This window comes from Pipistrellus kuhlii, unplaced genomic scaffold (genome assembly GCF_014108245.1).
Source record: "Pipistrellus kuhlii isolate mPipKuh1 unplaced genomic scaffold, mPipKuh1.p scaffold_m20_p_28, whole genome shotgun sequence".
Lineage (NCBI taxonomy): Eukaryota > Metazoa > Chordata > Mammalia > Chiroptera > Vespertilionidae > Pipistrellus > Pipistrellus kuhlii.
In genome coordinates this window covers 6,235,314-6,364,806 of record NW_023425527.1, presented here as the reverse complement: position 1 = coordinate 6,364,806, position 129,493 = coordinate 6,235,314, and the positions used below count along the sequence as shown (strand labels likewise).

The window sequence follows — 129,493 nt, the reverse complement described above, 5'->3', positions numbered from 1 at the left end:
CTCCTTGAAAGGAAGATTACAATCAAGAGACAAAGTGTAGGAAAACAAGCAAGAATGTATTGAATGCAGCAAAAAAACATACTGAGTGGCCAGATTTTTATGATCTCTAAACGCATAATAATCTGGCCAATCAGTGTATATCCAATATAATAAAAGGCTAATATGCAAATTGCCCCCTTGGCCAGGAGTCCGACCAGCAGGCAGGCCGGCCAACTGCCCATGTCCCCTCCCCCGGCCAGGCTGGCCAGACCCAACTCATGCACAAAGAAAGAGAGAGAGAGAGAGAGAGAGAGAGAGAGAGAGAGAGAGAGAGAGAGAGGAGAGAGGCAGACCAGATTATTATGCATTGAGAAATCATAATAATCTGGCCACTCAGTATACTTAGGGCTGTGAAACAAGGAAGATTTTAAAAGAAGCAACAGGAAAACTTAGGCTGGGCTGCTCTGACTCACTGAGAAGTGAGCGAAAAGGGGGCTTTGGAGACAAGTTCAGGGGGGTTAGGTTGGGACAAGCTGCCACTGCCCATTGCTCCCCTGGTTACAAGTCTTATGGGGTCCCATGGAGCTTATGAGATGCAAGTCTGTGGGGGAAGAAGAGAGGAAGGGAATGTCAAGGGCATGCCCCCTGGAGGGAGAGGGTGCCCTGGGACCTTCATTTTGAGGGGTTTTAAGGCTGGGTGTTTAGGGGAGGTCTTAGGGGAGGATCTCAATAGACGTAACCAAAACGAGGTTTAGTCTCTTAACTTCATCTGTCCGTGATTGCTGTTGGCAAATTACACTGTAATTGACTTTCTGCTGTCTCCCTGAGTGGGGTGATTTAAGCCACTTACCCTCTGTTTGAGAAGTGCAACTCGGTTACTTTTAAGTGTCCTTATTTTAGGGAAGATAGGATTTACTAGTGGTCTGCAAACTGCTGTTTAACTTAGTTTCCCTATTCTGCTTGTCCTGGAATTTTCCTACCTTCTTACTATTCTACAACAGTTGTACACATATGCAAAAATTCATCCACTGAGGTTCAAACTTTAGATTTGTGCACTTCATGGAAGTTATACTTTAATTTAAAAGAAAAAAGTAATGGCCAGACTCTCTCGTTGAGAATACCATTCCTTTTAAGAGCTTTATATGTGTGGCAGGGTCAAAATATTGAAACACAAATGACCAAAATCTCCTCCTTCTCCAAAAGAGTTCATGTGAATTTTGCATCCCGGCCCACAATGTATTCGTTTTAAATTAAATTATTCGCCGGGACCGGTTTGGCTCAATGGATAGAGCATCGGCTTGGGGACTGAAGGGTCCCGGGTTCAATTCCGGTCAAGGGCATGTACCTTGGTTGTGGGCATATCCCCAGTAGGGGATGTGCAAGAGTCAGCTGATCAATGACTCTCTCTCATCGATGTTTCTAACTCTCTAACTCTCTCTCTTCCTTTCTGTACAAAATCAATAAAATATATTAAATATATATATATATTTTTTTTTAATTAAATTATTGGCCTGGCTGGTGTTGCTCAGTGGTTGAGCATCGACACCTGAACCAGGTGGTCACAGATTCCCAGACAGGGTACATGCCAGGGTTTTGGGCTCTCCCTTCAGTAGGGGTATGCAGGAGGTAGCCAATAGATGATTTTTCTCTCTCATCATCGATGTTTGTATCTGTCTCTCTTCTTCTCTCTGAAATCAATTTAAAAAAACATATTTAATATAAATTACTGTTTGTTTTTTTAATATATTTTATTGATTTTTTACAGAGAAAAAGGGAGAGGGATAGAGAATTAGAAACATCGATGAGAGAGAAACATCAATCGGCTGCCTCGTGCACACCCCCTACTGGGGATGTGCCCACAACCAAGGTACATGCCCTTGACCGGAATCAAACCTGGGACCCTTCAGTCCGCAGGCTGATGCTCTATCCACTGAGCTAAACAGGTAGGGCTAAATTACTCTTTTTTTTTTTTTTTTTCCAATCATCACGTAAGATTAATCCCAGAAAGATGTATCCTGCTCACCCCACGTTGGAGAAACACGGGCCCCACTGAACCCAGTTTGGAAAACAGGGATGACGGGTCTCAGGGTCCTAAGACAATCTCCTGGGGAGTCCGACAGATGAACAATAGCAGATGTTTGCAAATCAAGTCAAAACTTCTGTTCTTGCCTTCAAAGTACGTTAAGTGTAAACTTCAAAATAGCTTGAACCTTTCTTTAATTATTCATTATCATATCTGAAGACTAAGTTCTCAGATAGCTCAGTGGTTAAAAACAGCGGGCAAAAAAAAAAATGCTTAACTTTTATTATTATTATTATCACTAGAGGCCTGATGCATGAAATTCGTACAAGAGTAGGCCTTCCATCCCTGAGCTGCTGGCACTCGCTTCCCTCTGGCACCCAGAACCTGGGCTTCCCTCACAGCCCCGGCTTCATCCAGAAGGTTGTCCAGAAGGACGTCTGGTCTAACTAGCATATTACACTTTAATTTTTATAGATTATTATTATTATTATTTGGTAAAGGGACGTACCTAACTGCAATGCTAGATCACCTGCAATCCCTTCCCCTTCCCTTGCTTAACTCCTCTGCCCGCTCCTCCCACACAGAGAGCTTTGGTCCTCTTCAAAGTAGGAGCAGAAGCGATAGACACTGATTGGTCTTTGATGCCTGAGAACATCAGGGCCGCCGTTTGCTGCGAATGCAAAGCATCTGTACTTTTCAAACCTTCCCTGCTAGCTCACACCACTCCAACAAAAGCTGAAGAGTCTGAGGTGACACACATCACACACATTAAAATATTTGGAACCGGTTACTTTTCATTTATTTTCTCTATTATCTATAGCTCCTTTTACTCTGCAAACCACACGGGACAGTAAATTACTTCTGGCATGCAGCCCTTGTCCCCTTGCCAAATTTCAACTGAAGCCGGTTTTTGCCGCCAGGCTAACAAGCCCTGAAAATGAGGAGGTAAGTATAATGGACGTGGTGGCATGGTCTTTAACTGCGGGCGCCTCGCATGACAACGGGAGGTTCGAATAGATTCTACTTTATAGAGTTGTTGTTTTTTTATTCTAATGAAATCTTTAAAAACTCTTTCAGGTTACTGCAGCTCAAACACATGTAAATGGAAAGAGTTTCTTTTTAATTGGCAAAAGCATTTTTGTGGGTTGTTTTCCTGTGGCTTAAGTTATTGCTTTTTGAAAACTCAAAAAAAAAAAAAAAAAAAAAAGGAGAAGAAGAAAAGAAATGGTAGTGTGGGGGTAACTGCCTACGATTAAAACAAACTGACATCTTGTAAAAAACATGCTCTGCCATGATTGGCCTGCCGATTGTTTGTGTGTGAATACATTTCATCAAAGCGTCGCTGATGAGCTACGTCAACTTTTTTTTTCAGTTTGCCTCCAGCCCATATAGAAACCCAACCCTGCTGAAGTATGCTGTAGGTCTCTTTAAAAAAAAAAAAAAAAAACTTCAAAAAGTTGAAAATAAACATCACATTTCATTTTCGTCATGGAAAGCAGCAGGTAGGATCGTGGTGAGGTAACACCCATTTATCTCCATTGAATTCCCACGTCTATTCCGGGGCACAAGTGATAGGGAAAAATTCTTTTTCTTCTTCTCATTCCACCCTCCAATTAGACGTGACTGATTAGCCTCGCATCACATGCTCAGTCCCAACTTGTTTCAGCAAAGAAGAGGTTTGGCGTTGTGGGGTGTGTGTGTGTGTGTGTGTGTGTGGTGTGTGGTGTGTGTTGTGTGTCTGTGTGGTGTGTGTGGTGTGGTGTGTGTGTGTGTGTGTGTGTGTGTGGTGTGTGTGTGTGTGTGTGGTGTGTGGTGTGTGTTGTGTGTCTGTGTGGTGTGTGTGGTGTGGTGTGTGTGTGTGTGTGTGTGTGTGTGTGTGGTGTGTCTGTGTGGTGTGTGGTGTGGTGTGTGTGGTGTGTGTGGTGTGGTGTGGTGTGTGTGTGTTTGTGTGTGTGTGTGGTGTGTGTTGTGTGTCTGTGTGGTGTGTGGTGTGTGTGGTGTGTGTGGTGTGGTGTGGTGTGTGTGTGTGTGTGTGTGTGTGTGGTGTGTGTTGTGTGTCTGTGTGGTGTGTGGTGTGGTGTGTGTGGTGTGTGTGGTGTGGTGTGGTGTGTGTGTGTTTGTGTGTGTGTGTGGTATGTGTGTGTTGTGTGTGTGGTATTTGTGTGGTGTGGTGTGTGTGTGTGTGTGTGTGTGTGGTGTGTGTGTATTATGTGTGTGGTATTTGTGTGGTGTGGTGTGTGTGTGTGTGTGTGGTATGTGTGTGTTGTGTGTGTGGTATTTGTGTGGTGTGTGTGTGTTTAACTCTACAAGAATAATATGGCCTTCTTCCAGAAATGCCAGCTTTCTTATCATTCACCAGCCATTCCATGCTATATCTTTTGTCCCTTTATTCATTTGCAAATTTAGCTCAGGGGGAAAAAATTACAAAGGAAACCTGCCCTTAATGGCCCACCATCCCACTATCACCACTAATTTGTGTGCTTACATACATTTATATAAAGAGCTCAGTCTTTCCATCTTTCCTCCCCCATCTCACTCATTTTCTAATTTTCTAGGTGATCTTATCCAGGCCCATAACATCAAATGAATCTATCGGTGCTATCCAGCAGAATTTTCTATGATAGGAATGTGTTCAATTGGCCGGCTGGCGTGGCTCAGTGGTTGAGCGTCAACCTATGAACCAGGAGGTCACAGTTCCATTCTGGGTCAGGGCACATGCCTAAGGTTGTGGGCCTGATCCCCAGTGTGAGGCCCACAGGAGGCAACCAATCAATGATTCTCTCTCATCACTGATGTTTCTCTCTCTCTCCCTTTCACTTCCTTTCTGAAATCAGTAAAAATCTATAATAATAAAGGTATAATATGCTAATTAGACCTCCTAGAGGTCCTTCTGGATGAAGCTGGGCTGTGAGAGACAAGCCCCTTGCACGAGTTTTGTGCATCAAGCCTCTAATGTGAATATATTTTTATTTTTTAAAATATATTTTATTGATATTTTACAGAGAGGAGGAAGGGAGAGAGATAGAGAGCTAGAAACGTCAATTAGAGAGAAACATCAACCAGCTGCCTCTTGCACACCCCCTATTAGGGATGTACCCACAACCAATGTACATGCCCTTGACTGGAATCAAACCTGGGACCTTTCAGTCCGCAGACCAACGCTCTACCACTGAGCCAAACCGGTTTCAGCTATTTTTAAATATATTATATCTGCCCTTTCTGATATGGTAGTCATGAACCCTAGGTGGCTGTAGATGACCTTTGGAAATGCACATGAATGACCTTTAAATGAATGTCAGCTGAGTCCGAGGTGACTGGCACGGCCCTCTCCTGGAAATAGCCTCCCAAAACATAAAAGACCACAATCAGTACCATCTCTTATCTTTATCCAGTGCTTGGAATGAGGAACAAATAGGGCCTTCACTTACCCAGGTCTTGATATGCTAAATCTCGTCCTTGAACCAAAAAAAAAAAAAAAAAAAAAAAAAAATGAGGAACTCACCCAGGTCTAGGTGGATAGGCCCTGGTTACACCTGAAATTCCTTTTGACCTTAAAGCCCGCTTTGGAGCTGAAACCCCTTTGCTCAATGGATAGAGCATCACCTTGGGGACTGAAGGGTCCCGGGTTCGATTCTGGTCAAGGGCATGTACCTTGGTTGCGGGCATATCCCCAGTAGGGGGTGTGCAAGAAGAGGCTGATTGATGACTCTCTCTCATCGATGTTTCTAACTATCTCTCTCCCTTCCTCTCTGTACAAAATCAATAAAATATATATTTTTTAAAAGCCCCCTCTGGAAATCAGTAAATGTGCTGTGTTGTCTGTGGTGGGGGTGGCTGTCCCTTCATCAGAGTAACAGCCTCCACCCGGCACCCAGCTTGAACCTATTTCTGTCTCTTGTCTCTTTCTTTCTTTTTTCTCAATCCCCAGCTCCTCCACTCAGGAACCTGTCCTTCTCCCCTTCTGTGCAGGACACAGGAGAAGGAGAAGCACCCACCGCAGGTGGCTGTTAAGTGCTTAAAACGTGGCTATAGCATGTGAGAAACTGAATTTTTGTGAATCCTCACCAGAGAATATTTTTCCATTGATTTTTTTTTAAGAGAGAGTAAAAGAGAAGAGGAGAGAGAGAGAGAAACTTACCTCCAGCACTTGCCCCAACCATGGAGGAGGATTGAGCCCACAACAAAGGTACGTGTCCTGGGACCCTTCACTCCTCAGGCTGATGCTTGATCCACTGAGCCAAATAGGTTAGGGTACGATAAACTGAATTTTTAAGTTCATTTCATTGATCTAAATTTAAATTACCACAAGTAGCTAGTGGCTGCCGCACTGGACAGCGCAGATCTATAGGACTTCCAGGGTATAGCACCCGCCCATCACTGTCCACCGGACACCAGGCTCAGGCCAGGATAGCCACCTGCCTGCTCAGCATCTCCGCTGGGAGCTCTTACAGGCATTTCAAAATGAGTGTGTCCAAAATCAAGCTGTTGAAGTTCTCCCTTCACATCTGCTCTTGCTATGATCTTCTCCTTCTCGGATAATGATAATTGTATTTTCTGTTTCTCAGGCCAAAACCCCGGGGGTTGCCTTCATATCTAACGTGTCAGCAATCCTCTACAAAATACAGCCAAAATGTGACTTCTCCCCATCATTGCTACTGCTATTATCCTCGAGCAAGCCACCATTACTGCTTACCTGGATTATTGCTACAGCCCTCACCTGGTCTCCCTGCCTTCACCCTGACTTTCTTAAGTCTATTTTTTATGGTAATAGTTGTTATATTTGTTCAATATCAATTATGAGCTGATGTTACATATAATATCTTATTTTATTAATATTGCGTAACTGAGCTATGTGTTCTATATTTAACTTAACTATTACTAATGTGAAACCTTAGAAAAGGCATCTTACAATTCATAAAAGATAGCATACATATATATTGCAAGCCACCATTCTATTTAGTCTATGCATATTGACTTGTTAAAATTTATGACCATGCCCAGCTGATGTGGCTCAGTGGTTGAGCATCAACCTATGAACCAGGAGGTTATGGTTTGATTTCCAGTCAGGGCACTTGCCTAAGGTTTTGGGTTTGATCCCCAGTGTGGGGCCCACAGGAGGCAGCCAATCAATGATTCTCTCTCATCATTGATGTGTGTGTCTCTCTCTCCTTTTCCCTTCTTCTCTGAAGTCAATAAAAATATATTTTAAAAAAATAATAAAAATAAATAGAATTATGACAATCATAAGTCCTATTATTTCATTTTTCAATTACAGTTTACCTTCAATATTAATGTCTATATGTTCCAAGAATACAGTATAGTGGCATGTTACCGACTGGGGTTACTGGATGGGAACAAAAGATGGTACCAGTGAGACAACAAGACCTTGGTTCTTATCTTCTTGAGGGAAAGATTTCAATCAAGAAACAAAATGTAGAAAAGCAAGCAAGAATTTATTGACCGCAGCAAAAACCCACTTAGGACAATGAAACAAGGACGGGCACAGCAGAAGCACCAGGAGAGCCTCAGCTGGGCTGCTTTGGCTCACTGGGAAGTCAGAGGAAGGGAGGGGCCTTGGAGACGGGTTCAGGGGTCAGCCTGGGACGGTCTGCCATTGCCCATTGCTCCCCTGGCTGCAAGCTCATGGGGTCCCTTAGAAGTTAGGGGGTATGTGCCTGTGGGGAAAGGACAGGGGGAAGGAAGTGGCTTGGGCTTGCTCCCTGGAAGGGGAGCAACCTGGACCTTTATTTTCAGGAGTTTTAAAGGCTGCACATTTAGGGGAGGTCATAAGGCAGAATCAATAGAATATTCATTAGCTTTATACCGATGTTCCAAAATGAGGTTCATTCTCTTCATTTGTCCTTGGGTGTGATTGGCAAATGGCACTTAATTGGGTACCAATTATCTATCTCCCTGAGTAGGGTGATTAAAAAAAAAAAAAAAAATATATATATATATATATATATATATATATATATATACACACACACACACACATCTTATATATTATTTTTTACAGAGAGCAAGGGAGAGGGAGAGAGAGTTAGAAACATTGATGAGAGAAACATCCATCAGCTGCCTCCTGCACACCCCTTACTGGGATATGCCTGCAACCAAGGTACATGCTTTTTTTTTTTTTTAATATATTTTATTGATTTTTTACAGAGAGGAAGGGAGAGAGATAGAGAGCTAGAAACATCAATGAGAGAGAAACATCGACCTACCGGGGATGTGCCCGCAACCAAGTTACATGCCCTTGACCGGAATCGAACCCGGGACCTTTCAGTCCACAGACGGATGCTCTACCACTGAGCCAAACAGGTTTCGGCCAAGGTACATGCTCTTGACCAGAATTGAATCTGGAACCCTTGAATCCACAGGCTGACACTCTACTCACTGAGCCAAACTGGTTAGGGCGAATAGGGTGATTTTTTTTTTTTAATATATATTTTATTGATTTTTTACAGAGAGCAAGGGAGAGGGAGAGAGAGTTAGAAACATCGATGAGAGAGAAACAGCAATCAGCTGCCTCCTGCACACCCCTTACTGGGGATGTGCCTGCAACCAAGGTACAGGTCCTTGACCGGAGTTGAACCTGGGACCTTTGAGTCCGCAGGCTGATGCTCTATCCACTGAGCCAAACTGGTTAGGGCGAGTAGGGTGATTTTGTAAAAATTTTTATAAAAATTGCTGAAACCGGTTTGGCTCAGTGGTAGAGCGTCGGCCTGGGGACTGAAAGGTCGCAGGTTCGATTCCGGTCAGGGGCATGTACGTTGGTTGCAGGCACATCCCCGGTGGGGGGTGTACAAGAGGCAGCTGGTAGATATTTCTCTTTCATCGATGTTTCTAGCTCTCTATCTCTCTCCCTTCCTCTCTGTAGAAAATCAATAAAATATATTTTTAAAAAATTTTATAAAAATTTATTTGAGCCCTAGCCAGTGGTTCAGTGGTTAGAGCCTTGGCCCAAGGACTGAAGGGTCTTGGGTTTGAGTCCAGTCAAGGCTCCATTCATCTCTCTGTCTATCCTCCTCCTTTCCACTCTCTCTAAAAAATCAATGGAAAAAAAATATCCTTGGATGAGAATCAACAACAACAAAAGAATTTATTTGAGCCAAACTGAGGACATATGCTAGGAAGCAAGATTTCAATTGCTCCTGAGAGAATGATTTAAGCTATTTTCCCTCTGGTTGGGAAGGAGAAGTGCAACCCGTTTACTATTGAGTGTCGTTGGTTTAGGGAAGCTAAGATTTATTAGGTGACTGAAAACTGCAGTTGAACCATCTATTTCAGTTTCCCTATTCCTCTTGTCCTGGATTTTCTTAGCTTCTTACTAGTCTACTAGAGGCCCAGTGCACAAAATTCATGCACAAGTAGGGACAGTTGCCTGGCCAGGGTGATTGGACTCCCCCCTCAATCATATACTTTAAAAAGTATTCCCCTGATATTTCCAGTACCTACCTGGCAACAATATATTCTTGGGGAGGAGGGGTAAAACAATATTATTGACTATATTTTCTATGCTATACTTTACATCCCCATGACTATGTAACTACCAATTTGTACTTCTTAATCCTTTTACCATTTTCACCCCATCTCCCAGGCCTCCTCCCCTCTGGTAACCATTAGTCTGTTCTTTGTATCTATAAGTCTTGTTTCAGTTTTGCTTATTTTGTTCTTTAGATTCCACATATAAACAGGCGTCCATTCTAAACAGCAACCAATGTTATTCTTTTATAGTCTGGCAGACCACATTGCATGCTCCTCAAAGCCCTGCAGCAGCTTTTAAAAAACAAAACAAAACAAAACAAAAAACCACAATCATTTTTTAAAAATTATTTTTCAATTACAGTTTACATTCAATATTGTTTTGTATTAGTTTCAGGTGTCCTGCAGCAGCTTTTTAACTCAGAGTAAGAACTAAAGTATTTCACTTGCCTACAAAGCCCCATACAGAAAGAGGCCAGTAAGCCAAGGCAAGTAGAACAGGGATACTGAGACAGAGAGCTAAACAGAATGACAGAGCAATTTACAGCAGACACAGGTCACCTCCCTGGAAATAGCATCTAGGCCTCAGTTGTATTTCAGCTGCAGGCCCAGAAATGCAGCAAAACCGGATGGGCCACACCAGGACCCGCTGCAATGACTGAGGACTCCCTGCCCTGTTACGGACCAGTCCGTGGAGACCATGGCCCTGGAGGAGCATACCTGGAAGACAGAGTCATATGCTGCTGAAACCCTCCCCTGAGACCTCCCCTAAAGTTCTCTTTTGTGAGAAAGAGATAAAAGCCTTAAGACAGCCTGGCTGGTGTGCTCAGTGGTTGAGCATCGACCTATGAACCAGGAGGTCACAGTTCGATTCCCAGTCAGGGCACATGCCCAGAGTTGTGGGCTCGATCCCCAGGGCGGGGCCATGCAGGAGGCAGCCAACTGGTCAATGGTTCTCTCTCATCATTGATGTTTCTGTCTCTCTCTCCCTCTCCCTTCCTCTCTGAAATCAATAAAAATATAATTTTTTCTAAAAGCCTCAAGACAGCCGAAATCGATTTGGCTCAGTAGACAGAGCATCGGCCTCCAGACTTAAAGGTCCCAGGTTTGATTCCGGTCAAGGGCATGTACCTTGGTTTCAGGCACATCCCCATTAGTGGGTGTGCAGGAGGCAGCTGATGAATGTTTCTCTCTCATTGATGTTTCTAGCTCTCTGTCCCTCTCCCTTCCTCTCTGTAAAAAGTCAATAAAATATATATTTTTTAAAAATAATAAAAGTCTCAAGACATAGGACCCAGTGCACGTTCTCCCTTTGGGGAGCAGCCCCTGCCATTATCTTCCCCTCTTCTTCCCCCACTCTTCCGCCACAGGCATGCATCTCCTAAACTCTAAAGGACCTCATGAGACTGAAAGGTCCCGGGTTCGATTCCGGTCAAGGGCATGTACCTTGGTTGCGGGCATATCCCCAGTAGGGGGTGTGGAAGAGCCAGCTGATCAATGACTCTCTCTCATGGATGTTTCTAACTCTCTAACTCTTTCCCTTCCTCTCTGTACAAAATCAATAAAATATAAAATAAAATATATTTTAAAAATAAATAAATAAATAAAATTAAAAAAAAAATAAAGGACCCCATGAGACTTGCAACCAGGAGAGCAATGGGCAGCAGCAGCTTGTCCCAGGCTAACCCCTGAACCTGATCCCTTTTCTTTGACTTCCCAGAGAGCTAGGGCAGCCCAGCCTAGGTTCTTCTGTTGCTTCTTCTATGCTAAGTCCTTTCTTGTTTTATGACCCCAGCGTTAATAAATGTTCTCTTAGAGTCATCTGTTTTGAAATGTTTTCTGCATGAAGTCAAGAATCCACACACTATCAGCTGGCCCCAGGCAGACAGTCCCTTTCCGGTAACATTGCCATTTGGTGTCCCGCCACTCCCTTCCCTCTCTGACCTTATCTCCCACTCCTTCCTAATTTCCAGATACATTAACCTCCCTGGTACCCATCCCCACCCCCTCAATATCGCAACGCAGGACCTTTGCACTGGCTAGTCTCTCTGCCTAGAATTCTTTTCCCCAGATAAACTCACAGCTCATCCCCTCACCTACTTCGAATCCTTCTCAAATGTCACTCCTTCCCGGAGGCCTTTCGTGTTTATCCTCCCTGTACAACCCTTATTCTACATTCTTGCTTTTTCTTTTCTCCATCTCACTGATCACTATCTAGCATAGTATTATCCTTCCACTCATGCACTGAAAAATAAGCTCCACTGAGCTGAAATTGTTTGCTCCTCAACTTCCAGAGTTAGGCAGTAGTGAGTGCCCAATACCTATTGGTTGACTGAATGAATGAATATTTGTACAGTTGTACTGTACTATGTAGTTTGCATTGTAACTTATTTCTTTAATCTATATGTCTATCTTTCATAATGCTGTGATTTCTGTGAAAGAGAGAATGAATATTTTCTTTATCTTTGAAGTCCCTAGAACCCAACATTGAAAAACACTACTCAATAAAAATTCACTGAAAAAAAAAATCAACTCCATGTCATGCATACCACCTGTTATAAGAGTCACTCGCAATATTTAATATGCTTAAAACCCTTCCTAAAGGAAAATGGTCTGCCCACAGCTACTTTTTCTTACCACCTGACCTGGGCAATTTGTCAATATGGATCAGGTCACAGAAAGTAAAATTCTGACTCAAGGGCAACCAATCCATTGGCTGGCAAAAAACTTATAATGTACTCTAGCATGAAAAGGTAAACTGAAGTGCCCTAAGCCAGTTTGGCTTAGTGGATAAAGCATCGGCCTGTGAACCAAAGGATCCCGGGTTGGAACCTGGTCGAGGGCACACACCTTGGTTGCAGGCTCCTCCCCAGCCTGGGCCCTGGTCCAGAGGAAAGAAGAAGGAAGGAAGGAAGGAAGGAAGGAAGGAAGGAAGGAAGGAAGGAAGGAAGGAAGGAAGGAAGGAAGGAGGGAGGGAGGGAGGGAGGGAGGGAGGGGAGGGAGGGAGGGAGGGAGGGAGGAGAAAAGAAAGATGAACTGAACAAACTTAACTCTCTCTTTGGACTCTACATTAAGAAGAAAAGCGAGAATTACATGATGGGCACATATGAATTAAAACTAAAGAGAATCCCTGAGTTAGAGATATGAGCTTGAAGAGCTTGGCCAGGCAGAATTGTAAGGAAGCAGACACTGAGTAAGTAGAGGTTGAAATATGGAAAAGGTATACAGAATGACGGAGGAAGAACATAGCAATCAAGAGGAAATGGAGAGTCACTGAATCACATTAATAAGAGCACCCTGAAGTAAGGGTCCACAAGTTCCTACAATTAGGTCCCATTTTGAACTCTTTTAATTCCCTTCTCTTGAAGCTCTGTGCCCTGTTCTTGCTCTCTGTGTCAATAAGACACCCAATTGCTTGAGTGTCTTAGAAGAGGTTGTGTCAGTTCTTTATAATCCTCCATCCCAACTAAAATACCATTCTTGGTTCATAAGTGGCTATCATATGTAGAAGAGTGAGGTATTGCATTTTCTACCAAATGAAACATTTGAGATGTTCTTCAAAGCCATAGCCCATTGACCCTGGGAGCTTTGATCGTTTATTAGGAAGCAGAGGGAGGAATGTTCTCTTTGGAGCCATTTGGTTTCTCTTAAAGTCACACTTCTCTTTTTTTTTTTTTTTAAATATATTTTATTGATTTTGTAGATTGGAAGGGAGAGAGATAGAGAGTTAGAAACATCGATGAGAGAGAGTCATCGATCAGCTGCCTCTTGCACACCCCCCACTGGGGATATGCCCGCAAGCAAAGTACATGCCCTTGACTGGAATCGATCCCAGGACCCTTCAGTCCCCAAGCTGACGCTCTATCCATTGAGCCAAACCGGTTTTGGCAGTCACACTTCTCTTAAAGCTGGAATCCACTTACAGTGTGGATGTACCTTGCTGAAACAAAATTGAAACTCTGGGTTTACAACAACACATTATTATTTGGTCACTTTTAACAATATTCCATTTATTTATTTTATTACAAAATGAGCGTACTGTGAGAAATTCAAATGCCATGTTCTTTTAAATAGTGAAGGTTTATGAACCACAAGAGAGCCACAAAAATGACGTTCCCCCGCTACATTTCAGTGAATAACATTGGTTTGGGTTAACACAAAGCACCCAAGAAAAAACAGCTTTCTGCTCCAAAGACTTGGTCACAGTCTTTCTCCTTTTCCATTAGTAGCCCTTCCCTATAGGTCCACACAGCTGCACAGAGGAAGCCAGCTATTCTATTTTTTATTTAAAACATATTTTTTATTGATTTCAGAGAGGAAGGGAGAGAGAGAGAGAAATATCAATGGTGAGAGAGTTATTGATTGGCTGCCTCCTGTGGGCCCCATACAGGGGATTGAGCCAGCAATCTGGGAATCAAACCATGACCTCCTGGTTGATAGGCCTATGCTCAACCACTGAGCCATGCCAGCAGGCCAGGAAGCCAGCTATTTTAAAATGCACTCACTCATTTGCTAGAAGGGCAGTGGGCCATAACAATTAAAACCGCCATCTTTATTTTGAGTACATTTTGGCAGTATCTACTAACATTTTATTTGTTTTAAATATATTTTTATTGATTTTTTACAGAGAGGAAGGGAGAGAGATCAAGAGCTAGAAACGTCAACGAGAGAGAAACGTTGACCAGCTGCCCCTTGCACACCCCCTACAGGGGATGTTCCCACAACCAATGTACATGCCCTTGACTGTAATCGAACCTGGGACCTTTCAGTCTGTAGACCGACGCTCTACCACTGAGCCAAACCGGCTTCGGCTCTACTAACATTTTAATTTATATTTTATTGATTTTTTTACAGAGAGGAAGAGAGAGGGATAGAAAGTTAGAAACATCGATGAGAGAGAATCATCGATCAGCTGCCTCTTGCCTGCCCCCCACTGGGGATATGCCCGCAACCAAGGCCGCAACCAAGGTACATGCCCTTGACCGGAATCGAACCCAGGTCCTTGCAGTCCCCAAGCCGACGCTCAATCCATTGAGCCAAACTGGTCCCGGCCGGCTCTACTAACATTTTAAACATACGTGAATTAAGGCCCAGGTATTCTAACATATACAAATCTGCAGAAATACTAACAAAACTACACGAACATATTATATATGCATAAGGATGATCACTGAAGCGATGTTTGTCAATAGCAAAACATTGAAAAGATCCTAAATTGTCTAACAAGGAAGTAGTTAAATAAATTAAAGCACATCCAGGCAATGGTTTAATATGCAACTATTAAAAAGATGGAGCCAAAACCGGTTTGGCTCAGTGGATAGAGCGTCGGCCTGCGAACTGAGGGGTCCCAGGTTCAATTCTGGTCTGGGGCATGTGCCTGAGTTGCGGGCACATCCCCGGTGGGAGGTGTGCAGGAGGCAGCTGATCTGTGATTCTCTCTCATCAATGTTTCTAACTCTCTATCCCTCTCCTTCCTTCTCTGTAAAATAATCAATAAAAATATATTTTTAAAAAATAAAAAGATGGCCGGGACCGGTTTGGCTCAATGGATAGAGCGTCGGCTTGGGGACTGAAGGGCCCCGGGTTCGATTCCGGTCAAGGGCATGTACCTTGGTTGTGGGCATATCCCCAGTAGGGGGTGTGCAAGAGGCAGCTCATCGATGACTCTCTCTCATTGATGTTTCTAACTCTCTTATCTCTCTCCCTTACTCTCTGTACAAAAATCAATAAAATATATTTAAAATAAATAAATAAATAAATAAAAAGATGGAGCAGTGTCATATGAGATGGAAATAGGCCAATATGTTGATAAATCTAAAAAGGCAAGTTAGCCCTAGCTGGTTTGGCTCAGTATTATAGAGCATCAGCCTGTGTACTGAAGGGTTCAATTCCAGTCAAGGGCATGTGCCTGAGTTACAGGCTCGATCCCCAGTAGGGGTGTGCAGGAGGCAGCGGATCAGTAATTCTCTTTCATCATTGATGTTTCCATCTCTCTCTCCCTTCCTTTCTAAAATCAATCAATATATATATATATATATATATATTTAAAATAAATTAAAAAATATATATTTTTAAAATAAATAAAAATTAAAAGGCAAGTTACAGAACAGTAGTTATTGTATAATACATTTAAAACATGTGTATGTTTGTGTTGTGAGAGAAAAAAGAAAAAAAAAGCTTGGAGGATTGCCCACCCAACCATTCACACATTTAGAAGTGAAATAAAAATATTTAAATAAAACACTTTAATAGAGAGAAAAGGGAAATGAGAGACTTCAGAATCTGATTCTGGTTCAAATCCTAGCTGCAGCATCTTTTTAGGGTTTGTTGGGCTATTAAAATGAAAATCTGCTTTATCTTAACTTCTGAGTGACACTTTACAGCCAACTGCCGGAAACACCTCTGCTTTTATTTAATACGCTGTTGTTTTGAAACACCAGAGAAGATCCAGCCTTGAGAGACACGTAATCTGTTTTTCCTGTAAGGAACATGTACTTTGTCAAGTGAATAATTTCACTCCCTCACCTATCTGCTTGTTAATAAGATGCTCTTAATAAGTGGGGCATATTGTCTCTTTTGCAAATCCTGCTCCCTTTTCTCCCCATCTTCCCCTACGCCTCCGCCTCCGTAAGCTGGGAGCTGTCCAGGTACAAATTAACATTTAAAAAGACCTCGAGTTGTTCACACAAGCAGCTCCATTATTGCTCTCTCCTTTACAACCTCGTCTGCTCAGGAACCCACGTTCAAATTGGACCACAGCCACTCCAGCCAGCCCCTCAGCACACAGGTATTGAGGGCGAGAGGCTGCTGTGGGTTGCAAAGTCCTTTCTTCATCCTGAGAGAACTTCACTCATAAGGTTCCCTGACCACCTGCTTTGTGCTCATCACAGGCTCTGACAAAGCACTTTTGCCTGCCCTGTCACTAAACCTTACAGCAACTCTGTAGGAGGGTGAGGCTTCCCTGAACAAAGGAACAAACCCCCCTTCCAGATGCTGGGAAATCTAGGCTTTGGGATTACTCAAGGTCATTAGCGGTTCTTTTATTGATTTTAGAAAGCAAGGGAGAGAGGGAGAGAGGGAGAGAGGGAGAGAGGGAGAGAGGGAGAGGGAGAGAGAGAGAGATAGATAGATAGCGAGAGAGAGAGATAGAGAGAGAGAGAGAGAGGAGAGAGGAGAGCGAGAGAGAGAGAGAGAGAGAGGAGAGAGAGACGCAGAGAGAGAGATGAGAGAGTAAGCAGAGTAGATGATGAGAGCGAGAGCGAGAGAGAGAGAGAGAGAGAGAGAGAGATAAGAAGAGATAGAGAGTATGCTAGATCGACGAGTCTAGCGTCTAGACTCGCTAGTCGAGAGAGAGCTAAGAGATCAGATCTACGTCTTCGCTCGTCTCCTAGACTATCTACGACGCTACCTTCGCTCTCTCGCATTCGCTGCGCGAGCTAAGCTCGATTCTCGCGATCGCTAATCGGCGCTCTATCGACTCTCTCTCCCTCCCGATTAGCAACTCAATACAGAGAACATCTATTGGCTGCCTCCTGCATGCCCCTACTTGGGGGGAGGGCAGGGTGAGCCTACAACCCTCGGCAAGTGCCTGGACCGGGAATCTAACCGTGACCTCCTGGTTGGTGGGACTCGGACCATCGCTCAATCCACTGAGCCACACCGGCCGGCCTCTTTTTCCTTTTTAAAATTAACTAATGTTAAAAGCCACGCAGTGCTCTAAAACTTGGAAAGGAATACACACACACACACACACACACACACACACACACACACACACACACACACACAGCACTGAAGGGCCGACGGGTCAATTCCGGTCCAGGGGTTGCAGGTTCTATCCCGGGTGCGTGCAGAGGCAACCCATCATGAGTCCCACGTGAGACCGGTGTGTCGCGCGGATTGAACCATGGCATATCCCAAACGCCGTCTTCCCGCAGCTCCCTCCGTCCCTGTATACCTCCTTCACCGGGTCCCCTCCCTGACCAGGAGGATGCCCTCCCTTCGTCCACTCCCAAGGCGGCTCCCGCACCCGGGCTGCGGCCGCTATCCAACCGGGACCCCAGCACCCGCTCGCCCGGCCTCGCCTCCACCTCGCGGGCTGCGGGTCTGAGAGCGAGGATCCGCCGAGGACGAGGGTCTGGTGGGGGCTCGGGGTTGGGGTCGCGGGCAAGGGTCGGAATCGGTTGGGTGGTGAGAATCGAGGTCGGGACCCAGGTCAGAGTCTGGCAGGGTCGGGGGCCAGGGTCCGAGGCGAGGGCCCCGGTCCCGGACTGAGGGCCGAGGGTGGGGCGGCGGGGCGGCGGTCCTGGTGTGGCCGGGAGACGCGGGCTCGGGGCGGCAGGGCACGGGAGCGGCCGCCCCCCCCACTCCCCGTCCCGATCTGGCAGCGGCGGCCGGTGGAGGCTCCCCGCGGCCCTCGACAGGCTGCTGCGGCCCCCGCGGGAAGGGCGCCCGCCTCCCCTCCAGCCCCGTCCCCGCAGCAGCTCGGCGCCAGCAGCCCCAGCCGGACTCCTGCACCCCAGCCCGACTCCTGCAGCCCCAGCCCGACTCCTGCACCCCAGCCCGAGTCCACAGCCGTCGCTGGCCCCCAGCAGCCGCTGGCCTCCGGGGCACGGAGTCCCTGTGGGAAGCAAGCCGGGGCGCAGCGCCATCCGAAGGCCGGGGGGGCTCGGGGTAGCAGCCCCTGCCCCTTCCTCCGGGGCGTTGGCGGGTGAGAGTGGAAGGTACTGCCTAGAGAGCGCTCCACCAAGCCCCTCCCGTTTTCCTCTGACCACCTTTCCAAGTCCTTTATCGGGCTGAGGGTATTCAAGACCTGAGCAGTCTCTGACAGAAACGCTCTTTGTTTAGGGGGTGGTCTCTTTCCCACTAAGTGTAGGATCCTTTAGTTTGGCCTTGGATCAACTCTGTCCCCTCCCCTCCACACTCACTCCCCCAATCTTTCCCAAACTGTCATCACAGCTGTGGTTTAAATCAATTTTTATTTTTTAAATATATTTTTATTGATTTCAGGGAGGAAGGGAGCAGAAGAGAGAAAGGAACATCAATGATGAGAGAGAATCATTGACTGGTTGCCTCCTGCACACCCCACACTAAGGTGGAGTCTACAACCCAGGCATGGGCCCTGACCTGGGATCAAACCATGATCTCCTGGTTCATAGGTTGACACTCAACCACTGAGCCACAACAGTCTGGCCAATTTTTAATTTATATTATGAATTTGAAAAGACTTTTTCAGAGTAAATCTGTGTAATATACTATGATCATATTTCCTGTTTATCATACTTTCACCCCTTTTCCCTGTGTTCATCAATGTCTCAATTATTAAGCATTCTATGTACTTATTAATTTCCCCCCAGATGTCCTGCCTAAACTGTAAATATTATTCATTCAAACTCATCAGGTAACACATCTATTTAGGGTTTTGTTTTTGTTTTCTTTCTCAGAAATACTCCTCCCATTTTCATCTTAACTGTAGCTCACTAAGACAATGACACAGCTGTTGTTCTAGGATTTCCCTTCATCAGCATCATCCTGGGAATTTTCCTTACCTCTTTGTGGGAGTCCTTCCCCTGTGTTCTGGATCCCACGTCTTGTTTTTCTTCCTCCTTTGGGTACAGCACATCTTCTAGTAGCTTCCTGAGAAAGGGTATAAAGGAGGTTAATTTTTCTTGAGATCTTGCATGTCTGAAAATATCTTTATTTGACCTCCTGGCTTGACCGATGTGATAATTTGGGTTTGTAATTCTAGGTTGGAATTTACTTTTCCCTAGAATTGTGGATTGTCTTCTACCTTTCAATGCTATTCCTGAGGAGTCAATTGAAATTCTTCCTTTTGTATATGACCCATACACCTTTGTGTATTACCCTGTGTGTATTATTGTTTCTGGAAGCTTTATCTCCTATCTTTGATGTTTTGAAATGTGCCATAATATACTTGAATGTGCATCTCTTAAAAATACAATATATATGTTTTTATTCATTTTTAGAGAAATAAACATTGATGTGAGAGAGACATGTCAATTGGTTGCCTCCTGAACACACCTCAGCCAGGGCTGGGACAGAAATTGCAGCCCAGGTATGAACCCTTGACCAGAATCAAGTCTGAGACCTATAGGTGCTCAGGTTGATGCTCTAACCACTGAGAAACACTGGCCAGAGCTATTTATCTTTTTTTAAAAAAATATATTTTTATTGATTTTTTTACAGAGAGGAAGGGAGAGGGATAGAGAGCTAGAAATGTTGATGAGAGAGAAACATCGACCAGCTGCTTCCTGCACACATCCTACTGGGGATGTGCCCACAACCAATGTACATGCCCTTGACCAGAATCGAACCTGGGACCTTTCAGTCCTCAGGCCGACGCTCTATCCACTGAGCCAAACGGGTTTCGGCTATTTATCTATTTTTTATTGATTGGTTTGAGATGAGAGAAATATTGATTTGTTATTACACTTATTGGTTGGCATTTGTATAATCCCTGACCAGGGATGGAACCTCCACCCCTGACATATGGGGACGACATTCTAACCAACTGAGCTACCCTGCTAGGGTCCTTATTTGTTTATCAAACAAATATTGATCTATCATGTCTTAAGAGACTGGGGATACAAAAATGAATAATATAAATTTCCCTTCTATGAGGTACAGAGTAGTAAGAGAAGAAAAACTTAAATATAGAATGTGATAGGTACCACCAAAAGGTATGCACCAGGTACTGTAGGAATGCCTAGAAAATTACTAATTCAGTCTGGAGGATCTGCCATGGAAAAACTCAGCATGTCTTTCCTTGTTCTTTAGGTCTACTAATGGGTTAGATTTTTTTTTGTTTTATTATACATTATATACTTCTCTCATCACAAGCCTTAAAGGTAAAGTATAATATTTATTTGGAAGAGTACTAACCTACTTTTTTTTATAGCCACAAGAGATGTCCTCAGAATAAACTGCTGGTTCATTCAGTTAAGTCAAACACTTTAGACTGAATTAATAAATGGTTTCTTTAAGCTATTGTATTAATGTATGGGAAAGGTAGAACTATTAAAGTATTGCTGCTAAGTTTCTAGAGTATATTTACAAGCATGAATAGAAGAAATGTCATGAAAATAATGTAAACATACATGGAAGTAATAGTAGAGGTGACAATGGATAAAATACACTTGAAAATTATAAGAACCCCAAAATCATATTTCATAGGATTAACAATCATCTTATCAGAGGATCACAAAGATTTGTCTGACACAAAATATTTGAGCCTATAATTTTATTCCAGATTGAGAATAATTGACCTAATAGAATCTTCTAATTGTGGAAATAAATAGGCCCAGAAAGTTGAAGTGACTTTTCTTAGGCCGAGCTGAGGTTGGAGGAACTAGGAGACGTGGCTCCCACTTCAGTGCATCTTTTCCTCTAAATACTCTGTACATTTGCCCAGGGGAAGCTCAGATATCCACCAAGCAGCATCAAAGAAAGGTTATGTCGATATGTTAAATCCTTTGTTAATTAGTTCAACAAAAATGTATTGAATGTCTATTCTTTAATAGGCTTTAGAGATGCACAGGTGAATTAGCTAGTTGGGTAGATGAGTACATGCACTATGGGTAATTTTTTCTATCTGGGAAATTGGGGGATATTTTCATGTCAGAGATGGCATCTGAGTTAAAACAATGAATGCGTAAGCCTTTGATGAGGGAATGGGGGGAGGCATTCCAAACATATTAACAAAGTGCAGAAAATGTCATACAATAATGCTGAAATAAGTATGACTGAAGAGCAGGGAGGGATGGCCAGGAAATACAAAGACATGAACTGAGAAAGTAGAAAAGACTCTGGCCAAAACCGGTTTGGCTCAGTGGATACAGCGTTGGCCTGTGGACTGAAAGGTCCCAGGTTTGATTCCGGTCAGGGGCACATCTTCAGTTGGGAGAGTGCAGGAGGCAGCTGATCGATGTTTCTAACTCTCTGTCCCTCTCCCTTCCTCTCTATAAAAAAATTAATAAGCCGGGACCGGTTTGGCTCAATGGATAGAGCGTCGGCTTGGGGACTGAAGGGTCCCGGGTTCGATTCCGGTCAAGGGCATGTACCTTGGTTGTGGGCACATCCCCAGTAGGGGGTGTGCAAGAGGCAGCTGGTCGATGTTTCTCTCTCATCGATGTTTCTAACTATCTCTCTCCCTTTCTCTCTGTATAAAATCAATAAAATATACTTTAAAAAAATTAATAAAATATATCTTTAAAAATTGTTTTAAAAAGAAAGAACTCTGATTTTGCAAGGCTTTTACCTAAAAAAAAAAAATTAGGGATACTTATTAATTTTTCAAAAGGTTCTATCATAGTATTGTTTGAAACAGGTGTCAGCAGCATGAAAAAAGTCTTCAAGATTCATGGCTTTCCCAGCTACTCGTTCTATGCCATCGTTTTCTCTGGAATAATCCTGAGTTCCAAGAAACACGGAGCCCAGAATAAAACAAGTTCCCCAACCCTGCTTGGGAGTTTCATGGTGAATTCATTTTCTTGTTCACAATGCATTCTGTTCCCCTTCTTTTGCTGACCCTTTAGTAAGTTTGAAGATTTCTAAGAAATGAGAAGTAGCTTCTAATGAAAAAAAAAAAGGAACCCTGCTTTAATTGAGTATATAAGCAACATAATTAGAATTATTAAAATAGAATTGATATTATGATTTTCTGGAAGTCAGTGAGGGACAAACCTTATGAAGGGCACTCACATTTAAGTAGAGGAAGTCGGGTCTGGAGCATGAGCTCTGCCAGTAACGAAGAGGCATCACTGACAAGCAGATCTTCAACTCATTGGCTACTCCCACTGCCTCCTTTCTCTCCCAGGAGTTTGCTGGGCTGGGCAACAAAGTTTCTCATCATCTTCTCCTCCCTGACATTTCCAAGTCCCTGTGAAAAGAAAATTAGTTCTTTCTCATGAAAATGTGGTGACACTTGTTCAAAATACAATTGTCTGAACAGCATCAACTGGGGCCCCATGAAGTAAGTGCTCAGGAAAGAGGGAGATAGATTGAAAAGAATATGACTACTCTCATTAGAAAACAAACAAAAAGGATTATAGGTGGAGATGCCAGCATAAACTCGTGTTTAGTTTAACCTAGGTAGAGATTGATAGATACAGTAATAACTATAGCTTTGTCTTTATGCATGTGTTAATATACATCTGAAGCAGTGGGTACACCCAACTTCTACAACTTGGTTTCTCTGTCAAAATAAAAGGAACCATAGCTTCTTGGGTAAATGGTTGATCTAGGTCAAAGGTAAGGAATATACAAGATAGCACTTCTTGTAGTAGGAGACAGTAAGGAATTGCTAAAAGGGGGGGGGGGGAGGGGAGACCCACAATGATGCGGGCATGTCAAGGGAACAGAGGAGCCAACTAAAAGGTCTCCCAATGAAAAATAAATAAATAATAAACAAATGAACAAATAAATAAATAAAATGAAAGGTCTCTCAGTGGCTAAAGCAGGAACAATTTGAACAACAAAATGAAGAACATAGTATTGAATATAGCTTAAAGTACCAAATAAATATCTATGAATCCATATAAATTAATGATTGAATGAATACTCTCTTCAAAGAGAACTCTCTTCAACTCCTGGTTCCTGAGTTTGAAATTTCTTGGCCTGTGTGTGTTCATTTGATCCTATACACCAAAAAAGTATAGTAACTTAATTTATCTTGATATAAAATAGAAGTCCAACCCCTCCAATTATTCTCTCTCTTTATAGTGCCTTTGTGATAAAATAAATAAATAAATAAATAAATAAATAAATAAATAAAATGGTTACAGAATTCTAAATTCTATTGTTGAATGCTTTTATAATCTCAAGGAATTCCTTCCAGGCACATTGAGTACAAACTATCCCACTGGCTAGATGTAAGCCCTGTATTGTTTGATCAAAAACCAGCTGTTAGCCAAAACCGGTTTGGCTCAGTGGATAGAGCATCGGTCTGCAGACTGAAGGGTTCCGGGTTCGATTCCGGTCAGGGGCATGTATCTTGGTTGAGGGCACATCCCCGGTAAGGGGTGTGCAGGAGGCAGCTGGTCGATGTTTCTCTCTCATCGACGTTTCTAGCTCTCCATCCCTCTCCCTTCCTCTCTGTAAAAAATCAATAAAATATATATATTAAAAACAAACAAACAAAGCACCCCCCCAAAAAAAACCCAGCTGTTAAATCATTCTGTAGTCTCTTCGGGCCACCTCTCATTCAGCTCAACGATGACGGTGGTGACTTTCTCAAACTAGTCACATAGTATTGAATTGTTAGAAACTTCTATGCCAAAAATTGTTAGAGTGCTAATTGCAGGGGATATGGAATGGCAATGCCTTTTAATGGATTCACTGCAAATTTCAAATCATTTCGGGTCCAGGGGAAAATCTTCCTACAGATTAAAGTTTAGGGAGAGGAAGCCATGAATATGAATTAAAAAAAATTGTTCAACCAGGGAATAATAGCCAAGTTTCCCAGGAACTGGTGCCACTGATGAGTGTGCAAGCAGAAATAAAATCGTTGAGTAGAGTAAGGTGGATGAGAGTATTTTTGTACAAAGTACTGAGACATCCCAAAGAACAAGCATTTGTAAGTTGAAAGACAATTCTTCCATAAACATTCATCCCTACAGATCCTCTCCCAGGATATCTTAACCTCCTGTGTCATCTTGGCAAATGACTTGAAACGGTGGAGTTCAGTCTCCTCAGGTATAAAAAAGAGGCTTAAATTAGATGCTCTCTGAGTTTCCTCCAGCTATACAATGTGTTTCCATGTAAAAATCCATTTCTAAACAGTAATTGCTAAATATATCCTCCAAACGAAAATCATATCATGAAAATAGGAATATTTTAAAAACAACTAGCTAAAAAGGAAGGCCTGCATCTCTTAATTTGTTCTGATTAACAGTAGTACTTAGTAGCAATTATTAAGGTGAAATGAAGATGGATTTATAAACTTGAAATGGAAATCTAGTATTATGGAAGTGGTATAAGACTGAGTTACATTGACATGATTTATGACATAGTGATGCTCTTATTTCCTCAGAAAATGTAGGAAACATTTATTTTGGAAACAATAAGTTCACAAAGACAAGAGTTAATAACATCAAGACTAAATTTTTTTCTGAGCAGGCCCTGCATAAGATATGAAGAGACTGATTTTTTAATTTCTTTTTCATTGCTATGAAACAGTAATTTTCATTACTCTCAGCATATGTTTATTTTAATCCTCACCTGCAGAGTGCGGACATTTTTCTTTCCTTTATTTTTTTGGAGGATATTTTCCCATTGATTTTTAGAGAGAGTGGAAGAGAGGGGGGAAAGAGAAACACTGGTGTAAAAGACACACCCATTGGTTGCCTCCCACAGCTGCCCCTTCAGTGACTGGAAAACCTGTAACTGAGCGCGCCAGCTGGGGCTAGGCTTGTTCTTTAATGCAAATTTGAAAGTATGGGTGCATGAGGTGTACAGAGACCGATTCCATTTTTAGTGCCGTTTCAGCTCCTTATTTCTCAGTATCGGACCTGGGAAGGCAGCAGAGTGTAATACATATACAAGTAGAACCATTATCCTCAAGCAAATTATAAAGCAGAACAGCTCTGACTGAACGGGGATGCAGAGCCCACCACATCACAACCTGGCCATTTCCCTTGGGGCACCTTCTTGAAACTCTGGGGCTTCCAAGATGCCAATTTGGCTATCTTTGTTGTTCCGGAAAACACATGGGTATTGGAGTCCCCTGTAACTTGCTTCACGTCTCAGTTCTTCCCTTTATAAGCTGTGAGATGGTGAGAGAGCTACTTAATCTCTTTGAGATTCAATTACACAGGTGTAAGAGGTTAGCTAACATTGCTGTTTATGATTGTCAGCGGATAGGATGCTCAGTCAATTTCAATTTTCTGATTTTGTTTAAAATTAAACATAAAACAACTTGTCCCACACTTTGAAAAATGGACATAATAGTTGTCTCCAGATGTAAGCCTCCCAAAATTCAGGTTTAGGCATTTTCAATTTGTCTCAGGTGGTTTTTCCTTCCTCGGGTTATTAGTGTCAAGTTTCTTCTGGTCCCAGGAGTTCTAACTACCATGCTTATTATATCTAGTTAAGTCTAGATAAACACACACATAAATCAGTGGCTTATTTTACAAAAAAAAACACACAAAACAAAACATAATACACAGTGAATATTCCATAGGCATGATATTTTTTTCTTTTAAACAAAGGAAACAAAAATGTATAAACTTTTAATTTTACATTTCAAATAGAACTGTTAAGATTATTCCTTCACACAAACATTTATTAGGAAGGTTATTGCTATTTTTACTTTGGAAGCCATTCTTTTTTAAATTGATTAGATTTTTCACAGAACACATAGCAAATATAACTCTAGTTTGCTCAAAGCAAGACTTAAAGATATTATTTTCGGATATAGCATTTGTTGGCTTTTTAAAAATGTTTTTTAAAAAATATATATTTTATTGATTTTTTACAGAGAGGAAGAGAGAATTAGAAACATCAATGAGAGAGAAACATCGATCAGCTGCCTCCTGGACACCCCCACTGGGAATGTGCCTGCAACCAATGCACATGCCCTTGACCGGAATCGAACCCGGGACCTTTCAGTCCGCAGGCCGATGCTCTATCCACTGAGCCAAATCAGTTTTGGCTAAAAATGTTTTTTAATTGATTGATAGAAAGAAAGGGACAGAGATAGAGAGACATAAATATTGATGAGAGAGAAACATTGAGCCTAAAACCCAGGCATGTACATTGACCAGGAATTGTGACCTCCTAGTTCCTGGGTTGATGATCAACAACTGAGTCACACCAGCTGGGATGTTGGATTATTATTTTTTAGTATCTTTTTATTGATTTCAGACAGGAAGGGAGAGGGAGCGAAACATCAATGATGGGAATCATTGATCGCCTGCCTCCTGCATGCCCCCAACTGGGATCGAGCCCACAACCTGGGCATGTGCGCTTGACCAGAATCAAACTCGGAACCCTCAGTCCACAGGCCATTGCTCTATCCACTGAGCCAAACTGTCTAGGACTTGGTTTATTTTGATAGTCTCAGACCTCAACCTCACAGTGAGCAGTGGGTGGAGGACAAAAAGACACTGTACAAATGAAAAAGAAAAATTGATATCTAGGTTATTTTCAGCAAATGTATTCAATATTGATAATTATTAATTCCAGTGCATCAGAAGTTGCTCTTTCTTGATTTAGAAACAATATGTACTATATCTTACATCTCTAAAACTCTTTAGTTTCATGGAATCATGGTCAAGAGTAAGAGTTCTGGCCAGAACTGGTTTGGCTCAGTGGATAGAGTGTTGGCCTCAGGACTGAAAGGTCCCAGGTTTAATTCCAGTCAAGGGCATTTACCTTGATTGTGGGCACATCCCCATTGGGGTGTGTGCAGGAGGCAGCTGGTCCATGTTTCTCTCTCATCAGCTTCTGACTTTCTGTCCCTCTCCTTTCCTCTCTGTAAAAAAATCAGTAAAATATATATTTTTTAAAAGAGTGAGAGTTTTAGAGACACATGGTCTTGTCTTTGTTTCTTCATCTATGAAATGGGGATAATAAGTTACCTACATTAAAGTGTTGTGTAAGGACTGAGTCAAAATATTAAGAAACCTAAAATACTGCATGGCACATAGTAAACATACAATAATTATTACCATTACTTATATTTGTGCACTGGTGTCCTTATTCTTCAAAATCCATTGAATGAGTCCCTATGCCATCCACAGTGGTATACATCTAAGAAGTAGAAAGTGAAGTAGAAAGAAAAAAGACTTGGTGCTATAATGCAGGGGTTGCTAACTTGACATTGATTCAGGTAATACATGAATTTAGATGAGAAAAAAATTAAATCTTTAATTACATTAACTTCCAACTGAAATTTAGCTTTCCTTTAACTACTAATTTAATAACATATCACAGTAGTGTTAGCAATGCCTGTGGTTTTATTTCCAAGAGAAATTAGATATTTCTATATGAAGTTACAGTTATTGCAGGTATCTTAAAATATTATTTGCCCTCATCACTACTTTGAAATTATGAGTTATCAGACTGACCTGCTGCTAGATCACATTTGGTACATTGAAAAAAAATGCACTTATATTACTACAATATATCACAATTTTATTTTTTACTATTTTGGTAATTATATTTAATTATTATTGGCTTCCTTTATAATCTGATAAATTTCATTTATGCGTATGTTTGTCTTTTTTTATTGATTTTTTTACAGAGAGGAAGAGAGAGGGATAGAGAGTTAGAAACATCGATGAGAGAGAATCTCAAGAGAAAGGGATAGAGAGTTAGAAACATCAATGAGAGAGAATCATCGATCAGCTACCTCCTGCACATCCCCTACCGCAACCAAGGTACATGCCTTGGCCGGAATCGAACCCGAGACCTTTCAGTCCCCAAGCCAACACTCTATCCATTGAGACAAACCGGTCTCGGCATTTATGCCTATGTTTGAAAAGGGGTCCATAGTCTTCATCAAATTGCCAAAGGGGTCCATGACACAAGAAACATTAAAAATCCCATCACAGAAGCCTGTGGAAGGCAAAGTGGGGGCATTAATAAAAGAATGCACACTTGGGATGATTACAAAATTATTTTTGCTTGTTTTTAAAATATATTTTTATTGATTTCAAAGAGAAAGGGAGAGGGAGAGAGAGATAGAAACATCAATGATGAGAGAAGATCGTTGATCGGCTGCCCCTGCATGCCTCCTACTGGGGATAGAACTGCAACCCAGCATGTGCCCTTGACCAGAATCAAACCTGGGATCATTCAGTCCGCAGGCAGACGCTCTATCCACTGAGCCAAACCAGCCAGAGCTGATTCTTTTTTTTTTTTTTTTTTGTAAGAGAAGCAAGGTGGTCCTCATTTTTTAAAAAAAAACAAACTTAAAAACAGTCAACTTGAGGTCCTAAGGATAACTTTATTCTGATTGCAAAGGTGCCTAGGAATTGGAGTTTAAAAACCTGGGTTCAGCCGGGACTGGTTTAGCTCAATGGATAGAGCATCGGCTTGGGGACTGAAGGGACCCGGGTTCGATTCCGGTCGGGGGCATGTGCCTTGGTTGCGGGCATATCCCCAGTAGGGGGTGTGCAAGAGGCAACTGATCGATGACTCTCTCTCATCGATGTTTCTGGCTCTCTATCTCTCTCCCTTCCTCTCTGTACAAAATCAATAAAATATATTAAAAAAAAAAAAAAAAAAAAAAAAAAAAACCTGGGTTCAAGTCACAGCTCTGCCAATTAAAGGAGCAAGTCACTTAGTCTCTCTGGACTACTTTCTCACCCGGTGAATGAAAATGATGCCCGTTTCATAGGATCATTATGACAATGATTATGTAAAAAGCATATTTATAACTGTAAAGGTTAAAATGATTGCTACTCTCTCCTTGAACACATATCTAGTCCTGTGCTAGGAAATAGAAAAGAAATGGACAACTGCCTTTGCTTTTTAGGAGTTTATCAACTCTAGATATGGCAAAAGTAAAGACAAGCAAAAAAGCCTAGAAAACAATTCAAATCCAGTGTGAGGTGGGGCACTTGTGAGTTGGTGCCACAAAGCTCAAAAGAGTTGCCATGCCACACTTAGAAATAACAACACAAAATAAATAAGCTAACCACAGAAGTCACCAACTCTGTGGTGATGTAATTGTTTTACTTATAGAACAAAATCTGATTAAGAAGACTATCATGTAACCAAGACAACTCCTCAATTATTTGTCTAAAGGAATAAGGGGTTTTTCCTTGTTGTCTGTGCTCTACATACAGTCTAGACAAAGGAGAATATAAAAAGTGAGAATTAGGACACATCTATAATACCTTAATCAATAAAGAAAATAAAAAAGTGAGAATTTGCTTCTATGCCTTTCCCATAGCATGGTTGGCTTCCTCATGACCAGTCCTGGGGATTTTCATAATGTCCAGCATGGGGCTACTGGACATTAAAACCTTGTCCATGCTGAAGCCTAGAAGGCGACCATGGGGTTCTTTAAAAAAAAAAAAAAAAATATATATATATATATATATATATATATATATATATATATATATATTATAATATATTATTATTGAGTTTTTACAGAGAGGAAGGGAGGGGGACAGAGAGTTAGAAACATCATTGAGAGAGAAACATTGATCAGCTGTCTCCTGCACACACCCTACTGGAGATGTGCCCCTAACCAAGGTATTGGTTACATGCTCTTGACTAGAATGGAACCTGAGACCCTTCAGTCCACAGGCTGACGCTCTATCCACTGAGTTTAACTCGTTAGGGCAATCATGGGGTTCTTAAAGACCCTCCCTGCTCCCTTCACTCCATTTCTCTGTCCATCAAAGATTTATGATAACTTATCACTCGGTCTTTTCCTTTGACTATAACTGTTCCCCCACACCCCTCCAAAACCGGAGGATCCTGTACAGATGATGAACACTGGTGGTTTTGCCAGTTATGTTTGCTGTTAATTAATAAATTAGCATTCTGGCTTATAACTTGGAATGTTGATGATCTGCTTAGTGTGATGTAATGCCCCAGACCCTGATTAAATGGATGGAACTTCATTTTATAATGCAGTAAAGCTAAAGACCAGCAGATTACCACGATCTAAAACCCCACAAGCCTCTGTGGGGGTAGCTTTAAATCAGAGAGGGCTTTTTTTTTTCTTTCTTCTCCCTCCTTCCCCCCTAGAAATCGAAAACAGAAATCCTCTTTTGTGGAAGGAAACCTAAAAAAACAAAACAAACAAACAAACAAAACCCAGCACGGATGATATGTACAAATAATATAACAAAATAGTATTCTGAACTTTTTGTCTGACGAAAAATCAGCAATAGGTCTACGTAATTTCAGACGTGTTCCTGAAATGCCAGATTTCATATTAAATGTTTTATTTGTAGAACTCACTCTCTTATAAATAGCAAATGCTTTGATAAAATCAGTAATTTAGATAAGTAGCCATTCCAAAGACACCAGTTTTGCAAACAATTTAAATAACCATTCCAAAGATACTTGCTTTGTATGTACTGTTTTGAAGCTGACTATAAAGACCAAAGCAAACATTTGAAAAAAGTGTTTTTTAAAAGTACAAAATGGTTGTGTGTTTATAGATTGGGGATTTGGAAGGTAATGTTTCACTGTAATGTAATACTAGATCACAGCGTTTGAATTGGAAAAACACCCTTAGAGGTCACATTGCCCAACCTAAAATTCAAATCTTTTAAGAGTTTTAGCTCAACTCCAAACCCGTCTGTGTCTGAAGAATGAATGGGGCCTATGCATCTACCTTTTTAAGCGCAATACCCGCAAAACAAAGGATTTTCTCTCAAGTTTTTGAGGCGCAAAGTTAAGTTTTTCAAGAAGGGTGTGCGTACTTCTAAGAAATTCTCCCTCTGCCCACCCTGCGGTGTCTGGGGTGGCCGTTGGCGGTGGGTGGGTGGGAATAAAATACCCAGGTTTTGCTTCCAACTTAACAGAGGTTTGAGCAGCCACAACCTCTCTCATTACAGATCCTGAAGCCCCATAGAACCTACAAAAAATTGTTCTCCTCGCTTTATAGTTTATGGGACATTCCTGTTACATATAAATCGCTTCCTTGCCCTAACTAGTTTGGCCCAGTGGATAGAGCCGTCAGCCTGCGGACTGAAGGGTCCCCGGTTCGATTCCAGTCAAGGGCATGTACCTTGGTTGCGGGCAAATCCCCAGTAGGAGGTGTGCGGGAAGCAGCTGATCCATATTTCAAACTTTCTATCCCTCTCCCTTCCTCTCTGTAAAAATAAAATCAATAAAATATGTTTTAAAAAAATCGATTCCTTTGGTGGAGCCCAGTCGCACCACAACCCCTTGGCTGCTCCCAGTCTTCAAGGGCTTTGCTGGGTGGGGTTCGGCCATGGGTGGCTTGAGGCACGTGGTGACAAGGGGACAGGGGACTCGATCCTGCCTGGGGAAAACCCCTCAAAGGAGAAGCGACCCAACTCCCTGGCAGGTCCCTTCCTATGAAGTTAGAGACTCGCTGATCAGCCATGGATCTGGGTTCCTGTAAGAGACCCCTCACCCCCGGCGCCTCGGAGGCCGGCCTCCCGTCAGGGGGTCCTGTCCTCCTGGGGACGGTGACTGACGACGCTCCGAAGGCGAAGCCGCTCTCTAAGCCGCTCGCTGGGTCTCTCTCGCTCCCCACAATGCACCGGGGCCAGCAGGAAGGCCGCTCCGACCCCTAATTTTCCCGCGAATTCAGTTCAAAGAGGCGGCCGGGCCCCGCGGTCGGCAGCGCGCACGGGCCAACCAAGCCGCGCCTCCGCGAGAAGAGCCTCCGCGTGACTGACGGGGGGATCCGCGGGCCAACGGGATGGGCGGCCGGGCGGCGCGCGCTCCCGCCGGCCAATCAGGACGCCGGGCGGGGGGAAGTGGGCGGGGCCAGGCCGGGCTAGGGTGAGCGGCTTCGGGAACGGAGCGGGGCTCTCAGGAGGAGACACTTTTTTTTTTCCTCCCTCCTTCCCTCCTCTCCTCCTCCCTTCCCTTCCCCTCTCCTCCCCTCTCTCCTCCTTCCCCCCTCGGTCCGCCGGAGCCCGCGGGGACGAGTGGTGGGTAAAGCCGGCGCGCTTACTCTCCGGGGCCGCCCGGCGGGTAGCTGGCGGGGGAGGAGGCAGGAACCGCGATGGCGCCTCAGAAGCACGGCGGTGGGGGAGGGGGCGGCTCGGGGCCCAGCGCAGGGTCCGGGGGAGGCGGCTTCGGGGCTTCGGCGGCGGCGGTGGCGGCGGCGGCGGCGACGGCTTCGGGCGGCAAATCCAGCGGCGGCGGGGGCTGTGGAGGCGGCGGCGGCAGTTACTCGGCCTCCTCCTCCTCCGCGGCGGCGGCGGCGGCGGCGGCAGCGGCAGCAGCAGCAGCAGCGGCGGGGGCTGCCGTGTTACCGGTGAAGAAGCCGAAAATGGAGCACGTCCAGGCTGACCACGAGCTGTTCCTCCAGGCCTTTGAGAGTGAGTGCGTTTGAGCCTTTGAGGGCAGAAATACCCACTCTTCCGGCACTCGGGGGGTCGGGACACTCGGGCTGGCCTCCCTCCCCCCTCCCTTCCTCGCCGGGAGTCGACTTGATGTGGGAGTGGAGGGAGCTGTTCCCCCCTCCGGGGTCACGGCTCCGAGTCTGGGGTCTTTGGGGGGAAAGTGGGATCGCAAGTCCAGGTGAGGGTCCCGACTCCCCGGAGGTTTGCCCAGGAGCTCGGGCACCGGGGCCTCGCGGTAGGGGCCGGCTTCTCCCGGTGGAGGTTACCATTGGGCTGTCGGGCTGTGCGGTCTCGATCCGCAGTCAGATCCCAAGGCTCGTGCTTGGTCTTTTCGTGCCTTTCGTGCTCTAAGAAGTTCAAAGGTTTCGGGGGGAGGTTTTGGGGAGCAAATGAGTCTGTTGAAATGGACAGAATTGCCATGAGTCTGAAATGCCGACGCACCCCCAATCACCACCACCCCATCCCATCATCCCATCTCAACCCACCGCCACCACCTAGAAAAAAAAGAAAAAGGAAGAAATACCCACGCGCCAACTTGGTGTGCATATTATATGAACACGGCACCTTTTGGGGCTTTGAAACCTTTCACGTCTGTCCGCCCATTTCACGGATACACACACTGAGACGGGGAGTGTGGAGGAAGCATTTCGCTTACCTCGAGACCATCTCGGAAATGTGCCCGCGTTGTTAACTTGTCTTAATTCCGGAACCTTTTCTTGGGTCAGTTTTCTGCTTTATGATCTGTCTTCGAGGGCAAAACTACGACCTAATTTGGAAAGGGGGACAAACAATAGAATTTATTAAAAAGGAACACAACGGCTATAAATATTTACGGCCGCCCCGAGATTGGTTTCCATTTTGCTTTTGTGTGAATGCTGTACTTTGGATGATCGTGAGCACTGTCTTCACAAAACTTGAATAAACTCCGCTCTACCGCCGAAGGTCTTTATTTACAATTTTTCCCCCGTGGCATATGTTCAGGGCATGGTATCAGCTGTACTTGGAAAGACATAGTACATTGTGTAATACCTTTCTTTCATTCTCTCGTTAGTGCTTCATGAAATTCTAATTGGGATTTAATACACGGAATATCCGTTTTTATTGGGACCTATATTGAACCTTAAAGGAGAGTCGCATTATTTTTGTTTTTGATTAATTTCAAAAGCTGGCGAGGATTTAAATTGGAAATACGGCGGAGAACTGAATCTCAGTAATGACAATAAACATACCCATTTGTACTCCTTCTAGAATATAATCTTTTAGTTTGTTTAGAAAACCAAACTAACGATTCAGTGGATATTTGAACAATTATTTCTAAATGTTGAAAAGATAATTTTCCAAGAAAGTGCTAGCTATTTTGTTTTCTGTTGTGTCTACCATGGAGAAGTGAACTGTCATTAAGAACTAGATTTAGCCACAAAACAACTGGATTCTTCTCTAATATTGACCTTCGTTTCAGATAAGTTTAAATGCTTTGATGTATTTAATAATATAGTCATTTAGTTCATTTTGATACTGCTTTATTTAAAGGAACAATACTAATAGGTCAATAATTGACATTATGGTATTGTGAATAAAATATATTTTCTATCTATAACCTGAGTCTTTATAACAAATTGAATTTTAATTAAACTCAGCATTAAAAAGGTTTTGGGAATCTGTCAATTACTTTAAAAATATATATTGTAGTATTTATATGTTGAGATAATATTTACATTGAGTGAAATAGATAAAAATGAACTATAAAGAAATATTCATTGAAAATTTACAATTTGCTTTTCAGATTTCTTTTAATGTTGGCTTTCATCATATCTTATTAGGACATGTAGAAAACAGTTTTAATTCTGTTTTGGCTGACTACTATAACTTTTTAAGAAGACTGATCAAAAAGTGGGAACTTCATTTTTATTTGGCATCAATAAGTGGTTCTTTTGCTAAATCCAACTACCTTATTTCAGCTACTTTTTTGGGGAAGATGGTTTATAGTTTAAATTAGCTAAATTAAATTAATGTAACTACTTTTCAATTCTGCATACAGATTAGTTTCAAAAGTACATGCCTTAACCTGGCTGCCATGGCTCAGTGGTTGAGCGTCACCTATGAACCAGGAGGTCAGTGTTCAATTCCTGGTCAGTGCATATTCCCAGATTATGGGTTCTATCCTCAGTGGGGGACATGCAGGAGGTAGCAGATCAATGATTTTCATCATTGACATTTCTATCTCCCTCCCTTCCTCTCTAAAAATCAATAAATTACTTTTAAAAAATAAAAAGTACCTACATTAGAAATGCAAGGCTTAAGAACAAGACTGTGAAGCATCTGAAACTTCAAATAAATGTAGATGAATTTTGTGAATGTCTTTTGATCTATGGTGCATACTAATATATTCTTGATGTAAATATTTAGTACATGACTTTCATAACAGGTGACTATACTGATTACATGAGCTAGATTGGTATTTTTCTTAACCTGAGTAATACATAAATTTAGATAATGTTTGGGTTTTGTTTTTTGTTACCCAGAACCAACGCAGATCTATAGATTTCTTCGAACTCGAAATCTTATAGCGGTAAGTTATAAATAAAATTCATCAATATTATTTTTTTCTTAGAATTTCACCTATTTAATTTTAATATTTTTAAAACTTTTTTTATAGCCAATATTTTTGCACAGAACTCTTACTTACATGTCTCATCGAAACTCCCGAACAAACATCAAAAGGTACATTTTATGAGTCTTATTTCAAGTTAACCAAACCATGTTAAAGTTTTGTTTTAAAGTACTTTAATTTCTAATTAAAGATTAAATATGAAAACTTAGGTAAAAGAGTGGCAGGTTGAATTGTTTGCAAAGTGATCATTTTAGAAGTATCATTTTTGTAAATTCCAGTTTAATACCATTTTTCCCCCTAATAGAAATGATTTAGTAGTGAAGTGAATGAAATGATTTTACTGACATGTTTTCACTCTTTACTTCTAATTATTTTCAAGTTTGATAGAAGTTGAGAATTTAAATATTAACCAGAGGGCTCAGGGTAGCTAGCTATCTTGGATACATAAACTTAACAGTTAATTTTTAAATATTTCTTATATGTTCTAGCATTAAAGAATTTGCTTCTATATTGATAAGTTTAAAAAGTGTCATTTTATATCTTTGGTCTTACTAAAGTAGAAATACTTTTTTTTATTCATTGATTATAGAGAGAGAAAAAGGGAGGGAGAGATTGAGAAACATCCAGTTATTCATTGATTGATTGATTTTTGTACATGCCTTGACGGGGGATTGAACCTTGATATTATTCGGACGATGCTCTCTAATCAATTGAGCTACCCAGCCAGGGCCAGGAAATACTTTTGATGTAAATGGGATGAGTGTCCTTAAAATAAATCTTAATCATTTAGTCTTAAAGTAGAATCTAGAAGTATCAGAGCTTATATTTGCTTTGTAATGTTCAACTTTTTAAAGATTTTTAAAAAATTGATTTCAGGGAGGAAGGGAGAGGGGGAGAGAGATAGAAACATCAAGGATGAAAGAGAATCATTGATCAGCTGCCTCCTTCACATCCCCGAAACCCAGGCATGTGCCCTTGACTGGGATCGAACCTGATACTCTTCAGTCCACAGGCCTATCTATGCTCTATCCCCTGAGCCAAACCAGCTAGTGCATAATATTCAATATTAAGCATATGTAATTGAATGCTAATTTTTTGTCCTACATGCAGGGTTACTTATCGATTATATCAAGTGAAATAACATTTTTACTAAGCATTTGGTGTTGTCATCTTGACTTGGTAAAACAATTAAGCTATTTCAATAGACTTTTAAACTCCTTTTAGGTTTCCTTTGGAGACTTCTACTGGTTATTAAGTAAGCATCATGGTGTGTTTTGTTTGTTTTTGTTTTTTAAATATATTTTTATTGATTCAGAGAGGAAGGGAAAGAGAGAGAGAAAGAAACATCAGTGATGAGAAAGAATCATGATCAGCTACCTCTTGATCAGCTACCTCCTGCACACCCCACACTGGGGATTGAGCCCGCAACTGGAGCATATAGCCTGACCGGGAATCGAACCATGACCTCCTGGTTCATATGTTGACGATTAACCACTGAGTCATGCTGGCCGGGCCAACCATCATGATTTCCATCTGTAATTTAAGAGCAAGACATGTACTTTTTTTTTTTTTTTTTTTTTAATATATTTTATTGATTTTTTAGAGAGGAAGGGAGAGGGATAGAGAGTTAGAAACATCCATGAGTGAGAAACATGGATCAGCTGCCCCCTTCCCCCTCTTCACCCCACCCCCACTGGGGATATGCCCACAATCAAGGTATGTGCCCTTGACCGGAATTGAACCTGGGACCCTTTAGTCCGCAGGCTGACACACTATCCACTGAGCCAAACCAGTTAGGGCAAGACATACTTTAGCTTAGCTTTACATACCTACGTCCGTGGCCGGCAAATGGGCTCGTGAGCCACACACGGCTATTTGGACCCTTGAGTGTGGCTCTTCCACAAAATACCACTGCCTGGGCTAGTCTATTTTGAAGAAGTGGCGTTAGAAGAAGTTTAAGGTTAAAAAATTCTGCTCTCAAAAGGAATTTCAATCATACTGTTGATATTTGGTTCTGTTGACTAATGAGTTTGGCGACCACTGACCTAGGTGAATTTGAAGGATTGATATGTTAAAACTATTTGTCTTCTGGTAATATTTCTGAATATCTATAGAGAGAGCATTGTATTTAATAGGTGAAACTTACTTAAATACTTAGGAAGAGGGTGGCAGGTTAGGCAACAGAATTAAATCTGTCCGCTCTTTATCTGTCAACTTCATTATTTCTATGCCTGAATTCAACAAGCTTTTTCTGTAAAGGACCCAGAGAGTAAATACTTTATGTGGTCTATGACAGCGTTTTTCATCCGCTGTTCTGCGGCACACTGATGTTGCCTGGTGTGCCGTAGGTGCAGACAAGACAAGAATTTTATAATTTTTCACTATTTTGTTTACTTAATATTTCATAATAAAGTAATTATAAAATACTTCCTTTGTGTTTATTTGATTCCTATTCAAGAGAATTACTTTATATATAGTCAATATAGGCACAGAGTTAAATTTTTTAACATTTTCTAATGGTGGTGTGCCTCGTGATTTTTTTTCATGAAACAAGTGTGCCTTTGCCCAAAAAAGGTTGAAAAACACTGGTCTATGATACAGAATTGAGGATATTCGGTAGGATGTAGTACTTACACAGAAAGAGAGAAAACAAATGTGTTCAGATTTTTTAATTGATGAAATTCAAAATACTTTGGGTTGAGTATAGTGTTTTGAAATATAGGCCTACTGGTGGGCAGTATGGGACTCTTTGTAGGGTGGGGAGAGATAACAGCATAATTGGGGTTTAGAATTAATGTTCTCTCATCAAATCAATTGCAAATATTTATAAAAACCTCTCAGATTGTCGGCTGTGTAAAAACAGTAGGCTGGATTGATTAAATAGTGGTTAATTTTTTCCCTGTATTTAAAAATATATATATATATATTTTTTTTTTTTTTCATAAAAGGAAGGGAGTGGGGAGAGTGATAGAAGTATCAGTGATGGGAGAGAATTATTGATCAGGTGCCTCCTGAATATCCCACACTGGAGGTTGAGCCTCCAACCCAGGCATGTACCCTGATTAGGAAATCAAACCGCACTCAACCTCTGAGCCACATTGGCCAGGCTTTCCTGTAGTATTTTTAATATGGAAGGTTGGCTGGGTTATCATCTAGGATGTTGCCTAATTTATATTTAAAAATGATTAAGTGTTTTCAAAATAAATTAGAATTAACCCATAAATGGATAAAAACAATATATTTATTTAAAGGCTAACTTCATAATTTTCTTGTCATGTTAGACTATTTGATTGTCTTGTGGGATATGTTTCTGTTATCTGCTAACGGTGGAGGCAATTTTTTAAACTTGCCCTTAACTTATTACCCTATAGGTAAAACATTACCTTTTGGGGAAGTTTTGAAGCAGTTTGCCAGCCAAGAAACATAAATTCCACTTTGTTATTTCCATACAAAAGAATTCATTAGGGGGGGAAATGCATTAGGAATCACTTAATTCTTTCGTTATATCCCTGGCCTATCTAAGACATTGACTCATTTTTTCAAATTTTCATTTTTTTTAATCATCACCCCAAGATATCTTCTCCATTTTTTTTTTTTTTTCCCAAGATAGAGTAGGCATGTGGGAGGAAAAAAGAGAGAAAAATATCAATGTGCTAGAGATACATTGATTGGTTGCATCTCGTTCACACCCCAACCTGGGCAGATTCAGAGGTATATGCCTTTGACCAGGAATTGAACTTGCAACCCTTTGGTCCTTGGTTGGATGCTCATTAACCGCTGAGCCAAACTGGCCAGAGCATAAAGACTGATCTTTAACAAATTACACTACAACTTATATCTTTAAATGAATGCTGTCCTGTCCAAAGTAGTTGGTGTGAGGATGGTACTTAGCTCAGTAATTATGGTCTTTGTTTAAACTGGTTTGTTTTTTTTTTTTAACTCCTTTTACTAAATTGCTTTTAGTATTATCCCTTTGCTCAAAATGTTTTTAGAGCGAGCCTTGTACTTTTCACTTCATAGATATATTTTAGAGCGAGCCTTGTACTTTTCACTTCATAGATATAAACTGTAGGCTAACACTACACTGACAACGTGGAATACTGGTGAGGAGAAGGACATCTTTTATTGAATCCTTTTACAGTTTTATGTTAGCTGTTTTTTAATCCTCCCAAGAAGATTTCCTAAAATTTCTTGAATTTAAAAATACTTTTCTTGGATGACTTTTTGATAGTAACTATTTTCTCTTTTATATCTGATCTAAGTAGTGGTACCTTTCTAAAGAACAGAAATACTTGTTGCTTGGGTGCTGGGGCTGCTTTTATATAGTTGCTTTATATAGCTGCTTATGGGTTGTTGTTTTTTCAAGGAGGAATGGGTTGTCTTTATGATCTTATCTGTTTCAAATGGTGGTTAATGACCAGTTCTCTTTTGCAGAACACCATAATTTTGGAAGAGATGAACTTTGTGATTTAGTCTTTTTTTATTCCCAACAGAATCTCATCTTAATCATTACATTAACATATTGTTAAAAAAAACTTTTAGTAGTTTTACAACTCTCCTCAATAGTACATTTCAGTATTTGTTTGTTTATTTTATATACATATTTTTTACTGATTATAAAGAGGAAGGGAGAAGAGGGGAGAGAGAGAGAGAGAGAGAGAGAGAAACATCAATGATGAGAGGGAATTGTTGATCTCTCCCTACTGTGGATCCAGCCTATAACCCGGGTATGTGCCCTTGACCGGTATCAAACCCGGGACCATTCAGACAGCAGGCTGATGCCCTATCCACTGAGCCAAACCAGCTAGGGCTCAGTATTTATGATAACTTTGTGATTAGCCTAGAGGAATCTTACGTTTTTCTTTCTTCTCTGTTATCTGTGGAGATTGAAAGTGAATTGCCCTCCTTCATAAAGTACTTCTTACTATACTCTATTGGATGAAACTTTATTAATGAACTTTTCAGTAACTCTAAAGTTAAAGAGAGAAGCTTTTATTTTTTATTTTTTTAAAAAAAGGTCTTTTGTTAATGGAGGCTATTTATTCACCTGAACTATATATTCCATCAATTCTGTTCTTCCTATCAGTATTTTACTGCAACACATATACATTAACATTTTTCTACTGATAATTTTTATTATAGCAATTGTGTAGAATAGCTGATTTTGAGGAATGAGGGTATTAGTAGTTTCTAGTATCTGAATTCAAGCTTTACAAAGTAGTTAATGCAGAATACATTAAACTTTTCAAGTCCTAAATTTGAAGAGAGTGCATGAGTATGATGATAAATATTTGTTCCAATTAACATGTTACATATGGATTTAGACTTTTAGCCTATATTTTTAGAACATTTATAGAAAACCAGCTTAAGATTAGGCTTGTTTTAGAATTAATTCTTAAATTGCATTCTTAAATTCTTAATTTAAGTTTCTAATTTGTAGAAAAATTACTCTCTTAAAAGCTAGTAATATTTTTATGATTTGATATGGGTATGTCCCTTAAACTTTAAAATTTTTTCATGATGATGATAACCATCTCTTTAATATAATATTCTGTAATGTTAGCCATTACTAATAATCTTTGAGGATGTTAACTTGATAAATTTTTTATAGAATACTCATTTTTATGTGATAGTACTAGCACATATTTGTCAGGTTACTTAATAAAAGGATGAATGTTTTCAAAGTATACATAATTTGCATTTGTTTGGCTCAGTCCAACAGATGCTTGAATATCTGCTAAGTATAAGGCACTATGCCAAACATTATATGACTTTGCTTGGAAAAAAGCAATCTCTGTCCACCAGGAGCTTATAATATAGCAGGAGAAATAAAATATTTATAAAATTTCACATTTAGGAAACTAAGTGTTAAAATAATTAAAAACCTATGTGCCATAGGTAAGGAGAAATAACCCCAATTAAGGTTTGGGAATAATTACAAAAGATTTCATGGAAAAATTAGCATTTGAGATGGGACTTGAAAGCTTGTCTGCTATATTATAACATAAACTGTCTCAGTATTATGCATTGTTATGGCTAACCATAATTTATCTTATTAAAAATAATAAAAATCAGATTTCCAACTTGCCTATTATAGTGACAATAAAGTGTTAATGTGTTTGTTTTTCCCAGTTGAGAAGTGATTATTTTGTTTATCTGTTTCTTCTAGGAAAACATTTAAAGTTGATGATATGTTAACAAAAGTAGAGAAAATGAAAGGAGAGCAAGAATCTCATAGGTAAGATAACCTACATTAAGTGACATACTTGAGGAAAGAGGAAAATGATAGTGATCTTTTCCCTAGTGTTTACCTCAATATTATAAGGAGTTAGAAGGAACCTTAGAGGTCACGTGGTCCAAACTCTTACTCAAATCAGGAATTATTTCCTCTATACCATCCCTGGCAGAGAATACCTAAGCCTCATCTCAGTACCTCCAATGCTGAGAACTCAATGTTTTCTAAGGCAGCTGTGTTCATTATCAATTATCTCTATTTCCAGTTTCTTAGATTTTAAAAAAATTTTTTATTAAGATATTTCATGTGTACATACCTTACCAGTCCCCTCCCCACCCATTCCTAAACATTCCCTCCCTCCCCATAGTTTTTCCTCCATTGGTTATGCTCATATGTATGCATACAAGTCCTTCAGTTGATCTCTTCAGTTTCTTAGATTTTGAATTCAAATTTCTGTAACTTCTGCAGTTGGTGTTAATGTTGTAATTCATATAAGAAGAGATAGAGACTCATATTTACAGTGTACTTCACTCTATGTTAGGTGCTGTGCCAGGTGCCTCACAACAGCATATTTCTTCTAAGTATCATCTTCAAATCTGAGAGAGGCTCTTTGTTTTCCCCATTTTGTCTTTCCCCTTATTTACATTATTCAGGCAAAGTATTCCTAACTTCATTTTTATTTGAATATGTTTATCACATGGTAGTTTAATAAATTTGACATTTGGGCAGAATCTACTTATTGTATGTTTTCAGATGTGATACCCAGAACTAATTCCCTAAATAGCTGACCTAATAGATAATATGTTTCCATTCCTAGACAGTATTATTCTTTTTTTTTCCTCCTTTGCACAGTATTCATGTATTTATTTATTTATTTACATTTTTTAAGTAAATTATTATTTGTGTACATATTTTAACATTGCCCCCCCCTAAACATACCCTCCCTCCCCAGAGTTTTGTGTCCATTGGTTGTACTTATATGCATGTATACAAGTCCTTATATGCATGTATACAAGTCCAGAGATCTCCCGCAGATCTCCCTACCCTCCCCGCTGTAATTTGACAGCCTAGACAGTATTATTCTATTTATTCTTTGTTACGTAAACTAAAGAGAGTTAAATACTATTTTAAAGAGAAATAAGAACTTGGTTAGCATTTATTCATTGACTCATTTTAGGGAGAATGCAAAACTAAAAATACCAGGTTTAAAAAAAAATAGAGTTGAAAAAATTGTCACAGTGGGTTTTTCTTTTCCTTTTTTTAGATATATTATTGATTTCAGAGAGGAAGGGAGAGGAAAAGAGAGATAGAACCATCAATGATGAGAGAATCATTGGTTGACTGCCTCCTGCACACCCCCTATTGGGGATCGAGCCCGCAACCTGAGCATATGCCCTTAATCGGAATCGAACCCAGGACCCTTCGGTCCACAGGCCAATGCTCTGAACTTTGAGTCATATCGGCTAGGGCTCTTTTTCCTTTTGAAGTTTTAATCATATCATACCAATTTCTATAGGCTATGCACTGATTTAATGATACTTCATGTACGGTTTCTCATTTTGGTGACTGCTGTAAGCTGTCATTTTTGCAAATGCTTATATTTAAAGTTTGGCTTTTGAATTAAAAATATTTTGTTACTTGAATTATAAAATTACAATTTTTATTTTATGTCTTGCAATCTTATAAGACCAAAGTTTACATTTCCATATGTAGGTAATCTTGACTTGTAAATAAGCTTTGATGATCTGTTCTAGAAGCTGAAATCACTGATCTTGACTTAATCATTTCCTGCCCACAAAGCACCTTTTAATGCAGGAATATCCCTGGTGCATGTACACTCTATTCTTTGCTTGCATTTTTATTCCAGATTCTTGTCTGGTCATTTGCCCTGGACAAAGCTCTTGGGATTCTCAAGACCTTTTTTATTTAAAGTGTCAACTGTGTTCTGACCTCCCTGATTCTTTGCTACTGAACATCTTAATAGTTTGCCCTTCAGGTCTTTAGGGGTTCATGTGAGAAGGAAGAATGAACCAAGAAGAACATTTAACTCTTTTCTTCTTTCCTTTCAAACTTCTACCTTCATCACTGCTGATCCCTACTACTATCTCTTTGTGACATTGTCTTAGATAAATATTACAGAGCTTGCCTTAGAGGGAGTAGGGAGTCATATGAGGGAGATAGAACATGCTGGTTAATTCTCTTTGAATAATCACAATAATTTTCTTTTTGATCAGTAGGTTCAGTAATTAGACAAGTACTGTAATGGGTATTGTTAACCAGCTCATAGCAACATCAGAGATTTGCATAGAATTCTTGCTTGTTATTTTGAAAGACATTTTTTTCAATCTTTAAGATCCACCTGGGACCATTGAGTTGGATATTTCAATCCCCAAGATTTTCTTTTTAAAATTGGTTTCAGAGAGAGGAAGGGGCTGCCTCCTGCACACCCATCACCGAGGATCGAGCCTGCATCCCAGGCATGTGCCCTGACCAGGAATTGAATCATGACCTCTTGGTTCATGGGTTGATGCTCAAACATTGACCCACACTGGCCGGGCAATATTTTATTTTCTATTTTTATTTTTATTTTTTATTAAGGTATTATATGTGTACATATGTTTCCTTTGGATATTTTATTTTTTAAAACCTAACTCTGTTGGAGCTGACCATACTTAATACGCAGCAAAGCACTTTAGGCCAAGGGGAAGTATTGAGTTAATGTGCTAGCTGTTTCAACCCCCACCCCCAAAATGTCTGGTGCTCCTGGGAAATTCTTTCATTTTAAGTTTACCTCCAAAACCTTATAGTAGTATTAAATGACTACAATATATTTCTCATCTCAAATTAGGTATAATCCTATTGTTTACTATATTTCTCACACAGGATTATAAAATGTTTCTTAGACACTAATACGTATATAATGCCAGCACTGTAAAACTTGGCTTGTAAAATTGTTAATCAAATTCTCTTAGAAGAGGACAAAATAAATCTTTGTTCCATGACATTAACTATTAGTAAAAATCTTAAATCATATACAAAAAAGTATCTCATTTATATTTTTATTCTGTACAATATCAGATGTAGAAATCTTGTTCAGTTTAACTGTATCCTGAATTTGTAATCTTAGTTTTCTACTGTAACAATGTTCTTTCAGCACTTCCAAAGTTGTAATAGCTCCACTCCCAAAAAAGTATTTCATGCTCCTGAGTTCTAGGGGAATATCAGGATAATCAAAAAAGCTCCTAAGTTCCAGAGAAATATAAAAATATACAAAAATAATATAGTACTACAGCTCAAAAGTTAGAATAATCAAATGTCTGGCCTATTTATGACATTTACAGTGATTTATTATCCGTGTAAAATGAAGTTGGTGTTCCAGGATTTTTTATGTAGTTTCTACTCTAGATAAATAGTTGTCTTACTAGTGACAGATAATTGCAGAAATTTACTAGGGCAGGGGTGAGGAACCTTTTTTTTTTTTTTTGCCAAGGACCATTTGGATATTTATAACATCATTCTTGGGCCATACAAAATTATCAACTTAAAAATTAGCCTGCTATATTTGGTCAAACATTTAATTAACTCACTTCTAATGTCTTGGCAGGACTAGACCAACTGTTTTTGCAGGCTTTATGGCCGGTGGGCCAGACATTCCCCACTCCTATATTAGAGGAATGGGCAGATGGAAAAAAGAAAAACATTGCCCTGGCAAGTGTTGGTCAGTGGTTAGAGCATCAATCCTTGAACCGAAGTGTTGTGTGTCAAGGGCACATACCTTGGTTGCAGGTTCCCTACCCCACTTGGTGTGTGTGCAAGAAGCAACAATTGATGTGGCACCCTCACGATGATGCTTCCCCTCTCTTCCTTTCCCCCACCCTTTCACTTTCTAAAATCAATGGAAACAATATTAACAAAAAAGAAAAATACATGTATTTCATGGTTTTTACTTCTTTAAGGTGTTGGTCAATTCATGACAATAGATCAGAATTGTCATCTGTAACTTTAAAACTCAGTTTCAAAGCCTACCCTTGATGAACATTGCTGCTTTTCTTGCAAAATGGCTTCTGAAAATTCCATGGCAATGAGCAAATCTTAGAAATTTATAGTTGTCTCACCTCAGTCTCCCAAGTTTATACTGATGTTTCCTCTTGCTTTTATTTTTTGGTGTGATTATATTTAAAATATCTTTATTTTCTTTTTAGAATGTCTTATATCCTGTCCTCTCGAGCTCTTGTTCTGGCACTTAAGTTTATTGTGGGCTTTTTATTTACTTTGGGTTTTGACCAAGCACTATGGCTTATTGGAATAAATCTCTGGTATTTCAATAGTTTTCTATTCTAGCAGGATTCCCAGGGGTCTCTTGTGTTATTAATCTTACCAATAATTCCTGACTTACAAGTGCATCCCCACTAGCTGAAAGGTCAGCATGAAAAGATTTCCAAGTTGGAGTTGCTTCCAAAAATATTTCCTTGGGCGAGATGAGAAGCAGGATGTCTTCTCTCTCTTCTCCTAAATCATCTTTCATTCCTGGTCCACTGTTGATAGCTGGAGAAGTTTCCTCAAAAGATATCTGAACTACAACTTTTACTAGGGATATTTTCCAACCTCTGGTTTTAGTAGGTTAATAAGATAAATGTCTTTCATCACTTCCTATAGTTGTTATTACAGCCTAAGCTTTAGAGTTAGGAACCTTTCTTTGATAAACATTTTCTTGTACTATTACAAGGCCCAGATCTCTTTTTTTTTCTGTATTCCCATTTCCTTAGTGTACCACTTCCCAAACATTATATATACTATCTCCTAGTGCTGTGGTCGGCAAACTGCAGCTGGAGAGCCACATGCGGTTCTTTGGCCCCTTGAGTGTAGCTCTTCCACAAAATACCACGCCTGGGTGACTGGGCAAGTCTGTTTTGAAGAAGTGGCATTAGAAGAAGTTTAAGTTTAAAAAATTTGACTCTCAGAAGAAATTTATTTATTTATTTTTTACATGGAAGTTCTTTTTTTAAAAATATATTTTATTGATTTTTCTTACAGAGAGGAAGGGAGAGAGATAGAGAGCTAGAAACGTCGATGAGAGAGAAACATCAACTAGCTGCCTCCTGCACACCCCCCACCAGGGATGTGCCCGCAACCAATGTACATGCCCTTGACCGGAATCGAACCCGGGACCCTTCGGTCCACAGACCGATGCTCTATCCACTGAGCCAAACCGGCTTCGGCTCAGAAGAAATTTCAATCATTGTACTGTTGATATTTGGCTCTGTTGACTAATGAGTTTGCTGACCACTGTCTTAGGGGATATTATGGTGAGCAAAAAAGATGAAGACCCAGCCTTTATGAAGATCATTGGTATTTGGGGGGGGGAAGACATAATCATATAATAAATATAAATAAGTGCCGGGAAAGAAAACTGTGGGGAAGCTATGAGTGTGTAAAGCAAGAGAACCAGCTCTTGTTTAAGATATTGGCTTTGGAAATAGTGATGGTCAGGGAGGGCTTTTCTGAAAAAATGAACTGATATTTGAAAGATAATATAGGACTAAGTAGGGCAAGAGGAGAAGCAGATAACTGATTCTAGATAAGGGAAATATTATACATATGTCATTTGAGGCCAGAGTAGCTGCCAGGGAGAGTGGTATTAAATGAAGCTAAAGCAGATGGCCTTGGCCAGATAATGCAGATCCTTGTAGGCTATTTAAGGATGTTGGTCTTCATCCTGAGAAAGTTATTTTAAATACATATATCACATTAAGGTACTTCTCTACCCTTCTCTTTTAGAGATTAAGACTGCTCCTTGAGTTGACTATGTCTTTTCCATCATTAATAAGATCTGATGTTTTCCCTCTTTGTTTTGACAATTTGGCTGCCTTGAGTGTACATTTTGAAGTTGTTTTCAAATTATCATCTCTTCATACTTGAGTTTTAGTTGTTTCTTTTTCAGAATCTGGGCTGTAAATTTCTTTTTACATATCTGTTTCTGAAGGTGCCGTATCAATCACTGCTGAGCATATCTGATTCTTAAAATTTAAGTGGTTAAGTACAAATTTTATAAACATTCCTTTGTAAAAAAAAAAAAAAAAAATGTTCCTTTGTAAACTATGGGTGTTAACAATAATTCCTTTACTAGTATGTTTGTCCAGAGTATTTCTAGAAGGTGATTGGTTGTTTTTTTCTTTTAAAGAGAATTAGACTTTCTATTTTTTTTAAAATATATTTTATTGATTTTTGTACAGAGAGGGAGAGAGATAGAGAGTTAGAAACATCAATGAGAGAGAGTCATTGATCAGCTGCCTCTTGCACACCCCCTACTGGGGATATGCCCACAACCAAGGTACATGCCCTTGACCGGAATCGAACCTGGGGCCCTTCAGTCCCCAAGCCGACGCTCTATCCATTGAGCCAAACCGGTCCCGGCGAGAAGGTGATTGATTTATATGTAATGGATTCCCTCACTACAAAGGGCTCCCATTCTTGTGTCTGAACTTCAAAAGAAACCAGATTCCAAAATAATGGGCTTGGAGCAGTCATCAGTTTCTCAACTTTATACATTACTAGAGGCCAGATGCACAAAATTCGTGCAAGAGTAGGCCTTCTTTCCCCCGGCTGCCAGCACTGGCTTCCTCTGGCCACCAGAGGAACCAGGCTTCCCTCTGGCCACCAGCAGGCACCCGGGACCCAGGCTTCCCTCGAAGCCCCATCTTTGTTTAGATTCTAAACATTGCCTTGTTACTTGCTTCTTCAAGAGATATGATAGGAAACACATCACAAAGATGAATCAAATTTTTAAAAATATATATATTTTATTGATTTTTTTTACAGAGAGGAGGAGAGAGGGATAGAGAGCTAGAAACGTCAAATGAGAGAGAAACATCGACCAGCCTCCTCCTGCACACCCCCCACCGGGGATGTGCCCACAACCAATGTACATGCCCTTGACTGGAATCGAACCTGGGACCTTTCAGTTCACAGACCGACGCTCTACCAGTGAGCCAAACCGGTTTTGGCATGAATCAAATTTTTATCTGATAACTTACTATTGATCATCTGGACTCTGTACATAAAACCAAATATCCCTGCCTAATCAATACTATATGTTTCTTTCCTTTTTCTGATCTAGCTTAATTAATAAGATGTAAATACAGTAGCCATCAGAGAGGGAAGAGGGTAAATCAGGAAGGGGAAGAAAACGCCTTTTTCCTTTGATGAAACCACCTATGGAAAGGATCAACTACACCTCTTTGTTGCTTATATTGTAGGTACAAATCAGAGTGTTTACTTTTAGGAGGGAGACGAGGAGGAGAAAATGTGCATAGCAAATTACATTCCCAGAGTGATTTTTTAAAATTGGTTAATTGAAATGAGGATTTTATTTTCTCAAAGAAACAATGTTAAAATGATGGCTGAATGTACTTGCTATCTCACTTAACTCATAATGTACCATTTAAAATGGTCTCAAACCTTCTGTAATGAAGGACCTTTTATTTTCTCATCTTTTGTAGATGGATACTTTTGTAAATACACTAATCACATGCTTGTATATTATGGCAATATTAAATTTCTATTAAAGTTTTTGAACTCTTATTCTTAATTTCTTACCTTGTTGTAGAGTGGTAAATTTTCCCAATGAGACCTCAGTTTGCAGACTACATTTTGAGTGACACTGATTTAAAATATTTTCTGGAGTAAGAGAAGATGTTTCTGGCATTTTATAATTGGAAGTTAAAATCACATTTCCTATAAAAACAATGCAAATAACACTATAAGTACTACAGTGTAATGGCAATTACACTGACCTTAAAAATCTTTCTACTCTTGGGAGGATATCATTATTCTTATAAAAATTTATCAAGTGCCTCTCTTGTTATAAGTATTTATCAAGACACTACTAGGTTCTGGGGGTGCTGATACAATAAAATGATTGTTAAAAGAGAACCTGTGTGGGGGGAAAAATAATGACAAAATGGTAAATAGAAGTGCTTCTAAAGGAAATTTAAGCTCTCTGATTATAAAGCTCTGGGATGGTTGGGGATTGGTTTTATGCAAGACTCAGTCCTGAGAGATCATTTTTTCATTTTACAGATATCGGATCACAGCGAATAACTAAAGCCAGAATTCAAACTTGGATTTTCTGTCCCTAATTTAGTCAGTCTAATCTATTTTCATACTTTATGTTATCATTGTAACCTGTTTTCCTATATAAGGCTTTAGTGGTGATAAAACAAATGGGAGCCATATTATACACAACAGTAAGAAAAGATTTGGCAGCTAAGGACTCATTAGAAAATTTGGAGAAAGGAATACTACATGGTGTTTTTAACAAAATAAACCTGGTTTTAGCATGTAGGTTTTTTAAATGAAGCAACAAAGAATAGGATAGGCTGGTTGTGACTAATGTATATTCCAATACGTGGAAATTCTATAATTTCCAATTATTACATGCTCTTTAATATTATCTTGCTTCAGTGTCTTTATACAGGGTGTGCCAAAAAATTGAATACACAATGTCTATATTCCAGTATATTTTGAAAATGAGATGTATTTTCATGAACACTTCCTTTATAATTATTCAAAGCATGTATATATTTTTTGGGGTAACCCTGTATAACTCCCCCCCTGCTTATAAGAATGCCTAGATTATCACCATCTTTTTTAACCTCCCCCCAAAAAAAACACACAAAACCATACCCTTTATGGATCCTTATGCCCTTTAACTATTTAATTTAATTCATTACACTAGTAAATTTTTTTTAATAAAGAGAGACTTTTTAAATTTTTTTTTTTATTGATTTCAGAGAGGAAAGGAGAGGGAGAGAGATAGAAACATCAATGATGAGAGAGAATCATTAATTGGCTGTCACCTGCACATCCCCTACTGTGGACAGCCTGCAATCTGGGCATGTGCTCTTGACCGGAATCGAACGTAGGACCCTTCAGTCCACAAGCAGAGGCTCTATCCACTGAGCCAAACAAGCTAGGGCATAGTAGATTTATTTAAAATCTTTATTGTTGAAAGTATTACATATGTCTGCCTTTCTCCCTCCATTGTCCCCCTCCAGCTCCTTTAAAAAAAATACATATATACACACACACACACACACACACACACATATATGTGTGTGTGTGTGTGTGTATTTTTTTAAATATATTTTATTGATTTTTCACAGAGAGGAAGAGAGAGGGATAGAGAGTTAGAAACGTTGATGAGAGAGAATCATCGACCAGCTGCCTCTTGCACACCCTCCATTGGGGATGTGCCCGCAACCAAGGTACATGCCCTTGACCGGAATCGAACCCAGGACCCTTCAGTCCGCAGGCCAACGCTCTATCCACTGAGCCAAACCGGTGCTGGCTAAAAAATATATTTTTATTGATTTCAGAGAGAAAGGTAGAGGGAGAGATAGAAATATCAATGATGAGAGAATCATTGATAGGCTACCTCCAGCAGGCCCTCAGGCATGTGCCCTTGGCTGGAATTGAACCAGGGACCCTTCAGTTTGTAGGCACTCTGTACCCTGAGCCAGAATAGCTAGGGCTCTTTTTCATTAATCCTCACCTGAGGATATTTTTCTATGGATTTTTAGAGAGAATGGAAGGGGTGGGGGGAGAAATATTGAGGTGATTGGTTGCTTTCCACCCACTGAGGTTACTTGTCCATGAACAGAATTGAACCTGGGACTCTTCAGTCCAAAGGTTGATGCTCTATCCATTGAGCCAAACTAGCTAGGGCAATTGCCCTAGTCCAGTGGTCGGCAAACCGTGGCTCTCGAGCCTCATGCGGCTCTTTGGCCCCTTGTGTGGCTCTTCTACAAAATACCACCAGTAGGCACACATGTACAGTGCGATTGAAACTTCGTGGCCCATGCGCAGAAGTTGGTTTTCTGCCTGGGCGAGTCTAATTTGAAGAAGTGGCGTTAGAACACTCAAGGGGCCAAAGTGTCACAGTTTGCTGACCACTGCCCTAGTCAATTTCTTGAGTAAGAGATCAGTACTGCTTCTCTTTCCCCAACATCTATACTCTATAGCACATGTGTCAAACACAAGGCCCGCGGGCCAAATCCGTCCCGCCAGGCCTTGCAGTGTGGCCCGCACCGCGCTGTCATCACTGCACTCCGCTGCGTTTCCATCACAATGACAGTTTATGACTGTTCAGTAAACCATTCGGCCCGCGATTTAGGCTGGATTTTAGATTTTGGATCCTTCTCTGATTGAGTTCGACACCCCTACTCTATAGCATCCCCACCCCTAACCCGGGTCTGGTGTCTTATCTCACTATAGAAACTGTTCTGGAAAGTTATGAATGGCTTCTGATCAACAATAGATGGTTTTATTTTGTGGTTTAAAGATACTACAAAAGCCTGTTGTCTCTTATTCTATCCCATCTTAATTGTTTTTCATTGTGAGTAGATATTTTCAAAACAAATAGGATCTTTGTAATTTTTCTTCTTCCTTTTCTATTGCTTCTAAAACTAGTAGTGGGAATGATGTGTTGAAACAGTCATTTGTAATTGTGTATTACCCCTCCCCCCAATGAAGTAGAAAATGATGTTTTTTTATATTTGTTAGAAGGTTGAATTTCCATAGCTTTGGAATATTCAGACACTGCATGGATTCAGCAACCCTTATTAAAAAAAATTCTGGGGTAGGTAGGGAAACTTGTTTCTATTTTAAAGATATAACACTAAAGCACAGTAAATCATCTTGCCTCTCATTTGGTGGTCTGATTTTATCTGCCTTAATCTTTTGGTGTTTTCATTTTTGTGTGTGATGTTTATTTTTTAATGTGTAGACACTATTTCAGATGTCATACTTAATGGAAAACATGGTCATGGGTTTGAATAGAGTTAAGAATAAGAAAATCAAATATTTATAAATTACCTGAAGTAGTTTTGATTTTAATGTTGTTTTAAAGTCTAGGCTATTTTTATTATAGAGCATTAAAGTGATAAATGTTTTGTTTGTTCTGTTTAGCTTGTCAGCTCATCTGCAGCTTACCTTTACTGGTTTCTTCCACAAAAATGGTATGTACTTTAAACATTGGCATTTAACAACAAACACCATTGTGAATTAAAAAGTTACTTCATGTGTGTAAATTTATAAAATGGAAAAGATGTTGAGTCTGATAAATGTTACACTTCTTGTTAGTTGACCTCTTCAGTGCTTTTCGTTATTGCTTTATGTGGTGAATAATGGGATGTGGAGGATGTAACTTGCAACTCAATTCTCAAATTTTAGAGATGTGCTGAATTCTGAAAATATCTTGGCACTTCGTTTAAAATCCATAGGCCCTACAAAGACTCAGATCTATTAAGGTGGAGTTTAAGAGTCTACATTTTAATAAAGTACAAGCCCAGCAGTTGAGTGTCATCCCATGCGCCAAGAGGTTGTCAGTTCACCAGTCAGGGCCTATGTCTGGGTTGCAGGATTATTCCCTGGTAGGGACCATGCAGGAGGCAGCCAATCAGTGATGTTCCTCTCATTCATGTTTTTCCCTCTCCCTTCCTCTCTCTCAAAATCAATAAAAATACATTTTTTTTAAAAAGGGAGCAGATTGCTGTCCTACTTAAAAAACCCCAAATAGTTTAATAAACAAAATGATTATATTAGAACAGTTTGATAGCTTTTTTCACATAACAATTAATGAGCTCTGTTCATATCTCTTTTGACAGGTGGTATAACTTCCTTCTAGTTTTGCTTTAGATCTGGTCCATTTTTGGTAGGAGTAACTTGAATAGCACTTTTGAGATTTCCCCCCCCTAAACCAGTGGTTGGCAAACTCATTAGTCAATAGAGCCAAATATCAACAGAACAACAATTGAAATTTCTTTTGAGAGCCTTAAATTTCTTTTAAGTTTCTTTTATTAAACTTAAACTATATAGGTAGGTACATTGTTATTAACTTAATTAGGGTAATCCTAAACTGGCCTTTGCTAAAAAAAAATGAGGCATGTGGCTCTCGAGCCGCCATTTGTCGACCATTGCCCTAACCTATTTATAATCTTATAGAGTCCTTACTTCTAATCATTATTTGGTTTTCTGTGGCACTTTTAAAGTACATGGGCTCTAATTCTTTAGAAATTTATCATTTGAATTTCGTAGGTTTGTGAACCCTTTGTTCCCAGGAACTTACATAAAACATATAAGTTCTCCATCATTGAAGTTAGTAATTGATAGTAATTGAGTGATATTTACTGATCAATATTATTTTGTTAATTAATATTAACTTAGTTGAACTAATTTTAGTTGAATTAATTAGTTGAAATTAATTGAAAAGTAGTTTGATTAAACTGTTATGTCTACATGTATAAAGTTCAAAAATTGCTTGAATTCACTTAAAGCTTTTATTTTATCTTGATGCTACTGAAGTAAATGAGAAAGTAAACTCTATTGATACTTATGTTTCCAGAAAATAATTTCCCATAATAATAAAATTAGTGGAATTTGCGAAGGAGCAGATATATTGCTTTTCATCTATTCAAAGTATTGTTACAAGTTTTTGGGTTTTTTTAAGAAGTAATATTTTAAGTATTTATTGATTTTTAGAGAGAGAGGAAGGGAGAGGGATAGAGAGATGTAGAAACATCAATAGAAAAACTGGAGATCAAGCCAGCAACCTGGGCATGTGCCCTGACTGGGAATCGAACCAGTAAACTCTTGGTTCCTGGGTCAGAGCTCAACCATTGAGCCATGCTGACCAGGGAAGAAATAAATATTTAAAAATATATTTTATTGATTTTTTTACAGAGAGGAAGGGAGAGTTAGAAACATCGATGAGAGAAGAACATCGATCAGCTGCCTTCTGCACACCTCTTCCTGGTGATGTGCCTGCAACCAATATACATGGCCTTGACCGGAATCGAATCTGGGACCTTTCAATCCACAGGCGGATGCTCTATCCATTGAGCCAAACTGGTTAGGGCAGAAATAATATTTTTAAGAAACCAGGATAGAAAACCAACATCCAGGTCTCTAAAATCTGATTTTTTGTTTTGTTTTGTTTTTTAAATGAAGACTTTTTGTTTAGCAGTTACTATTTGAAACTGCTTAGAATGAATACACAAAGATTATTAGGGTGCTATTTTCAGAGTAAGTAATGTTTAGGGAGTAATGTTTTGTTGCGGCATTTTAGCTATTGGATTATTTTTGCTATATTAAAGTATTTTTATCGTGGATATAATTTTCAAATAGGCTGATTCAAATTCATTTTATGCACACTTTTTAAGTAGAAAAATTGTTGTCCAGAATCTCAGGACAAAAATTATTTTATTTCTGTATGTTTATAGATTCATTTATTATAATTCTTCCACATAATACTGAAACTTGATGAAAGAATAAATATTTAAAATTTTGACCCATTAATACTTTTAGACTTTAAAGACAAGCTATGTCTCTGTCCACTCATAGTGGACCCATGCCAGAGGAAGTTGCAGCCTCAAAGCATTGCCAGGTCTCCTTACCCTTGAGCTGTGAGCACTGAAGGGGCCTGTACAGTATAAAAAAAAATAAAGACAAGCTGTTTCCCAGTGTGGCTCAATGGTTGAACATCAACCCATGAACTGAGAGGTCACCAATTAATTCCCAGTCAGTGCACATACCCAGGTTGTGGGCTCAACCCCCAGTAAAGGGCCTGCAGGAGGTAGCTGATCGATGTTTCTCTCTCGTCGATATTTCTGTCTCTCCCTCTCCCCCTCTAAAAAAGCCAATGAAAACATTTTAAAAATAAAGTCAAATTATGGAAAATAATTTGTTAGTTAATTGGTATAGATAATACAGAATATATTTTTAAATTAAAATATTTAAACCTTTGTGAACCAAGAGATTCCTTCAGAGAAATTCTGGTGAAAAGGTCAAAAATAGATATTTTTATTTTGAAATGCTAATATATTTATATAACTTTTTTTAAATTCATTTTTTTATCTCTTTGGTCTTTAAACTAAATAATTTTTTAATGATAACTGTTGGAAGAAGGAAAAAATTTTATTAGGAAAAAAAATTTAAATGTTTATTCTAGGTGTGGTTGTCTTTCCTGAATATTTCATTGTTTTTTCCTCTTGAACTATTTTATTGGTACTTTCCAATAAGAAGCTTTTACTATATTTGTCTTTTTTTTTTTTTTTTACAATTGCAGTTTATTATATTGTTTTATTGTTGTAATTAAATCTTTATAGCAGAAGTAATAGGTAAGCCTTTTTAGTTTTAATTAAAATAATAGAGCCATTATTTGAATGAAAAGAAAACTCACAGGGCCTACAACGATAGTGTATGATCCTGATAAGCCAAGGTTTTGGTTCAATCCCAGGTCACCCAATGAATACATAAATAGGTAGAACCAGCAGGTCAATTGTTTCTTTCTGTCTTTCTCTCCTTTTCTCTCTCTCTTTAAAATCAATAATTAAAACAATTTAGGAGGAAGAAAAGAAAAATGAGTTTATAAGAAGGTAATTACAATTGTTTATTTAAGTGACTATTTGTAAAGGCTTTTTAAGAGTTTGCTTCACATTTGAAACTGATTTCGGCCATAGTTAGTTTGCTCAGTTGTTAGAGCATCGGCCCACAGACTAAAGGGTCCTGGGTTTAATTCTGGTCAAGGGCATGTACCTCAACTGTAGGCTCGATCATTAGCCCCAGTTGAGACATGTGTAGAGGCAACCAGTTGATGTGTCTCTCTCACATAGATGCTTTTCTCTGTCTCTTCCCTTCCCTTCCATTATCAGTAAAGATCAAAGGAAAAGTTATCATTGAGTGAGAATTAACAAAAGGAAAAGAATGAATAAAATTCTGAGAAGTCTTTTATATTAGAAATTTCTACACTTTTTAGGAAAATGAGTACTGTATTTATATATTTTTAAAAATACATGAAGTATTGATTTTTCTATTTAGATAAGCCATCACAAAACTCAGAAAATGAACAAAATTCTGTTACTCTGGAAGTCCTGCTTGTGAAAGTTTGCCACAAAAAAAGAAAGGTAACATAAGTAAATTGGTAGATTAAGTAAAATAATTTTAGAATTTGAGTATATTCATTTGTATATATTTTGTATTTAAACCATAAAAGCTTTTAAATATATGGGTGCTTGAATTGTAACACTGATAACCTCTTTGCCAACCTCCCAGATCTGTGTGTTTTCTTAGTCTGGCTGTAGGTATATATGCATAAAACTTTCTCCTGTAGGAATCTGACAGTGAAGGGAAGAGCTATCTTTTAATATTTTAAGATATAAATTCAGTTACTTCCCTACTACCTAAGTCTATTCTTATACCCATTAAAATTTTAATAAAATATATTTTTTATTGATTCTTTTACAGAGAGGAAGGGAGAGGGATAGAAAGTCAGAAACATCAATCAGCCGCCTCTTGCACACTCCCTACTGGGGATGAGCCCGCAACCAGAGTACATGCCCTTGACCGGAATCGAACCCAGGACCCTTGAGTCCGCAGGCCGATGCTCTATCCACTGAACCAAACCGATTTCGGCTCCATTGAAATTTTAAATACGGGCTAAGAGAGAATTTTTCCAAAAGGATTATTTTTTTCAAAAATATTCCTCTCAGGCTAAGAAATTATATTGCCAGTGTTATCAGCCCTTAACTTGTTAATACATTGCTTCAAGTTTTTATTATAAGATGAAATTATTGTCATAAAAACAAGAGTTGTAATGGTTAAATTTCTTGGACAACCCACCAAAGCCAACAGATGTAGTCCTTGAGTTTTATGAAGTTCCTATTGCTGATATTCTTCCAAAATTATAGTAAGGTGATACAGGACTTGAAAACTGCTAGAACAGTCGTCAGCAAACCGCAACTCGCGAGCCACATACGGCTCTTTGGCCCCTTGAGTGTGGCTCTTCCACAAAATACCATGGCCTGGGTGAGTCTATTTTGAAGAAGTGGTGTTAGAAGAAGTTAAAATTTGGCTCTCAAAAGAAATTTCAATAGTTGCACTGTTGATATTTGGCTCTGTTGACTAATGAGTTTGCCTACCACCGTGCTAGAGCACGTGGATAGACTAAGGTGAGAGGAGATGGCAGAGTATATATTTATTAAAAACTTTGCAGTTAATCTCCCTTCCTCTCTGTTAAAAATCAATAAAAAATAAACTTTGCAGTTAAGAAATATCACTTTCCATGCTTTCAACTCCCATGCACATATGACACACAGTGATGTGAAAAAATTTTAATATATATATTTTTATTTAGGCAAAAATATGTGAATATACCTATAATGTCCTTTTTTATATTTCAGAAAATAATAGGCATAACTTCTTGGAAAGTGAGATATACTAATATTAGTCATCTCTGGAGTGTAAGATCGGGGGGATAGGGAAAACATTTTTCATTTTATACTCTTGTGGATTAGACTTTTGTTTTTTTACCATAAATATGTATTTATTTAAAAAAGAAACTACAGCCGAAACCGGTTCGGCTCAGTGGATAGAGCGTCGGCCTGCGGACTGAAAGGTCCCGGGTTCAACTCCGGTCAAGGGCATGTACCTTGGCTGTGGGCACATCCCCAGGATGTGCAAGAGGCAGCTCATCGATGTCTCTCTCTCTCATCGATGTTTCTAACTCTCTATCCCTCTCTCTTCCTCTCTGTAAAAAATCAATAAAATATATTTTTAAAAAAAAATAAATCCAACATGTGTTTAAAAAAAAAAGCTACAATGAAATAATGTATTATATTTTGTTATAAAAATCCCAAGCGTCTTTTAATTTTTCACCTATGCTTTTTCAGCATAATTCTAGTTATATAAATGAATTTATTTATGTCATAATGTTGACAGTAAGGTTATAATTCTCTTTTTCATTTCTAATGGTCTCATCTATTTTTTTGTTAAAATGTAAAATTTAAGGGGGAAAGATTAGCAAGTTTAATGTTTAAGCATGATTTTTATTTCATATTTCTAATTTAAAACTTCGATTATCAGCTGAATATTGGACATACTTTATCATTATTTTCAGCATATTGGAGAAATCCACGTTTGTGTTAATATTTGGAATATATTTGTTCCAAATTTTCTTTTTGCTTCACAATTTTCACAACTGTGGTTAGAATTTTAGAATGTCATTTGGGAATTTTGGCCTACAGCATGTTTCGTATAGCTGTGATTACAAGTTTATTGTAATTCTAATAATTGCATACATATAAGTAAATATAATTTAATAATCTTTACTTTTGCAGGATGTAAGTTGTCCAATAAGGCAAGTTCCTACAGGTAAAAAGCAGGTGCCTTTGAATCCTGACCTCAATCAAACAAAACCTGGAAATTTCCCATCCCTTGCAGTTTCCAGTAATGAATTTGAACCTAGTAACAGCCATATGGTGAAGTCTTACTCATTGCTATTTAGAGTGACTCGTCCAGGAAGAAGAGAGTTTAATGGAATGATGAATGGAGAAACCAATGAAAATATTGGTAATTTTATTTTAATGATATGACTAGATTTTGTGATAGGAGATTACAATGGTTAATGAAAATTATTAAACCAGCATATCTTAAAAGTATTCATAACTTGATACTATTTCTTTTTGAGTTATTGTAATAATTTTTTAAAACTGCCATTCCACAGGAACAAAATAATGCAGAACTAGAACTGAATTCATGTTTTTTTAGTAGCATTGCTTTTATTTGCAAATCTCTGGTAGTCTAATGATATAATTTTATGGTAGATTGTCCAGGCTCTTGGACTATTTGCTATTGTGCGTGGTATTTAATTTGTAAAGTTCTCATTGTTACATGATGAAACATACTTCATATAGTAAAATAATAAATTTAACACTGGATGGAAAAGATGGGAATTTCTTAGCCTCACAGCAAACAAATTCATTACCACCTCAACATTTTATTGTGGTAAATTTCATATATACAGAACAGTCAAAAGAATTTGTGAACACCAATATCCTCACATTCAACACACAGATTCATATTTTATTATACTTGGTTGTTATGTATATCCCAACAGTTCTGAATCCACCTTTGAGGTAATCATTCAAACAATTGAATGATTGGTGCTGGAGATACAAGGATGATTAAAACAACCAGTTTTATCCTTCAAAGACTCACAACCTAGAATATGGAGATAGACAAATACAAACAAATACAGTTGGCTCCTGAACCAATGCGGGGGCTAGGGGTGCCTAACCCACCCCACCTCACCCACCTCTGGAATTGAAAAATCCACGTAATAATCTTTGAGTTTTTTTATTCTTTTAAGTAGTATACAGAATCTTTTATTTTAAACTGTGTTTTTATTGATTTCAGAAAGAGGGAGAAAGGGATAGAAATATCAATGATGAGAGAGAATTATTGATCAGCTGCCTCATGCATACCCCTTAATGGGGATTGAGCCTGCAACCCAGGCATATACCCTGACTGGGAATTGAACTGTGATCTCCTGGCTCAAGGTTGACACTCAAACCACTGAGTCACACCAGTGGGGCTACTCTGTGAGTCTAAGTACCCTCTGAAGTTCTTCAAAAGAACCATGAATGAGGAGGATTTCTTTCCTTCCTGCCTAGCAAGATCAAGATCATTCTTAATAGAGGTGGAGTTATTGCCAATGAATGCTATTAAGTAGAACATTCATACATACCATAAAAACAAAATAGACGAGTATAAGTCTGCATAGTATATTGCAACTTAGTGTAATTTGTACCTCATTTGGGATAAATATGTTGGGTCGTATATCATAAATAGTACATTTGTGCTTTAATATTTTATTCATGAGAAATGTTTTTCAAATTCAGATGTTAATGAAGAACTTCCAGCTAGAAGAAAACGAAATCGTGAAGATGGGGAAAAGACATTTGTGGCACAAATGACAGTATTTGATAAAAACAGGTAATGCTGATGGACAAATGATGCTCCCATAATATTCTGGACATCCTTTTATTCCAAAGTAGAATGTAGTAGTGATGTTATTTTTTTGCCTTTGTCTCTCTTTATTCTTATGACTAAAAAAAAAAAAAAAAAAAAAAAAAAAAAACACCACGAAAAAAAACCAAGAAATATTTTCTCTTGATCACATAGAAAATAATAAACACAGATGAGGAACTACTTGAATGGCTCAGTTAAGATTATTTAGCAATTGTCTTTTTTTTTTTAATATATTTTATTGATTTTGTACAGAGAGGAAGGGAGAGAGATAGAGAGTTAGAAACATCGATGAGAGAGAGTCATCGATCAGCTGCCTCTTGCACACCCCCCACTGGGGATATGCCCGCAACCAAGGTACATGCCCTTGACCGGAATCGAACCCGGGACCTTTCAGTCCCCAAGCCGACGTTCTATCCATTGAGCCAAACCAGTTTCAGCTGCAGTTGTCTTTTTGAGTGTCTACTCTGTCAGATACTGTTCTAGGAAATAAAAAGGCAATGAAATCTCTGCCTTCGTGGAACTCTAGTGGAGTAAACATACACCACCCCTTCAAAAAATTATATCAACTGATGTCACTTAGTGGTGAGTGCTATAAAAAAAAAAATAACGAAAATAAATGGCTGTTTTACAGAGAAAGCCTCAGAGAGGGTAATATATAAGCAGAGACCTGAATGCAGTGGATCCGGTGCAAATTTTGAGGTTATATAATTACTAAAATTAAGGAAGAAAATTATGTGTAATTATTGTATGGCTCTATGTACATTTGGCCTAGAGTAGCAAAGAACACTTGGATTTATAATTATCTCAACAGTTTTCATTTGGGAATAAAACATCTAATTGCCAGTAAAAATGATCTAGGAGGCAAATGCAGCTTTCATTTTTTACAGGATTGGAGGTGAAACCTATAACATATTTCTGGTTCCAGGCTGCTCACTGGTAGTTCACTGTCAGGTATTAGATATAGAGCAACTAGTACATTCCTTGTATTTTATAAAAAGTAGTAGATTCTTTAATATTATCACTTATTAGTCACCATGTAAAGAAAGGTAAAAGGTTTTGTTTTGTTTTTTTAACGCCAAGAAATCCATGGAATTATTTTTTAATTGATTTTTTACAGAGAGGAAGGGAGAGAGAGAGAGAGCTAGAAATGTCAAATGAGAGAGAAACATCGATCAGCTGCCTCTTGCACACCCCCTACTGGGGATGTGCCCGCAACCAATGTACATGCTCTTGACCGGAATCGAACCTGGGACCTTTCAGTCTGCAGACTGACGCTCTACCACTGAGCCAAACCGGTTTCGGCGGTAAAAGTTTTTTAATAGGAAAGCAAAGATGATTAGGAATAAAACCACAAAATTTGGGTACCATATTGTCTTAGAATATATCACTTAATATCACAGTATTGCTATTGGCAGAACAAATATAGTGTCTTTTTAAAGTCTGAAATTTTAATGTGGATCAAAGATTTAAATGGAAAATACAGAACTATATACTAGGAGATAGTGATTATGTCTATGGGAGAAGCAATGAGAATATGGCACACAGGGCTTCATTAATGTTGGTAAATGTACTATTTTAGGCAGGGTGGGAAGGTATCTTGAATTCTTTTTAAAATTCTTAACATATACTAACATATTTTTTATACATGTGTAATACTGCCTTTTATTTAATGATAAAAACTATGAAAATACCATGGGAAAATTTCCTCTCAACTTTTTTTGAAAATTCCCAAACCTACAAAAAAGTTGTGAGAACAATCCAGGAAATTAATGCCCATAGACCCTTTATCTAAATTCATCAGTTTTTAGCATTTTACCACATTTGCTTTCTTTGTGAATATACTTTGTTTTTTATGAACGATTTGAAAGTTTGTGATACTCAACTTCATTTTTGAATACTTTAGGATGTGTCTCCTAAGAACAAGAACAAGAACATTTCCCTCCACAATCACAGTACACCTATCATATTAAGGAAATTTAACATAATACTGTCTCCCCAATTAACCCAAATAATGTTATTTAAAGCTCTTTACCCTTTACCCCTAATTGAGGACTGATCTGTAGTTGCCAGTTGCCATCTGTTCAGATAACTTTGAATTGGAATAGTTCTCCAGTTTTGTTTGTTTGTTTTGCCTTTTGGGACACTTTTTTAAAGTCTAGGCCTGTAGTTTTGAAGCATTTCTCAATTTGCACTTTTGTGGTCTATTTTTTATTTTTTTTAATATTTTTATTGAGTTTTTACAGAGAGGAAGAGAGAGGGATAGAAAGAAACATCGATGAGAGAGAAACATCGATCAGCTGCCTCTTGCACACCCCCCACTGGGGATGTGCCCGCAGCCAAGGTACATGCCTTTGACTGGAATCAAACCTGGGACCTTTCAGTCCGCAGGCCGACGCTCTATCCACTGAGCCAAACCGGTTTCGGCTGTGGTTGATTTCTTAATATATTCAGGTTAAACATTTTGAGCAGAACTCAATAGTGATGTTCTTTGCACATCACAAACAGATAATGTAGGTTTGATCACTTGATTAAGGAGGTGTCACCATATTTCTCCATTATAATAGTACCTTTTACCTTTAATTAATTAATTAATTTTTTAATGCTCACCTGAGGATATTTTCCCATTGATTACTTTTGGGAGAGTGGAAGGGAGTGGGGGAGAGAGAGAGAAACATCAATGTGAGAGAGACATTGATTGGTTATCCTGAAATTGCTCAGGGATTGAACCTGCAACCATGTCGCATTGATAAGACACTAACAGCTGAGCTTCTCTATAATTAATCAATATGTAATTTCTGTAGTAATACATGAAACTGGGTAAATGTCCTTTTCCCCCTGACCACCTTTTACCCAGCATTATGGCATTCATTGAGGATTCTTGATTGAACAAATTATTCTCATGACAGTTGCCAGTTGGTAACCTATAATTTCTTCCACATTTATTGGCAGTTTCCTGTAGAGTTTTCCATCCCTCACCTTAAATAAAAAAGGGAATGGATTAACAAATTCTATGTTTATTCAATCTGCTCTAATCTGTTCATGTAGTTATTCATTTTAATTCGCAAATTATCCCAAATTTGGTAAGGAAAAGCGCCTCTATGCCAGCTCCTGTGTTCTTTTGACTTATGTATTTTTTGGTTTCGTTTGTTTTTTCTGATTTTCTAGGGTAGTATTTCCAGCTTATATTCGCCATTTTCTTCCTCTACTCTGGAATTGGCCATTTCTTCAAGGAATCTTGGTTCCTTTTAGTAAAGTATTTGCAAGCCAAGATCTGAGAAGTTAGATGTGTAAAGATTATTTTTATATATGCCCTTGACTGGAATAGAATCTGGGACCCTACAGTCTGCAGGCTGACACTCTATCCATTGAGTTAAACCAGTTAGGGGGAGTAATAGCATCTTCATAGAGCTGTTGGGAAGATTAAATGAACTATGTAAAGTCTTTAAAATAGTGCCTGACACATTGTAAGCACTTGATAAGTGTTAACTGTTCTCACTTAACAGATTTTTTTTTTTGACTGATGAAGAGAAGCCAGGTTCTTCTTACTATATACAATTAATTGTTGAGCATAATTAAAAAATGCTATTTAAGCTGAAACCAGTTTGGCTCAATGGATAGAGCGTCGGCCTGCAGACTGAAAGGTCTCAGGTTCGATTCCGGTCAAAGGCATGTACCTTGGTTGCGGGCACATCCCCAGTAGGGGGTGTGCAAGAGGCAGCTGATCGATGATTCTCTCTCATCAATGTTTCTAACTCTCTATTCCTCTCTCTTCCTCTCTGTAAAAAAAATCAATAAAATATATTTTTAAAAAAATGCTATTTAATATAATGTTACCAGTGTTCAAAATATAAATTATATATATTCACACACACACACACACACATATATATATACACACACACACACATACACACACACACACACACACACACACACATATATATACACACACACATACACACACACACACACACACACACACACACACACACACACACTCTAAAACTATACTATGGGCCAAAACCGGTTAGGCTCAGTGGTAGAGTGTCAGTCTGCGGACTGAAGGGTCCCAGGTTCGATTCTGGTCAAGGTCATGTACATTGGTTGCGGGCACATCCCCGGTGGGGGGTGTGCAGGAGGCAGTTGGTCAATGTTTCTCTCTCATTGACGTTTCTAGCTCTCTCCCTCTCTGTAAAAAATAAAGTATATTTAAAAAAACAACAACTATACTATGGGTATAATTAATTTTTTGATTCAGCTGCTATTTCATTTATTCATTTACCCATGAAATGTTTATTGAGCACCTATATGTGCCAGGTGACTCCAGGATCTTATAGTTATTGGAGTTGTTATTGTAATCATAAATTTTATTATTGGTCAAGTATAAAAGTCAAGAACTCCAATTCAAATATTTATAATAGTTAAAAATAACAGAAGCATAATTCTTAGTAGTCCCCTAAGGCAAGAATTGTAACACCATCCCATTTTTACAAGTAAAGCCTGCACACATACTTTATACTTAAGTATAAAGTTTTGAGGCCATAGGTATATTACATTTTAAATGTTTAAAGTTATATCTGAGTAGCTGCATTAATAAAATGATTCTATAGTAATAGTAGTTAATAGTGGAACCCATTAAAATTGCTTGTGTCAAGAATGGAGTATAGCCGAAACTGGTTTGGCTCAGTGGATAGAGTGTCGGCCTGCGGACTGAAAGGTCCCGGGTTCGATTCCGGTCAAGGGCATGTACCTTGGTTGCAGGCACATCCCCAGTAGGGGGTGTGCAAGAGGCAGCTGATCAATGACTCTCTCGTCAATGTTTCTAACTCTCTACTCTGTATATATCTCCCTTCTTCTCTGTAAAAAAATCAATAAAAAATATTTTTAAAAAAAGAAAAGAATGGAGTATAGATGTATTTTAAAATTTTGTCGGACATATAAGCTAGTTTATAAATTTAATAAATGCTTTATAAATCTAAATATGTAGAATTTATGTACTTAAAATAATAACAGGTTACTTTAAAGTGTATGTGTTTGTCTAACAGGCGCTTACAGCTTTTAGATGGGGAGTATGAAGTAGCCATGCAGGAAATGGAAGAATGTCCAATAAGCAAGAAAAGAGCAACATGGGAGACTATTCTTGATGGGAAGGTATGGACTTCTTAGAAGGCATGTTATAGTTATGAACTCCCATTTTTTATTGGTGTTTTTCTCCCTCAAATGTAAATTTATATTGAAAGTAGAGTCCTTTGTTTTTGTACTTTGGAAAACACAGATAAAATTTATTTAGAGTATTTAGTGGGAGGAATCCTCCTTGGAGCCAGACCAAGTTCAGATTTTCACTCCTTGCTATGTAGCATCCAGCAAGTTACATAAGCTTTGTGTCTTGGTTTTCTCATATATAGAATGAGGCACAGAGTTGATGGATTAACTGAAACAATTAATGAAGTATGTTTAGCACTGTGCCTGGCATAAAATAAGTGCTCAATAAATGTTAACTGCTATTTTAAATCCCTTTCATAGTAAGAGCAGGTAACATGATGACTATTAATAAATTATTAAGAAACCTGCTGGACTTACATGAAGTACACATAACATAACTCTTCTAAGAGACTTATAAATAAGCATCCATACATTTCTTAAATAGGCAAGCTTAACAAAATGTTACTTATTTCTAAATAATGTCAGTGTACCATCACAAGCAAAATCCTATAAAAGATTTTTTTAAGCGTTAAAATTAGTCTTAAATAATCCTAGAATAACCTGTAATAAAACTAAGGAAAATTATGGAAAAGTTTTCAAAGAACATTTACTTACCCGGGGATAGTGCATACTATAAAGTTAATAGAACTTAAATGATATGGTGTAAGCAAATCAGTGAAGCATATTTCTGAAATGGTTTTCATATATATTTGAAATTTAGTCATGATAAAATTGGTGGTACATCTCTGTGGGAAAGACTGTTTATTAGTTGTCACAGAATTGGTCTCTAGCCATCTAGAAATAAACTTAGACCTAAGAAATTCCAGAAGGCTCATAAATATAAATGTAGAAATAAACAATACACAACAAAAAATGTAGATGAATATTCGTATAATATCGTTCTGAGGAAAGCTCTTCTAAGTGTGATGCAAAAGGTAAAAAGCGTAAAAAATTACTAAAGTGGGTTATTTCTACACTGCAAATAACTAAATTTAAAAACATGAATTGGGGAAATATTTGCAACATATAAAAGGCTACTATTATGAATACATAGGATTATAACTCAATAAGAAAAGCTAAGCAATCAAATTAGGAAAATGGGTAAAGGATAGGCAGTTTTGATTATTTTTTTTTATTTTTTTTTAGAATATATTTTATTGATTTCTTAGAGGAAGGGAGAGAGATAGAGAGCTAGAAACGTCGATGAGAGAGAAACATCGACCCAGCTGCCTCTTGCACACACACACACACACACACACACACACACACACACACACCCGCTGGGGATGTGCCCGCAACCAAGGCACATGCCCTCGACTGGAATCGAACCCGGGACCCCTCAGTCCGCAGACGGATGTTCTACCACTGAGCCAAATCGGTTTCGGCAGTTTTGATTATTTTAAAAGATATGTTTGTTTATTTTAGAGAGAGAGTCAGGGAGAGGGAGATAGAAATATCGACGAGAAAAACATCAACATCAATTGGCTGCTTCCTGCATGCTCCCTAACAGGATTGAGCTCCCAACCGTGCCATGTGCTTTGAACAGGAATCGAACTCGTGCTCTCTTGGTGCATGGGTTGACACTCAACCACTGATCCACACCAGCCAAGCTTAGGCAGTTCTTTAAGCAAAAAATATAGATGGCCGGCAATTTTATTCTTATTAGTATTTAAAAACATGCAAACAGTATTAGAGATAGTTACTTTTGACTTCTTGTATGACCACAGTTTTAAAGATTAATAGTTTATAGTTGGATATATGAGGACACATATTCTCAAATAATGCTTTAAGAATAAGTTGGTAAAACTTACTGAATGCAGATGGTCAATATGGATAAAAATGTTAAAAGTATGTTAGGTTTATCCATAAGAAAATAAAATTGTATTTATATGAATTGTTAGTTTTTCCCAAGAAATTATTTGAGGCAATATGAAATGGCATCCTTTTGAGTCAGATCAGATGGATTTGTTTCTTTTTAAAAGCTCTGTGGTATTTTGTTCCATAATTTATTATACCAATGCCATTTTAATATATAATTTGGTTATTATAATTCATGTAAATTTTTTTGTTTTAAAAAATGTAGTGAATATATTTGTACATGTATCTTTTTGCATTGCAAATCCTGTAATAATAGGCTAATATGCAAATTGACGGAACAGCAGAACTACTGGTCGCTCAACACAGGAGCTGCGCCCTGGTGGTCAGTGGGAGCGAGGCTCAGCCAGAGGCTCATAGCGAGCACAGTGGCAGTAGTGAGAGTTTCTGCCACCTCTGAGGCAGTTAGACATTCCCCAAGATAAATTCAGAGGGGGAGATTTGCGAGTGCAGGCCAGACTGGGAACAATTCCCCCCGCCTGTCTCCATCCCAGTCCCCAAGTGCATGCCTCTACTAGGTTTATAAGATAAATTCCTAGATATGGACTTAGTAGGTCAAAACCAGTTTATCTGACCACATTTTTATTTCATTCTAGTCTAAAATTATGGCTTTATGATAATTATTTGTAATGAAAATGTAGAAGGAGTTAAGGCTTATATTCAGTGAAATAAACAATGAAGAACCAATTTGGAATAATTGAGCTAATAGTTAAATCTTAAAGATGGGTGAGAGGTAGAGAGGCAGATGGCTAAATGTTACTAGGAACTAAGAAAACCAAGAGAAGATAGTAAGTTTTATAAAGTGATTAGAGGTGGAAGAGGAAAGCCAAGAAAGTAGTCATCAAACAGTGTCAAAAAATTGGCAGGTTTTAGGTACTACAGTTCACTTGTTTTTTAAAAAATATTCTAAGGAGGTATATTTGAGCTCGCTTAGACACCATGAACAAAGCTCACCCTCTCGAGTTAAAAATTTTATGTACAAGAAGTTATTGAAATTAAATGGAGGTTGACATGTCCAAGGAATATTGCAGGGATTTGATCCCTTTATTAATCTTGTGATAGATGAATGTGTAGATGGCAATTGGTGGCCAATAGAACAATATTGGAATAGTGGTAATACAAGGAAAAAGTACCATAAGTATTAGAAGAGTATAAAGAATGGCTAGTCACCAGAGAAATCAACTGCTTCCACATGTCCCCTCTCCACAGCACCCGTTTTACTACAATATAAAAATCGAGTCCTGTTCATTTTACATTGAACTTTTATTAAACTTTTCTATTGGTCCAGAAAAAAACATTCTAAATTGGTTACCAATATAAAAATGGCAACATTCCCTATTAGCAGTTGGATTTCTGACTTCTTTTGAAAAATCTGAAATGTGGCTGTGCTGGGCCAATGTATGTGTCCGGCAGTAATTCAGCTACTGCTCATAAGTGGCTATCTTTTTTAGACAACTTGAATGCTCCAGTACTTTAGTCTCTACTGTGCTGTACATTTACTTGATTTAGCTGGCCATTGATGTAGGCATTTTAGGTTTTCAAAAAAAAAGTCTGTTGGTTTAAATCAAATCCACATTAGCTTATAATAAATATTATTTAAGTTTCTACAATTTCTTTCAATTTGTTATATGGAATCTACCTATACTCTTTTCATGTTTTTCTTTTTAGAGGCTGCCTCCATTTGAAACATTTTCTCAGGGACCTACGTTACAGTTCACTCTTCGTTGGACAGGAGAGACCAATGATAAATCTACAGCTCCTATTGCCAAGCCTCTTGCCACTAGAAATTCAGAGAGTCTCCATCAAGAAAATAAGCCTGGTTCAGTTAAACCTACTCAAACTATTGGTAAGAAGACATTGCTGTCAAAAATAATGTTTTGCAGAGTTAGGGCTTAGGTTTTAGATTGATTTTTGGTCATTTGCTCTAAAAGTTATTCTTTGGGAAATATTTGACTTATTAGAGAGACAAACTATGAGCCATGGTAAATTACGGTTCTTCTATATTAAATGTAAAGTTTTGTGTTAAAGCACATATTAACAGTCCTTTATCCAAAATCTTTGGGTAAGATGTGTCTGGACTTATTTTTTATTTTATTTTAGAAGCATGATATAGTATATATGCCACTAAATTGTGGTCTGGTCACTTCTCAGAATACTTTGTGGCCAGCTAGTCAGATAGGTAAAAGAGTTTAAAAAAAAAAAAAAACAAGGAAAAAAAATTTATACAAAATTGTATCTATAAAATACTTAGTTATATCATGGAAAGTAAAAACATTTTAAGTAGCCGAAACCGTTTTTGGCTCAGTGGATAGAGCATCAGTCTGCAGACTGAAGGGTCCCAGGTTCGATTCCGGTTAAGGGCATGTACCTTGGTTGCGGGCACATCCCCTGTAGGGGAGGGGGTGTGCAAGAGGCAGCTGGTTGATGTTTCTCTCTCATCGACGTTTCTAGCTCTCTATCCCTCTCTCCTCCTCTCTGTAAAAAATCAATAAAATATTTTTTAAAAAAAATGTTTCTAATTCTCTCCCTTCCTCTGTAAAAAAAATCAATAAAATATACTAAAAGAAAAAATTTTTAAGTATGTAAGTAAATATCCAAAATTATTAATGGTGATTATTTTTGGATTTGGAATGATACTAATATAATATTTGTTTTAATATATTTATTTCAGAGTGGAAGGGAGATAGATAGATAGATAGATAGATAGATAGATAGATAGATAGAAAGATAGAAAGATAGAAAGAAACATCAATGATGAGTCATTGACCGAGCTGCCTTCTGCATGCCCCCTACTGGGTCAATCCCACAACCCAGGCATGTGCCCTCAACCGGAATCAAACCTGGGACCCTTCAGTCCACAGGCCAATGATCTATCCACTGAGCCAAACTGGCTAAGGCTTAATACAATCGTTTTTTAAGATACATGTTTTTATGATTTTTCAAGGGGAAGAATTGGGTGGCGGGGGAGAGAAATATCAATCAGTTGTTTCCTGCATGCCTCCTACTGAGGATCAAGCCTGTTCCCCAGGCATGTGCCCAGACTAGAAATCAAACTGGTGACCTTTTCGTGCATGGGATGATACTCAATGTGCTAAGCCACACTGGCCAGGCAATATACAATCATTTTTTACTTAATTTATGTTAAAGCAACACTTAATGGATACTGCTTACTACTTTCCCTGGGAATATAAATACTAAAACGACACTCTGACTTCAAAGTGCTTAAAACATTACAATGATGCCAAAATCGATTTGGCTCAGCGTAGGGGTGTCGAACTCAATCAGAAAAGGGGCCAAAATCTAAAATCCAGCCTAAATCGCGGGCCGAATGGTTTACTGAACAGTCATAAACTGTCATTGTGATGGAAACGCAGCGGAGTGCAGTGATGACAGCGCGGTGCGGGCCACATTGCAAGGCCTGGCGGGACGGATTTGGCCCGCGGGCCTTGTGTTTGACACATGTGGCGATAGAGCATCAGCCTGCGGACTGAAAGATCCTGGGTTCGATTCCAGTCAAGGGCATGTACCTGGGTTGTGGGCATATCCCCAATAGGAGGGGTGTGTAGGAGGCAGCTGATTGATGATTTTCTCTTATCGATGTTTCTAACTCTATCCTTTCCTTTCCTTTCTATAAAACATCAATAAAAAACAAAAACAAAAAAACATTACAGTGACTATATATAATTACTAGGAGTTACTTTTATAATGATAATAGGACATAAGAGGTGGTTTTTAATTGAAAAGTATGGCTCTTGCCAATAAAGACCTAAATATATGATTAGGAGTATTAAGTGGGATTGTTCCTTGAGGATGAGAATAAAAACTGTACTAAATGCCACAAGTAGAATTCTGTGAAACATTTAATGTTTAATTATTTTCACAAGATATATTATTTCACTTAGAAGCAAATATTTGCATTAAATATACAAGTATGTATTTTCAGCTGTTAAAGAATCATTGACTACAGATCTACAAACAAGGAAAGAAAAAGATACTTCAAATGAAAATCGACAAAAATTAAGAATATTTTATCAGGTAAACATAGCTGAACCAGTTATATAAGTAATTATAAAATGCCTTTATTTTGCATGTTACACATGAAATATTTTGGATATTTAAATAAAAGTACTATCCCTGATTTTTCTTTTAATTTGTTTTAACTATTTTTAAAGGAAATTTTGAAAAAAACAGTTTTGAGATGTGTAAGTTGGAATTTTCCCTTTTTGTTTTAAAGTTCCTTTATAACAACAATACAAGACAACAGACTGAAGCAAGAGATGACCTACATTGCCCTTGGTGCACTCTGAACTGCCGAAAACTTTACAGTTTACTCAAGCATCTTAAACTCTGCCACAGCAGGTTTATCTTCAATTATGTTGTATGTAACTTTTTTTCTTACTAATATATATAATATATATATATAATATATATATATATATAATATATATAATATATATATAATAAGACAATTTGACTTTCAAAAATTGTACTTTGTACAAAATGCCAAAATTTCTGTATTTGGGTAGATTGCTAAATGAGTAAATTACAGTGAATAACTCAGTTTACATATAATGCACCTATATTGACACATATAATTCTCCCACCAACTTTTTGAATTAAGTGGTGATTTCTTCTTGTTCAGATGAGAATTTATAAAAAGTTATAAAGCCAATAAATGGCATAGCCAGAATTTTAACATAGATCTTTTTGTTGTTAATCCTCACCCAAGGATATTTTTTCCATTGATTTTTAGAGAGAGGGAGGGGGAAGGTAGAAACAGCATTGTGTGAAACACATGGATTGGTTGCCCCCTTTCAGTTCCCCAACCTAGGCTGGGGATTAAATCTTCAACCCAGGTATGTGTCCTTGACCGGGAATCTAACCTGCTACCCTTTACTGCGAGGGCCAATGCTCTAACCACTATAGACACAAGCCAGGGCTTAATACAAATCTTTTTTTTTTTTTTTTTTTTTTTTTGCTTTCAGGGAGGAGGAGAGAGATAAAAATATCAATGATGGGGAGAGTCATTGATTGGCACCCCCGCCTCCTGGGGATTGAGCCTGCAGCCTTTATCGAACATAGAACTGTGACCTCCTGGTTCGTAGGTTAACACTCAACAACTGAGCCACATTAGCCAGGCGACATAATAGATCTTTTTTGTTCTAGATTCTCTGACTTCCTGTTCACCTTGCTAATATGCCTGGCTAATTTATGCTTACAATACAGTAAAACACATAACAATTTTTAAATTAATTGGAGTGATAGATATTTAGAGTAGAATAATATTTTCTTTTCCTAAAATCCTTGCCATTTTTGTTACAGTATCATCCAAAAGGTGCTAGGATAGATGTTTCTATCAACGAATGTTATGATGGCTCCTATGCAGGAAATCCTCAGGATATTCATCGCCAACCTGGATTTGCTTTTAGTCGCAATGGACCTGTAAAGAGAACGCCTATCACACACATTCTTGTGTGCAGGTAGGTAGAAAGGTCATACAACAACAGGTTTATTCTCTGGATTTTATTAATGATGGTGAAAGAACAGAAGGGGCATTAGCTAATTCTCTGAGTGGAATACTTTATAGACCTCCCTGGCTCCTTTTTCCTGTTTTAAATGATAATGTCACTATTGCTGAGGTGGTTGTGGGGATTAAATAATTCTCCTAGTAGATCTAGGTACAAAACCCCTAAAAAAGATATGTAATCTATTTGGGTGAGGTGAAATATAAAGAACCCTAACCCCATCATTTGATATTACATCAACATCTCTTTTCATTAGGCCAAAACGAACAAAAGCAAGCATGTCTGAATTTCTTGAATCTGAAGATGGAGAAGTAGAACAGCAACGAACATACAGTAGTGGACACAATCGTCTGTATTTCCATAGTGATACTTGTTTACCTCTCCGTCCACAAGAAATGGAAGTAGATAGTGAAGATGAAAAAGACCCTGAATGGCTAAGAGAAAAAACCATTACAGTAATTATTACTGTTATCATTATTAATGATTTTAGAATTTTATGATTAAATGGTTTTTGTTGTAAACTATTAATTAACATGAATTAAACTTTTAACTTAGTAAAGGAACTTTTTCTAAATTAAGGAATTCAGGAATGCACATTTTATAACTGGCTCATTTAAACAGCTACCAGGTGAAGAAATACAGATTTTCTTGTGATTTTATAGTGTGTTCATTGTATTTATAGGTAACCAATATGTAACTTAGGAATTCCTTTTTTAAATTACTGCTTGTGGTTTTTAAAAAACGTTGCCACTTTGCTGTATAAATAAGTTGAGGTATTTTTAGATAAAAAATCTGTTTTTGACATTCTCACAATTTTTTTCTTAGAAATAATACTTATATTATTTCTCTGCATTTAATAGGTGTTTTTCTTTTTTAAATTTTTTTATTTTTAGCAAATTGAGGAATTTTCTGATGTTAATGAAGGAGAGAAAGAAGTGATGAAACTATGGAATCTCCATGTCATGAAGCATGGGTAGGGTATTTCTAAATTTAAATATTCCATTTCCTTTATATTCTTTTTACTGCTTCACATTCTATAAATCTACTTGTGTTAGAATATTATATGAAATTCCGTTAATTTAGATTATTGTGTCCTAAATCTTACCCTAATCCAAAGTGTTATAATTGCATAGAGAAAAATGGTGATGTTCAGAGAATGTATCAGGAAAGTGCTAGCTCTTCAGCAGATTTTTATTTTTAATGTCCCTTTTTAATGACCCAATTTTTATTCCTTTTATTGCCAGAGAATACAAAAAGGAAATGCCTGTACTATTATCACAGTTTTAAAAATTGCTGAATCAGAATAAAATATAAGTAGCTTTTTTTATTTACTACCATTTCATAGGAGGCAAGGTAAAACAATTCTATTTCTCATGCCTTTGTCACTTCAGGTTCCAAAGCATTATTTCTTCTGCAGATCTGCCTCCTTCCCTTTGCAAACTATTTTCCTGTGCTACACATTTTCTTCTCTGCCTTCATTATTATTAGATCCTCATTTAAGACCTTCTTCTATGGTACAAGCATCCAAAGTTTTTTCATTTATAGATAGTGAAATGGGAGGGAATGCTTTTGTTTCCTTACTCTTGGGAGTGAAGGGTTGTTGGTACATAAAGATATCTGGTTGCATGCCCTGTAGCAATTAACTAGAGGCCCGGTGCACGACATTCAGGGGGAAAGGGAGGAGAGCTGGAGAGCCCCCTGGCTCGGCCTACACCTTCTCACAGTCTGGGACCCCTCGGGAGAATATCTGACTGCTGGCTTACGCCCACTCCCCCTAATCCAGCAGTCGGACATCCCCGAGGGGTCCTTAGCACTGCCGCTGCTGCTGCTGCTGCTGCTGCTGCTGCTGCTGCGCTCGCCAGCTGTGAGCCTGGCTTCTGGCTAAGGGGCAGCTCCTGCATTGACCATCTGCCCCTGGTGGTCAGTGCACATCATAGCAACTGGTTATTCCACCCTTTGGTCGATTTGCACATTAGCCTTTTATTATATAGGATTATTATATAGGATAGGATAATCTTCACGTTTAGTGGGTTCTGAAAAAGGAAAAGAGAAAGATGGCAGATCACATATGGCTTGTATAACTGTCAATATTTACTATAGCTTTTTATCGAAAATGTTTGCCTGGTCCCCCAGTCTAGGGGTACTAAGGAGTAAAGTATGTATGCAGAAGCTTGAGTTAAATGTTTTTTCTTTTGTCCTGATAATGCCAGTTTCAAGATAGGATTTTAGTCACATTACTTTATTGAGTTCTATTTTAATTCTTTGATCTAAATGTGTTAGCACAATTCTAGGGGTTCATTGTATACTGGCATTATAAAGAGGCAGGTTATAGGGCAAACTATTTGGATATTTAAGAACCTTCAGGCAGGCCTTTTGGGATTCGGTTGGACACTCAGTTCCTGTGGATAACTTAGCAACCATTCTCCTTTTTGGTTCTCTCAAATTTTATTCATTGTATATACCCTCAATTCACTTTCCACCAAAACAACCACACTGCCATATTTATTTGTTGTGACATCTTTGTTTTTTAGAGGTCTACCGTAATCTGAAAATGTAGAAAAACATTCCTTCGGAAATAGGAAAGTATATCAAAATCAAGGGAGAAAATAAAGGATATATTGGGAACATAGAGTTAATGAAAGTGATACTGGCAAGAGATTCTTTCAATACTGCTGTATGTAATTAGGAAAAACAAGTGATATTTAAACTGATTAAATCACATCTCTTTAAATATTTTAAATGCTAGGCTCATTCAAGTTATTGAATCTCACATTTACTATAGTGTTACTTCTTGCTAAATATTGTTTTACTAGATTTGGATAGTCTTACTGTTCTATAATAGTTTTCACTGTTCCATTTGACAAAAATGCTTTGTATTGTTATTGATATTTTTTGTTGTTTTTATTAAATAGGTTTATTGCTGACAATCAAATGAATCACGCCTGTATGCTGTTTGTAGAAAACTATGGACAGACAATAATTAAGAAGAATTTATGTCGAAACTTCATGCTTCATCTAGTCAGCATGCATGACTTTAATCTTATTAGCATAATGTCAATAGATAAAGCTGTTACCAAGCTCCGTGAAATGCAACAAAAACTAGAAAAAGGAGAATCTGCTTCACCTGCAAATGAAGATATCACTGAAGAACAAAATGGGACAGCAAATGGATTTAGTGAAATTAACTCAAAAGAGAAAGCTTCGGAAACAGATGGTGTCTCAGGGGTTTCAAAACAGAGCAAAAAGCAAAAACTCTGAGAAGAAAAGGCCTAACCCTGTGTCATGGACAAACACTGAAACTGCATTCTAGGGAGTTCAGCCTCTAGGAAGAGTTTTGTTTTTGTTTTTTAATCATCGATTCCAAACAGGCACTGTTAAGATGAAGTAAATGATTTCAACAAGGATATTTGTATCAGGGTTCTACTTCACTTCATTATGCAGCATTACATGTATATCATTTTTATTGATGTCATTACAACATTCTCTTGAGCATGAAAAGCAATACTTCAAAGAAAGTATTTTTTAACTTCAACAATTGTCTTATGAAAAAAATTGATAATATAGAAATTATTTCATATATTTAAATTATAATTTTTTTTGCATTTGTGACTGGCTGTTTTTTTGCTTTGTGAAATATTTTCTAGGGGAGGGAAAATTGGAATGTGATTCCCTTTTTTAAAAATTGAAGGGTTTTGTGAAATTATATTGCATTAGCATTTGCAATCAAACCTTGATCCTTGATTTTGAAATCAATTTAAAATGAAAAATTACAACACTCAAGATATTTTGCATTTCATAAAATGATTTTACAATTTGAAAAAAGCACTTCTTCATCTTATGCCTGTTTGAGATGGTAATTTTTCACATTTGACAGTGAAATGTTATGTTGGTTTAGAGATTACTTACCATTTATTTTTTGTGGATAATTTTAGTATATTGCTCACCCAGTATATTTTCTTAAACTTGAATGTTTTACAGTTTGTTTTTTTCTTCCCCCAGTTAGGTAAACACATGGAAAATTAAACTGTCCACATCTTTTCAGTAGGATTATTAAACAAGGGAAGAATTTGAGATTTTGATGATGCCACTTTTGAGGGAAGAAATGTTCTATAAAAATGAACCAGAAAACGTAACATTTTTTTCTTTATAAGGATGTCTTCGTAATGCATTTCACGATTAGAATAAGCTGACTTGAATTGTTTTGAGCAATTTTGCCCTGTGTTATATGTGTTTTATGCACATATTTGCAGTTGGATTTTCTCCAACAGAAAGTGGTTTCACTACTGGCACATTAACAAGCACCAATAGATTTTTATTCCAACTTCAAGCACTGTGGTTGAGTAACATCACCTCAATTTTTTTATTATCCTTAAAGATAATTGCATTTTCATATTCTTTATTTATAAAGGAACAATGCTGCTGTATATACAGGTATTTTTAATTTTTTAATTTCATTCCACCACCATCAGATGCAGTTCCCTATTTTGTTTAATGAAGGGATATATAAGCTTTCTAATGGTGTCTTCAGAAATTTATAAAATGTAAATACTGATTTGATTGGTCTTTAAGATGTGTTTAACTGTGAGGCTATTTAACTGATAGTGTGGATGTGCTTTGTCATCCAGTATTAAATTCTTAGTTATTAATTTTTGTGTTTAAGAAATAGGAAAGAGGGAAACTGCAGCTTTCATTACAGACACCTTGACTGGTAAGCTCTCCAAATGAGTTATAGTAAACTCTGATCACACCTATGGATAGCAGATCTTGAGCATTTCTCTCCGGCTTTAATTTGCTAAAGCTGTGCACATATGTAAAAAAAAAAAAAAGATAGATTATTTTAGGGGAGATGTAGGTGTAGAAATTTTGCTTATGTCATTTCTTAAGCAGTTATGCTCTTAATGCTTAAAAGAAGGCTAGCATTTTTTGCACAAAAAGTTGGTGATTCCCTCCCCCAAATAGTAATGAAATTACTTCTGTTGAGTAAACTTTTTATGTCATCTTATAAGAGCTGAAAAAAATCCCTTTGTTTCTATTTATAAAAAAATGCTTTTCTATATGTACCCCTTGATAAGAGATTTTGAAGAAATCATGTAAGATGATAAAGCATTTGAAAGGTACAGTAGATGTAAAAAAAATCAGTTTAAAAGAACGTTTGTTTTTACATTAAATGTTTATTTGAAATCAAATGATTTTGTACATAAAGTTCAATAATATAAAAGTTGTATTCTGTTTTGTTATTTTATGCATTGTTAATTTGTGCACTAAAACTTGGATTTGTTTAGGATATTAATGATCCAGAAGTACACCTATCAGTCAAAGCTGATAAGAGATTGAGAAAGGACTTTGCAGCCTCCAGAAAAATGAGAAATGTCTGTTTAAGCTAAGAGAAAGAAAAAATTAATGTGAAACTTACTTTCAGTTTTAGTAACATTAATTTCAACTCGAGTATGTTCTTTATGGTAATACCAAAATATATTTTTAAACTTATAGTTCAAAGTAATGTCAATATTAGAGTTATCCATCTTTGTTAGTGGATTCTTTCCTTTTTTCTTTTTTTTTTAATATATATTGATTTCAGAGAGGAAGGAAGTAGAGGGGGAGAGAGAAACATTAATGAGAGAATCATTGGTCTGCTGTCTCTTGCACACCCAACACTGAAGATTGAGCCTGCAATCCAGGCGTGTCCTGACCGAGAATCCAACCATGACCTCCTGGTTCATAGGTCAACGCTCAACCACTGAGCTAGGCTAGCCAGACTGTTCACTTTTTAATGAAAAAGAATTTATCTTGGCTCTCAAAAAGTTCAGACTAGAGCGGGATACAAATGATAGTTATAAAACTCATGTGTGTTTAAGCACTTGTTTCCTTTTCATTAGACCATTAACTCTCTCTCACTGTATGTACAGTACTGTCTAATGGTCTTAGTTGGTGCTCAGCTATTTGGTGATGTGATGAGGGCTTTACATGCCATGTTAAAGGTTTGGGTTTCAAGCAGCAGAAGTATTTAAGAGATTTACTGCAGAGATACAAGCCAACTTATATGTTAGGTGGCCACAGCTATAAGAATTTGGGAAGGGAGAACCTACATAGGAAGAAATTCTAGAATGCTATTTTTTAAAAATATATATTTATTTTATTGATACCAGAGGGAGGGAGATAAACCAATGATGAGAGAATCACTGGTCGGCTGCCTCCTGCATACACCCCGTACTGGGGATTGAGCCCACAACCCGGGCCTATGTCCACAACCAGAATCAAACCCAGGACCCCTCAGTCCACATGCTCTTATCACTGAGCCAAACCAGCCAGGTCTAGAATAGTATTGTAATAGTCCAGGTAACACTGACTTGTGAATTAAGTGCCCAAAAAGTAACTGTTGAATGGCACTGCAATATAGAGGAATGAGAGGAGTTTCCAAAAAAGAGGCAGTCCCACAACAGTAAATATTGATAAAATGGCAGCTTCAAGGGAGGTAAGTGATAGCAAACGGGTTTAATCAGTGTATTAAATATCTCCAACTCCTTTTCCAGTCACAGAGTATATAAAAAGTGGGGCCAATGAAATGGGCAAATGAAGAATTTGGGGGAGAATGGATGGGAAGTTTGGATATAACTAAACAGGAAAAGAAAAAAGACCTAAGATAAAAGTTACTAGAAAAGTCCTAGCTGATTTGGCTCCGTGGATAGAGTGTTGGCCTGCAAGCTAAAGGGTCCCAGGTTTGATTCTAGTTAAGGGCACATGCCCAGGTTGTGGGCTTGATCCCCAATGGGGGTTTTGCAGGAGGCAGCCAATCAATGATTCTCTCTTATCGATGTTTCTCTACATCTTCCTCTCTGAAATAAAAATATTTTTTAAAAGTTACTAGAAAAAAGGAGTAAGATCAAGAACATAGATTCAGCTTGCTAAAGATGAAAGTTTGCTAATATGTAAATAAACACTCAAAACATTTCTGGTGGTAATTGGAAATTGTAAAAAAATATTAGTACTAATGAGATATGAAACAAAAGTAATATTCTATTTTTAAAATTTTTATGATGAATTTTAAAGACATTTTTGGAAAATAAATTGGTACAACATCTAGAGAGAGCATTCTGGTACTTTTATTAGAATCACAATAGCCTGGCCAGAGTGACTCGGTTGGTTGAGTGTGCTGTGCACCAAAAACTGCTGGTTCAATTCCTGGTCTACATACCTGAGCCGCAGGTTTGGGATCAGGGGACTATGGAAGGTAACTGATCAATGTTTCATGGTGAGGACTTAAGAATTTTAAATCACAATGCATTTAATCTTTGCCCTAACTACTCTCTAGGAGTTTATCCTACAGGCCAAGTAGGGAAACTGGACTTTTCACCCCACCAGACAATGATAAATACCCCTACCCCTGTGGTGACAGGAGCCTAGACTTCCATCTCCAATAGCAGTGATGAAGTACCTCCCCCCCTCTGATAGGGTATTTCAGAAAAAGCCTGGTGGAGTCAGGACTTTGACCATGGCCTAGAATGATGGGGTAGTAGTGAGGCAGTGCCCCTCCCCTCAATCTGCTCAAGTGGTGTCAAAAAGCCAGCTGACAGAGGTTTAAATAATATCCAGTCTCAACAAAAATGTCCACATTTCAATAGAAAATGGCTTGTCAGTCCAGTTCTGAAGGCCCTAAAACCAGGAGTGCTGAAGGCAGAAGATCCACATCCCACCTCAACAGTCAGGCAGGAATTCAACCTTCCTCTTTTTTGTTCTATTCAGGCCCTCAACAAATTGGCTGATGCTCACCCACTACTTTCTCCAATCTATCAATTCAAATTTTAATATTTTCTAGAAATATCCTCAGATGCACACCCAGAAATAATGTTTAGCTACCTATCCCTTAGCCCAGTCAAGTAGACATACGACTAACCATCACAACAACCGTGATAAGTACGTTTCAAGGAATACACTGAAAAATAAATGAATAGCCTCAAGCAAAGAATATAGAACATCTTAGAAAAGAAATAGAAGATAAAAGAAGAGCCACATGGACATTTTAGAACTAAAAAATAAAATAACAAAATAAAAAGCTCATGGATTGGCCCAACAGTAGAATGGCAGGAGGCGTCAGAGGAATCAGTAAACTAAAAGACCAATAGAAATAACCTGATTTGAACAGACTTAAAAATAAATAGAACCTCAGAAAACTGGGACGAAAAAAGGGTAGTATTTGAAATAATGGCTGCACTCTTTCCAAATTTGGCCATAGACGTAAAACTAAAAAGGCAAGAAGCCAAGGAAAACAAGGAATCTATGCAAATATATAAAATCATTGAATTTATAAAAACTAAAGACAAAAGAACAGTGAAAGCAACCAGAGAAAAGTGACACTTTACCTACCAGGAAAAACTATTAGAATAATAGGTTTAAAAAAAAAAAAATCAGAAACCAGGAGAAGTAGCATAATATTCCCAAGTATTGAAAGAAAAAAATTGTTAACCCAGAATTCTATACTCAGTGAAAATATCCTTCAGGAATGAAGAAGAAATCAAGACATTCTCAGATGTAAGAATTTTACAGCAGCAAACTTAACCTTAAAAGAATGGTTAAGCAAAGTTCTCTAAATAGAAAAAATAATACAAGAATGAATATTGGAACATTATGAACAAAGAAATAACATGGTAAAGAGAATATAGGTAAATATAATAGGCTTTTCATTCCATTTTCTAAAACATTTTATGGTTAAAGCAAAATTTCTTGAAAAAATATTTAAGCAAGAAAATTATGTTGGAAATAGGGGAAGAATAAAGATAAGGATTCAATGTTTTATTTGAATTGGTAAAATAATGACCAACACACTGAAAAGATATAGATATATAATGGATAAATTATATACAACATACATATATAATACACTAGTTCCCTCAGCCCGGCCTGCCCCCTCTCACAGTCTGGGAGCCCTCAGGGACGGGAGGTGACCCAGCTATTAGGGAAAGGCGATTCCCCATCACACCTCTGCTGCTGCCTCTGCCAGCAGCACAAGCCTCGGACGGCCCTGGTTACCTGAGCTTTGGGTGGCGCTGGGCGCCTGGGCAACTGACATCAGAGGCTTGCCTGCACCTCAGGCCAGCCCTGGGCAGCTGGAGGGGATGAGAGGACTGGAGGACACTGGAGGCAGGTGCACAAAGCAGCCGGTCCTGCCTGAGAGTGGGCCCAGCCTTGTCACGCACCTTCAGCTCAACAGGGCTGAGGGGACTGGGTGCTGCCATCTTGTGGCTGTGGTTTGTGCCATCTTTGAGGGCAGAGCAGTCAATTAGCACATTTCCTCATTGATTGTGGGTGCCGCCATCTTTTGTGACTGCGTGAGGGTCAAATAGCATATTCTGTCTTTATTAGATAGGATAATACAAATTCAAAATTATAATTGGAGACTTCTACATGCCCCTCTCAAAAATTGATAGAGCAACTAGACAGAAAATTAGATGTAAAACTCTACAACATCAGCCAACAGGATTCTGATCTACATTTATAAAACGTTCCACCCATCAACAGCAGACTACTGTCTTTTCAAGTACTAAAGAACATATACCAAGATTGACCATATCCTGGGGCATGACATAAACCTCACAAATTTAAAATAATTGAAATCATACAGAGTGTGTTCTCAAAACAAAATATAATTAAAGTAGAAAAATAACATGAAATCCCTCAAAGACACTTGGAAACTAAAAAGATTTTTCTAGAAAATCCTTGGAAAAAAGACAAAATCTCAAGAGGGAAGGAGGGCTGAGCTTATCAATTTGACAGGATACAAGATAAACATATAAAGAGCAATTCTATATTTGTAATCAGCATGTGGAAACCAAAATAAAAAATACAATGCCATTTAGAGTCCCTAAAAAAAAACAAAAAAAAACAAAACTTAGGTGTCAAGTAACAAAATATGTACAGAACTTGTATGTTGGGAGCTATAAAATGCTGATTTAAAGAAATAAAAAATCTATACTGTGTTCATGAACTGGAAAATTGAACACAGTAAAGTTGTCAACTCTTCCCAAATTGGTACACAGGTTTAACACAATTTTCTATCAAAATTCCAGCAAGATTTATTTTCTGGAGGTAAAGATTACTCTAAAAGCTGCATGAGAAGATAACAGGACTGGGAAAACAATTTGGAAAAAGATGAATTAGAAAGAAATCAGTCTACCAGCAGATTTTAAAACATTACATAGTTCAGTAATCATACTGTGTGGTATTGGCAGAGGGACAAACCCATAGATCAATAGAACAGAAGAGAAAACCCAGGAATATAGCCAATAAAAACTTTTGTTGACAAAGTTGCAAAAGCCATTCAATGGAGGAAAGACAGCCTTTGCAACAAATGGTGCTGGGCAATTAGACATCTACTGTTCCCAAATGGACTTTAACCTCAGTCTCACACCTTATACAAAAAGCAAGTCAAAATGGCCGAAACCGGTTTGGCTCAGCGGTAGAGCGTCAGTCTGCAGACTGAAAGGTCCCAGGTTCGATTCCGGTAGAGGCCATGTACCTGGGTTGCGGCTACATCTCCAGTAGGGGGTGTGCAAGAGGCAGCTGGTCGATGTTTCTCTTTCATAGACGTTTCTAGCTCTCTCCCTTCCTCTCTGTAAAAAATCAATAAAATATAATTTTAAAAAAAGTACCAAGTCAAAATGGACCACAGACTTACATGTAAAATGTTAAACTATAATTCTTTTAAGAAAAAACATAGGAGAAAATCTTTGGGGTCTAGAGCTAGACAGAGTTCTTAGACCTGACACCAAAAGCCTGATCCCAATATTTAGTTTCAGATTTCAAAATATTAAAATCCACACCTGACCCTAATCGGTTTGGCTCAATGGATAGAGCATAGGCCTGAGGACTGAAAGGTCCCAGGTTCGATTCCTGTCAAGGGCACGTACATTGGTTGCGGGCACATCCCCAGTAAAAGGTGTGCAGGAGGCAGCTGAACGATGTTTCTCTCTCATCGATGTTTCTAACTCTTTATCCCTCTCCCTCCCTCTTTGTAAAAAATCAATAAAAAATATATATTTTTAAAAAATCCACACCTGTCTAAAACTAAGTTAGGTTTAAGTCACTTCTATAAATAGGTAGATTCTAGAAGTATAAATTTAAGATGCCATTCTCCAATGGAGAATAAGAAAGATGTTCAATAAATATTTGCTGAATGAGGCAATAAGATGACATTCTGGAGAAAATAATCATCTATATTCATTCAATCAAACATTTATTGTGTATGTGTTATGTATCAGAGAATATAGTATAAGTAAACTTATATACAGAATGTAAGTATAAGTAACTTTTCACAAGAAACTCTTTACTCCCCTTCTTAAAAGTAAAGATTAAAATTGGATTCAAGTATCATGCAAGAAAAAAAAAATACACTCATTTAACTTTCAGGTTTTATTTTTTTAGACAGTTGGACGAGGCATCTACATTCTAACACATCTTCAGTGAAAGATGACTTACTTATACATAAGGCACAGGAAAAAAGGTCATGATTGTCTAACAGGGAATGCAAATCCCCAAATAAATTATCTTACAAAAATATCAGACTTGCTTTTCTACTATTAAAAATGGGGGGGGGGGGGGGGGGAATTCACATTAAAAAATTCTGTAGGCTGGTATATAGCAAGTTAAGATAATGATTTTACGTACTAAGTAAGTCTTTCAAATAAATATTTTACACAAATTTAAGTTGTCAAAAATAGGTCAAGTATTTACCCTATATTTGGTCCGCTAAACGACCATTTATAAACTGACATTAAACTGGACTGCAGCTCATACCATTAAAATGTTAATATGCATATCACGGTGGCTGGACATGCACATGTACATGTTCTATACATGTGATGTGGCTAACACTGCTGTGCATACTACTTCCACAAGTAGTTTTACCCTGTAAAAGTCCTCTAGCCTATCATGAATCAAACTATAAGAACAAAATAAAATACATTGCCTATTATAGACATTTGCTCAGTAATTACAAAAACTGCAAAAATTATCATGTTTTGGGGACTTTAAGAATACTGAATATGTGATAAAATTCAATACTGCTTACGAATGCCTGAATATGAAGAGCATATTCAACACGGAAGTGGAGAACACGAAAGTGAATTTATGTTACAGACTCAGGCTTCTATCTGGCCTAGTCCTGTTGTTTTATTCTAAAGTCTTACATGGCCCTGGGTTCTTAAAAGATGGAGATTTAATAAAATAATGATACATTAAATTTTTCTGTCTTAATAGCCAACTTTTAAAAGTATAGCGTGAAAAGGTATAGGGCTTTCTGTATCTCCTAATATTTTAAAAACTAATTTGTTTTATTCATTATATTGTGACATGACATTTTAATTAACACTATGCTAAAAATAAAAATAACTGCATTACACTTTTGTCCATAACATTCAAGTTTCTTATTGCTAAAATATTCCAAAATAAATCCAGTAAACAATTTCCATTTCCCATGGCTTGACTGAGAGATGAATCTACCATATTTTTTTAAAAATAAATTAAAACTAAATTGGGCTGAGGACAGCTACATTAAAAACCTGCAAACCAAAGCCAATCATCCAAAAGTCTAGAACACCAGCACTTTCCATCCAGGATAGAAGAATGAGCATCCAAAGTAAAGAGAACCACAAGATTGATCAAGTACCCAGTCAAAAACCACTTCTCTGTTATTAGAGCTAATAGTTACTCGAAGCTTGAAGTTTCCGCCTTCGTTATTATTGGTGGATCCCAGAGTCACAGCTTCAATGTCAAATGTGACAGTGGACCCAGAAGTAACGGCGGGCAACTGATTAGTCATTTCTTTTCCATTTACAAAAACTGCACCTAAAATGTTAAGGTGAAAAGTCATTTGCCTGTGAGCAACAACTGGGAACTGAAATAGAGTCTAGATGATTCAGAACACAGCTAACTTCCCAATTCAAACAAAGAAAACACTTTGGAATGCCAACTGGTCAGAGATAAGGCATTTAATTAACCCCCATCCTCAAGGCAGAAAGGAAAGTTAAAGCTTTAATTACATTTTAGAATTCTGGTCTAGGCAGAGTTCTCTTTTAGAACAGAGACTATGAATTTCCCAAATGGGTGGTATCAAAAGAAGCTTGACTCCATTACACAATTACATCCTGTGGAATAGCAAGATCGTTTCACACGGAATGAACAGGAATCTCGTTCTACCGGCTGCTTGACCCACACCACATGATATGAACATAACTGATAGTGACTTTCCAAAGTGTGATTACCGTGAAGTAAGGGACAAACAACATGAGAGGTATATAACAAATTAAACCTTCTCCCTAGTTCCCTAATCTAGGTTTAATTTAGATGACTCCTGCAAAGCAGAGGCAGACTCCCTGGAGCGAGACCCAGCCCACCAACTCCGGTCACTTAACCTCTCTGTGGCTCAGCCCTCATCATCTATAAAATGGCTATCCTATTACTCCTCACTTCAAAAAATTGTTTAAAAGATTAAGTAATTTATACTTATAAAGGGTACAGAACAATGCCTGGTACCCAGTAGCCATTTGGATATGTCATGAAGACCTATATCTTCTCACCTCCTGCTATAAATGTGTGACATTGGGACAGATTCATATCTTACAATAGTAATTAATATATATGTGTCAAAGGGCTGACAGACTGATCTCTTACCGTTTGTACTAATGCACACTGCTTGGTCCCGCTGCAGAGAGTCATATCCATTCTGCCTTTCTGCACACACTCCTATACTGTCTCTTCGATCTGGTTGGCCCACAGTTTCAACTCTGTAAATGAAGGAGAAAGAACATTCAATCTTTTTTTTTCAAACATGATCTGTAACAGTTATTAAGCTTTAAAAGAATAATCTCATCACAACTGCTCTTAACAGCTAATAAGAATCTAGAACTTCCTAAATTTCAGGCACTGTTCTAAAAATTTGTCTATAAATCACTTCATTCAATTCACAGAACAACCCATGAGGTAGGTAGCATTATCTATATTACCTGTGGGTGGCGGGAGGGAAGCCAGCCCGGGTCCCGGTGCCGGCACCGGGAGAAGGGAGGCCTACCCCTGCACGAATTCTGTGCATCGGGCCTCTAGTTATTATCATATCCATTTTATATGAGGAAACTGAGGCACAAAAGAAAAAACACGGCTGACTAGGACGGACCCCCATCACCTGGCTCAGTGGTGGAACTATTATAGGATCGGTCACAGGCATTGTGACTGTGGAGTGTGTGTTAACTATTTACAGCTATAACAGCACATTTCTATTTTATGTTCTGGTGCCGGTCACATAGAAAACTTGTTACACTTGCCATTATAATAAAGTATGACTATTACCATCATCAGTATGAGAGTCTAGCAATGATGTGATTACTGTTTATCAAGTATTTAAAGCCTTTAAAATAGATATTGCAGTCTTTTAACAAGGATAATATGGCCTGGCTGGCGTGGCTCAGTAGTTGAGTGTCGACCTATGAACCAGGAGGTCGTGGTTTGATGCCAGTGAGGTCATATTATCCGGGTTGGGAGCTTGATCGCCAGTTGTGGGCATGCAGGAGGTAGCCGATCGATGGTTCTCTCTAATCATTGATAATTTTATTTCTCTCTCTTCCTTTATGAAATCAATAAAAACATTTTAAAAATAAAGAAGGATAATATGAATACAAACCTATTTTGCTGGGAAAACTTCCTATGTGGAAGGTTTAAGCATTTCCTTTTGTGTTTTAGTCTCAAATAAGGCATCATCATGTACTCTAGATATTAAGAAACCTACATATAAAGGCCAACCTATATTGCTATCACCAGGCTCATTTTCTCCACCATTCCAAAAAGCCAGACTTTGCAAGGATAGAAAAAGAAAAATGAATAAAGAACAGAATGTAGCTTTACCAAGGGAAGACTGTGATTATTTATACTCAGTGTGGCTTCAAAGTCTTTTGCTGTAATGTGGGAAACATACAGGGTCATAGTAAATATATAAGCGAGTTTCTGAAGTCATTGCATTTCTTTTTTCTTTTCTTTTTTTTTTTAGTATTTTATTGATTTTTTTTTACAGAGAGGAAAGGAAAGAGATAGAGAGTTAGAAACATCGATAAGAGAGAAACATCAACCAGCTGCCTCCTGCGCACCCCCTTACTGGGGACATGCCCGCAACCAAGGTACATGCCCCTGACTGGAATCGAACCTGGGACCTTCCAGTCCGCAGGCCAACTCTCTATCCACTGAGCCAAACCGGTTTCGGCAGTCATTGCACTTCTTTTTTTTCTTTTTTTTTTTAAATATATTTTATTGATTTTATACAGAAAGGAAGGGAGAGAGAGAGTTAGAAACATCGATGAGAGAGAGTCATCGATCAGCTGCCTCCTGCACACCCCCCACTGGGGATATGCCCGCAACCAAGGTACATGCCCTTGACCGGAATCGAACCCGGGACCCTTCAGTCCCCCAAGCCGACGCTCTATCCATTGAGCCAAACCGGTCCCGGCAGGTTTCGGCAGTCATTGCACTTCTAAACCAGATGTGTAAGACGTATGGGGAGGAGGGAGTGACATCAGTGCTATGGCAGAATGTAGTGCCAGTCCTCATTCTACCACAGAAACTCTGCTTTAACAAGGACATGCACAAAGCTGAAAGCAGCTGCCCTGGAACGGAGAGAAAGAAAAAGCTCACTTTCCCCTTCTCCCTCTCCTAAGCCACCACAGCTCAGTGCCAGGCAACAACACGTAGCCCCTGGCTTTTCCTTCAGGGAGAGAGCGCAGTGCATCCAGGAGGGCTGCCTCACTTGCAGTGCTGTAGGAACTGGCCCAGCATGAATGTCTGAAGGCTGCTGAGACCAAAGGTAAAGAAGAGTGGCATCCTATAGCCCACACTTGGCATGACTGGGACAAGGCACATACACAGCTCAAGGCTTCTCTCCTTTAGGAGAGGGAGAAGAGTAGACGGTGATTCTGGTGCACCAGAAGCTTTTCATGGGACCACACAAATGGTATCTGTCTCACCTGACGTGGGGCGCTGATGAGCCAACATACTCTGGACGGCTGGTAGCATCCGAGAACAAGAGGATACATACAGGGTACATATGGCAGGCAGCCTTGCTGCTGTAGCACCGGAGAACGTGCAGTGCCACAAACAGGCACCAGAGGGAGCCAGCAAGGCCCTCTGAGAAACCACACTCCAGCACAGGGAAATCACACATACAAGCTCCCACCAAAAGGTGTCAGAGGCCCCCCTAGAATCTCTAGGTAGGCTCATTTGTGCGAGTCCTTTCCTGTACAAAACCAGGCCATAAACATTGAGAAAGGGAGGTGTTTTCATGTGTGTAGATGCCAACACAAAATTATAAAACATGAAGAAAAAGGGAAATATGGCCCAATCAAGATTATCTTTTCTATAAAGAACGTTAATTGGAACAACGAAATCTGATAAGGTCTGCAGGGTGGGCCCCTAGATAGTTGATACTAACAACATGATTCAGCACGGGAGCAGGTCACCCCGGAGAGACCGATCACGTGATTAGAGGTTTGAGGCTTTGAGCTACAGAATATCAGCCCAATCTTCTGGGAGGGCAGGGAAGGTGAACGTTGAGCCAAGCAGAGAATGATCTAAGCAACCATACAAAAATCCCCCAAAAAACTGGGCCCCTTGGTTTACAATACTCCTTGCCTACAGTCATGCTCTATATGCACTATCAAATGCCCTCCTTGTAAATGAGTTCAGGTGACCTCCAAAAGAAGGATTCCTTTGAGGAATTCAAGGAAAGTCGGACAAAGCCTGTCCAAAAGAATATGCTACCATTCTGGGGTTCTCTCTGACTAACTTTCCATCTCTACTAACCCAGACATGCTCTCTATTTGCAGTTCTTTGTATTTTTGCTACTCTATATTTTGTCTTGTGTTGTTTCTCTGAACTGCCCTTTCCAGCTCCGCCTGAGCAAAAGCCTTTTACCAACCCTCACCTAGAAGTAACTTTTCCCTCCTCTAGACTCCAAGGAGTCTGGATAATTCTTATACTAATTTATAAGCTGCCTGCTCTACATTGAGCCAAAGTTTCTGGTTTTCTCTGTTTCTTAAACTTTGCGCTGCTGCCAATGTCAAGTACTGTAAATACCATCTGAGTGGAATAAGGGTTGATGAAACAAACAGCCTCATTCAAAAGACTGGAGTTGATCCGAACTGTCCTTAGAGTTTAGAAAAGTAGTTTAAGACAGAAAGGAAATAGGCAGTAAGAAGTCTAAGAAATAGTCCTGATAGTTACAAAACAGTCACAGGGATGTTAAGTATAGCCTAAGGAATATAGTTAATTATAACTACACATGGTGCCAGGTAGGCACTTGGAATATCGAGGGTGGGGGTGAGGAAGGACACTTGGTAAAGTATATGGTTGTCTACTCCAACCACTATGCTGTACACCTGAAACTAATACAAAATGACATTGAATGTAAACTGCAACTTAAAAATAAAAATTTAAAGAACAGTTCTTAGATTATCTGGGAGGAATAGCTATATGTGAACGCCCCAAAGCAGGTATGCCTTCACGATTTCATGCAATCCTCCCTCTACAAACTGAAAGCTAGAGTACAGAATCCTAAAGGAGGAGATCTATGTAGGAAACCAGCTCTCTAATCTCACCCAAGTGAGTATGGTAATAGCCTGTGGGGAGTTCCCTACATCTGTAATACCAGCCAAGCTTCAGTCTGAAAGGGCGACACGCCGTATTTCTAGCGCGTCGCTTTGGCCAAATATAAAACCCAGCAAAGCTCCCGCAGACAGAGCATCCGTCTCCATATGGAGGAGCTGATCAGATCTCAAAGATCCCAGTTAAAAACAAATTAACTTCTTAATCCTAGAGGAGACTATGCCAGGGAAGATTAAATTAGGTTGGAATTTGTTTGTTTTTTAATAGGAGGAGCTAACAATTAGCAGTGAGGATATATCTAATAAAGACAGAGACCAACCTTGTACAGAAAAAGAAAGATCTCACGCTTAAATCCATTCAGAAAAGGTAATGCTAATGCTTAACCAAAGGCAAGCATTCAATCAAGTCCACAAATCCCTCTTCTGACCCACCATGGCATTTCTCAAATAAAGCCCCAAATTCTTTGACACTTCCCCTACCAAGAAGTGGGGCTGGTCCCAGCCGGTTTGGATCAGTGGATAGAGCATCAGCCTTTGGAATGAAAGGTTCCGGGTTTGATTCCAGTCAAGGGCACCTGCCCGGGTGGCGGGATTGATCCCTAGTGAGGAACGTTTAAGAGGTAGCCAATCAATGATTCTCTGTCATCAATGATGTTCCTATCTCTCTCTTCCTCTCCCTTCCTCTTTGAAATCAATAAAAAATATTAACAAATAAAAAAGAGGTGGGGTCTGTGTGTCTCCGCTGGCTTCCAGATTCTGTGACTGCTTGAACAACAGAATGTGGCAGGACTGTCCATTTCTAGGCCTTAAGAACTGACAGTTCCCACGGCCTATCTCCTGGGAACCCAGCCACCATGCAACCCCTGGAGGCCCATATGAGTGAACCATCTTGGAAACAGAACCACCGTCCTTTGTCAAACCAACACATGAGCAGAGATGCCTGCACTTGCCAAGCCTGCAAATTATAATTTCCTGAGCAAAAAAGATTATTGCTGTTTTAAGCCTCTAAGTTTTGGGGTGGCTTGCTACACAACAATAGAAAAATGGAACGCTAATTTTGAAGGGAAAGGTTATTACTAAAAAGAGCTGGGTTAACTGTCTCATGTTACTTGCCACAGGCAGGGTACGCAATGGTGAGGGACAGACTTTGGGGCTAGATGGCCAGCATTTGAATACTGACAAGTCAGTCCCTGTGCTTTTGTTTCTTTATCTGTAAAACACATGTGTCAAACACAAGGCCCGTGGGCCAAATCCGTCCTGCCAGGCCTTGCAATGTGGCCCGCACCGCGCTGTCATCACTGCACTCCGCTGCGTTTCCATCACAATGACAGTTTATGACTGTTCAGTAAACCATTCGGCCCGCGATTTAGGCTGGATTTTAGATTTTGGCCCCTTCTCTGATTGAGTTCGACACCCCTACAAAGGAAGACAGCTTCTGAGGCTATTAGGATTAAGGAAGGCTGCTTAAAAGGAAGCTATTTTAAAGAAAATAAGTATTAGAGAAGAGAAAGTAAACATATGGCTTGAAAACAATAAGATAGGTTATCTTAGAAGCAAGGAAAGGGAAAGCAGGAATGCTCAGACAGGAAATCCGGGAGAGGCCTGGAAGGAGGGGGTTGCTAGCAGACCTGGGCACCAAATGAACCTGGGCTGTAGAGCCAGGCTGTAAGTGGTTTCTTTGGCTTCAGCAGCTCTAAGCATTGCAGAAACTGCAGCAGGAAGTAGACTGGGCTGAGCAACAGGGCAGTGCCCACAGGAATACACTCTTCTAAGAGGCCCTCAAACACCCTAAAAAAACGAAGTAAAGTTTGCCTTTAATAAGTAGGCCTATCGTTTCCTCCCTCCTGTCCCCCCAAATCACATTTTCTGACATTAAGTCTATTAATGCTGGTGCCTGAAATTCTTTTAAACAAGGAGAGAAAACATTTTCATTTCCAATTCAGAGGGGGGAAAAAATGACAAAAATGCAAAGGTCTGGCTAAGAAAATACTGAGCTTAACTAAGTTTCAGATAATTACCCTGCCAAGTGGGGCCCAGTCTGGCACCTTTTGGGGAGGAGGCAGGAAATAAGGAGTGATTTATGGAGGCCTATAGTCCACAGATAGTAAGAGGATTTAAATTAAACCCACGGCTATTAAAAAAATGTAAAATAAATAAATAAATAAATAAATAAATAAAATCCACAGCTATTTATTAAATGACCTGAGAAACAAATCTAAGTATGCCATCTATCAGACCTTTTCTGTGTTCAAAGAGAAAGGATTTAAAAGCAGGACACCATCAACCACAGATAATGGTCAGTAAGAGGAAAAACAAAAGGAACTAAAGCTACTGTAACAGGAAAACTACAGATCTCAGCACTAATTAGAATTATGTTTACTCTCCCAGGAAGACACAGATCTGGAGGCAGACTGCCTAGATTTAAACCCTAACTCTGACATTTACTAGCTTCATGACGGTGGGTAAGTGACTTCTCCATGTCTTAGCATTAATATGATAACTGCACATATTTCACTGGATTATTGTGAGAATCAGATGAGTTAATACTAAGGCAGGATAGTAAGAAGCTAGGAAAATTCCTGGGCAAGTGGAATGGAGAAACTGAGACATGGTAATTAAACAAGGCCAAACAATGTAGACAACTTACAGACAGCTAGTGAATCGCAAGGCCTTATCTTCCCTAACCAAGGGCACTTGAGAGCAAATGGTTTATACCTCTCCTCCCTACCAGAGAATAAAGAGCTTGAATCACGCTGGTCAGGGAGATAGAGGACAGAGACCCAATTTAATGCCATTTGTGCCAGCCAAACCCAAGGACAGATAAACTCAGGGAACAAACAACAAAACCTCAAATAGAGCCAGACAGACCCAAGATAAAAGTAAAACAGTAAAGTAGACCAAAGAATAATCCCAAACTCCCCTATACACTCATTTTGATGATCAGCATATTAAAATCACACCTGGAAGGCTGATGAATATTCTGATGAAACCCTTCCCTAAGGTTCTCACAAGCACAAGAGAGATAAACCCTTAAGACAAAAAATACCAGCGCCAGCTCGCTCTAGAGCACACCTATGCCTCTTCTTGGGAATGAACTTTTTTAAAAATATATTTTTTATTGATTTTTTTACAGAGAGGAAGGGAGAGAGTTAGAAACACTGATGAGAAAGAAACATCAATCAGCTGCCTCCTGCACACCCCTTACTGGGGATGTGCCCACAACCCAGGTACATGCCCTTGACTGGAATCGAACCTGGGATCCTTGAGTCCGAAAGCCAATGATCTATCCACTGAGTCAAATGGGTTAGGGCTAGAATATACTTTTCACTTCCTCTTAAAGTCTAAGGATCCACACAAGACTTGCAACCAGGGAAGCGGTCGGCAGCAACAGCTCATCCTGGGCTTACCCCCCCATACTATCCCAAGGTCCCATTTTCTCTAACTTTCGAGTGAGCTAACAACAGCTCTCACTTTTATCACCATGACCTTCACCTCCCAGTGAGCTAACAGAAGCCCTGTGCTAGCTCACTTCCCTTGTCTCTCGGGAGCCAAAGCCGAGCACCACCTAGGCTCTCTCCTGCTGCTTCTTCCACCCTAAGCCCTTCCTTTGTTTCACAGTCCCCAGCTTTAATATACAAACTCTCAAAATCACTTGGACTCGTTTTATGAAATCTTTCCTGCACAAAGTCAAGAACCCACACACTGCAGACCAGCCTGAGGCAGACCCACTCTAGGCTCAGGCCCTGTCTGGTGACAACACACGTAAAGTGTTTAGAACCAGTACCTGGCACATAGAAAATGCTATTGAAATATTAACTACAATTATTATTTCTATGATTATTTTTCTTACTATGGTCTGAGACATCTGGCTTAAATCTATCAACTTAGGAAGCCCTACAATTACATAAAAGTACCTTGTTCTCAGGAGATTCCCTAATGCAAGTATTTTTATAAAGAAAAATAAACAAAGAGGGGGTATGTTAGTATAGAAATCTCATGATTACTTGGGGACTAATTATATAGGCTTGAGGCACTAGACTCCTTATTTTTCTTTCTGATACTTCTTCTCTCCCCTTACATTATAAAGAAAAGATGGATGACTTAATAACTCCTTCTTAACATAAGAGGTGAGAGAAGGTATAAAGAATGAGAGAACACTGCCGAGACCGGTTTGGCTCAATGGATAGAGCGTCGGCTTGGGGACTGAAGGGTCCCGGGTTCGATTCCAGTCAAGGGCATGTACCTTGGTTGCGGGCATATCCCCAGTAGGGGGTGTGCAGGAGGCAGCTGATCGATGACTCTCTCTCATCGATGTTTCTAACTATCTCTCTCCCTTCCTCTCTGTACAAAATCAATAAAATATATTTTAAAAAAAAAGAAAAGAAAAGAAAAAAAAGAATGAGAGAACGCATAACTAGTACATTCTGATAACTGCTGACAATTCAAATGACTTGGCCGGTGAAGAACAGAGCATTAGCTTAGCTTCGTGGTCGGCAAACTTGGCTCTTTGGCCCCTTGAGTGTGGCTCTTCCACAAAATACCATGGCCTGGGTATTTTGAAGAAGTGGCGTTAAAAGTTTAAGTTTAAAAAATTTGGCTCTCAAAAGAAATTTCAATCATTGTACTATTGACATTTGGCTCTGTTGACTAATGAATTTGCCGACCACTGGCTTAGATAATATTTCAGATACTGTCCATATCTTACAAAACAAGGCACAGAACAGGATGAACCTGGAATAAGAATTCATAATAAAATTTCATAATCTCAAGAGTTAAAGCTTAGCCCGGCTGGTGTGGCTCAATGGTTGCCCATCAACCCATGAACCAGATCATGGTTCGATTCCTGGTCATGGCATATGCCCGGGTTTTGGGCTTGATGCCCAGCAGGGGGTGTACAGGAGGCAGCTGATCACATAGATGTTTCCATCTCTCTCCTACTCCCTCTGTCTGAAATCAGTAAAACTGATTTTTTTTTTTTTTTTTTAAAGGTAAGCCCTAGCCAGTGGATAGAGCATCAGCCTGGGGACTGAGGAGTCCCAGGTTTGATTCTGGCCGAGGGCACGTGCCTGGATTGTGGGCTTGATCCCCAATAGGGGCAAGCAGGAAGCAGCCAATCAATGATCCTCTCTTATCATTGATGTTTCTATCTCTCTATACCTCTTCCTTCCTCTCTGAAATCAATAAAAATATATATATATATAAATAAGTAAATAAAATAAAAATTAAAAAAAGGTAAAACTCAGAAGAGAGTTTGCTACTCTGTGAGTATGGTGAACATCAGGCAAGCTTTATGCTTTAAAATCAAAACTGAACTTTGGTTTGTAGGAAGAGCTACTTAGAAATATGACCATAGAGAGTATATCTCAGATAACATAAAAACACAAAAAAGAAAATTTTTCTAATACAGGAAGCGATAAAGAAATAGAAAATTAATTGGTACTAGCAGAGATTTGTTTTTAGTTTGTTTTTGTTTTTTTTTTCTGAGAATTATGTACTATATAGTAGGTTTACACTGGTTGGCTGTCTCTCATAGAGACCTGATTTGATTGATTCAAAACTACAAAAAGAAAATTCTGTGCCTCTAAGTTTTTGTTGTTGTTTAAAGTATTACATATAGTAGTACATATATCTCTTTTTCCCCATTGACCTTCCCCCAGCCTCCCCTACTCTGTCACATGCCCTCATCCCACCCCTACACCCAGTGTCTTGTGTCCATTGGTGTGCTTATATGCATGCATACAAGTCTTTTGGTTGATCTTTTCCCCCCTCTCCAACACTCCCCAGCCTTCCCACTGTAATTTGACAGTCTGTTTGGTGCTTTACTGCCTCTGCATCTATCTTATTGTTCATCAGGTTATAATGTTCTTTATTTTCCATAAATGAGTGAGATCGTGTAGTATTTTTCTTTCATTGCCTGGCTTATTTCACTTCACATAATGCTCTCCAGGTCCATCCATGCTGCTGCAAATGGTAAAAGTTCCTTCTTTTTCCTCTACATTTTTTAAGGCTCACTTGTGAGAGGTATTCTACTTGCCTCTATTTACCAAGAAGAAAAGAGACCTAAACATAATATGTACATACTATGTATCAAACATAAACAATGCATTTTGTGTTCAGTTAATCTTCATAATAACCCTATGAATACATGAGGAAACTGAAGCAAAGAGAAATAAAGAAATCTCCTCAAAGTACGACTGCCTATAAATGATGGGATAATCTCAGGACAATTTTGATCTGAAGCTTATATATATTCTTCATTATCCTGCTTAAGCCACAACAGACAGATATCATAACATCTACTTGCCTGAACGTTAATGTCTGCCCACAGAAATAGGTTGGAGCGCTGGAGTAGAGAACACCTGAGGATTCTGAATCATTCCGGAGTGCTATGTTTCTTCGACTGCTCAGACTGTACCCCTCAAAGCCAGCTGTCCATTCTTTTTAAAAAGCAAAGACATTGAAAACTATTAGGATCTTTTCAGGACTAGCTTCAGTACAGACACATTAAAAAAGACTTGGAAGTAGAAGAGACTACTCTTAGAGGATCATGAGGAAATTTAATAAAAGATTTTTCCATGACAGGGTATTATGGTTAATCCTACAAACCATAAAAACACTTTTAGTCTATTCTTAAACAATTCTAGCATGGAAGATAAAAGTGTTATCGCCTATCTGATAAAATCACATTTGAGCTTACTCTAACCTGATTAAGAACTTAACAAATGAGTCGGAATCCATTAAACTAGTAATATATACTGAGTGGCCAGATTATTATATTATGATCTCTGAATGAATAATAATCTGGCCACAGTGTGTGTGTGTGTGTGTGTGTGTGTGTGTGTGTATGTGTGTGTGTATATATATATACACATTAATACATTATATACATTAATACATTAGTGCATGAATTCATGTATGGGTGGGGTCCGGCCAGCCTGGCCAGGGGGAGAGGACATGGGCAGTTGGCTGGCCTGCCTGCTGGTCGAACTCCTTGTCAAAGGGACAATTTGCATATTAGCCTTTTATTATATAGGATATACACTAAGTGGCCAGATGATTATGCATTCAGAGATCATAATAATCTGGCCACTCAGTGTAGAAGAGATCAATGTCAACCATACAGCTTTAGAGAAAAAGCCTCTACTCAGATGTACGCTGAACATTTGGACCAAACACTGCAGTGTCCATGCCCTAGCCCAGTGGTCGGCAAACTTCAGCTCGTCAGCCGCACGAGGCTCGTGAGCCGTGGTCTGCCGCTCTGTTGACTAATGAGTTTGCCGACCACTGACTTAGACTCTCGATTCTAATAATTATAGGCTGTTGTTCCCTGTGATTAAGCCCCTATCCCAGTGGTCGGCAAACTCATTAGTCAAGAGAGCAGCAAACTGCGCCTTGCGAGCTGCATGTGGCTCACGAGCCGCAGTTTGCAGACCACGGCCCTAGCCAGTTTGGCACAGTAGAAAGAGCATTGGCCTACAGACTGAAAGGTCCTAGGTTTGATTCTTGTCAAAGGCACATGCCTTGGTTGCAGGCTCGATCCCCAGTAGGGGACAAACAGGAGGCTGCCGATCAATGATTCTCTCTCATCATTGATGCTTCTCTCTCTCCCCGCTTCCCTTCCTCTCTAAAATCAATAAGAATATATTAAAAAAAAAAAAAAATCCTGCAGTTTCCTGATGCAATATTTAAAATTTGTGATTTTAGGGAATGCTACCAATCGGGGGTGGCACTATTTTAAACTCTGGAGATAAGATCTGTTGAATTTTTTGTAAAAGTCACATGAGGTAATTTGAGCAGGTAGTGAAAGACACGTCCTGTGTTCTCATCAATCCAAAGGTAAGCCTTAGAAACAAGGGTGGTGAGTGTGCGACCTTGAGTACAAAAAACAAGTGTTCCTACACACAGTTAAGCTCAGAAGTGAGAAGGCAAGGGCATACCATGCGGCACCAACGTGGAATGACCTATCTGGGGGACGCTCCAAGGACTCCACTCCTGTCGGCCATCTCCTCGGGCGCAGACTCGGAACTGATAATCAACATTGGGGTCTATGTGTAATACTATGAATTCCGTTTCAGAGCCCACATATACATCCTCAAAATGATTTGAAGTACATTTACGGAACTGGAGTCTGTAATCTTGGGCTGTAAAGTCATCATCCACCTAAGAAGAAAGACTTTGTGTTAGGTCAACAACAGGGAGTAATTTCTCTCGGCATCACTGTTTAAGAACTTTGAATGTGGCCCTAGACAGATTAGGTCAGTGGATAGAGCATCGGCCTGTGGACTGAAAGGTCCCAGATTCAATTCTGGTCAAGGGCCCATGCCAGGGTTTTGGGCTCAATCCCCAGTAGGGGGTGTGCAGGAGGCAGCTGATCATTGATTCTCTCATCAGTGATGTTTCCCTCTCTCTCTTTCCCTCTCTCCCTTCCTCTCTGAAATCAATAAAAATAAAAAAATAAAAAGAACCTTGAATGTGGCATTTTGGGCCAAGCATACAAGCCCATGTGCTGAATATACTAAATACAGGCTCTTCTCAGGAAGATCATAGAAAATATTCCATCACTGAGTCCCTTCTTTTCTTTATTGAACCATGTGTTCAATAAACCTCCCAATCCGATATGAAAAAAATCTGCTTTCGATGAAGTGGCGTGATTTCTACACAATAATGCCGAAGATAAGACATTAAAAATTCAAGGATAAGAATCCCACAACTGGCCCAGCCGGCGTGGCTCAGTAGATGAGCATCGACCCGTGAACCAGGAGGTCACAGTTCCATTCCCAGGCACGTGCTCTGGCTGTGGGCTGCATCCCCGGGCCTGGTCAGGGCTCGTGTGGGAGACGACCAATCGATGTGTCTCCCTCACATGGATGTTTCTCTCTGTGTCTCTCCCCCTCTCTTCCACTCTCTCTAGAAATCAATGGAAAATATCCTCGAGTGAGGATTAATAAAATAAAATATGGTAGCTCATCTATATAACCAAATTAACACACACAATCTCAGCAACGCTGAGAGTGTGTAGAAATCATTCTTTGGACATTTTATTTCAGAGATATTAGTTGAGTGTTGACCAGAAAGCTACCAGACACCCAATATTCACTACCATCATTTGAATTTCCTAATAAACAGAAATGGGAGCAATCCTTAACTCGGTAAGAGTTACAACTGAGAAACAGATATAGTGATTCAGGGATTTTAAAAAGAACTTTTAAAACTATTTATCTCAAAATGGAAGAGCTATCTCAGTTCAAAATCCCTGTGACTTTAATTGTATTTTTGTTTATGAAGAGAAGAAAATATTCAAAAGTGGTCATTTAAAAAGTAATTTCCCCAACCTGTGAGCACTGACCCATAAACTAAGAAGTCATGGTTCGATTTCCGGTCAAGGGCACATGCCTGGGCATAAGGCTTAATTCCTAGTGGGAGGTGTATGGTTCTCTCTCATCATTGATGTTTCTATCCCTTTCTTCTTCACCCTTACTCTCTGAAATCAATAAAAACGTATTTAAGAGCCCTAACTGGTTTGGCTCAGTGGATAGAGCATCGGCTTGCAGACTCAAGAGTCCCAGGTTTGATTCTGGTTAAGGGCATGTACCTTGGTTGTGGGCACATCCCAAATTGGGGGGGCTGCAGGAGGCAGCTGATCAATGTTTCTCTCTCATCGATGTTTCTAACTCTCTATTACTCTTCCTCTCTGTATAATATATATATTTTTAAAAACATATTTAAGAAAAAAATTTTTAAGGCTCCTAACTCTCAAACTCATAATGTTGAAGCCACTTCCATAATTCTGAATTACTTACCTTACACCATCGCACAATGATGCCTCCAGGCTTCTCTATTAGTTCCTCTATCTGGACTGGTGGGCGAGATGCTACAGTTCCATGCTTAAAAATGTGGTCTTTCACTATGTTAAGAATTGAGTCATCCAACTGAGCAGATAAACATGGCACATCAACCAGTAAAGGCACTTCTGGTAAGCTGAGGAAACAAAGTTCATGTGTTTATGAGGCTTTTAACTAAGAGTTAAAAATACAAGAGCAGCCCTGGCCAGTGTTGCTCAATGGTTAGAGCACACTGGCCAGGACACCACAGAGTCTTGGGTTTGATCCCCAGCCCGGTTGGAGTGTATGCAGGAGGCAACTAATCGATGTGTCTCTCTCACTGATGTCTCTCTCTTTCTCTCTCCCACTATCTCTCTCCTTTCCACTTTCTAAAATTAATGGAAAAAAATCCTTGGAGGAGAATTAACACCCTCCCTTGGCGTCCCCCCCCCCCCCCCCCCCGCACCCCATTCCCCCTCCAAAAAAAAATTCCAAGGGTTGGCTCTCACTCTGGAGCACAACACACACTCCCTTCCCCCAGGCATCTTTTCCTTGTCTCTCTCCTAAGCTCCAAGGCCCTTCTTTTGCCTCTGTAACTTGTTTCCAAAGCCCAATGATTCCATAGTTCTCTTCTACCTCTGTGACTTTCTAAATAAACTTTCTCTTATTAAAAATAATAATAATACAGCCTTGGCTGGTGTGGCTCAGTTGGTTGGAGTATTGTCATTGTCCAATACATCAAAAGGTGGCACGTCCAATTCCCAGTTAGGGCACATAACCAGGTTTTGGGTTCAATCCCTAGGTGGTACCGGGGGGCAACTGATCGATGTTTCTCTCTCCCTCTCACTAAAATCAATAAACATATCCTTGGGTGAGGATTCAAAAAAACAACAACAAGGAATATTTTACATCAGTCACATACTATAAGGATGCAGACGCTCCCAGTAAATAATGCTCATGGTAGTGGGGACTTTACAAGACATTACATAAAGATTCTATTCCCAAATAAATATAAGCAAAAAGATTAAAAAAAAAAAGTTGGTAGAATCACAGTTGTCAAGTTTATAACAAAAGATCTGTTTTATTGAGATATGACCCAGTTAAAATGTACTGTTCAAATCATTAAAAATTTAACAATTCTATTACACATTAGAATTGAAAAAAATCTGGGAAGAGAGTAAGAGGAGAAGAGGATCCTAATATATGTTGACAGGAGATTTTACTTTGGGTGGTGAGTACATGGTTCTCACATAACTGAGAATGGTTCAATATATAGCTCTTGCAACATAGAAACCCACACCTGAAACCTGTATGTTCATGTTGACCAATGTCACTCCAATAAATTTAATTAAAAAAAATCGAAGAAAATCTATAATGATACTATACCAAAAATTGCAATCACAACTATTTTATTTTTATTTTTTTGGTGTTTGTTTGTTTTTATTTACTTATTTTAAATTATTACCTGTGTACATATTTTAACATTGCCCCCCCTCCCATACATACTCTCCCTTCCCAGAGTTTTGTGTCCATTCGTTGTACTTATATGCATGTATACAAGTCCTTCGGTTGATCTCTTCTCTCCCCCAGATCTCCCTACCCTCCCTGCTGTAATTTGACAGTCTGCTTGTTGCTTTACTGTCTTTATATCTGTCTTTTGGTTCATCAGTTTATAATGTTCTTTAATATCCATAAATGAGTGAGGTCATGTGGTATTTCTCTTTCATTGACTGGCTTATTTCACTCAGCATGATGTTCTCTAATTCTATCCAGGTTGCTGCAAATGATAAGAATTCCTTCTTTTTTATGGCAGCATAGTATTCCATTGTGTAGATATACCATAGTTTTTTGATCCAATCATCAGCTGATGGGCACCTAGGCTGTTTCCAAATTCTGGCTATAGTAGATTGTGCTGCTATGAACATAGGGGTGCATATATCCTTTCTTATTGGTGTTTCTAGTTTCTTAGGATATATTCCTAGGAGTGGGATTACTGGGTCAAATGGGAGTTCCATTTTCAGTTTTTTGAGGAAACTCCATACTGTTCTCCACAGTGGCTGCACCAGTCTGCATTCCCACCAGCAGAGCACAAGGGTTCCTTTTTCTCTGCAACCTCGCCAACACTTGTCGTTTGTTGATTTGTTGATGTTGGCTATTCTGACAGGTGTGAGATGGTACTGCATTGTTGTTTTGATTTGCATCTCTCAATCACAACTATTTTATATTAGTAATATTGGTAATGAGCAGTGAAACCTTAAAAAATATATTCTCTTTCTCCCTTAGTCAAAATCTTTAACAGGGGATGAGTAAAAAGGCAGTTTAGATCAAGCATGCCAAACCCATGGCCCACAGGCCACATATATTTGCGGCCTAGCCAATATAATAGTATGTAAGAAACATTTTAATTAAAAAATTGTAACTTAATTTTTACAATATCCTGTTATAATTATTAATAATGAACTACAATATTCGCTAATGACTGATTACTATAATCATGTTGCATTCATTTCCCTCATGTGCCTTATGCACAGGTGCACCATTTCTCTCCACTAATAACAGCAGTGAATATTTTAGCAGCTGATGGCCACATCATTAGTCTTGGACTGACTTGTTTGGTCTGTATAACAGGAAATATTTCACTTTCAGAGAACTAGAAAAATATGTTTATTTGCATTACGCTTATTAATTTGTGCAATTAATCGGTGTCTGGTAAGTTAATATTCAATAAAAAAGATTAATTTTTATTAAAGTGTTCTATTATTTTATGTTAACAATTATTTATTTCAGCCCTTTGTATTCAGCATGTCTTTACTAAAATAAACCTACTGGGTGGTCAGTAGGTTTCTATGAAAACTGAAGCTTTTGTGTTTTTTTGCAGCCCACATAAACTTAAACCTTGTTTGTTTGGCCCATGTTTGAGTTTGACATGCTTGGTTTAGATGCTTAAAAGTAAACCCCAAAGACATTAACTCTTACCTGTCCAACTGAATGTGGGAGGCCTTTTTGGTAAAGCTCCACAATTTTTCATTCTGTTCTCCTACACCACCAAGAATGGCAATTTCTCCTAGAGTCAGAAAAAAGAAATCTAGTACAGTGAAAAATAGTTACATTCTAAAGTAATCAACACAACCCATATCCAGATAGGTCTCTGGTTTTCTTGCAAACAATTCTTCAAATTTCCAAAAGAGGCCTGGCATGGCTCAGTGGTTGAGAGCATCGACCTATGAATCAGGAGGTCATGTTTTGGTTCCCAGTCAGGGCGCATGCCCAGGTTGCAGGTTCAATCCAGGTTGCAGGCTCAATCCGGGTTGCAGTGTGGGGCATGGAGGAGGCAGCCAATCAATGATCCTCTCTCATCACTGATGTTTCTATCTCTCTCTCTCCCTTCCTCTCTGCACTCAACAAAAATCTTCCTAAAAAAATTCCCAAAATAGGTGAAGGAATTAAGAAGTATGGGTTGTTTGGGTGGTAGGCACATGGTGCAATATACAGATCTTCAAACACAGAAACTAACACCTGAAACTTATATGATGATGTTAATCAATATCACCCCAATAAATTTAGTAAAAATTAAATTTAAATATAAAAAAGAAGTACAGAAAGAAAATAGTCATGGGGATATAAAAGCCTAATATGCAAAGTGTCCCCTCGGGAGTTCGACTGGGACACTGGGAATTCAACCTGGAGTTTGATCACTCGGTATGATGTGGCTGACCACCAGGGGGTGGCATGGCATAAAGGGAGGCCCTGGCCAGCAGCCAGCAGCCGCTAGGGACCCTACTCATGCGTGAATTTTGTGCACTGGGCCTCTAGTATAGTCAACAATATTGTAATACCTATATGGTGCTAGGTGGGTACTGGAAATATTGGGGGGGAATACTTTGTAAAGTATATATGATTATCTAACGACTACGCTGTATACCTGAAACTAACACAAAATAATACTGAATGTAAACTCTAACTAAAAAATAAAATTTAAAATAGCTTTTTTCTTAATTCCCAAAAAGTAAAAGCAGACACTATTTTAGAAGTGAGACTAACTAACCGGTTTGGCTCAGTGGATAGAACACTGGCCTGCAGACTCAAGGGTCCCAGGTTCGATTTCAGTTAAGGGCAGGTGCCTTGGTTGTGGGCAAATCCCTAGAGGGGAGGGGGGAGCCCAGAAGGCAGCTGATCGATGTCTCTCATCAATGTTTCTAACTCTCCCTTTTCCTTCCTCTCTGTAAAAAAATCAATAAATATATTTTTTTTTTAAAAAGGGAGGAAAAGGGGTTCACAATGGCAACATCCCGCCAGAAATGTCTGTTCTGTTCTATACAAGGAAATATGGCTGTCAATCAACTTTATGCAAAGCAGAAGACACAGGGGCTTTTTCTTTCTCTTCTTCAGAAACTTTTATCAACACCAACAGGAGCCAGAAGGAGTAGGGCACACGGGATCTTATAAAACAAATGGGGGGAGGAGGAAAGAAACGTGTAATACTCTCAACAGTAAAGATTAAAAAAAACAACAAATAAATCATAATGTTTTCCTAAAAAATTATCATCTATTAGATTAGAAATTACTCAACAGAATAAAAAGAAAATGCTATATAAAGGCAGTAAAAACACAACTACTTCTATGTCCTTCCACAGCCCCACCAGAACTCTTTTCCATCTGAATGCACCTTGGAATGACTCAAGTTTCCTTCACCAAAAGGAAAACAGAGACACACTGAACACTGTCAAAATCCTCCCAATTCCATAAATAAGTCTTTATCCCTTGGGAAAGAAGAAAAGAGTTTGAAATTTAAAGTATTTCTGAAGTACAAAAAAGTTGAAGCATCAGATGCTGTGACACGCATGTATGTGCCTCGAAGGATTTATTTTCTAAACTAAAAACATCTCAGTCCTCGGGGTGATGGGTGTACGCTCCTGACCTGTGATGAACTGCTTCTGGGTTTGTTTCCAAATTCACAGCCTCCAGGGAAAGACATTCTGTGGTCTTGCTAAAAATTTTTGTCTCAAAGGCACTGTTATGATGAACAGCAAATAAACACTTCTCACTGAAGATAAGACTAAAATAACACTTAGCATGTGAAGATAATGTTAGTACCATATTCCAACTAAGACCAAACGGGTCTGATTTCTAGTTGACATCACAGACTTGTGAGCCACACACTTTTTATCCTCTGCCCCTGACTGCACTCAGTCTGCAGAATGGATGGTGTTCTTCGCCTTTCCTGCCTCTTTCCCCCCAGAGTTATTTAAATGTTGCTGTCCTTTTGAGTTTTACCATCTGCTGCCTTCTCATCTCATATTGTAGGCTATCTCTTGATGATATTTCTTATTCCCATTGATTCAGATCTGATGTATATGCCATTAATTGCCATATTAACATCTCCAGATATTATCTCTCTCCTAAGCCTCACTCCCAACTCCCTCTTTCATCTTAAGCACTTCAAATTCAACATGCCCAAACCAAATGCCTAAGTACCCACCAGAGCCCAACTCGCCTCCTTCATTTCCTATGTCAGTACAATTTACTGACACCCAATATCAGGCTGGTTTTGGTCATCTTAAATCCTTTGCCTTTTCCTCCAACCTGTATCCAGACAATCACTGGAAACCAACTCTTAGTGATCAGTAAAATCATCAATAATTCTATCTCTGAAAAAACTTAAAACCAGCTCTACCTTATGCTCTCCTGTCTCTACTCTCATTCCTTCCTATCTGGATTACTGCTGCAACTTTCTAATTATTTTCTTCACTTCTAGTCTTACAACCTTGAACCCAGTTTCCAAACTGTAGACTGTGCTATTTTTAAAAAATGCAACTTTGACTGTGTAACTCTGCTGCCTAAATTATTTCAAAAAGATCCCTGATATGCCCCTCCCTTCACTTGTGATGTTACTTCTGTTTCCACTCTGGCTGTTAGCTCCTCTGCAAAACTCCTCTTACAAAAAGCTATCCTACACTCTTCCTGTTAAATATCTCCCTTCTGTGCTCCCGTAAGGCCTCAGATCTCTCTCAGCATGTATGCCTCACTCACATGTGAACCCCAAAGGACAGAATTTTAATTTAATGTACCTGACAAAGGCTTATGGGGAGGGAGAGGGGAGGGAGGGAGGCAGCAAGGCTAGATCTGGGCATGTTTCAACCAAAATAATTGGCTAAAGACAAAAATATAACAACTACAATTTCAGAAGTAAACACCAATCATGTTTGTTAACCTATTAAAAAGAACAATGGAATTGCCCAGACAAGTGTGTCTCAGCGGTTGAGCGTCGGCTCAGGAACCAAGAGGTCCCTGGTTGATTGCTGATCAGGGCACATGCCTCAGTTGCAGGCTCCATTCCCAGTAAGGGGCGTGCAGGAGGCAGCCGATTGATGATTTTCCTCTCTCATGGATGTTTCTATCTCTCTATCCATCTCCTTTCCTCTTTAACAATCAATAAAAAACATACAAAGAACAAGAGAATTAAAGTCTATAATTCACAAACACTCTAAAAAAGATACGAAGACTCAAAATGACCTTAAAATTGCTCTGTTAACAATGAATGTAATATCATGGACCCATGTGAAAAAAAATCATTTACTCTTTGTTTTGTAAATGATTATAAGTACCACTTTAATTGCATTTATGCTGAGATACCTCACTGTATATCTGTCATCCTACATTATAAACTGTCCCATGGCAGAAACATCGTAAGCACCCCAGATGGCAATGAGCCTGCTGGTATCCTGAGAAAGGAGCTCTGTTGCTCTGAATTCGCCACATTTAATGGGAGACTCCCACCTTCTTGGACCAAGTCCTCTGCAGTGTTAACTCCGTGCTCTATGAGTTTCTGGCAATCATCTAGTGGCTTAATGGTCTCTTGCTCAATAGTATCCACTTCTTGCAAAAGGGTCACCAGTCGCTCATCCAGGAGCTTCCCAAGGGTTCCCTTTAAATCATTAAAATGTTGTTTGAGGACATCTCTGGTCTGTGATGCACTCTCTTTGATCTGAAAAGAAATAACAAAACTCAGAATCACTAAAAAAGGCTAATCCACAAGCAACAACTATGATAACTTCAAGGTGCTACACAAACATCATCGTCTATTCACTGAAAAGCCAAATGTGATTCATTTGCACAAACTTGCAGACTTGCACAGAACTGGCCTTCCGGTGAGACAGAATGGCATCAAACCCTGGCTCCACTATTCACAAACTGTGTCAGTGTGGACAAGGCAATTAAGCACTCCACTCCTCAATTTCCTTGTGCTTACCTCATGGGAATGCTGCTAGGATTAAATAAAAATGTATGATGTACTTAGTAAAACAACTGGCACATTGTTCTCAATAAATGTTAGAAAATATTATCTGCACAAAGTAATTTGTGGCAATAGTACATTTCAGTAAAAAATAATTTTAGATGCATCAGGGCACCCTCCCCGCACCATCAGGGGAGCCTCGAGATAAGCGGAGTGCCTCCCCCTCGCAGGAACACTGTCTCGGCGCAGTGGGAGGGATAAGGGCCCCTGTAAGGGTGGCCGTGCGGCTTGGGGAGACTTTGCGCCTGATAGGTGGCGGACTAGCCCCTCCATCTCTGCCTCAGGATTCAGGCCTCCCTCCCTGACATGGAGAGCGCCCTGACTGGCCTGGTGCCTGCACTGCCACCGGCTGTGACCCTGGGGCTGACTGCGGCCTACACCACTCTGTATGTTCTGCTCTTCTCCGTTTATGTCCAGCTCTGACTGATGCTTCTGCACAGGCACAAGCGTCTCAGCTACCAGATGGTGTTCCTGGCACTCTGTCTGCTCTGGACTGCCTTGCATACTATTCTATTTCTGAGATAACACCCCCACACCCCCCCCCCCCGCGAGCCAATCGCCTGGGGCCCCTGCCCTTTTGGCTTCTCTACTGCTGCCCTGTCTGCCTGCAGTTCTTCACACTGATGCTTATGAACCTCTACTTTGCCCAGGTGATGTTCAAAGTCAAGACGAAACGTCGGCCAGAGATGAGCCGAGGCTTGCTGGCTGTCGGAGGGGCCTTCGTGGGGGCCTCGCTGCTCTTTCTGCTGGTGAATGTGCTGTACGGTGTGCTGTCCTGCCATCCGGACACAGCCCTGGGCCCTCCTGCTGGTGCGTGTCCTGGTGAGCGACTCCCTGTTTGTTATCTGCGCACTCTCTCTTGCCGCCTGCCTCTGCCTTGTTGCCCAGCAGGCACCCTCCACCAGCATCTACCTGGAGGCCAAGGGGACCAGTGTGTGTCAGGCAGCTGCAATGGGCAGTGCCATGGTCCTGCTCTATGCCAGGGCCTGCTACAACCTGGTGGCCCTGGCCTTGGCTCCCCGGATACTATGGCTTGCTGGGAGCAGTAAGTCTGAAAGTTGGTTTGCAGAAGAATCAAACAGGCTGCCTGTTATAATTCAGATTGCAGGCTCCATCCCAGACCTACTCAACTAGAAGCTTGGAGAAGGGGGGCAAGAGGAGCGTATGGAGTTCTTGCTTTCCACAAGCACACCTGTGATTCTGCAGCCCATACTTTGAGAAACACTGCTCTACATCCACAGAGCCAGACTAAGGACCGCTGCTCTAAGAAGCGGTCACCAACCGGTGGTCTGGGGACTACTGGTGGTTCATGAGGTCCGAAAGGTTGGCGACTGCTGTTCTTAGAGGTAAAACAAGAAAATCTTGCTGAAACCGGTTTGGCTCAGTGGATAGAGCGTTGGCCTGCAGACTAAAAGGTTCGATTCCGGTCAAGGGCATGTGCCTTGGTTGCGGGCACATCCCCAGTGGGGGGTGTGCAGGAGACAGCTGATCGATGTTTCTTTCTTATCGATGTTTCTAACTATCTATCCCTCTCTCTTCCTCTATGTAAAAATCAATAAAATATATTTTTTTAAAAAGAAAATCTTTACAATATTTTTGTATTCCAGAAATACTTTAAATTTCAAACTCTTTTCTTATTATGGAAATGTTTAAATATATTTCACTTTTTTTTTTTTTTTTTTTTTTTTTTTTTTTTTAAGAATACATATAACATGGCCCTGGCTGGGTGGCTCAGTTGGGTTAGAGCATCAACCCAAGCACCAAAGGGTTGAAGGATCCATTCCCAGTCAAGGGGATGTACCTGAGTTGCAGGTTCGATCCCTGTCCCCTCTTCAGGGCATGTGCAGGAAGCAATCAGTCAATGTTTCTTTCTCCCTCTCTCCCGCCCTCCTTTCCTTCCTCCTTTCCACTCTGTCTTAAAAGCAATGAAAAAAATATCTCTGGTGAGGATTAACAACAAAAAAGGAAATTCTAACTATAAACCAAAATTCATAGTTGAATTAAAGCAAACACATACTTTACTCGCTAACTTATCATACTAGTTTCATATGACATATTATGTTTACTGCCCTAACCCTTTTTGCTAACTTTATCTTAGCAAGAATGTTTGAAGTCCAAGAAAATCCACCTAGAAAGAATATATCAAAATATGGAGAAAACACTATATTTATTTATTTATTCATTTATTTTATTTCAGAGAGGAAGGAAGACAGAGATAGAAACATCAATGATGAGAATCATTGATTAGATGCCTGCTACTGGGGATGGAGCCCACAACCGGAGCATGTACCCAGATCTGGAATCCAACCATGACCTCCTGGTTCATAGGTCAACACCTAACCATTGAGCCACGCCGACCAAGCCAAAGTACTTTATTTCAATAGCTAAAAGAGAAATTTAGAACAATTTCTATTTATTCTCTGATACTAAATTTAAAAAGCAGACATAGAAAATTGCTTTACAGAAATGTTCACAACCACATAAAAACAAAAGATGCCCCTGCCCAAGGACAACAAAGAAATAAAAAATAAAAATAAATAAAAAATAAATAAAAAGAACAGTTTGATTGGTTGGGGTGGACAGATCATGGACACAACTTTTTCTCTTTTTCACCTTACTGGGAGTTACAGTGGCTGGTATGTGTGCAGTAACAGAATTCCTTAAATCATAAAGTAAAGGAGAAATCCTAATTTAAATTTAATTGTTAACTAATCTCTGTAAAATTACTACAGAACTTCTATAAGATAAACTAAAGTCAAAGTTGTTTTGTTGATTTTTTTTTTTTTAAGAGCCAAACTTGCCCTAACCTGCTTGGCTCAGTGGATAAGAGCGTCGGCCTGTGAACAGAGGGGTCCTAGGTTCGATTCTGATCAAGGGCATGTACCTTGGTTGCAGGCAGCTGATCAATGTTTCTTTCTCATCGATGTTTCTAGCTCTCTATCCCTCTCCCTTTCTCTCTGTAAAAAATCAACTATACTATATATATATATATATATATATATATATATATATATATATATATATATATTTTTTTTTTTTTTTTTTTTTTTTTTTTTAAAGAGCCAAACTAAAAAGGTACTTGATTTGGTTCATCACTCAACTGTGGGATCCTTGGGAATAAGCCTCTAACATACCAGTACTAAGCAAATAAATGTTACTGAATAAAAATAAAGTTAATCAAGTATGCTTTTAAGACTACTAAAAGAACCAAGGGAGAAACATCACCTGGAATATTATCAAAAATGCAAAAATGTTCAGATCTCACCCAGAGCTACTGAATCAGAACCTGCATTTTTAAAAATATATATTTTATTGATTTTTTTACAGAGAGGAAGGGAGAGGGGGACAAAGAGTTAGAAACATCGATGAGAGAGAGTCATCAATCAGCTGCCTCCTGCACACCCTCTACTGGGGATGTGCCCGAAACCAAGGTACATGCCCTTGACCGGAAGTGAACCCGGGACCTTTCAGTCCGCAAGCTGATGCTCTATCCACTGAGCCAAAGCGGTTTTGGCAGAACCTGAATTTTTATTTTATTTTTTTAATATATATTTTATTGATTTTTTACAGAGAGGAAGGGAGAGAGATAGAGAGCCAGAAACATCAATGAGAGAGAAACATCCATCAGCTGCCTCCTGCACACCCCCTACCGGGGATGTGCCCACAACCAAGGCACATACCCTTGACTAGAACCGAACCCGGGACCCCTGGTAGTCCACAGGCCAACGCTCTATACACTGAGCCAAACCGGTTTCGGCAGAACCTGCATTTTTAACAAGATCCCCAAAAGACTAAGACAGACCTTACACATGTCGGAACACTGTGATATAGTTTGCACCCCTACTACGAAGAGGAAATTCTGCAGCTGAACACTATACCAGCCAGGGCCCGCCTCGCTCTTTAACGGATGCGGCTCACACGGATCCGGCACACACAGGAAGTGCATTGGTTAGGTAAAGTCAATTTCCTCTTTAGAAAGAATTCAAAAGCTCCTTGCAGGGCCTATGTTTTGTTTCTGTTTTAGAACCTCAGAGAAAAAAAAAAAAAGGAAGTATGTGAACACAGAGCAGTGAGAGGGCCAGGGAAGGGAGACTCCATTTCCAAACCCATCTCCTGGACTTTCATTGTAAACGTGTCCCCTTTTAGTCACAGAATGCCAACCACTGCTTTTCAAACTTGACACTACCTTGGCATCATTTTCTTCTCCCATCATAATTTACAGCCTCAGTCACCTTTAAGCCAATTATGTAACCAAGTGCATTTGCTTTGCTTTTGAAGCTTTAAAAAAAAAAAGAAAAATGTGGGCTTCACTGCTGAGTGAACTGTCCCTATCTGATGTGGTACCATTGTTCAATGCGTCCACGATTAGCTCATTAAATCTTCACAACTCTGAGGGGTGGGCCTGCATTGTTTATATGGAGCAAAGTGAAGCTCAAAGTCAAAAAAATTCTGCAAGGCTTCCCAGTGCCTGAAACAGTCTGACTCCAAGGACCATGATCTTTCCACATACCAGGCTGGTTAGCACTCACAGATCCTTTTTGAAAGAGGTCCCAGGTCAACCTATAAATTATGTATTGCCTGATGTAAAATGTATTTCCTGTCCTTGAAGAAAGAATCTTGTCATGGTCAACCAGTCAGGCCAAGACGCTACCTCGCCATTCTAGGGCAAAACAACTGTGATGGTGTGTAACAAAGTAGATTTAATACAAATGCCACACAACTCAAGGTTTCTAAAAAGACCTAATATACCTTGTTTATATTTATTAATAATATTCTGGTCTTGGGTGGTTTGGCTCAGTGGATAGAGTGTCCGCCTGTGGACTGAAGGGTCCCGGTTTTGATTCCACTCAAGGGCATATGCCCAGGTTTCAGGCTCGATCCCCAGTAGGGGGCATGCAGGAGACAGCTGATCAATGATTCTCTCATCATTGATATTTCTATCTCTCTTTCCCTCTCCTTTCCTCTCTAAAATCAATAAAAATATATTTTAAAAAATAAAAGATGGCCTAGATAAGTTTTGAAAAATAATAATAAAATTTTGATCTAATTTTTCACTAAAACCTCTACTGTAACGGACCATTAAAACTAATTTACAGCCCTGGACAGTGCTGGAGTGTCATTCCCCACACAGAAAGGTGGCGGGTTTGATTCCTGCTTGGGCACATACCCAGGTTTCAGGTTCAATCCTGGTTGGGTCTTTCACATCGATGTCTGTCTCTGACTCCTCCCTTCCTCTCTCTAAAATCAATTTTTTAAAATTAAAAAAATAATAATAACTTGCCCTGGCCAGCACTGCTTAGTGGTTAGAGTGTCAGCCCTTACAGAAGGGTCTCTGGTCGATTCCTGATCAAGGGCACATACCTGGTTGCAGGTTCATCCAGCCCCGGTCCAGGCACAACTGGGAGGCAACCAATCAATGTGTCTCTCTCATACCGATATTTCTCTCTGTCTTTCTCCTCTCTCCTCTCCCGCTCCTTTCAACTCTGAAAATCAAGGGGGAAACTATCCTCCAATGAGGACTAAAAAAACAGTAACAATCACTTATTTACAAAGTTTCCACAGCAGTTGATTAATCCCAAAGCTCTATCAACAAAAGGGATTGGACAGGATAGGAAAGCACAGTCCAGAAAAAATAGAACATGTATTTCAGTAAATTAAGTAACTGGAATTTTCTTTATCTCCTCTAAAACATGTATCTTCATAACTTTATAGAAGAAAAAAATTTTTTAACTTCCAATTTTAACTTATGAGTTTATTTTCCCAATTGTTTTGCGAATAGGAAACTAAAACTACATAAAATTAGAGATTGACTTTAAACACCATTAGCAAACAAGGACATAGAGATAAAAAATAAAAGACAAAGATATAAAATAGTCAACTGAAATTGAAAAAACTAACCAAAATTATTCTTCTCAACTCATATGAAATTTACTGCATTGGCTATTGCCTTTGTGCTGACACCAAGACATTAGTCATTAAAAATAACAATGATAGCCATAGCCGAAGCCGGTTTGGCTCAGTGGTAGAGCGTCGGTCTGCGGACTGAAAGGTCCCAGGTTCGATTCCGGTCAAGGGCATGTACATTGGTTACGGGCACATCCCCAGTAGAGGGTGTGCAAGAGGCAGCTGGTCAATGTTTCTCTCTCATCGACATTTCTAGCTCTCTATCCCTCACTCCTCCTCTCTGTAAAAAATCAATAAAATATATTTTAAAAAAAACAACTAAAAATGCTTTAAAAAAAATAACAATGATAGCAATAATAACAGTACAGTAATAGCTATCATCTACTGAATACCTACTGTGTGCCAGATACAAACATCCACGGTCTTATTTAAATTCTATCACCACCTTATGAAAAAAGCATCTGTAGATGTGCAACATATGAGTCAGAGACATGAACTTGCCTACACTATAAAGGTAGTAAAGTGGCAGAGAATTTGAATTGTCTGATTCATGTATGGACTCATAAGTGTTGCTACATTTCCTTCTTATCTCTCTTATGATTAGGCTTTTTTTTTTTTAATGCTTATTTGAAAACATCCAAAAAGAAAATCTTTACTATATGAATTGCTACTCTGTTACATTCATAGCCCTCAGTGAATCACAGCCCTGGTGCTCATATCCTCCCTCCCTTAGAATACAGGCTGGGCCTGTGACTAGCAATGCAGTCAATGCGCATAGCTATAGGGTAGAGCTGATGCTCTGCCAGTTCCAGGCCTCAGCCTTAAGAAAACCTAGCAATTTGTGCTTTTGCACTTAGAGGGGGTCCTGAGTCACCATTTAAGAAGTGTGTCTACCTTTCTGGAGAGAACAAATGGAAGGAGGAGGAAAGAAGGAAGGGTAGGAGGGAGGAAGAGAGGAAGGACAAGACAGATACTGGCACTGAGGCCCAACCATAAATCCCAACTGACTCCTGCTACCGCTAAGGCTCCAAACAGGTTAAGTACGTAAACATTCTGTCTTGAATATGCCAGACTTAGCTGTCATCTGATTGCAATTACATGAATGTTGCCAGCAAATTCAGGAGAGATGGCCAACTGAACCCCAGAATAGCAAATAAAATGATTGCTTTTAAGCCATTACGCTTTGGCACAATTTATGTAGCAACAAATAGCCAAAACATATGATAAAATAAATGTTTAATTCTTGATTATCTGCATTAATAGGGTGCATTTAATCAAGACAATAAATATTATTTTTTAAAAATCTGCAAAATTACACCCAAAACATTCATAAAGGCACTCATTCAGTATTTAATGAAGTCTAGTTATGTTCTACAAACTGGAGTTATAAAGATAAATAAAATATGGTCCTGACCTAAAAAAAATATCATTCTGGTAAAGGAGATAGTTGCAAGCACACATAACTATAATAAAATGTAGCATTATATATTATCTAATAAAAGAATAATATGCAAATTGACCATCACTCCAACACACAAGATGGCTGCCCCCACGTGATCAAAGATGACTGCCCCCATGTGGACACAAGATGGCCACCACAAGATGGCCAACAGGGAAGGGCAGTTGGGAGGAACCCAGGCCTGCAGGGAGAGCAGTTGGGGGTGACCAGGCCACAGGGGAGAGTAGTTAGGGGCAAACAGACTGGCAGGGGAACTGCAAGGCATCAATCAGGCTGGCAGGGGAGTGGTTAGGCAGTGATCAGGCTGGCAGGCAGAAGCGGTTAGGGGCAATTAGGAAGGAAGGCAGGCAGACGAGCAGTCCCAGATTGGAGAGGGGGCAGGCTGGGCGGAGGGGCACCCTCCCCACTCCCACCTCCACCCCATGCACGAATTTCATGCAGCTGGCCTCTAGTTTTTATATAAGTGGGATAGCCACAAACTGCCATCAGAGCTCAGAGCATTCTGCTGAGTAAGAGAATAGGAGAGAAGTAGGGGACATCACTTTGAATAACAATAATATTTAATGGTATTATTATTACAGCTAATATTTATTAAGCACTTCGTATGTCCCAGACATTGTGCTAAGCATTTTAAAAAAATATATTTTATTGATTTCTTACAGAGAAGAAGGGAGAGGGATAGAGAGTTAGAAACATTGATGAGAGAGAAACATCGATGATCAGCTGCCTCTTGCACACTCCCAACTGGGGATGTGCCCGCAACGAAGGTACATGCCCTAGACTGGAATCGAACCTGGGACCCTTCAGTTCGCAGGCTGACACTGTATCGATTGAGCCAAACTGGTTTTGGCTGTGCTAAGCATTTTTAATAAATTTCTCACTTAGTCCTCACTGGTTTGGCTCAGTGGATACAGCCCGGGCCTGGGGACTGCAGAGTCCAGAGTTTGATTCCGATCAAGGGCACATGCCTGGGTTGCAGGCTCAATCCCCAGTAGGGGGTGTGCAGGAGGCAGCTGATCAATGATTCTCTTTCAACATTGACGTTTCTATCTCTCCCTCCCCTTTCCTCTCTGAAATCAATAGAAATATATTTTTCAAAAATAATAAATAAATTTCTCATTTAAATCCCATTGGCCAAGTAAAGTAGGTATAATCCTTTTCCTCATTGTACAGGTAAGGACAGTGAGGTTAAGGAAAGGTAACTTTCTCACCTCCTGGCCCACATGGGCAAGTACTGACAAAGTAAAATAACTGCAAATATAAGTGATTCATTGATACTTCTCAATAAAAAAAGCCCGTCCTACCTCTGTTTGGCTTTTTTAGATCACAAATTAGCCATATTATTTACTAGAGTTACAGTAACAAGAATAGCTCTTTATCAAAAATTATGCATATATTACAATTTATATTGGGGGGGAAATCTATACAGAAAAACTGACATTCACACATTTTTCCTTTAACATCACTGATTGTAACATTCTTGATTCAGAATGCTTATTTTAATTCTTATTTATATTATTCTATATTTCAAGTGAGTTTTGGATTCAACAAGCAGCTTTCAGAGTGTCATGTTTAAAGACAATTTGTAAAAAGAAAAGATGACTGAAAAGCCAATGTAAAGATGTGGTCTTTTGCACACAATAGGTATGCAGCTTTTTTTTCTTCTTGATTGTTGATCATTTAGCTTTGCTTCTAGTATTTGGTATACCTGAGTCAACACACTTCAGCCTACCAGCAACCAATGCTCCAGAGCTATCTATGTAACAGACTCTATTCACCTTGGCATTAAAAAATTAATTACATGTAGGAAATTTTTCATAATAAATGCTTATGATATAATGTTAACCACAAGAAAAAAATGAACACAAAGTTGCATATTGTGGTCTCTCAATTTTACAAAATAGCATGTCTAGAAGGAGACACCAAGATGTTAATAATGGCTGTCTCTAAGAAGTAGAATTATGAGTTATTTTTTAAATTATTTCATTCATTCTTGGTTTTCCTCAGCTTAGATATAACTATAATTGGGACACTTTAAGTACTGCTGCCGTGACAAGTTATTTCAAACAGATTTTGGACTCTTTTGAAAATGGGTAACAGAAGGGGAAGTGGGAGATAAAAGAAGCAATAATAGCTTTCTTTTCTTTGCTTAACTACTAGGACTTCCTGCCCTGGTTCTCTGAAATAACTTGTTTTTTACGCTGACTTCTATATCTGTTCCAGTCTTTAGCTAGTATGCTACGTATTTTCAAATGCTATTACAGGAATGTTGGCATTGTACATTAGGAATATCAAGGTTATGGGTTAAATCTTCAAGAAATTATCTAAAATCAACTATTAAAAATTGAAAACAAAGCACTATAAAGACAAAGGGTCACATTACAGATGTTAGGACAGTCTAGGACAGCACTGGCTCGAACTGTCAATTATTCACTTGAGTATCCTTGTACAATCGTCTAACAAACCTATATTTCAAACAAATGCTTTCTCTTGAGGATAAACCACAGCAATTTATGACTACACAGGTGGGGTTTAATTAAACTACAGAAATCAGCAGAGAGCTGATGAAATAGTAATGATATACTCTAAGGCAGTGTGCCTCAAGTTTTAATGTGCATACATATCATACCCAGCAATCTTGTTAAAGTACAGAGTATGATCCAGTAGGTCTGGGTGGGGCCTGATTCCTGCATTCTTCACAAGCTCTCGGATCATGATGATGCCACTGCTATGGTCATGGGTCCTTGTAGTAGGAAGAATCAAAGGGATCCCACTGGCCAGAGTTGAGCAGGGCCCTCACCAAACAGTCTCTTATTTAGGTACCAGGATCTGGCCCTTTACTCTGAAAGAGCAGAGACTTCTTTCTGTCAGTGCCCTGAGCGGCACTGACTGGTACCCATTAAAAGACACAGGAAGGCCAGCACATTCATTTTATAGAGTGAAATATAACTGTACACATACTAGAATATTGGTATTTCTCACTGTAGGCACTGCCAGCCCCTCAAGCTTAATCCCCCTTTGATAATATACAAAGATGTCGTTTCTAAGGCTGCAAAACTGAGGATGAGGACCTGGATAGTGGCAATGTCATCCAGTTGATGCCGTTCTACCCTAGCCGGTTTGGCTCAGTGTATCGAGAGTCTGCCAGCAGATTGAAGGGTCCTGGATTTGATTCTGGTCAAGAACATGTACCCTGGTCATGTTGCGGGAGTGTCGCTTTCACTTCCCCCTTACTTCCACTCTCTCTAAAGATCAATGGAAAAATGTCCTCGGGTAAAGATTAACAACAACAAAAAAAAGATAGGGTCACTCTGGAAGGCATATCTGACTGGCCAGCTAATATCACTATGCAACATCTTGATCAGCTATTCACTTACAACAAGCAGGAAAGCCAACTCTATAGAAATAAACAACTGATGAAAATTACATTGGAAGTAAAAATATAAAAATGAATACCTAAGAATTTAGGTTTTTCTTATCTGTTTTGCTTTTAGGGGTAGTCGAGTCATGACCAACCATCAAAGGAAAGACTAAATCCATTAAGGCAGTGGTCTATTTCCTCAGCCACAGTATTTCTAGGACCTAGAAGAATCTCTGGTGTATAGTAGGCACCCAATAAATACTTATCGAGTGAATGAACAAATGAGTATTTAAGGAGAGTGGGAGTTAATTGCTTTGGTATGTACATTTTAGTACCAAGGATTCCAGAGAGCTATAGAGAACTATTTTCAATAATTTCAACATCAGTTAGGCCAGACTAGCTGTAAACATTATCTGATTTCCTGAAGACAACAAACATCTCCCTAGCCTTTAACCTATTCAAACAGTTAGAAGTTACAGACTACCCTTTGCATTCCTACCCAGAACTTCCTTTTCTCTTAAGACAGGGGGTAGGGCATACACTTAACCACAAGAGGAGAAACTGCTACACGCTGGCAGTTGTTGCTGACAAAATAACTTAAAAGATTTTTACTTTTCCTTCTAGACTTCCATAGACATGATTTGTTTAACCTGAAACAAATGTCATGTGAGTTTTAAAGGGTAAGAAACAAAAGCAAAGATAAAAAGTATGCCAAGAGGTCTTGGAAAAGTTAAACAAGGAGTTTCCATACTACTCAGCATTCCTAAGTATATACGTACTACAAGAACTGAAAACATGTCCACGTAAAAACTTGCACATGAATATTCTTGGCAACCTTATTCATAATAGGCAAAAGGCAAAAATAACCCAACTGTCTATCAACTGATAAAGGGATAAATAAAATGTGGTTAGCCACACAATGAATATTCTTCAGCCGTAAAAAGCAACTGAAGTACTGATACATGCTCCCCAATGGATGAATCTTGAAAACATTATGCTAAGTCAAAGAAGTCAGTCACAAGAGGCTACATAGTGTATGATTCCATTTATACGAAATGTTCAGAATAAGCAAATCCACACAGAGACTGAAAGTAGTTTAGTGGTTGCCACGGGCTGGAGGAGTGACACCTAACGAGTATGGAATTTCTTTGTGGGGGTGATAAAAATATTCTGTAATTAGATAATGGTGATATATGCACATCATGTACTAAAAGCTGTTAACTTACACATGGTAAGGCACAAATGTTATGGTATGTGAATTACCTCCCTTAAAAAAAAAATCATTCCCCCAAAAAATAAAATCAGCAAGTAAAAAATATACATAAAGGGGAGCATCCCTTCCTCTCTGCTCTTCCCTTTTTTCCCCCATGCAAAATCTTTGACTAAAAAGCCATATATTTTATGTAGTAGTTATTCTGAAAATGACTGGGACCCTAAAAATATCCTAACCACCGAACAAAAGCAGCTGCTTATTTTGATAACATTTTTGTAACACAGACCTTCCTTAAAATGCAAGTTGACAGAGGGCTTATTCTACAAACCCAAACATACAATCCACTAGAATTAGCTCTGAGGAGAAACGCCGTTGTAACTGGCAGTGGCACAAGACAGATTCCAGTTCACAAAAGAGAGCTACAGTCTAATCAGAAGGTAATGTCATCAGAAACCAAACAGTGATGGATGTTCTTAGTGTTTTCTGTCTCAATCCCCAGAGAATGGGCCTTCGGACAAAACAAAACAAAAACCCTAAACTAACAAAAATACTAAACTACACTAAATGATTTGGAAAGAATGTCCTGTATTTAAATTGTTGGATATAAAATATAAAAGAAGAGAGGTTTGGAAGTTGAATACTAAACCATTCAGGATGGGACCATACAAAAACAATTTCTAATCCATTCAATATCACACCAGAAATTAATAAATACTATTCCTAGGTGCTAAGCTCACTCATTTACTAGTGTCAACTCGACTGCTTAATTGCTGACACAGTTAAACAATAGTTCTGTTTATATATATCTTAGCTGGCTGAAACATTAGTCATACAATAAGAGATATTTTCATCTCTTTGTAAACAATGTCCTAGATTTAGAACCTCTACTTCAAAATAGCTGGAGGAATAATGCAGATGCTCTCAAATGGTCATCAAGACAAACACACTGGAAGGCATTCACTAAATCAAGATAACCATAGAGTGTTTTTTTTTAAACATACATATTTTTATTGATTTCAGAGAGGAAGGGAGAAACATCAATGATGAGAGAGAATCATTGATTGGCTGCCTCCTGCATGCCCCCAGCTGGAGATCAAACCAGCAACCTGGACATGTGCCCAGATCCGGAATCAAACCATGACCTCCTGGCTCATACAGTCAAGCCTCAATCACTGAGCCAAACCAGCGGGGCCATATCCTAGGTTTTGCTCTTAAATTATGAATGTTGCCTTGCCTACACCAGCTCTACAAGGATTTTAAAATATATAAAACCTAAAGCATATTGAGTATCTTAAATGGTGAGACCAAGCAAAGGCACTATTCTGCCAATTTTCAGATTCTATGCAGCATGGGAGGTACTAGGATGACAATTTAGATTAATTATCAATGTGATGAAATCCCACTAATTCAAATGGTGAATGAGCCGAAACCGGTTTGGCTCAGTGGATAAAACATCAGCCCGCAGACTGAAAGGTCCCGGGTTCGATTCCGATCAAGGGCATGTACCTTGGTTGCGGGCACATCCTCAGTAGGGAGTGTGCAAGAGCCCAGTAGGGGGTGTGCAAGAGGCAGTTGATCCATGATTCTCTCTCATCAATGTTTCTAACTCTCTTTCCCTCTCTCTTCCTCTCTGTAAAAAATCAATAAAATATATTTAAAACACACACACACACACACACACAAAATGGTGAATGAATTCCCACTCACTCAAATGATTCCAGTCACTCAAAAAGCATTTTATTAAGCACCTATGTTAACAGTAGTTTGAGAATTATCTGTCCTACCACACACTGGGGGTAAGTTACATTTTTTTTTTTTTCTGCATGAGTTCCAAGGTGTGGGAAAACCATGTGGCTTTCCTCTATCTCTGATAACCATGTCCACAGGGAACAGATAACGGCTGTCACTTGGAAGTATATTTACTTAGCTTCTCCTTTCAGTACGCCTCTCTTTAAATCTGTTTTTCCATTCCCCCTGGCCTACACCTTTGTACTCCATCCCTCAAGCATTTCATTTTCCTTCTCTTGACGTTTCAAAACAGCGTCTTCACTTTAAATTCTAACCCATCTAGGATGGGGTTATACGATAATCTGTTTTCTAAAATGCATTAAAAAAAAAAAATGCGCCGAAACCGGTTTGGCTCAGTGGTAGAGCGTCAATCTGCGGACTGAGGGGTCCCAGGTTCGATTCCCGTCAAGGGCATGTACCTTGGTTGCGGGCACATCCCCGGTGGGGGGTGTGCAGGAGGCAGCTGGTTGATGTTTCTCTCTCATCGATGTTTCTAGCTCTCTATTCCTCTCCCTTCCTCTCTGTGGAAAATCAATAAAATATATTTTAAAAAATTAAATGCATTCAAGATCACATGAGATATTAAGTAGTATGTTGGGCATCGACCCCATTCATTTCAGTGTTAACTCTTCTGCTTCCCCATCTCTTCCGCGTCTCTCTCTGACCCTCCCTCCCCAACACCCATCTTGCCCCCCACCTTTAACTCTCCCAAAGCCAGCACCCACGTTTTTCTCAGGCTCGCACCCCCCCGCAGGTTTCCCAGAGAATCCCCCGACCCCAGCTCTCCTGAACCCTCACTACCCTGTGGCGTCCCAGGGTTTTCTCTGGTCCCTCCTTCTCCCTCACCTCGGACCCCACCCCTAACCCCATAGCCTAATCCCATAGCCTAACGCAGTTTAGGGAACGTCCCCTCACTCTCTCCCCGGATTCCCCCCAACTTGTCTCTTCCCCTTAAGAGTCCCTCCCCAGCACCCACCGCACCCATTCCCAGAGCCTGCCAGGAGGTCTCCCTGCACCTTCACAGCCTCCTGCCTTCTCCCCTCAGAGTTCGGAGACCCCGCCGCCCCTCGGAGCCCTCCCGGCCCTGCCCACTCCCCCGGCACCGCGCGGGCTCCCGGGCCCGGCCCCTCCGGCGCGGCCCTCCGACCTGCCTCCGCGCCGCCCGCAGCCCCTGCAGCCTCTGGCCCAGCTCCCGCCGGTAGCTCTGCGCCGCCTCCACGTTCTCGCGGGCCTCCTGCAGCAGGAGCTCGGGCTCCAGCTCCATCGCCGCCTCCCTCGTCCGGCCGCTCCGCCGCCGGCGGCTCCGGGCGCGGTTCCCGACTGTCCCGAGCGCCGCTGAGCGGCCCGGCGTGGCCCCGCGCAGGCGGAAGCGCCGCCCCGCCCCGCCCCCCGCGGCTTTGATGGACAGGCGCGCGCGTGGGCGGGGCGCGGGGCGGGCGTCCAGCTCCCCGCGCTCCCGCCACTCGGGCAGCGCGGTGCCTGCTCCGCGTTCGCGTGGAGGCAGGGGAAGGATGACAGCACCTTTCCCGCCTCTTATTCTTTTTTAAAAAATATATATATTTTATCGATTTTTTTTAGAGGCAGGGAGAGGGATAGAGAGTTAGAAATATCGATGAGAGAGAAATATCAATCAGCTGCACACCCCCTACTGGGGTTGTGCCCACAACCAAGGTACATGCCCTTGACCTGGAATCGAACCCGGGAGCCTTCAGTCCGCAGGCCTACGCTATATCCACTGAGCCAAATCTTTCTGCCAGCCTCTTATTTCATCCCGGCCTCCTGGTAGCCGTTTCTCAAAGGAGGAAGCTGAAGGGCCTGGAGGGCCATCTACGGTGTGTGGAGCGAGGGGATTTGAACCACTCGGCTCCGAAATCCTCCTGGTCCCACCTCCCCACCCCGCGAGGATCCCAGCCGCGGCAGGGAGTGTAGGAGGTGACCCTGCACCAGGCCCCACGCCCAGAGGACCGTCCACCACTGGTCTAATGAGGGAGCCCAGACAGGCCTTCACCTTTGGCCAGCGGTGGGTACAGCTGTCCAGGTACGAGTCCAAAACAGGTGTCTGCACACTTTTCTTGCAAGGGCCAGCTGGGGCCCATCAAGTCTCTGGGGCAGATCGTCAGCACATGGGCGTGGCCGTGTGCAAATATGATGGACACAAGTTTGAATCTCACTTTATGGCCACTGGTTACAAAATAGTCCTTGCAAATTTCATCAGCTATTTGGCAAACGTAAAAAAACTTATTCTTCAGCTGGGGCCCTGGGGCTTGGTTGGTGAAAGCATGGTTGCGATACCCTGAGGTTGTGGGTTTGATCCCTGGTCAGACTCTCTCTTTTTTCTCTTTCTCTCTCTCAAATCAATTTTTAAAAATTAAAACAACAACACACAAACCATATCTCATTCAAGGTGCCATACAAAACCAGGAGGTATGTAAGATTTGGCTTCCAGCCACCGTTTACCCAGTCTGGCCAAGGATGTTAGAGCCGAAAGTTCCCTCAGCCAGGGAACTCAGACAGGGCGTAATTTAATCAAGATTACACGTGGAATGGGGACTAGAGGCTAAATCTCAGTTTTCCTGGGCCAACTAGAAAAGATTAGTAAAGAGAAGCCCTTCTGTAGAAAATGAAAAATGAGCTCTATCATGAAGATAAGGTAGCCAGGCACTTAGTTAATACTGTATTAGCCAATGAACCCCCTTTATTATTTAAGGCAGCCTGAGGTGAATTTTCTGTAACTTGCAACTGAAGAAATCCTAAAGGATACAAGATAAACCCCGGCCGACAGGAAACTTAGTGAGATGCAGGGTGCAATTGAGCTATGTAAAAGATGTCAATGTATACTAAAGAGATTTAGTAACATTATGAGTGGAAAGGCCATTGACATAAAATCAGGAAAGACTGCCACAAACAAAATACATGAACATTTCCATATTCTCAGCCCTGGCCCTTATACTACTAATCCAGCAATGAAGGGGGATTTTGTCTTCACCTCCTCACCTGCAATTGTCTTCAACCTGGCTCCCAAGTTTCAGTGGTACAGAATTGAGAGAAATGACTGAAGAGGCAGATGGGAAAGGGGAAGATGGGTACCTGGAGGTATGTACTGAGTAAGAAATGGAGGGAAAAACTTTAGGGCACTAATGGGAGATAAGGAAAGGAGACTGGGGAAGAAGATATTAAAGAGTTTCTTTGACTTATGAATTGGGAACTATCAGGAGGAATGACAATACAATGCAACATGTGATTGTGGACTAGATCCATTTGCTATAAAGGGAATCACTGAACTTGATTAAACTTGAATTAAACTGAGGATTTGATTATAATAAAGTATCAATGATAAATCCTGTTTTTGATGATTACTTTGTGGATTCATAGAATGTACTTGTAGAATGTTGGAATTTACTCTCAAATGGCTTATTCAGGGAAGAAAATTGCACTCTATTTGCAACTTGTCTGTAAGTTTAAGATTTATATAAATTTGAGTTTTCAAAATATAAAAATATATAGCATTGATAAAAATAAGAGGCATATTTAGATTAGGATTATCTCTTAATTATTTTTTATTGATGGATAGTATTTCTTTGTATGAATTGCTATTCAATAACTAGATCCTGCCCCTCCAGCATGGTTCAGTGGTTGAGTATCAACCTATGAACCAGGAGGTCACGGTTCGAGGTTCAATTCCTGGTCAGGGCACATGCTCCTGTTGCAGGGCTCAGTCCCTGGTGTGGGGCATGGGGCATGCAAGAGGCAGCCAATCCATGATTCTCTCTCATCATTGATGTTTCTCTCTCTCTCCCTCTCTGAAATCAATAATATATATGTATATATACATTTGTAATATCTATACAAGGACATTATAAAAAAAAAAAAAAGAATGTGGTAATAGTATTAGGTGTATAAACAGGTAAGTCAGAGAGTAAGAAGTCATCACTATATGTCCAATACAGTTAGGAGCTTTCTGAGAAGTTGGGGAGAAGAGAGAGAAAGCCTTAGCTGACCAGATAGCCAAAGTATCCTAGACTAAATCCATTGTTTACCAAATGACTATCTGCTTACAACTTGATATTCCATTTGCTGCAGTTTTCTCGCCAATTATATCTGATCATAAATAAATAAATTAGCACCGAAACCGGTTTGGCTCAGTGGATAGAGCGTCGGCCTGCGGATAGAAGGGTCCTGGGTTCAATTCCGGTCCGGGGCATGTACCTTGGTTGCGGGCACATCCCCAATGGGGGGTGCAGGAGGCGGTTGGTTGATGTTTCTCTCTCATCAATGTTTCTAACTCTCTATCCCTCTCAATTTCTCTCTATGTAAAGTCAATAAAATATATTTTAAAATAAATAAATAAATAAATAAATAAATAAATAAATAAATAAATTAGCAACTTGCTTTGTTTGTTTCTTGTCTTTTTAGAATAAAACGTCTGTGCCCCTGGATCTGCTCACTTCTGTGTACACTTAAAAAGTTAATTCTAGACCAATTTGATGGCACAAAGATTAAAAAACAAAACAGACGTAAAAATCCCAACGCTGTAAAACCCTGTCTGATGGCCTGCTGGCTTCTATCATTGCCACCTCCACATCAGTCTTCCTGGGCTCAGTCTTCCTCTGTGTTATCAACCAGACTGTTTACTCTTTAGGAACTTGTGCTCTGAAAAGCATGTTTCCAAAATTTTAAGCCTGGGAGAGTGATTTCACAAGATTTCCTTTAGTTTCCCTTGTTTGTTTTTTTTGTTTGTTTGTTTGTTTGTTCTTTTTTTTCTTATTGATTTTTTTTTACAGAGAGGAAGAGAGAGAAGGATAATCAGAAACATCAATGAGAGAGAAACATCAATCATCTGCCTCTTGCACACCCCCCCACTGGATACGTGCCCACAACTAAGGTACATGCCCTTGACTGGAATTGAACCTGGGACCCCTCAGTCCGCAGGCCAATGCTCTATCCACTGAGCCAAAACCGGTTTCGACGTGGTTTTTTTTTTTAATTAATTTTTTTTTAAAAATTGCATGTAGTAATAAAAAAATAAAATAAAATAATTTTTTCTTGTAGTAAAGCCCTCCAGGGTAGAATCAATTCTATACAATTAGCTTTAGGGATTTCACATAACATTGCTATGTTCAAGAATATTTAATAAATCCTGTTTTTACTGACTCAGTCTGTGCCTTAAACCTTCTATTCCCTTGAATTATTTTCCTATCTTCTTCCCCACTTTCAGTTTCAGACCTCTGTAAAGGCCAACACCCTAATTCAAGCCTCTCTCATATTATACCTGGACTAATGCCATATGATTTTTTTCTTATTTTCCCACTTCAGCTGTCCTATATGTATATTCATTTCCCTAAACAAATACTCAAGAGTGTACTGTATGCCAACCCCTACTTTATCTTAAGACAGACCCAAGACCCACGTCTCTATCATTTATCTTCCTAAAACATGTTTTGCAAATGTCACTGTACTTGCAAAAATCTTTGATGTCTATTCTTTAAAGCCAAAACTTTTAACCTGAACTCCAGGGCCCTTACTCTTTTTTTTTTTTTTTTTTTTTTTTAATATATTTTATTGATTTTTTACAGAGAGGAAGGGAGAGAGTTAGAGACCTAGAAAGGTTGACGAGAGAGAAACATTGACCAGCTGCCTCTTGCACACCCCCAACCGGGGATGTGCCAGCAACCAATGTACATGCCCTTGACTGGAATCGAACCTGGGACCTTTCAGTCCGCGGACCGACGCTCTACCACTGAGCCAAACCAGCTTTGGCGAGGGCCCTTACTCTTTACTTCATCTCCCTTCTTCTTCTTTGTTTTCATTCTTAAAAATAACTTAATTTTTAAAATACTTATTTTTCAGTTACAGTTGGCATACAATGTATTAGTTTTTAAGTTTACAACATAGTAACTAGACATGTTTAAAACACACCTGGATAAATCTAGTACTCATCCCACATCATACATAGTTATTATAATATTATTGACTACATCCCCTATGCTTTACTTCACATCTCCATGCTTCTTTCTTTCTTAAACCGTTCATTTATATTCCTATCTCCAAGACATTATGCCCTTCCCCACTTAGTTTTGTCCCACCTGGGATGCCTTACCTCACAGCTTCTGTTTAGTTAGTAATACCTTAATTCATGGAACAGATATTCTTGAGTACAATAGTGTCCCCTTATCCAAAGGAAGTATATCCTAAGACTCCCAGTGGATATCTGAATCCACAGGTAATACCGAACCCTATTCAGGGTGAGGCCAAAGTAGGTTTACAGTTGTGGATATGCAAAAGTTTATTACTGTATTATTATTTATGAATTATTGCATTATATTCCACATGAACAACTGCAAACCGACTTTTATCCCACCTTGTATTTAGTATGTTTTTATTTACTTTTTAAAAAATATATATTTTGCCGAAACCGGTTTGGCTCAATGGATAGAGCATCGGCTTGGGGACTGAAAGGTCCCAGGTTCGATTCCAGTCAAGGGCATGTTCCTTGGTTGCGGGCATATCCCCAGTGGGGGGTGTGCAAGAGGCAGCTGATCGATGACTCTCTCTCATCGATGTTTCTAACTCTCTATCTCTCTCCCTTCCTCTCTGTACAAAATCAATAAAATATATTTAAGAAAAAAATAAAATAAAAAAATATATATTTTATTGATTTTTTTCACAGAGAGGAAGGGAGAGGGATAGCTATAGTTAGAAACATTGATGAGAGAGAATCATTGACCAGCTGCCTCCTGCACACCCCCTACTGGGGATGTGCCCGCAACCAATGTACATGCCCTTGACCAGAATTGAACCTGGGACCCTTCAGTCCACAGACCGACGCTCTATCCACTGAGCCAAACCGGTTTCGGCTAGTATGTTTTTAAAAATATATATATTTTATTGATTTTTTTACAGAGAGGAAGGGAGAGAGATAGATATAGTTAGAAACATCGATGAGAGAGAAACATCGACCAGCTGCCTCCTGCACACCCCCTACCGGGGATGTGCCCACAGCCAAGATACATGCCCTCGACTGGAATCGAACCTGGAACCCTTGAGTCCACGGGCTGATGCTCTATCCATTGAGCCAAACCGGTTAGGTCAGCATTACTTCTCTTGGCACGTTGGGGCCATTATTAAGTAAAATAAGGATTACTTGAACACTGCAACAGTCAATCTGATGACTGAGATGGCTAATGACTAATGGGTGGGTATCCTATACAGGGTGAATACACTGGACAAAGGGATGATTCATATCCCAAGTGAAAGACTTCTTCACATTGCCCAGAACTGCATGCATTTTAAAGTGCATGAATTATTTATTTCTGGAATTTTTCATTTAATATTTTTGGACTGAGGTTGATCCGGTAAATCATTACTGTAAATTCTAAGAGGATAGGAATTTTTGTCTGTTTTGTTTATAGCTGCTTTGTTCATAGCTGACAGTTATCAGGCACTCAATATTACTTATGGAATGGCTGAATGGATGGATGGATAGATATCACTGCAGGCAACAGTGAGGTATGGGACTGAGAAAATTAGAGTTTCTACACATATCATGGATAACTTGAAAAGAATGTTTCCATCTGTTAAAATTAGAGTTAGATATTCCACGTCCATTGCCTTATTCCATGCCTTTAGGTGACTCATCCCCATTGCTTCCACCCAACTGCATGAGTTATAAACCCCCTACCCCAAAGGGATTGGCGGAGAAACTCATTGGCCTCAGAGAAAAGACCTGGGCCTACTAGCATTGAGGAGCTCCGCCCTGGCCAGTGTACCCAGTTGTTAGAGCGTCAGCCAGAGCACTGAAGCTCTGCGGTTGCCAGTTAACAGCACTACCTGGGTTGCAGGTTACATCACCTGCCTGGTGGAGGCGTCTGTGGGAGGCAATCAGTTGTGTCTCTCTCACATCGATGTTTCTCTCCCTCATTCTGTCCTTTCAACTCTCTCTAAAAATAAAAATAAATAAATAAATAAATAAATGGGAAAAATATCCTCCAGTGAGGATTTAAAAATAAAATAAAATAAAACAAAATAAAATGCATAGTGATTTAACAGAATAAAAAATGCTAGAGACATATCTTATATAACCCAGCAATTCCAATTCTAAGTGTGTATCCTAGAGAAACATTACAAGGAGACATGAATAAGAAAGTTCATTGACTCATTAAATAACAGAAAATTGGAAACATCCTAAATG

The 129,493-nt window shown here is 39.4% G+C and overlaps 2 protein-coding genes, 2 long non-coding RNA genes and 1 pseudogene across 7 annotated transcripts; 3 read left to right on the top strand and 2 right to left on the bottom strand.

Annotated features, from left to right (window-relative positions):
* Positions 1-28,409: 28,409 nt before the first annotated feature.
* Positions 28,410-29,514, bottom strand: LOC123653040. The gene is made up of 2 exons (XR_006742678.1): positions 28,748-29,514; positions 28,410-28,497 (listed from the first exon to the last, which is right to left on the bottom strand). It is a non-coding gene; the product is annotated as an uncharacterized LOC123653040 (long non-coding RNA).
* Positions 29,515-31,933: 2,419 nt separating this feature from the next.
* Positions 31,934-78,053, top strand: SUZ12 (SUZ12 polycomb repressive complex 2 subunit). 4 transcript variants are annotated; one of them, XM_036454205.2, is made up of 16 exons: positions 31,934-32,496; positions 35,043-35,089; positions 35,177-35,241; positions 41,301-41,369; positions 52,335-52,384; positions 56,244-56,329; positions 58,541-58,772; positions 60,104-60,197; positions 65,279-65,384; positions 68,979-69,156; positions 71,254-71,345; positions 71,545-71,688; positions 72,633-72,790; positions 73,092-73,290; positions 73,729-73,808; positions 75,748-78,053. In XM_036454205.2, exons 1-16 carry the CDS (start codon positions 32,178-32,180, stop codon positions 76,091-76,093), a joined length of 2,265 nt encoding a protein of 754 aa, XP_036310098.1. In that variant the 5' UTR covers positions 31,934-32,177; the 3' UTR covers positions 76,094-78,053. The 4 variants fall into 4 exon arrangements, with proteins under 4 accessions (XP_036310098.1, XP_036310099.1, XP_036310101.1 ...); XM_036454206.2 differs by lacking the exon at positions 41,301-41,369; XM_036454208.2 differs by lacking the exon at positions 73,729-73,808 and having other exon boundaries at positions 75,748-75,906.
* A 1,004-nt stretch (positions 78,054-79,057) lies between these two features.
* LOC118728040 lies at positions 79,058-83,332 on the top strand. Its single transcript, XR_004990765.2, has 3 exons — positions 79,058-79,493; positions 79,708-81,411; positions 83,305-83,332. It is a non-coding gene; the product is annotated as an uncharacterized LOC118728040 (long non-coding RNA).
* Positions 83,333-84,223: 891 nt separating this feature from the next.
* CRLF3 (cytokine receptor like factor 3) lies at positions 84,224-122,678 on the bottom strand. Its single transcript, XM_036454209.2, has 8 exons — positions 122,453-122,678; positions 107,064-107,271; positions 103,263-103,350; positions 100,266-100,443; positions 98,403-98,625; positions 96,770-96,902; positions 86,498-86,610; positions 84,224-85,672 (listed from the first exon to the last, which is right to left on the bottom strand). The coding sequence occupies exons 1-8, from the start codon at positions 122,567-122,569 to the stop codon at positions 85,416-85,418; spliced, it is 1,317 nt and encodes a 438-aa protein (XP_036310102.1). The 5' UTR covers positions 122,570-122,678; the 3' UTR covers positions 84,224-85,415.
* LOC118728051 lies at positions 107,620-108,714 on the top strand (annotated as a pseudogene).
* Positions 122,679-129,493: the final 6,815 nt, after the last annotated feature.

What these genes read in the sequence shown, in the direction of transcription:
- SUZ12 (XM_036454205.2), top strand. Translation starts at nt 32,178, where the DNA reads ATGGCGCCTCAGAAGCACGGCGGTGGGGGAGGGGGCGGCTCGGGGCCC. An exon ending in GGAGAGCAAGAATCTCATAG is followed by an intron (nt 41,370 to 52,334) that starts GTAAGATAACCT and finishes TGTTCTGTTTAG; the next exon opens with CTTGTCAGCTCATCTGCAGC. An exon ending in AGAAACCAATGAAAATATTG is followed by an intron (nt 58,773 to 60,103) that starts GTAATTTTATTT and finishes TTTCAAATTCAG; the next exon opens with ATGTTAATGAAGAACTTCCA.
- CRLF3 (XM_036454209.2), bottom strand. Translation starts at nt 122,569, where the DNA reads ATGGAGCTGGAGCCCGAGCTCCTGCTGCAGGAGGCCCGCGAGAACGTG. An exon ending in TTCCACGTTGGTGCCGCATG is followed by an intron (nt 96,903 to 98,402) that starts GTATGCCCTTGC and finishes CTTTTTAAAAAG; the next exon opens with AATGGACAGCTGGCTTTGAG. An exon ending in AGTGTGCATTAGTACAAACG is followed by an intron (nt 85,673 to 86,497) that starts GTAAGAGATCAG and finishes TTAACATTTTAG; the next exon opens with GTGCAGTTTTTGTAAATGGA.